The sequence below is a fragment of the Citrus sinensis genome, chromosome 2 (genome assembly GCF_022201045.2).
Source record: "Citrus sinensis cultivar Valencia sweet orange chromosome 2, DVS_A1.0, whole genome shotgun sequence".
Lineage (NCBI taxonomy): Eukaryota > Viridiplantae > Streptophyta > Magnoliopsida > Sapindales > Rutaceae > Citrus > Citrus sinensis.
Window position 1 is genome coordinate 12,536,329 of NC_068557.1, and position 144,179 is coordinate 12,680,507.

The 144,179-nt window shown below is 34.0% G+C and overlaps 1 protein-coding gene, 1 long non-coding RNA gene, 2 other non-coding genes and 1 pseudogene across 6 annotated transcripts; 4 read left to right on the forward strand and 1 right to left on the reverse strand.

Annotated features, from left to right (window-relative positions):
* The first annotated feature begins 19,254 nt into the window (after positions 1 to 19,254).
* Positions 19,255 to 91,196, forward strand: LOC102628692 (wax ester synthase/diacylglycerol acyltransferase 4-like). 3 transcript variants are annotated; one of them, XM_052435473.1, is made up of 5 exons: positions 19,255 to 19,507; positions 19,585 to 20,166; positions 20,919 to 21,272; positions 21,399 to 21,536; positions 90,848 to 91,196. In XM_052435473.1, exons 1-5 carry the CDS (start codon positions 19,322 to 19,324, stop codon positions 91,007 to 91,009), a joined length of 1,422 nt encoding a protein of 473 aa, XP_052291433.1. In that variant the 5' UTR covers positions 19,255 to 19,321; the 3' UTR covers positions 91,010 to 91,196. The 3 variants fall into 3 exon arrangements, 2 of the variants coding, with proteins under 2 accessions (XP_052291433.1, XP_006469879.1); XM_006469816.4 differs by lacking the exon at positions 90,848 to 91,196 and adding an exon at positions 21,623 to 21,963 and having other exon boundaries at positions 19,257 to 19,507; XR_008052540.1 differs by lacking the exons at positions 19,255 to 19,507; positions 19,585 to 20,166; positions 20,919 to 21,272; positions 21,399 to 21,536 and adding exons at positions 88,566 to 88,930; positions 89,021 to 89,599; positions 90,150 to 90,503; positions 90,606 to 90,732 and having other exon boundaries at positions 90,848 to 90,996.
* LOC112499144 (small nucleolar RNA R71) lies at positions 37,830 to 37,936 on the forward strand. The gene has a single exon (XR_003066667.2). It is a non-coding gene; the product is annotated as a small nucleolar RNA R71 (small nucleolar RNA).
* On the forward strand, positions 42,316 to 42,422 carry LOC112497391 (small nucleolar RNA R71). The gene has a single exon (XR_003064189.1). It is a non-coding gene; the product is annotated as a small nucleolar RNA R71 (small nucleolar RNA).
* Positions 91,197 to 100,926: 9,730 nt separating the features above from the next.
* On the forward strand, positions 100,927 to 102,016 carry LOC127900443 (uncharacterized). Its single transcript, XR_008052603.1, has 4 exons — positions 100,927 to 101,396; positions 101,501 to 101,671; positions 101,764 to 101,868; positions 101,953 to 102,016. It is a non-coding gene; the product is annotated as an uncharacterized LOC127900443 (long non-coding RNA).
* Positions 102,017 to 138,434: 36,418 nt separating this feature from the next.
* On the reverse strand, positions 138,435 to 141,370 carry LOC102627809 (ubiquitin-conjugating enzyme E2-17 kDa-like; annotated as a pseudogene).
* Between the last annotated feature and the right edge of the window lie 2,809 nt (positions 141,371 to 144,179).

Genomic DNA, 144,179 nt, shown 5'->3' on the forward strand with positions numbered 1-144,179 from the left:
TAATTTGAGTGTCAGAGTGCCTTTTTCAGGTATTCAACCTACTGGACTCAAGGCCATTTAGCTCACTATAAGTTCTCCACAAGCTACAAATACGTATGAAGGTAAAAATCTAGAACCTTCACAAGGAAAAAAACAAATTAATTAAATAGAGTTTTAAAACCTTTTAAATTCCATCAATATATGTCCTATATGTATATAACATACAAGAGCTCCAATGAGACCTTCAAACTTTTTAAATCGTCATCTACAATCAGAGTAGGCTTTATCCACTTATATAGTTCCAATCATTAGCAAAGATCGGTCAATCATCTACACGTTTCTAAATGTGCAACAGAAAAGCTTCAAATTCTTTTTAATTTAGCCTTACAACAATCAAATTTCGTACCCTATTTGTATGAATGAGATTCTTGACTTTTAATTTTGACAAACTAAACGAGTACGCAAAAAAGAATTGTAATTCATAACCCAATATTTTCGTCCCAACTATTATTGTGATCCTAATTTATTAGATGGTTACTTCTATAACTTGTAAAATTACCTATTATTCTATTCTACTATACGATTAATGAATGTCATCCTTTCTCCTTGCTCCCCCACTTCTCCAAACAAGTGGGCATCAAGGTCAAATCATAATAGATGAAAAGTGATGTTGACTCAATTGTGTTGCACAATAAGATCAATTCAATTTTACCTCCATAATAAGTTATAGGATTAATTTCAAATTATCTGCTCGTGAATCAATTATCTTTGAATAGCTCTCTTTATTTTCGAAAATATCAATTTATCCAATTTTTATTAAAAAGATAAACCTTCATTTTTTTTGTTATTTTTTTAAGGAAAATAGAGGAAACTTGAGATTTTCAAAAAATGAGAAAGACGTAAAAAATAATAAATTCAGCATGGGTAATATGAAATGATGTTTTTTTCTAAATAAATCATGTAATTTATTTTGTTCAACCAAATCCATAACTTATTGGTTGATGCGGAAATGAATCGTCACGAATCTGCAAGAACAAAGAATAAGCTCCCTCCAATCACCAAAAGTCAGGAACTAGCACGAGTAGATCGCAACGACCAGGAATTGATTGCTAGGAACTGGAACTATCACGACCAAATCTCCTTCACGAGCGGATCGTCACGAGTTTATGTCGCTCATGATCGAAGGACAATCGCGTATTTGGAAAATTCTCTCAATTCATGAAGAAAGAGCCCACTGCCTTTTTCCCTTTTTTCTCACTCTCTTTTAATGTTGCTCTGATTCTTATGATTATTATTTTATGTCTTATCACTCACCCATGTAGTGTTTATATAGTACAATAAGTGTAGTTTAATTCAAATCAACTTTCTAGAGTTATTTGATAAGGTACATCTTATGTGATTAAGATAAAGATAAAATACTAATTTTATCTTATAAGAATCCTAGACAAACTCTAAGTTTATCTTATCACTTACGTTAGATTAATCCATCCCATCATGGGCGTTAAATCTAACACTCCCACTCGAACGTGATGGGATGATTGAGTAACCAGAGCAACGAGAGTAGGGTTTTGGGCATAAAGCCAAAACCGTAGTATCATACGGGCAAATGCAACGTGTGACCCATGAACAACATAAATTGGAGCTTAGAGAGCAAAAGAACTCAATTGCACTTTTTGCAAGAGATTCAAATAACTTGTTCATTACATTTCCTAGATTTCATTATCCTTTACATCGGTACAAACATATTTAATCCCTCAGCAAAAATTATGTTTGACGCTGTGCACTCTATGTATTCACAATTGTATTAATCTCTATATAGATTTTACAACTGGTCGACCGGTGAATGCATAAGTCAGATGTAAAGAGAATAAATCTTCACATTCTACTCATACCTTTTAGTTCTAGGTTGGCTGCTTTCTTAGACATGTTTCATAGACCGAATAACATCATAGCATAGAAAAAACATGCTAAAATATCTATCACCAATCTTTCCCTTTAAGATATAGTCGATGTTAACTAAGGAAACTAGTAAGGTCTTTTTTATACCTCGAAGGAACTTACACAATGAGGGATCAGGGATTCATTCACTCATTTTCCTTTTGGTCACAAAAGCACGAATGGTATAAATCATGTGTTACAGTGAATTCTCTTTGTGCAAGAGCATATGTCTGGCTATTCACTGTACAGATCTTAAATCAATCGCTTATTCGAGCGCCCAATTTGAGTCTCAATAAGCTTGCCTTCATAAGGCACCAAATGAACTCATATCTGGCTTAATCAGGTTCTTCATCTTGACGCAGTCAAGGCGACATTTTCAAGATATAAGCTCCATGAGAACGTATCCAGTACTTTTTCTTAATCTTGTGACCGTTTGTATAAGAAAGCCGGTCATAACCTAAGGACATATCTTTTAATAATCATACATGTGTAATCATGCCAATCAATATCTTATGAGAATAAATTAAAATAATTTTATTGCATAAAGAGTTTATTAAGTATAACTTTTATAATACGCGCAATCCTAATGATCGCGTATGTGCAATAAAAACATCTCGTGTCATGGCTTTAGTGAATGGATCTACAACCATGAAGTCTGTAAATATGTGTTGCATCTCAATACTTCCTTTTTCGCCACAATATCTCTCACAAAATTGTACTTTGTCTCTATGTGTTTAGACTTGCTGTGGTATTTTGCATCCTTGGTAAAGGATATAGTTGCTTCGTTATCATAATATGTGGTTACTGGCCGACGAAGACCAGTAACGATCTCGAGATCATTTAAAAAGCGTCTAAGCCAACCAGCCTCTTGTACTGTGACTGAACATGCTACATATTTTGCTTCCATGGTCGACAGAGTCGTGCATGCTTCTTGCTACTCCATGAGATCGAACCGCGACTAAGGAGAAATACGTATCCTAAGGTTGATTTGCGATCCTCAAGATCGCCTCCCCAATCGGTGTCTGTGTATCCAATTAAGCGTAAATCACCTCCTTGATAACATAAAGAATAATCAACAATGCCTTTCAAATATACTAAAATCCTTTTGACAACATTCCAGTGTTTGCGCCCAGGATTTGATTGGTATCTGCTTACCAACCCTACATCATAACAAATATCTGGCCTTGTACACATCATAGCATGCATGAGCTTCCAACAGCATTGGAGTATGGAACTCGTGCCGTTTCATTTCATTTCTTTGAAGTCTTTGGACACATTTCAAGGCTAAGAGCCTATCCTTTAGAGATGGGAGTATCAATAGGTTTACATTTATCCATTTAGTTTTTTTCAAGAATTCTTCTAATATAAGACTTTTGTGATAAAGCTGGAAGTTTTCTAGAACGATCCTTATGGATTTTAACTCCCAAGAATAAGATGTTTCGCCCATATCTTTCATTTCAAAGTTTGAAAATAACCATTCCTTGATGGTTTAAACAAACTCTATATTATTTCCAGCCAACAATATATCGTCCACATATAATGATAAGATGAAAAAGTTACCCTCTAACCTTTTAATGTATACACAATAATCTTCTTCAGTCATTGAGAATCCATAAGTCATCACAGATTCATGAAACCTAAGATACCATTGTTTGAGGATTGTTTTAGCCCATATATAGACTTTTGAGCTTGCAAACTTTGCGCTCTTGGTGATTGGTTATATAGCCCTCTAGTTGTTCCATATAAATTTCCTCCTCTAGCTCTCCATTGAGAAAAGTTATTTTAACATCCATTTCATGTAATTCAAGGTCCATATGTGCAACGATGGCTAGAATTAATCTTATAGAGGCAAACCTTACCACTGGGGAAAAAATTTCCTCATAGCCTATACTCTTTAGTATCTTTCAATTGTGCCATCCACTTTTTGTTTAACACGTAAAACCCATTTGTTTCCAATGGCCTTATGGTTGGGCAGTAGATCAACCAAGTCCCAGACATGGTTTGATCTCATTGACTCCATTTCTTCATCCATTGCTTTAATCCACAATTCCTTAGCTGATGATGGGATAGCCTTACTATAAGTCCTTGGATCATCACCATCATGTGAAGAAATCATAAACGCCTCCCCCTCAATCTCAAAATGGCAACGTGGGATGGGTGTACGATTACTTCTTCAAATTGAGTTATCATGTAGAGTAAACTCATTTTGTGATTGACTCCCACTAGAATTAGAATTCCCAAACATATCTAGGTTTCTCTCAATTTTCAAATCAGAAGTGCCATTAATCTCTGAATCATTCAACTCACAGAGATGAACGTCATTGTTGACCTCTAAAATGCTAAGGAATTCATTTTCCAAAAATGTGTCATCTCGTGATTCTATCTCAGTTATAGTTCCATCATCATGATCACCTATGAACACATACCCTTTGGAGTGTTATGGGTATCTTATAAAGATACATTTCTTTCTTCTTGGACCCAATTTCCCATGTTTATGAGATAGGTTATGAACATACGCTGCAGACCCCCAGGGACGAAAATGAGTTAGATTAGGTTTTCTATGTGTCCATAGCTCATATGGAGTGGAACTTACTGACTTATTCGGAACTCGATTAAGTACATAAGTGGCAGTCAACAATGCATCCCCCCAGTAAGAAATTGGTAGTTTTTCTTGTGCCATCATAGACCTAATCATCTCGGGTAATGTTCTATTTCTTCTTTCTGCAACACCATTTTGTTGTGGAGTCCTTGGAATAGTTAAATGTCTCTCGATACATTTATCATTGCATAGTTTCTTGAACTGCTTTGAAAGGTATTCACGTCCCCGGTCTGTTCTTAGGACTTTGATCTTTTTGTCTAATTGATTCTCTACTAGATTCAAGTATGATATAAAGCAATCTAATGCTTCAAATTTATGAGAAATCAAATAAACATGACCAAAACGTGAATAGTCATCAATGAATGTGACGAAGTGCGTGGCTCCATGTCTAGCCCTCACACTAATTGGTCTACAGATGTCAGAATGGACTATCAGCTCTAGTAGCTTTACCAAATGGCTTTCTAGTTGCTGTTCCAATTAGACAACTTTCACAAATGGGCAAGTCAATATTAGCGAGTGAGCCTAATAGGCCTTCTCTAGCTAATCTATTCATTCTTTCTTGCCCTATATGTCATAATCTAGCATGCCAAGTATTCACATCCACATTGGAAGAAAATTTATTAAAAAACAACTATTATTAGAATGATTATAATTAGTATTCAAAACAATAAAACCATTTAATAAATGACCAATAGCAACTAGAGTTGAATTAAGAACGATCTTTAAACAGAGACTAAGTTTTGTTGGGTGTCTAGAGCATAAAGAACATCATGGAGATAAAGTATTCGGCCACCACGCAACTCTAACTTGCAAGTGCCAATTCTTTTAGCTTCAAATCTTGAGTTGTTACCCACCTCTATCCATTTTGTTCCTTAACTAATCCAACGATACTCCACAAACGCTCCATGCTCTCTGGCTATGTGGTTTGTTGCTCCTGGGTCTGCAGTTCATAAAGGACGAGATTTAGTTAGAAAAATAGAACTTGGCACATAGTTACAACATAAATTTGTGGAGATGAATTGTACCTTTTTCGGCTCAGTGCATTCACGAGCGAAGTAGCCCAGTTTTCCACAATTGAAACAATTCATTTTAGTCTTGTCTTTCTTTTGTCCAGTGCGCTTTCCTCTCATGCACTTTCCATTATTAGGCTTCCCTTGAGCTGGCACATTTCTCTTTTCCCTTTGGAAAATATTGCTTCCTCTTTTGCGCTTGAAGCTTGAAGCTTTTTGCGGATTAGAGTTAGCCATATAGAGTTGACTAGAAGTTTTAGCAACCTCTAGGCGATCATCTTCTAGTTCCAAATGACGCTTAATATCATTAAATGTCTTAATGCAATCGTTATGGGTCATATTAAATCTGATATGTTCCTAATTGTCAGGAAGCGATCGTATGACTGCCTGAACCTGTTGCTTATCAATCAGTACATGTCCAGCATTTTTCAACTCACGTATCATGTTTGACATCTCCCTTAAATTCTACCTCACGCTCTTTTCTAGGCGCTTTCTGAAAGAGTCAAACTTGATGGTGTTATGGAGAGTCTCAAGAGTCTCTTGCTCCTCAAGAACATGTTGAACCTTTCGGTGCCAAATGTTATAATTGTCACAATTCAAATTTTCTCCTTTGTTCAATTCGGCCACAATATTCTTTGAAGATGCCATTTCTTATAGCCACAAAACAAACAATAATTGGTGTGATTCTTACACATATTTAATTTTTCCATAAACACAAGACCCAAACATGATTATTTAACATAAGGATTAGAATCGAAAAGTCATCGAAGCTCCTAATCATCATCCTCTCCAAATGATTAAATTATCATCATTTAGTCCTTTTGCGCAAAATCTTAATTCTATTATTATTTAATCTTTTTTAGTATTTTAATAATAGAACACTTATTTTAGTTTTAAGGGATAAAAAAGCCTTCATGCGTCTCTTCACGTGAATAAACACCAGGAAAATTCCCAGGAAAGAGGTGGGGACAGGATTGTCCCACTTAAGTACTTTGTTTCCTTAGACTCTTATCGTCTTTTTGGCATAATTTTCCTAGACATGCATAAATTCACATTACTACGCCAGACTTAAATAATCCCCTTAATATTTTAAGTATTTTATATTTCCTTCCACTGGAATATAACATTCTTACATGTAAGATGCATATTATGTGAATTTAATAACAATAAAACTATTTTTATTCATAAATTCAAGCATGTCAAAAAATTAAAAATAAATTAAATTAAAACTGAGGCAAAAAATATTTAAAATGTAGAAAAATAGGAAATTAAATTCTTATTCGGCCGCCACAAACAGAGCCACAATCGGAAGTCGAAAAGACGGCGCGTGCGTTAGATGCACCACCGCCACGCGTGGGTCAATGCGGCCACGCTTGGTACGCTGACTTGCGCTAACGTGTGGTCCAACCGGGTTCAGTTCATGCAGCTTGGTTCACACAATCTAGTCCGGTTTAGAGTCAAGTCGTTTTTAGTCTCACTCTCCTCATACACGAGCCGGATTCCAACCATTTTCCGATCCTAAATTTCTGACCTTCCACCCTTTTTTCATGTCCTGAATTCAAATCTGGTCTTAGATTTTTGTTTTATTGAGGGGGTGAATGTCACACGCCATGCTCGAGATTGGGACAGCGAATGTAACACTGTTCATCTTCTTCAAATTGAACAAAAATTCCAGATTTCGAACTAGAACTTCAAGCGCTTCATTCTCTCAATTTACAAGTCCAAATCAAGCATATGATATACCATTGCGAAGATAATTAAAAGATCTTTCCAATGATATAACTTAGGGTTTGATTGATAGTAAAATGTGTACATTTAATAAGGATAAAATTATTAGTTTTTCACTTATTGTGTCGATTAATGAACTCATTATTTCTAAATTATTTTAATACTCCCCAAATATATTTTTATGTTAAATCAATTCGCAATATGTTAATTTTCATCTTGTAAATATTTTTCAGGAATAAAGATGGAATTAGAATTGGAAGTGGGAACAAAGAAGGACAACTCGAGCAATTTGGAATTTATCAATCGAGGAGATGTTATTAAAAATAAAATTATATATATATATATATATATATATATATATATATATAATAAAATAAAAAATAAAAAAGAGATTGGCAATAATGTTGGTGATGGTCAGGAGCCCATCACGCCTCTTGACCAGCACACTCTTCAATGTAAATATATATCTTTATAATAATAATAAAATAAATAAAGATAATGCATTCCTTACCTATAAAAAGCAAGGAAGTGTAGGGAGCAAGGCATTCGGAAGCTAGTAGAGCCGAGAGAGAGTAGCTATGCCGAGACGTGAGTTGAGAGAGTGAAGCTGAGGAATTATTTATTTTTCATCTTTTTCGTCTTTTGTTGTGTAATCAATTTTCTTGTAATATATTTCATAAGTTTTTCAAATAAAAAGAGTGTTTTGTTTTCTTTCAATATGAGTGACTAATTTTACTAAGCTAAGGTGAAGGGTGAAACTCAAGGTTTTAAACTATTAAATTTATTACTTTCTCAAGTGAGTTTTTAAGTTTATTTTATTCTTTTCTGGTTATTTTTATGTCATGTTAATTTATCGATTTTCTTTGGATCTGTATGGTATTTTGACATAATGTCGACACATTAAGTACTTGATTCCGTGCTTGTTCACACACATAGTTAGTCAATAATTAAATGATATAATAATTAACTGATAAAAGTGAGGCAAAATATAAAAATAAGGGAGTATTAAAATTATAGTTTGAATACTGAGAGTGGATCCTGTAACTTTAGCATATTTTTAAATTGTTTTCTAGTAATTTCTTTTCTCGCAATTAATTTTCTTTGTTTAACAAATTAACAATTAGATTTTTAAATTCCCTTTGGTTCGACCCCGGACTCACCGGGTTATATTATAACTAGACATTCTTATATTTGAGAGTAATAATATTTTTGAGTAGTGTCAAGTTTTTGGCGCCGTTACCGAAAAATTTCTTAAATTTAGTGTCATTTTATTTTTTCATTTTGTCAATTATTGTTTCCGTTTTGTATCCTCCCTTACGTCATTTCTTTGTTTGGTTCAAATAATTCATTTCATAAAATTTCAGTCAGCTCCCTTCTCTCTTTTATAATCATAGAATTATTATAAAATTTTTGAGAAACTTCATTTAAGCCCAGAAACTTTTGAAAATCAATCCTCAAACCGATTTTTTTTTAAATTTCTGCAATTTAATTTTTGCATTTATTTTAAATGGTCAGTTCAACCGCCTGAATTGTTATTTAAATTTTATTTATATGCTTGGTTCTATCGCCTATCATTTTAATTTCAGTTTGTTAATTAACTAATTAATTTTTTTTGTTTATATGGTCGGTTCTACCGCCCATCATTTTAATTTCAGTTTATTTATTCTTGTACATTAATTTGTTTAATTTTTATACTTTATTATATGGCTGGTTTTAAAATACTGCATCAACTGTTTCTTTTAATTTCTTTGTTTATGGCTGATTCTAAAATACCGCCTAATTTTTTGTTAATTGTTTCTTTTAATTACTTACTTTTATGGCTGGTTTAACTGCCTAATTTATTTATTTTATTTATTTTCAGTTTGTTTATTTTCTTTTCGCATTTTTGCTTATTCAATTTTCAGTTTATTTTCTGCAATTTTCATTTAGCATTTTATGTATCATTGGTTTACCACACATCATTAGCATTGCATGCGTCGTTGGTTTCGTACAAATAGTGGCAGATTAATTAGGAGATCACCTTCACCACCCTTAGATATGGCTAACATAGGAGATGAAAAATTTTTAGAGCACGAAAATGACCAAGCCTTGCAAATCTTCATGAACAGCCTAGAACCCTTAGAGACTTCATGCATCCTACTAGAACAAGGTCACCATCATGCATAATTTTTCCTCCTGATGCATCACGTTTTAATTTTAAACCTAGTATCATTCAACTTATTCCTACTTTTCATGATTTTAAGTCTTCCATATTTGCATTTAAGGGAATTTGATGAAGTTTGTAACACATGTACTGATCAAAATTGTAGCATGAATATAATCAGGCTTCACTTTTTTCCTTTCTCACTAATGGATAAAGCTAAAACTTGGCTAGAAAATCTTAGGTCAGGATCTATTAGAACTTGGGATGAAATGCAAGCAAAATTTTTGAAAAAATTCTTCCCACCCCACAGAACAAATTCTTTCAAAAGACAAATCACCAACTTCACTCAAAAATCAGGATAAACCCTCTACCAATATTGGGATAGGTTTGAAAAATTACTTAACATTTGCCCACACCATGGTTTTGAAACATGGAGATTAGTGTCTTATTTCTACGAGGGATTAACATCCCAGATAGACAAGTCATTGAAATGATATATAATGGTGAGTTTAGGGATAAAAGTCTTGAAGATGCATTAGATTATCTTGACTATATAGTAGAGAATGAACAACACTGGGATACAATTGGGTCTTACGAGTCATCAAGTAAACCCCAGTCATCTTCATCTGGTGGAGGCATGCACATCCTTAGGGAAGACCATGACTTTCAAGCCAAATTCGCATCCTTAGCTAGAAAAGTCGAAGCATTAGAGTAAAAAAAGAATGATCATGTAAAGTATGTTCATAATATTTCATGTTATGTTTGCGATTCTATTGACCATTCTACGCAGGACTGTCCAACTTTCCCAGCTCTGAGAGAAAGTTTGCATGAACAAGTAAATGTCGTTGATAATTTCTAAAGGCCAAATCTCAATCCATACTCCCAAACTCACAACTATGGTTGGAGAAATCACCCAAATTTCAGTTGGAGAAATGACAATCATGCATAACCTTCACAACCAGTTCCTTCACGTCAAAATTTCCAAAACCCCCAAAGTTACCCACCATATGTCCCACCACCAAGAAAAACTCTAGAAGACGCATTGCATTCGTTTATTGAAAAATAAGAGTCGATCAATAACAAAACGATGCAAACCTTAACCAATTTGACAGAAACTAATTCCAAACTTACATCTGCTCTCATCATACATGAAAGAGGAAAGCTTCCTACTCAACCTGAACCAAACCCCAAGAGTCAACAACATCCTCAAATGGGAAATTTAGGAAACTAAAATATAAGTCAAGTTAAGTCAATTTGGTTATAACCCTTTGTGGTGGTAAAGTTGTCGAAAAACACATTTTGGACCCTCGTGAAACTAGTGAAGATTCAATTTTAGAAAATATGGAAGAGTCTGTCAAACCTTTAACACATGACGAAATAACCAACTCTCCTCCTGTACCCCAATTTCCTCAAGCACTAATCAAGCCAAAGAAATCAAACCACAATCTAGAATTTTATGAAGTTTTTAAACAAGTGAAGGTCAATATTTCTCTGCTGGATGCCATTAAACAAATACTTTCTTATAATAAATTTCTAAAAGATCTGTGCACGATGAAAAGGAAATATAAAGTGCAAAAGAAAGCTTTTCTAGCAGTATAGGTAATTTTTATTCTCTTAACCAATAGTGCTTTGAAATAAAAGGATCCTAGTTGTCCAACTATTTCTTACATTATTGGGGATCATAAAATTGGACACGCTCTACTTGATCTTGGTGCCAGTGTTAATTTACTTCTGTACTCAGTGTACCAGCAACTCAATCTTGGTGAGGTAAAACCAATGTCTATCACTCTTTTACTTGCTGATAGATCAATTAAGGTTCCAAAAGGAATAATTGAAGATGTATTAGTCTGAGTCGATAAATTCATATACCCTATGGATTTTATTGTTTTGGAAACGGAACCAATTGTTAATGAATGCAAACAAATTCCTATTATATTGGGTCGACCATTTTTAGCTATTGATAATGCTTTGATTAATTGCAGAAATAGAGTAATGAATTTATCTTTCGGCAACATGACATTGGAACTCAATGTGTTCAACATGTGTAAACAACCTCACCACCGCGAAAATGATGATAATGAGAATGAAGAGATTGATCTCATCGAGCCAATCATTGAAGAACACATTCAGGATGAGAATTTTACTAACTTTGTGGAAATTTGTTTTGCTGGTTCTTTTGAATCAATTAAAGAATTAAATTGTGATACTGCTAACATATGCTCTACACTTGATTCTATGCAGGTACCTACAGATACCGATGACCAATCGAACTTTGAAGATACGGTACAACCTGAAGAACCAAACGAAGAGATCAATCTGAAGAATTGAAGTATGCCTATCTTCCTAACTTACCCATGATTAAGAAGGTAAGTTGCTGTCTATACTAAAAAGGCATAAAACTGCATTTGATTGGACCTTAAAAGACATAAAAGGCATTAATCATTTAATTTGCACACACATAATACATTTAGAGGAAAATGACAAACAACTTGCCAACCACAAAGAAAACTAAACCCTCATATGAAAGAAGTGATAAAGAATGAGGTCCTTAAACTACTAGATGTAGAAATTATCTATCTTATCTCTGATAGTAAATGGGTAAGTCCAACATAAGTAGTACCAAAGAAATCTGGAATAACCGTTGTAAGAAATGAAAAAGGTGAACCAATCCCAACACGAATTCCATCTAGTTGGCGCATGTGCATTGATTATAGAAAATTAAATGATGCTACTAGAAAAGACCATTTTCCCCTTTCATTCCTAGACTAAATTCTTGAGAGAGTAATTGGACATCCCTATTATTGCTTTCTTGACGGCTACTCTGGCTATTATCAAATCCCTATAGCCTGAGAAGACTAGGAAACAACCACATTCATAGGCCTATTTGGAACATTTGCATTTAGGAGAATGCCTTTTGGACTTTGTAATGCTCCTACAATATTTCAAAGGTGCATGCTAAGCATTTTTAGTGGCATGGTTGAAAATTATCTAGAGGTTTTTATGGATGATTTAACTGTATTTGGTAACTCTTTTGATACATGTCTTGATAATCTACAAAGAGTTTTGAAAAGGTGCAAAGAAAAAAGACTAGTTTTAAATTGGAAAAAATGTCATTTCATGACCACTACTAGAATTGTCTTGGGCCCTGTTGTGTCTTCAAAAGGAATTGAGGTTGACAAAGCCAAAGTTGAAGTCATTTCAAAATTACCCTCACCAAAGAAAATTAGAAAATTCCGTTCTTTTTTTGGACATGCAGGATTTTATAGGAGGTTTATAAAAGACTTTAGTGCCATATCTAGACCACTTTGTAACCTCATAATAAAAGACACACCTTTTGAATGACTAAAGATTGTCAACAAATTTTTGAAAAAATAACTACTCTTTTGACATCAGACCCAATAATGCAACCCCCTAATTGGTCTTTACCTTTTGAGTTAATGTGTGATGCTAGTGATTATGCCATTGGTGCTGCTCTAGGACTTTGAATAGTGCACAAATGAATTACACCACAACTGAAAAAGAACTAGTTGTTGTAATATTTGCACTGGATAAATTTCGTTCGTATTTAATTAGTTCACCTACTATTGTTTATTCGGATCATGCTGCTGTGAGATATTTAATGTCGAAACAAGATGCTAAGCCAAGGTTGATACGATGGATTTTGTTACTTCAAGAATTTAAGTTTACAATGAAGGACAAAAAGGGCGCTGAAAATTTTGTTGCATATCAACTTTCAAGACTTACAAATGAGTCTTCAATTGAAACAACACCCATCAATGATTCTTTCCCTAATGAATTTTCATTTTCTATAAACAAAATGCCTTGGTATGTTAATATTGTTAATTATCTTGCAACAGGTGAAATGCCATGTGACTAGAGTTCCCAAGACAAGAAGAAATTTTTAACAGAAGTGAAAAACTTTTACTGGGATGATCCATACTTGTTTAAGTACTGCTCTAATCAAATTTTTCGAAGATGCATACCAGACGATGAGGTAACTAGGGTCATTCAATTTTTTCATTCTGAAGCATGCGGTGGCCACTTTTCTTCAAAAACAACAGCTACAAAAATATTACAGTCTGGATTTTATTGGCCTACATTATTCAAAGATTCACATGCACTCTGCAAAGTGTGTAAGAATTGTCAAATTGTATGGTCTATTTTAAAGCGAAACATGATGCCTTGAAACCTCATCCTTGTCATTGAAATATTTGATTGTTGGGGAATTGATTTTATGGGCCATTTTCCATCATCATTTGGATTTGTATACATTTTGGTTGTTGGTGATTATGTTTCAAAATGGATCCAAGCGATTCCTTATCGGCATAATGATCACAAGATTGTGATCCGCTTTTTAAAAGAAAATCTTTTGAGCAGATTTGGAATACCTCGAGTCATTATCAGTGATGGAGGTAAGCATTTTTGTAATAAGCCATTTGAGTCCTTAATGAAGAAATATGGAATTACACATAAAGTTGCTACCCCTTATCACCCTAAAACAAGTGGTCAAGTTGAATTAGCAAATAGGGAGATAAAACAAATTTTAGAAAAGACAGTTAATCCAAATCGTAAAGATTGGTCTCTTCGACTAACTGATGCACTTAGGGCATATCGTACTGCTTTTAAAACATCTTTAGGAATGTCACCATATCGGCTTGTTTATGGAAAATCTTGCCACTTATCGGTTGAACTTTAACATAAATCATTTTGGGCCATTAAAGTTTTTAATTCAAATCTTGATGATGCTGGTAATGTGCGAAAATTACAATTGAATGAACTTGAGGAATTAAGGAATGAGGCATATGAGAATTCCAGAATTATTAAGGCAAGAACCAAATTTTTTCATGATAAAAGAATTTTTTGAAAAACATTTGAAATTGGTCAAAAAATGTTGCTGTATAATTCTCGTCTCCATTTGTTTCAAGGGAAGTTAAAGTCAAAGTGGAATGGTCCATTTGTTGTAAAAAATGTGTATCCATATGGAGCCTAGAAATTAAGAATCCAAAAGATGGTGTCACATTTAAAGTTAATGGTCAAAGATTGAAACCATATCTGGAATACCAACCACGTGAAGCAGACACCGAAATCAATTTGAGCGACCCACCAAATCTTGATTAAGCCTTTTTGTTTTAACTTTTTGTGAATTTGTTTTACTGTTACTTTATCGTTTGAATTGTTTGATTTTTTTTCTTTGCCCTATGTCTTGAATGAAGTGCATTACGTTATCTCTTGTTCAAGTGTGTTGTTTGACAATTGTGCTTTAGCTCACCAAATTTTTGTACTTGTCATGAGTACCTCCATGAGAAGTATCATTTTCAAACATTTACAAAACTTTCACATGTAAAATTTCACCTGAGGAAATTACTCTGATTTTGTAAAGCACATCCTATTTGGGATCTACAACCACCAGACTTAGTATCCCACGTTAAAGATCTAGAAAGACAATTAAATGAAATAGAAGATGGTATTTATGAACTGCAATTGGAACTGGAGGTAAATTAAATAAAAGGACGATGGTGAGTTATATTCCTTGTGCCTTTTTTTTTTATTTTGTTGTTCTTCTTCACTTTTGATTTGATTTTGCAAATTTGATTCATTTTGTGTTTATTCACTCTCTAGTATAAATGATGGATAACGGTACTCCGTGACTTTTTAAGTTGGTATTTTTTAGTTTCCCACAATAACTGAAACATCGAAGTCAAGCATGGAAGAAATACAACATAATTTGCATCAACGTTTTCCTTCTCTCCCTCAAAATGCTTTTAAGAAGATTTACAACGCTCGTTGTGAACGACTGCGTTTGTTAATGATCAATGGGATTCCTGCTGACATTCACTGGTTAATTGAAGCAAAGGTCTGACTGGTAGGTAAGTTTTCTAATTTATTTATTTCCTACATGCCTGGTTTTTGTAAAAGTACATTTGCTAAGAAAAGAAGAGCTAAGCAACCTGGCTCTAAATATCCGAACTATATAAGACTTGCTTGCAACAAACCACGTTATAAAACTTTAGGAATGGTTTCTGTAAATTGTGAAGATAAAATTAAATTCGTTAAGGATGGCATGAGTAAAGAATCATTGGATGATATCTTACGATCTCTTGAGACACATCCAAGCGGATATGTTCAACATGAATTTCATAATTTATGGAAGTTGTTCCAAAAGGAAAGTACATAGTTTAGTGTTGGGAATCTGACTCTAAAAAACCTTGTTTGCTAGTTTATAAGAAAACTGGATGAGAAACCTATTCTCGACCCATAGAGGGCGTTCAAGCCGTTACTGGACGTAAAAGTAGAGGAAGACGTGAGCCACAATCACAACTACCAGTAAATATGTTTTTATTTTATCTTTTGTATTATTATTACTATTTTTGTCTTTTGTGTGATTTTATATCTAATCATTGTTTGCTTTTTCTTTTCACAGTTTGCCTTTGAATTATTGAGTCAAAAGCTTCACGTGTCATTTGACAAACACACCACCTCATTTACAGATGTATATCATTGTGTTTGTTACCAAGATCCTTAAATAGAAGCCCCTTTTCAAGCACTCACAAATTGTTTCTTTTTAGAATTGTTCTAATGGCAGCAACTTCAAGCAGACAACTCAAGAACATTTGTGTGCTTTCTGGATTTCGCTATGGAAAGTATAAGGAGTTCGTTCAGGCAGCCATAGATCTTGGTCATGCTATAGCAGAGTGAAAACTACATCTTATATATGGAGAAGGTGACCGAGAGTTATCAAAGCTTGTCTCTAAAGCTGCTTTTGTTCGAGGAAGCCAAGTGCTAGGCATTATCCCAAAAGCCTGAAAACCTTTAGGATGTCTACCAGACCCACCAACTAGAGAAGAGTTAGTTGTTTCAAGTATGCAAGAAAGAATATCCGAAATGTTAAATCATGCTGACACTTTCATTTTCTGGCCAGGAGATCTTGCAACTTTAGAGGCGCTAATTACATTTGCTTCTTGGGCCCATTTGAATATTCATCAAAAACCCATCGGTTTGTTAAATGTTAATAATTTTTTTGATGGCTTAATAACATTTCTTAATGCAATTAAAAATTATTTCATTCCACCCTTAGAGGCAAAACTCTTTATTTGTGCTCCTACTGCTAACGAGTTACTTGATCTTTTGCAAGCTTACAAAGCAGAGTCAGATCCCATGACTTTGGCGTTAGATTGGGGAATTGATGATGATGGCAGTAACTCTCATAAAAAGTGTAAATTAGATTTAACTCTCCGTTTGTAAATATTTTGCAGTAGTGGCCAGGTGATGTCTTCTAAACTCTACTCCTTTCTTTAGGCATTGAGGAAAATGTCTCCTTCAGATTGGGGGGAGGGAATAGTTGACAATTGTGGAATATCTCAGTCCTGGTGATGTTTTACTAGTTTTTGTAATAAAGACTAACTTTGGATAAAAATTTAAGTCGAAAATTGCAGAATATAGAATGTAGTGTCTCTAGAAACTCATCTTTTTATTTTTACTATTTTGGGTATTATTCACACTTATTCACACACATAGTTAGTCAAGAATTAAATGATATAATAATTAACTAGTAAAAGTGAGGCAAAATATAAAAATGAGAGAATATTAAAATTTTAGTTCTAAGAGTGGATCCCCTAACCTTAACATATTTTTAAATTGTTTTCTAGTAATTTCTTTTCCCGCAATTAATTTTCTTTGTTTAACAAATTGACAACTAGATTTTTAAATTACTTGTGGTTCGACCCCAGACTCACCAGGTTATATTATAATTAGACAGTCTTATACTTGGGAGTAATAACACTTTTGAGTCACGTCAGGGTTTCAATTTTTTCATTCTTCAAGAGCATATTACATCAAACAAAGTTCCAAATATACTCCTTGTATGTTCACGTGATTATGTTCTGAATTTCATGCTTTAACATTATGTATATTATCATATACCATTAATGTGTGATTTTATCAAATTTTCATGGAAAAACATGGCATATTAGCATACATATTGCACCCAAGATCAAGACATAAACTACACAGGCTCTGATACTAATGACGATTTTCTAAATAAATCATGCAGTTTATTTTGTTCAACCAAATCCATACCTTATTGGTTGATGCGGAAACGAATCGTCACGAATCTGTAAGAACAAAGAATAAGCTCCTTCCAATCTCCGAAAGTCAGGAACTAGCACGAGCAGATCGCAACGACCAGAAATTGATTGCTAGGAACTAAAACCTTCATGAGCAAATCTCCTTCACGAATGGATCGTCACGAGTTTATGTCACTGATGATCGGAGGACAATCATGTACTTAGAAAATCCCCTCAATTCAGGAAGCAAGAACCCACAACCTTTTTTTCTTTTATCTCACTCTCTTTTGATGTTACTCTGATTCTTATGATTATTATTGTACGTGCTATCACTCACCCATGTAGTGTTTATATAGTACAATAAATGTAGTTTAATTCAAATCAACTTCCTAGAGTTATTTGATAAGCTACCTCTTATATGATTAGGATTAAAATAAAATACTAATTTTATCTTATAAGAATCATAAACAAACTCTAAGTTATCTTATTACTTACGTTAAATTAATCCATCTTAGGCGTTAAATCTAACATGAAATTTATCGGAAGTTATATCAGAGCCAAATAATAATCGGCGCCTAAATGAATGTGGACGTGGACTCAACTGTGTCCGCAAAAAATTCAGGTTTATGTGAACCAACAAAAAATAGAGATTTTTCAACGGGCCGGAATTGTTGTTTTCAGAATTTTTTTTTTTTTCAAATTGTCCTACTTCGGCTCAAAATAATTGATTCATGGGCTTACTTTTATTTATTGCATCTTTAGTCTTGCGCCCAACAAATTAATACCATATGATCTATCGACATAGCAGGTTCAGATATGAGTTATGCAGATATCTGCCTTTCTACAAAAAGAAAGAAAATGATAAAACTAAATTGAAAGGATGAAACCATTTTAGAAAAAAGAAAAAATATGAAAGGAAGAATGAAAATTTGCAAAAAAGGGGAGCTTCTAGCTTAGCTTCCTCTCCTTCGATTGACATAGTTTGATTGTGCAACCAAACTTTTACATTTTATTTATTTGTTTATTTTAATAAGAGATCTGTGTGAACATGAACATAAACAAAACCAACATTAATCGAGGTCATTAATGCGATTCACAGAAAAAATTGCCACATATAGATGATTTTCAAATATATAATTATTAGCTAGGCATGGTTCTTCTAGCCCATCACGAATCCGTAACTACTTAGTGGATAATATTTTTTTGGTTCAATTTTTTTTTCTCTGTCTCCCCATACATAAAATCATAAATATACATTTCGTCCAAGTTGTCGCTTAATTAATTATTGATTTTCACTTGGTTTAATTTAGCTTTAAACGTTTGTAAAATTTGAGAAATTCTAAATACATCAGAGATACTACGATCACCTAATGCATGTATGATATGTTTAATTGAATTTAATATAACCACTATTTTCATGGTAGTTTTTTGAATTAAATGCAAATATGTCATAACATTATTTACTTATTGTATAATTGACACGGTGCCCCTAATGTATTATATAATTTCTTGCAAAACTGAAACAACTATTAAGGTGAAAATTATATTAGTATGCGAGTCCATTTTTATATTGGAATATATATATAGATCCCTCATTTTCATGTGAAATTAAAAGACGAAAAGGAAAACTACAAAAATTAAAAGACAAATTATACTATATTGGCTATGTTAATTTATATAATTTGGTCCTTGTTTTATTAAAATGGCGGTAAAAGTTATTCAATACACACACAACCACTATTTTCTCTCGTCATAATTAATTTTATTATGTCAATAACATTTAGCTGGCGGTTTATTTATATAAATATATGATAATGTATTGGTTGCTCGATTATTGGAAATTCCAAGAAACACAACCGAAATGGAGCTCAAGGAAGCAGAGGAAATGGAGCCTGTGAGCCCTAGTGGTCAGTACTTGAACAGCTCAGCACTTTCGCTTTCTGTTCTTGGCGTCCTGGAATCCGAAATTCCAATTGACGATTCTCAATGTTTTTCATTACTAAAAGATATTTTTCTCCCCATCAACCCACGATTCTCCTCTATCATGGTAATATTAAACTTTAATTAGATTTTAATTACTATTGTTGAATTATCACATATGAAACAGAAATTATATTACAACAGGTTGTGGACGAAAATGGAGAAAAGCAATGGAAGAGAGTTGAGGTGAAGCTCAGAAATCACGTGAAAGTTCCCATTTTCCCCTCAGGATTGTCACCAGAAGCGTATGATAAGTACTTCGATGACTATATTTCAGAAATTGGAATGGAACTGTTTCCGCAAAGCCAGCCTTTATGGGAAGTTCATATAATCAAATACCCTACAAGCCATGCAGCTGGTTTCTTGATATTCAAGCTTCATCATTCGCTCGGTGATGGATTTTCTCTAATGGGAGCTCTTCTTTCATGTCTACAAAGAGCTGATGATCCTTCTGTTCCATTGACGTTTCCTTCAGTCAATCGTTTCCCCTCGAATAAGAAAGATGGGAATAATAGTAACATTTTCAGTAATATGTATAAAACTTTCTGTGTGGTTTCTGAAACTGTATCAGATTTCTGTTGGAGCTTTGTGAAGAGTGCATGGCTTCAAGATGATCGAACCCCAATATATTCCGGGGATGATGGAATCGAGTTCCGGCCGGTCAGCGTAGCAACAACTGCCTTTTCTCTTGATCAAATCAAACAAATTAAGACCAAAGTTGATGCGGTATAGTTAATTATTTACTTTGATCACTTCTAATCTTTACGGACTATATTTATTAATGGTACTTTTTTATAGATAGAGGGACGCTACCTTCTAAAAATAAAGTTGTTTTAGAATTCTCAGAAACATTTTTTACAGGCTATATAATGATAAATTATTACAATAATAATCTTAAAATTTGAATTTTATTTTTGTAGCCACATCTTTAATCGGTGAATTTTACCTAGGAAAAAAACCTGTGACCGAAAGCAAATTATGTGCTATTTTTTTTTTAATTATAGAACTAAATCAATATTTCCTCTCACTTCATAATCATGTGGGGCTTGTTTAATAACGCATCTAGACTTATTTATGCGTCGCTAGTCAGCTGCTAGACAATATCTTCATAACAGCTAAATGATTTTGATTTCGATCGTGTTCCCATTCTTGCCACGTTTTCTTGATAATTAATTGAGCTGTCACATAAAATACTTGTCCATTATGAAAATATACCAAAGTTAACATCAAATCCTGAATTTAGATAACTCAAAAGACATAGTGGGTGGTCTATGACATAAGAGGGAATGCGTCTAAATCAATTAATTTTCATCCATTTAATTCATCTGAATCTGCTAAAACATTTATAGGGTCGGCTGTCCTTTGAATTTATCACTCCACATGATATGAACACACGTACTTTTGAATTTTACAAATCAATTTATTTTCTAGCTATTTTATTATCATTAACGAGTTCAATTAATTTTTCTTGATTACAGACTGTTAATGATGTAATTGCCGGAATAATCTTCTTGGGGACTCGGTTATACATGCAAGAAATGAGGCAGGGCTCAGGCGAAGCAAATTCTACAACATTGGTGTTGCTCAACACAAGGGCTTTTCGAAGCTACGAATCAGTGAAGGATATGGTTAAACCTGATGCTAAATCACCATGGGGCAATTACTTTGCTTTCCTACATGTATCAATACCTAAGTTGGCTGATGATTGGTCTTCAAATCCACTCGATTTCGTCGTGAAAGCACGACAAATCATGAATGTCAAGAAAAACTCTTTAGGCGCTTACCTAACTGGCAGACTTCTGGAGATTGTGAGAAAATTTAGAGGACCTGAAGTACGTAATATAAAAAAATATCAATTGTTGTAGCCTGTGGCCTGTGAGAGACATATTATTTAATGCCATAATAACAATAATATATCAATTAGAGGAATTCTTTATAATTAATAATTTGCATTTCAGGCAGCAGCAAGATATATCCATAGCACGCTGAAGAATTCGAGTATGACGATTACAAACGTGATAGGGCCGGTCGAGAAAATGGCTTTGAATAATCATCCTTGTAAAGGCTTATATTTCGTGGTGACCGGTGCACCTCAGGTATGCATAAAGGTAAAATTTGTTAATTTCTCTGCAAAACGTAGTTCAAATGTGAGAACTTATGCTTAATTCTGATCATTTTACAGAGTCTTTCAGTGACCATTGTGAGCTACATGGGAAAGCTAAGGATTGCCGTTGTAGGAGAAGATGGCTTCATAGATTCCCACAAGCTGAAGTCAAGCATTGAAAATGCCTTTGAGATGATGCTCAATGGTACATCATGAACAAATTTTCTGAATGGTCACACACCATTTGCCTCATAATTAATCAAGTTTACATTTGCCAAAAATTCTATAATTATGTATTTAATAGAAAGGGATTATATCGGGTCAAATATGGGCACATATTGTTTAGACTCGAACTAGATACACATCTAAAAAATTAAGAATAGTAAATGCAAAATAACCGCTTTAAATTTCTTTCTCTAGCTGTTGCCTTTATTTTCTTTAGTTTCGCACATTAGGCTAAGGGGTTACAATTTTTCTTTTTTTCTTTTCTTTAGTGTGATAAATCAAGAGATAATGTTGGTAAAGTCAACCAACTGATGATCATCATCCTATAGCGTGAAAGTAAAATTTCTCAACTCTTAGAAGTAAACCTCTTCATTAAGAGCATACATTTGAATTAGGCTTTAATTATTATTATGTTCTATATATATATATGTAGTTATAAATGATATTATATTCTTATCTGATAACAATTAATTAACACATTACATTTAATTGTGAATAGACAACTAATATCAAGAGAGAATCTGATACCTATACTAAGCTAGCAACAACAAAATATGCACCCATCTCTATTCATTGACAATTGCATGTTAAAATTAATTAGTATACGAGCTAACTGCATATCCCTTTATTATGATTTTCCCTTTCCCTAAGTGTCCATACGATTGAGACATTGAGCTTGAGCTGGCATATATCATTGTTATTCACCATTAACGTACACAAATGTTTCTCTCTTCCCAATTTAGAAATTAATGATACATCAATCTCCAACAAACTCCAACTTTTTTAATTTACTTTTCTTCGGACTCGTCTCGAAAACTCCTCTCTTTCAGACAGCAGCTACTGCAACTTCAATCCTACTTCACCCTTCAAGTTCCACGTTTTAGATTTTTTTTCTCCACTCAAATCTACATAAAGAGGCGGTGAGTTATGATATTCTTGTTGCTTTTGTTTTTATTTTTATTTTGCGTGATAATATCGATATTTGTCCTAGATCTGAAGTCTCTATGCTTCAGATCGATAGAGAAACTATGTATAGGTAGCATATCAAGCCGCTGCGAAAATTCTATTACTCTATTAGTTAATTGGTAGTGAAAGTTGATATGAGTGAGTTGAGAAATATCCTTAGTAAATTCGAGTTCAAACCATATTACGTGCACAAAGAGTGAGTTTTCAACCGATACTAAAACTTTAGCACTTCATTGTGAAAATAATAATAATAATAAGATACCGGTGAGAGAGTGGTGGTATTCCTTACCTTCTTCCCACCCCCCTCGTTTAATTATACCCCAATCATTTAGTAAATGAACGTTATTTATCATCAAATTAATCATTAATGTAACTTATCTTTATAATCTCTTTACCATGTTTATGAATCCAATTTTAAAGCAAATATTGATAATTTGCGGCTGTTTTGGTCTCCATGATTTGAACTATTTACTTAATTTATTTATCTTTAAAAATTTATTAAATGTAACTTTTTCATAGGTAAAATAGTAATTAAAACAAATTGATCCGTAATGGACAGTCACTTCATTTTCTGTGTGAATTTAATTTGCTTCAGAAGGGAATTCGAGCACGAGAGCTTATGGTCAAACCCAATAAAACAATTAGCAAAGACCTAAGTAAATATAGAAAATTATATAATATAGTGTACAATTGGGCTTACACTTGGACCTTATACTCGGGCTTCCTCTCTCTTTCTTGTGGGACAAGCTGCCTTGACTAATGCAACTCGAATTAAATTCGACCATGCCATTGTCGTCGAGGTGAGCCAACTTGATGGCAATGTCTTCCTAATTGCCAACTCTTAAAATAATGATTTCTCTTAATTGATGGAGCGCAAATGACAATGAGAAATAAGAATGATCTGTTTATTTGCGTATTATTATGACTTATTTTCTTCGTTGTGAATATAAGTAAAGTTTTTTTTTTTTTTGAGAACGAATACAAGTAAAGTTGCTTCTATATAGTTATTGTTTTTCGTAGAAGTATTGATAGAAATACTACTTTATCTTACCTCAACTTTACGTAAGAGTTACTAAAATTTAACAGAATAATAAAGTTGTCCTAAATTTTAAATTAATAATAAATTTTCTCCAAAAATTTGTCTTGGTGGAGTTGAAACGGAGTTCATTGGTGGCTAAATATACTTGTTTTTTTTAAAGGGATATTATTATTTGTCCACCTAAGTTTTTTTGACATATTAAGTCAATACCAAAATTTGGTGAAAACACTAAATGTTGATGTTCTTATCATTTTACCACTATATTTAACGAAATATGAGTTAAAAGTCAATTTTGCCCCTAGAGCATAAAAGACGATGTTTTTATTTAAAAAAGAAAGAAATTACTAAAGAGAAATTTATCATTTGTCCACCAGATTTACTAATTGTGTTAATGTTTTGGTGGTAAAGTGATAACCACTTAAATATTAGACAATAAAATGTAGGTTTCAAGAAATCTTAGCATTACATTGAAATGTCAGAAAACTTCTGGTGGACATATGATAATATGTCTTACACAATTGAATGGTACATTTTGACTTTAACATGAAACTCCTATATTAATGTTTTGGTGGTAAAATGATAACAGTGTAAAATTTGGTGATAAGATACAGTTTTCACCAAATTTTGATACTGACTTGATATGTTAAAAAAACTTTGGTAGACAAATGATAATATCCCCTTTTGTCCTTTTGTTTTTGAAAGCAATGCTACTTGTAAGTGAAATACTAACTAGGCAACGCAAGAGAGGGGTGGATTGGGTTTTTAAAACTTAAGCTAAACAAAACACACAACAATTCAATCTATTCCTTTAGTAAAATAAAAAATAATAAATTTAATAAAGCACAATAATAAAATAGTAAGGGAAGAGAGAGCAAACACAATAATTTTTACGTGGTTCAACAATCTCTGCCTACGTCCACACCTTCAAGCTCACCTGGCTTGAGGATTTCACTATCCAAGCCTCCCAAGGCTTCAAGTTCTTTACAATTGACTTGCAAGATGTCGATAGACCTTTACAATAAGAGATTATCCTCAATCTCTTAACCCAAGTGTATTCCAATACTTGCAATCTCTCAACTTGATTTTATAAAAATGGTTACAAATAAATTTCTCTTACACAATGTGTTTGATTACAAACGAAAGCCCAATGTGTGTGAATGAATGAATACACAAAGTTTATACTCAGATTGCAAAGGAATGCTCAATGATAACAATGGTTGTATCTATCAAAATGAATTTGATTTGAGCCATTTTATAGTTGAAGACGAAAACTAGCCGTCATTAACTTTTTGGTGATAACCGGGTTGCCGCTTTATGAATTCGACTTGCCGCTTTATGTTACCGTTATATTCAAAGATTTGAATTTTTGCACATCCAGTTTGCCGCTTTCTGAATCCAGTTAGCCGCTTTTATTCCAGAGAGTTTATGTCTATAACTAGTTTGCCGCTTTTTGAATCTGGCTAGTCGCTTGCTACAGTGAAACAATTATTTTCTAAAAATATAGTTTTGCCCCAATACTTTCTAAAATTTTGTTATGGCCCAAATATTTATAAAAATTTGCAAATATGTCCATTTTCAGAATTTTAAATAAGTACTTGTTGATTTTAAAGTTCTCAAAATTTTTCAATTTAAACCATAAACTTGAAAACAACTAATTTCATAAAATTATTTTCTTATTATAAAAACATAATGTGTAATTCTTTGTTTATCCAAAACATGTGGTTTGTTATTATCAAAATCAACATTTTATAACCATATAAGCTAACAGTAAGGATGATAAAGAAGTTGGGGCGAAGTTAAGATTGGGCTAACTCGGGTTGCAGCATAGGTAAGTTTTTTTTAAAAAATTAGTTAATTATAGATTTGCCTGTATTAAAACTTATAGAAAAAAAAATAAACCTAATAATTACAATCAATTTCTATTTCCCTAAATCACAAAACTTACCCATGTACCCAGGTAGATTCAAAATCTAAGTTCCCCAAAACGCCACTATTCGAGTCATCAAGCGACTGCCTCATGAGTGATGCGCAACTGCAACTGGACGGCTCGCATTCACATGCTCAGTTTGTCATTGCACTTAAAGTCTTGAATGCCCAATCTTTGTCTCTTGATGTACCACCTGGTATGAGTCATTTTGTACCTTAAATTTTATTGTATAGAATAGAATATGATAAATGATAATGATGGCATACAAAGTGGAAGACCGGAAGCTGCTAATTCATATTTTTGAAATTGTAAAATAATAGATTAGCAAATTAATAGAATATTGACACCTAAAAATGTTATTACTCCCAAGTATAAGAGTGTCTAGTTATAATATAACCCGGTGAGGCCGGGGTCGAACCACAAGAAATTTAAAATGTAGTAGTCAATTTATTAAACTAAGAAAATTTAGTACGGGAAAAGAAATTAATCTGAATCAATCTAAAAATATACTAAGGTTACGAGATCCACTCTCAATTTTCAAATTATGGTTATAACACTCTCTCAAATTTTATATTTTACATTTCTTTTACCAGTTAATTATTATGTTATTTAATTTTAACTAACCATTAGTGTGATAAATATGGGACTAAGTACCTAATGTGCCACAACTATATTAAAGTGTCGACATTATGTCAAAATACCATATAAATTTGAAGATATTTATATTTATAAATTAAAATGACATAAAAGAAACCAGTAAGGAAGAAAAATATAAATAAATAAAATAAACTTTAAGACTCACTTCAGAGAGCAATTAACTCAATAATTTGAATTTTTAAGCTTCACATTTCACCTCAGCTTAGAAAATTTAGCCACTCATATTGGAAAACAAAACATTCTTTTTATTTAACAAATTTTTTAAACCTATTACATGATGATTGATTACACGAGAAAATAAGAAAAAAGAAAGAAGGAATTCTTCAGCTTTCTCCCCCATCTCTCCGCTTCAGCTCCCCTGTTCCACTCCCTTTCTTCGGCTTTTATAGGCAACAAATGCCTCCACCTTCATTTCTTTTATTCTTATTTAATTTATTATTATATTATTATTATTTTTAATTAAAGGGATGAGCAAGTGGATGGTAGCAGCCACTTGCTTATCTTGATAAGTGGGTCACACACACTTTTCAATTATGTATTTATTTATTTATTTTTACGTTTTAAATATTTATTAATTACATCTACTCAATGATGCATTTCAAATTCTAATTCTATTTTTATTCCTGAAAAATATTTATAGAATAAAAATTAACATATTGTGAATTAATTTAACATAAAATTTTGTTTGGGGAGCATTCATATAATTTTTTAGCGTATTAATCAACACTTTAAGTGAAAAAATAATAATTTTATTCTTATTACATGTACATTTTTAAGTGTTAATCACACCCCCCAACCAGCTTATTGCTAGACCTTAGTAATTTAAGCGATAAAAATTTAGCGAAATTTCAAAACCAAATTGAAATATTTTTTTAAAACAATTGTGTTTACTTCTTTCATTGGATCAATGACAATAATCAAATAAAAGTATAAGCATTATCTTCAACGTAAATAAAATCACACCCACACAAATTAGTTAAGTAAAATCATGTAAAATAAGAATGATACATCAAACCCCAAAACCCTCACGGTTAAGAGTGACTTTCTTAAAAGAAAATAAACCCCAGAAAAACTGTCACTTTAAGAAGTGATAGATTGATAGAATAGTAAACCAATGTCACGCGTTCTCACCAAAATGAAAGAATAATGCCCACAACTTATAAATAAAATGACCTCAACTCAAGGGAATTATTAGCCAAACTAATTTATTTCAATTTTTATGCATCACCATATCTTTTAGTCCATATTACTAACTTTTACTTCAGACTATAATTCTCTAAAATCAAGAAGGACTTTCATTAAGACGTAACGTAGGCCAGGGTCATGGCTAACAAAGAAAGAGTAATAGAGAAAAAAACAAAATATATATATTTGAAAAATATGAGACTTTTTGGAAATACAAGGCTTTTCGCTTGGAAAATTTTTTCTTTTTCTGTTTTTTTTTCTTTTATTTATTTATTTATATATATATGTTGGTTATTTTTAATAAGCAATTACTACCAATGCCAATGTGCAAGTATACACAATAAGTAATAAAGTGATAAGTATTCAAGATCGTCTCCACATGGATTGATGCTACTCAAAGTGTTAAAGCAATCACAATGGTGCAAATCAACTTAGGACCGAAGCAAATAATTGTAAAGTGATTTCTAAAGTAATTGAGGGTTGTGAAAGAATTAAATAAAATAATACCGTAACAAAATAAACTAAGTTAAATGTATCTATGATTCAATTGAGATTATAGCAGTTGAATGATCAAACTCTCCTTATGGGATGACTGTTGTTTATCAAATTAGCATCAGTTGTTATAGCAACTGCTGCAGCACTCGGCAGAATAAATATGCATCCTCAGCTATTGCATATTGGAAGTCTCATACCTCTAAATCTATTAACAATGACCAATTACTGATATATTTATGGTACGACATTATAACTTTTAATCTCTCCACCCTACAAGGTGATCACCTATGTCTAGTGTGTCACAAATCTTAACTTCAAGTATTGCCCTTATGGGATTTAAGATAACCTAATCCAGGAAACTCAATGTAAGATCAAGTAGTACTCTAATAATATCCGCTAAGACATGCCCTTTTGCTGCTCTATCTTAACTGAAACTATTAAATGGGTGGTCAACCGAAATAACAGTTATATTTATGAAAAACTACTAGAGTAAAATGCCATAGCAGTACCATAACAACATATAGGAACAGTCAAGAACCCATTGAATTATTTGTCACTCAACTACAAGTAAGTTTAGTTCATAATATGAACGAGAAAAATAAACATAAATATAGTTTTCTCGGAATGCATCAAAACAATTTAAGGAAGAAGATAAATATAAGTTGAGCACGATGAAAGACAAATCTAAATAATTCTGCACGATTCTCCAATGTTGCCGAAACAACACCCTTTAATTCGGATCTTCTTCTTCTTTCCTTCGTAATTATTCTAATGATAATTCCCTTACCGCCTTTCTATGTGGTGCATGCCTCCCTTTTATATTACAAATTAGGGTAAACAAAAGCCCACGAGCGTGCATGCGTTAAATTAGGAAACATGCGCTGACCCGTACTTAAGTTTTCTCCCGCACTGCTTCTAGATTGCTACAGCACGAGTTGCTCTAACATCCGCAACAACACTGAATTATTCTCGATTGTGCTTTTCTTCTTTTGAGGCCATCTTCTTTCCTCCTCTTACTCATCTAATGTCTCAGCATCCCCTCATGAATTAAGACTTTTCTGAGAACCTACAATTATGCACCTGTTTTTAGCACAAATTACTTTGATTCAAGCAAAACTTATTAAGACTCAACTAAAATGAATGTTTATGCAAAATGTAACAAAAATGTAGTAAAAACACCTTATTTGTTCTCTACGTGGTCTCGATTAAAGTCTAGAATTGATCTAATAACTCTCATTTCCTAGAGTTATCACACCCCCAAACTTAAACCATTACTTGCCCTCAAGTAATGACACATACTAACACTTCTCGCAAACAATCATACACACAACTTTAGCTTTTTTATCAAATTTGCAAGGATTCTTCTACCTTTAGATCACAATCACAATCATACAAAATGACCATAGTAAATCAGTTCTAGACTTAAGCTTCTTTCTGTCCAGAGTGTGTGTGTGCTTCTTTTGATTGAATTCCAGATATGTTGTAACATCACCAAAGGACTGCATGAATTTCAGTAGTGATAACACTTCATTCATAAATGGGGTAGCATAAATTTCACATACTCAAAATGTGATGTTTTTTTTAACATTGATAAACTGGGGAGTAATCAACCTATTCACTGTAATATTTATCTTTCATGTGAATGTTAATCACTTGTAATGATGACACCCAATTACTCAAACCATGCCCAGATCAGAGTTGCTGCAGCAATATTCGCAGCATAATCTTATCTAGAGGTATCTTTTGCTCAAGGCTTAACATGGGGCTCATGAACAGACCTGGCTACTCAATGCCTTAGTCAGAGGATTTTTTTTTTGTTTGCTGCAGCATTTCTCATAACTCTCGCTACTTTTAACACAATTTTGCATATGGGGTACATACTCAGATCTGGTTACTCAGCAACTTGAGCCATTAGAGCAGAGTTTATTTCATAAATATCATAGTCAATCAACTTGCTTCTTTTTCCAAACTTAAGATATTTTCTATTCTTTTGGCTTTGCTCTAGCAGTTTCATACAATTCAACCAAAGTCTAAGTGTTGGGACAGAATTTCACTTCTATCTATAACTATCTCTACTCGACATTCTCATAAATACTAAATAACACTCAATTTATCTTCATTAGGTTTTCAAATCCATACACAAATATTAGATAACAAAGCTTCACACAACACAAACACAATACAAACATAAACACATGCATTCAGAAACACAACCCCCCCCAAACTTGAGAGTTGCTGTGTCCTCACAAGCATAAATAACAAAGACATACGAACAGACAATGATATGGAAGACCTTAGAAAATACCACACAAATTGACAAACATAATTTTTTTTTGTTTTTTTTATAAGAAATGAACTAGTAAGGAAAGAGTACTCCCCTGTGGTGGGGACTGCAGCACATGATGGGATGTTATCAACACTTCTTGGATGCACTGCGCAATTTATCCTTTGGTGAAACTTGTGGGGCAGTAGTTGGCAATGTCTTTGTCTTTTTCGTCGCGGGGCTGGTGAAAGGAGTTGTGGCTGGGGTTGCTGTAGCAATACCTTTAGACGTACTACCTTTGCGTTTGCTGGATTGTCTCAGACTGGTGTGAATAGGCTGGCTAGGAGTTTGCTGTAGAGGAATTTGAACTGATACATCAGCTGCCTGGCCCTCAGCTGTGATGGCCACAATGACCACAAGTAGTTGCTTGGCTTGCTCATGTGTAGGCATAGCTCTATTGGAGCCTATCACAAGTAGTTGCTGCTGCAACAACCAGCTCAGCATCGACTTGCTCCATTTCATCTTTAGAGGCTGGAGGTGTTGCCAATTTTGCTTTACCCTTGTCTTTTGTCTTGCCCGCAATAACTGGAATAGACGGCTCCTCTTCAAGGTCTTTCTCATCCTCTTCTTAAATAATGTGCTTTTTCCTAGTTTTGGGCTGGGTTAGGATGGTTGGTTCCTCACGTTCTTTCTTTGAATTGTCCTCTGCCTCTGTGGGTGAGCTATCAGTCTCAGACTTGTCACCTTCTTCCTCAGGTGGGTCAGATGGTTTAGCATCTTCTGATTTTACCTCTGCTTGTGGTTCGGCTGCAGCTTCATCTGCTGGTTTATCTGTGGCAGTGGCTTTTTCACTGGCTTTTGCTGGAGCATTTGTGGTGTTGGTGTCAAAATTGTACTGTTGGAGCAGTGAATCAGGGAAGTTCCAGTGAGTGCGTTTCATGTACAAAGCAAATTGGTGTAGTTGGTTGTCTAAGTGTTGTAGATAACTCCAAAACCGATCGTTTTCCCTCTATTGAGCTTCCACACATTGAGTTATACTCGCGCTGAGTGCCTGGATGGTCTGTTATAAGCCAATAGCTCGTCTTACTCCTGTTACAGCAGCTGGTTCAGTGGTTGTTCCAGCACTCTCACCAGCAACTCTCTCAATGGTACGTGCCATAAAGGCACCATCATTCTTGACGTGGTCATCTCTGGCATCAAGACGAACACCGAAAACTACACAAATACTGGTGATGAGTGAAGGAAATAGCAAGGCAGCAGTTCGGTGAGTCTTGACTGCACAATCCCAAATTTCCTTTGCGATGATGCTACCCACATCTATGGGAAGCTCTCGAACAATTACATATAACAAGACCAACCTCTCTTGTGAAACCGTAGTAGTGTGAGTAGTGGGCATAAGCCTAGATTTCAGAAAATTTTCCCACACATTAGCAATAGGTTTCAAATCTATTCTATTAACTACACGCCCTTCCTCGTTAGCCCATGATGCCCCTTCTATTGTAAGAGTTGTGAGAATGGTATTCCACTTTTTCGGGGTCAATTTCTCACGCAATTTAGCATACTCACAATTAATTTCAGCAGGTAAATTATAAAAAGCATTTATAACGCGGGAGTCTAAGGGAACAAGTGTGTTTCTTACCCAGATGTTGTGCTGATCAAGGCTTACCAAATTGACGTAAAATTCTTTGACTACGGGTAGCACAGGATCTCGAGAGTGGTTGCAAAACTCTAACCATCCTCACTTTGCTACAACATTATGAATTGTTTGCACAATTCCAGTAAGTTGTTCTGGAAATTGAAACCCTTTTTCTTCCAGAATCTTACGCGGCTCTATGAATTCCTTATATTTTTCTTCGGCGTGATAACTCTAGAAGCGTGATGGATCTTTGAGATGGCTGGCTGGTTTCTTATATCTCGGCATTACTGTAGCAGTCACGAATTTAGGCTTAATGATCCTGAGAGTAGAAAGAGAAGAAGAGTTTAAGAAGTATGAGAGTTGTACTTGCGAATGAGATGAGGAATAATGTCGTACAGCACTAAGCACAGTGACTCCTTTTTATAGTCAACTTTAATTTAAGATAATTACGGTAACCAAGGATAAATGAGGGAATAAAATATTGTGAAATTAATGTGCGTATCCCAAAAATATCGGTTAGTAAAAGTAAGGCATTAATTTCGGAGATTTATTCGCAATTTCCATCCACATCCATGTCTCCATCTGTCATGATTTATCTCCAATGGTAAGTGATAGGCTCCATCTTTTAATTTACTGTAACGATAAAATTTTCTACTGCAGCAGCCATTCGCTTACTCTAGCAATGGTACATACTTCACACTAAAGCTTCTGACATGTGGCTCACCTCTGCACTCTGCACCATACAACCTCACTTGTCAATATGGAATTCAATTTTCACATATACTTCGCATAAACTAAACTTAATTCTAAAATTAAAATTAAATAGATCAAATGATAGCAAAAGTAAAGAATGCAATAATTTGAAAAGATAAAATTGAATGGCTAGAATGAAAGAACAAAATTAAATGAAATAATAAGGAGAGAGAGCTTGTCAACGAAACCAGAGAAGATCAAAATTGGTTTGAAGTGGCTGTCTCCATAATGGGTTGCCTCCCATGGAGCGCTTGATTTAAGGTCCTTCAGCATGACCTTCTTTCATTGTTCAATAGTTGGGTTCTTTAAGGAGTAACACCTCTTTTCCACAATCTGCTGTTGGATGTATGTAGTGCTTAACCCTGTGTCCATTAGATTTGAATTCTTTACCTGTCTGTTCATCTAGAAGATCCACCACTCCATAAGGATAAAATTTTAACAGCTTAAACGGGCCAGACCATCGTGACTTGAGCTTTCCCGGAAATAACCTTAGTCTTGTATTGTGGAGCAACACCAATTGATCAGGGTTGAATTGCCTGTGTTGAATATGCTTGTCGTGCCAGTGTTTTGTCCTCTCTTTATAGATTCTTGCATTCTCATATGAAAATAACCGTAATTCATCAAGCTCACAAAGTTGGAGCTTCCTATGCTCTGCTGCAGCATGCATATCCCAATTTAATTTCTTCAGTGCCTAGTGTGCTTTATGCTCTAGCTCTAGTGGCAAATGACAAGCCTTTCCATAAATAATTCGGTAAGGGGACATGCCGAGTGGAGTTTTGTATGTTGTTCTGTATGCCCAGAGAGAGTCATGTAAGTGTAAAGATCAATCCTTCCTTGTTGGGTTCACCATCTTTTCTAAGATCTTTTTAATTTCTCTGTTGGACACTTCAGCCTGACCATTGGATTGTGGGTGATATGATGTGGCTACCTTGTGTATGACTCCATATTTTACCATTGCTGCAGCAAACACTTTGTTGCAAAAATGTGTACCCTCGTCACTAATAATTACTCTATGAGTGCTAAATCTGGAAAAAATACTTTTCTGAAGAAAAGCCACCACTGTTTTAGCATCATTGGTAGGTAATTCTGCAGCTTCTACCCACTTGGAGACATAATCCACGGCAACAATGATATATAAGTTCCCAAATGATGGTAGGAAGGGTCCCATAAAATCTATTCCCCAGACATAAAAAACTTCCACTTCTAGAATGTTGGTCAATGGCATTTCATGTCTTTTAGTTATGTTCCCTGTCCTTTGACACCTGTCACAACATTTAACAAATTCATAAGCATCTTTAAAAATAGTAGGCCAGTAATAACCTGATTGCAGAACTTTAGTAGTTGTTCTATGACCACCAAAATGTCCCCCATATGCTGCAGCATGGCATGACTCTAGTATGTGGTGTATTTCTCCTTCGGAAGCACATCTTCGTATAACTTGTATAAATGTGGATTATCCCATTGATAACTCCTAACATCGTGAATAAATTTCTTTTTCTCCTGAAATTTCAGCTCAGGTGGTAGCATTCTACTTACTAAGTAGTTAGCAAAGTCTGCATACCATGGGGGTCCTGACTACTGTAGCATCTGTACTTGCTATATTGCCAACGGCTGTTCATCAGGAAATGTTTTAGTGATGCCCTTCCTTGTCAATGTACTTGTGTCTGCTTCCAGCCGTGACAAGTGGTCTGCCACTTGATTCTCAGTCCCTTTTCTATCTTTAATTTCCAGATCAAATTCTTGAAGCAATAAGATCCATATTATTAATCTTGGTTTGTCATCCTTCTTTGAAATTAAATATTTGATGGTTGCATGGTCTGTGTAAACTGTGACCTTAGTACCCACCAAGTAAGCTCTGAATTTGTCAAAAGTAAATACTACTGCTAGCAACTCTTTCTCTGTAGTGGTGTAATTGATATGAGTTGGAGTGAAAGTTTTGCTTGCCTAGTATATGGAATGAAAAACCTTATCCTTTCTTTGCCCTAATACTGCTCACACAGAATGATTACTAACATCACACATCAGTTCGAATGGTAAAGTCCAGTCTGGAGATATAACTACTAGAGCAGTGATCAGAGCTTTCTTTAATTCTCCAAATGCTTGAAGACAATCTTTGCCAAAGTGAAAATGGTTGTCATGCTCTAGCAATGAGCATAGTAGTTTAGCTACTTTGGAAAAATCCTTAATGAATCTTCTGTAGAATCCAGTATGACCCAAAAAACTCCTAATACCTTTTACTGAAGTTGGAGGTAGCAGTTTATCTATGAACTCTATCTTGGCTTTGTCCACCTCAATGCCATTCTTAGATACCATGTGTCCCAACACTATTCCTTCTTGCACCATGAAATGACACTTTTCCCAATTGAGTACTAAGTTGGTCATCTCACATCTTTTAAGAACTTCCTCCAAGTTGTGTAAACAATCATTGTATGTTTCTCCAAAAACTGAGGAGTCATCCATGAAAACTTCTAAAGTCTGCTCTACCATATCAGAAAATATAGACATCATGCATCTCTAAAAGGTTGCTGGAGCATTGCATAACCCAAAGGGCATTCTTCTGAAGGCAAATGTTCTATAAGGACAGGTAAATGTAGTCTTCTCTTGATCTTCTAGAGCTATAGCTATCTGGTTGTAGCCTGAATACCCATCTAAAAAATAATAGTACTGTTTTCCAGCAAGTCTGTCCAACATCTAATCTATGAATGGAAGTGGAAAGTGATCTTTCCTTGTGGCTTTGTTGAGCTTCCTGTAATCCATAGATACTCTCCATCCAGTCACTGTCCTTGTAGGAATAAGTTCATTATTCTCATTAGCTATGACTGTTATCCCTCCTTTCTTGGGAACACATTGAACTGGGCTCATCCATGAACTGTCTGATATTGGGTATATGATTCCAGCATCCAACCATTTGATGATTTCCTTCTTCACCACTTCTTTCATAATAGGGTTCAACCTTCTCTGGTGCTCCACTGAATTGCTGGAGCAATCTTCTAACAGGATTTTATGCATGTATATTGATGGGCTTATCCCCTTTATATCTGCCATGGTCCATCTAATTGCTCTTCTGTATTTTCCAAGCAAATCTACTAGGCTCTGTTCTTGACCTGCATTCAAAGTAGAAGAAATGATTACAGGTAGTGTGTTATTTTGACCAAGATAAGCATACTTCAAATGTGAAGGCAACAATTTTAATTCAAGACTATAAGGTGATTTAATAGATGGCAAAATTGTTTTTACTTCCCTGTCTGAAAAATTCAGGTGTTCAATAAACCTGTTGTGCCAATTAGATTGCTGTTTGTCCATCCAATCTGTCTGAATTGCTGCAATATCTTCCTCTTCAACATCCTCAAAGGTGGTGACTTTGTCAATTGCATTACTGCAACATCTGTCTATTCTGTCTGCTACAACAAAATAAACTGCACTTAGGAAATTGCAGTCTTCTACTTCATCAGGGTTCCTCATAGCCTCTAGTACATTAAATGTAACTTGCTGATCATTCACTCTCATGGTGAGCTCTCTTTTCTGCACATCTATCAAAGTCTTTCCAGTTGCTAGAAAAAAGGTCTTCCAAGTATAATTGGTACCTCTTTATCAGCTTCAAAGTCCAGTACAATGAAATCCACTAGAAAGATGAATTTATCAACCTTCACCAGTACATCATCTATTTTTCCTTCAGGGTATGCATGAGATCTGGTAGCTAATTACAGAATGACTGTTGTTGGTCTGCATTCCCCTACTCCAAGCTACTTAAATACAGATAATGGCATCAAATTAATACTAGCTCCCAAGTCACAAATTGCTCTGCCAACATACCTAGTTCCTATAGAGCAGGGTATTGCAAAACTTCCTGGATCTTTCACTTTTGTAGGAATCTTGCTTTGGAGCATATGACTACTTTGCTGTGTTAAAGCAACAGTTTCAAACTCTCCCAGTCTTCTTTTTCGTGCCAAGATATCTTTTAAAAATTTCACATAATTTGGCATTTGTTCCAAAGCTTCCACAAAAGGTATATTTCTGTGTAATTTCTTCAGCACTTCCAGGAATTTGCTGAACTGCTTGTCTTATTTTTGCTTCTGGAACCTTTGTGGGAAAGGTGGTGGATGTCTAAATTGCTGAGTAACTTCAGGAGGTATCAAACTTTGTTTGTTTGGTTTAGTGCAGGTTGTGGCTACTGGTGTTGTAACTTCTTTTTCAGCATGCTCTGGTTGCATTTCCTCTGCAGTTGCTGTAGCTTGGCTCATGTAGCCAGTGTCTTGATGGAGGGCTTGTTGTAACATGCTTCCATTTTAAGGTGGTTTTTGTGCAGAGTTGAATTTCATCTCATTTTTGGTCACATCAACTAGGGTATCAATATTCTTTCCAGATCTCAAATTAATTACCTTGCAGTGTTCTTTGTTCTCTCTTCTAGGGTCTTCTGTGTTGCCAGGTAGCCTTCCTTGAGTTCTGCTGCTCATTGCTGTGGCTAATTGTCCTATTTGGTTTTCCAGGTTTCTCAAGGATACTGCTTGACTCTGCACAATTGCTTCATTCTTTGCAATGTATTCCTTAATCAGTGCTTCCAGCGAAATGATTGGATCTTGACTGATTTGCTTTTTCCCTTGACTTTGCTAATGAAAACCAGGTGGTTGTATGTTTCTATTTTGTCCATTTAATGCTGGAGCATTTCGATTCTGACTGTTCCATAAGAAATTTGGGTGTTGTTTCCAGCTAGGGTTGTAAGTATTAGAATATGGGTTGTTCTGAGGTTGTCGATTGAAATTACCCACATAGTTGACTGAATCTGGATTTTCAGGACAATTATCAAAGTCATGTTCTTCACCACAGTATACACAAGAAAGTTCAGCAACTTACTTTACTGTTGCTGGAGCAGATGTCATGGCTTTTACCATGTTAGTCAATGAGGTTACTTGTGCTGATAAGGCTGTAATTGCATCTATGTTATGTACCCCTGCTGATCCTCTTGCGGCTGGTTGCTTGGCTGAAGGCCACTGATAATTATTATTGGCAATTCTCTCCAGAATTTCATAAGCTTCAGTGTAAGATTTGGATAACAGGGCCCCATTTGCTGAAGCATCCAACATTAACCTTGTACTCGAATTCAACCCATTGTAAAAAGTTTCCAATTGAATGCAACAAAGAATACCATGATGAGGACACCTTCTAAGCAATTCTTTGAATCTTTCTTAAGTCTCGTACAAACTTTCATCTTCAAGTTGATGGAAGGAAGTAATCTCATTCCACAACTTTGCATTTTTTGTAGGTGGGAAATATTTCATTAGAAATTTATCAGCTAATTCATTCCATGTGGTAACAAAATCATATGGTAACGAATTTAACCATGCTCTTGCTTGATCTCTTAAGGAGTAAGGAAAGAGCCTCAGCCTTAAGGCATCTCGTGTTGCTCTAGCAATCTTGAAAGTATCACTTACTTCCAAGAATAATTTAAAATGGAGATGAGGATCTTCATTTGGTAATCCATTGAATTGACCAACTGTTTGCAACATTTGAAACATCACTGGCTTCAACTCAAAATTTGCAGCTTCTACTTCAGGTCTGATAATGCTAGGGTGCACAACTTGAGGAGTTAACACAACATAATCTCTTATAGCTCTGTCTCTATCGTCAGCCATGTAAATAATATTGTTATTGCCTGGTTGTCTCCCGTTAGCATGTTCATTCTGCTCTTCTTGAATGTTGACTGGTTGTAAGGGCCTGTGAGGATTCAAATTTCCCGCATCATTCAAATTATTCATGCTTGAAGCAATTTTTGAATTCCTTTGTTCTCTTCGCAATCTCCTGACAGTCCTTTCAATTTCAGGATCGAATTGGAATACCTCATATTTGTCTTTGCGCATGCATGTACCAATCTGCCAATAAATAGAATAAATAAAATCGAATTTGGCGTTATTAAGATTTACTTTACACTTCAAAAATAAACATTCAATCCCCAGCAACGGCGCCACAAACTTGTTGGTTATTTTTAATAAGCAATTACTACCAATGCCAATGTGCAAGTATGCACAACAAGTAATAAAGTAATAAGTATTCAAGATCGTCTCCACAAGGATTGATGCTACTCAAAGTGTTAAAGCAATCACAATAGTGCAAATCAACTTAGAACCGAAGCAAATAATTGTAAAGTGATTTCTAAAGTAATTTAGGGTTGTGAAAGAATTAAATAAAATAATACCGTAATGAAATAAACTAAGTTAAATGTATCTAAGATTCAATTGAGATTATAGTAGTTGAATGATCAAACTCTCCTTATAGGGTGACTGTTGTTTATCAAATTAGCATCAGGCGTTATAGCAGCTGCTGCAACACTCGACAGAATAAATCCGCATCCTCAGCTATCGCATATTGGAAGTCTCATACCTCCAAATCTATTAACAATGACCAGTTGCTGATATATTTATGGTACGACATTATAACTTTTAATCTCTCCACCCTACAAGGTGATCACCTATGTCTAATGTGTCACAAATCTTAACTTCACGTATTGCCCTTATGGGATTCAAGATAACCTAATCTAGGAAACTCAATATAAGATCAAGTAGTACTCTAATAATATCCGCTGAGACATGCCCTTTTACTACTCTATCTTAACTGAAACTATTAAATGGGTGGTCAATCGAAATAACAGTTATATTCATGCAAAACTACTAGAGTAAAATGCCACAGCAGTACCATAACAACATATAGGAACAATCAAGAACCCATTCGATTATTTGTCACTCAACTATAAGTAAGTTTAGTTCATAATATGAACGAGAAAAATAAACATAAATATAGTGATCTCGAAATACATCAAAACAATTAAAGGAAGAAGATAAATATAAGTTGAGCACGATGAAAGACAAATCCAAATAATTATGCACGATTCTCCAATGTTTCCGAAACAACACCCTTTAATTCGGATCTTCTTCTTCTTTCCTTCGTAATTATTCTAATGATAATTCCCTTGCCATCTTTCTATGTGGTGCATGCCTCCCTTTTATATTGCAAATTAGGGTAAACAAAAGCCCGTGAGTGTGCATGCGTTAAATTAGGAAACATGCGCTGACCCGCACCTAAGTTTTCTCCCGCACTACTTGCAGATTACTACAGCACGAGTTGCTCTAACATCCGCAATAGCACTGCATTATTCTCGATTGTGCTTTTCTTCTTTTGAGGCCATCATCTTTCTTCCTCTTACTCATCTAATGTCTCAGCATCCCCTCATGAATTAAGACTTTTCTGAGAACCTGCAATTATGCACCTGTTTTTAGCACAAATTACTTTGATTCAAGCAAAACTTATTAAGACTCAACTAAAATGAATGTTTATGCAAAATGTAACCAAAATGTAGTAAAAACACCTTATTTGTTCTCTAAGTGGTCTCGATTCAAGTCTAGAATTGATGTAATAACTCTCATTTCCTAGAGTTATCAATATACATATCTTTTTTTTTCATAACACTATTATGAAGAATACATAACCGTCCCTATTTTCAAACATAATTGGGGTGGTGGAAAACATAAAACATAAGGTGGTACTCCATATTGAAGTGGGACAAGATGATAGGTTACCAAAGAAAAAATTATATATATATATATCGAAAAGATTTTGAATTTTTGGCTCTGTGTGCCTTAGTGTAATATCGAAAAGATTACACTAAGAAATAGGATAGTGTGGATGTGATTAAGCAGAATTCAAAATTTAATGTGGATGTGATTAAGCAGAATTCACTAAGGCACTATCCCCTGGCTTTGATACAAATTGAATTGGCTTTCTATCCTAGTTAGCTGTTTTCCTATCGTATATTGTGATTTAAGCAGAATTCAAGATGATAGGTTACCAAAGATAAAGTCTATATATATATATATATATATATATATATATATATATATATATATATCAAAGGGGTTAACTATGAATACTTTATAATAGGGTTGGCCAGAAAGGCTTAAACCGATCAAAGATGGCCTTCTGTCATCTTTAGGGCTACAAATAATCTTTCATATCCACTAGTTCAATGGACTTTCATATGTGGCTGCAAATCTTTTTTTTTTTTTTACTTTGAGGAAAATATAGAGATCTTGTATAATAAATTGTGAAGCTATATAGGAAAACAAGGTTACTCTCCAAGGATAATAAGCTCAAAAACTCACTTGAACTTATTATAAAATGTACATTCCTCCAAATGGCTTAATCAGTTTCGCTCATCAAATTTCTCAATTTACATTTCAACATGCAAAGGGAAAAATATTGTTTAACATAACTCAAGGCCAAAGATGATACAAATACCAAAATTTAGAAATTATCATGTTATCCAATGTTAAAAGATCATAAAAAAATAAGGAAATTTTTTTTTTTGTAGTTTTGTAATTTTTTTTAAGTTAAAGAAAACACTAAAAAAAATTGGGATTGATTACATAAACTTAAAAGAGATGATTAAGAGAAAAAGAGAAAAAGAAAAAGAAAGTTAGAAAACAATTTTTTTTAGAAACAAAACTCTAAAATTAAGAAGATGCGTTTCTAGAGACACTACATCTATATTCTGCCATCTTCGACTCAAATTTTTATCCAAAGTTATTATTTACAATAAAAATTAGTAAAATCATCACCAGGACTGAAACATTCCACAATTATCAACTATTCCCTCGTCCCAACCTAAAGTAGAGATTGTCCTCAATGTCTTAGAAGAAAAGAGTAGGCTTTTGGAATAATGCATAGCACTTGGCTTCCTCGAACAAAAATAGCTTTTGAGATAAGCTTTGATAACCCTCGGTCACCTCCTCCATATACAAGATGTAGTTTTCTCTCTGCTATAGTATGATCAATATCTATGCCTACTTGAACGAACTCCTTATACTTTCCATAACAAAATCTAGAAAACATACAAATATTCTTCAGTTGTCTATTTGAAGTTACTGCCATTGGACAATTCTAAAAAAAATAATTTGTGAGTGCTTGAAAAAAAGCACCTATTTAAAGATCTTGGTAACAGACACAATGATACACAACTGCTTCATTCTTCACAATATATTCCTTAAGCAAAGCTTCAAGAGAACTTAGTTGATCGTTGTAGGTGGTTCTTTGTCCTTAATTTTGCTGATGAAATCCTGGTGGCTGTGCGGTCTGTTCTGTCCGCTGTATGTTACAACAGGTTAATTCTGGTTGCTCTATGAGAAGTTTGGGTACTACTTCCATCCGAGATTATAGGCGTTTGAGTATGGATTACTCTGATTTTGTTTATTATAATTGCCCACATAATTGACTGAAGTTGGATTCCCAAGACAATTATCAAATAAGTGTCCCTCTCCACAATAAACACAAGAAATCTCAACAACTTGTTGCACAGTTGTTGAAGCATTGGTCATGGCTTTTACCATGTTTGTTAGTGAAGTAACTTGGGCTGATAATGCTGTAAATACATCCACATTATGGACTCCTACTGCTCACCTTATTACATCTTGTCTAGTTGATGGCCATTGATAATTGTTGTTCGCAATTCTCTCCAAAATTTCATAAGCTTCATTGTAAGATTTAGACAACAAAGCCCCATTTGTTGAAACATCAACTATCAATCTAGTACTTGGGTTCAACCCATTGTAGAAAGTTTCCATCTGTATGCAACAAAAGAATACCATGATGAGGACATCTTCTGAGTAACTCTTTAAATCTTTTCCATGCATCATATAAACTTTCATCTTCAAGTTGATGGAATGATGTGATTTCATTCCTCAACTTTGCATTCTTGGTAGGTGAGAAATATTTCATCAAAAATTTATCAGTCAAATCATTCCATGTGGTGATGGATTCTGGTGGTAGGGAGTTCAACCATGCTCACGCTCGATCTCTTAATGAATATGGAAAAATTTTGAGTCTCAATGCATCTTGTGATTCTCCAGCAATTTTAAAGGCATCACTTACCTCCAAGATTTGTTTAAGGTGAAGATAAGGGTCTTCCGAAGACAACCCATTAAATTGCCCCACTGTTTGCAAATTTGAAACATCACTGGTTTGAGTTCGAAATTAGCAGCTTGCACTTTAGGTTTGACAATTCTAGGATGCATAACTTGAGGAGTCAACACGGTATAGTCTCTTATGGCTTTATCTCTATCGTCTGCCATGTATATGATGTTGTTGTTTCCTGGTTGTCCCTGATCATTTTGTCCATTCTAACCTTCTCGACAATTGATTGGTTGTATTTCTCCAAGAGGGTTCAAGTTTTCCACATCATCTATGTCATCCATTGCTACAACAGCTTTTGAATGTTTGTGCTCTCTTCTTAATCTCCTTGTGGTTCTTTCAATTTCTAAATCAAATTGAAACTCAACAGGTTTGTACTTGCGCATGCAAGAAGCTTCTGTCAACAGAATAAATTAAAATAAAATCAAGGTTAACACCGTTAAGTCTAATTATCACAATAAATAATCAATCCCCACCAACGCTGTTAAAAACGTATTGGTATAAATTCAAATGATATTGGTGTCAATGTGCAAGTGTACACAACAAGTAATATAATGATAAGCATTCAAGATCGTCTCCACAGGGATTGATGTTTCTGAAATTACTACAACAATTTTAACAGTGTAGATTGCCTTAAATGAAAATAGATTAACAATTAAACTAATAACCTACTTAACAAAATGCAATAAATAAATATGCAGAAGAGCAAACTTTAACGTCACACACACAAGGATAAAATCAATAGGAATGAAGTAATTGAGTGATTAAACTCTCTTAATGGTTTTGACTATTACTTCTAATTCTAAGTTCAGTTACTATAGCATTTGCTATAGCATTGGGTAGAATCCTTATGTATCTTCAGCTATCGCATGTTGTATGTCGTTCTACAGTATAAAAGGGGTTCATTTTCTCATCATAATAAGAATATGCAAAGTTGGGGCTGCCCGAGGAACCCAATTCAACACATTGGTAAACTAATGAATGCCCAATCTTCACAATAAGTCTTAGAAAATAGGCTACCGATTGAAGACCTTAATTACTAATGTTAGATGGTTAGCAAAGCAAGCTTATACTTTTAGAGGTCATGATGAATCAGTTAATTAAAAAAAATTAGGGAAATTTCATACAGCTAATAAAGCATTCAGTGGAGTATAGTTCTAGAAAATGCTCCATCATATGCTAAGCATATATCGTTCGATATTCAAAAGAAGCTTATAAATATTCTTGCAAACAAAGTGCAAAACAAGATACATAAGGAACTGAGAGAGAGTAAGTTTTGTATTCTAGTAGATGAAACACTTGATAAATATGATAAACAACAAATGGTTATCATTTTAAGGTGTGTTGATTATGTTGGGTATATTCAAGAACCTTTTTTTAAAGTTGTCAATGTCATGGAAACTATAGCAGTAACATTGAAAAAAAAGAAATATGTAATATCCTTGCGCGGAGTGATCATTTGGTTGAAGATATCCCTATGCATATTATATGCATTGTTTTTACATATCAACTACAACTTGCTTTAGTTGCAGTATCTGTTGTTGTGCCAAATGTAGAGCTTTTATTTCGCGCATTGGGTTCAATTGTAAATGTTCTGACTTCATCTGTTAAGCATCTTTCTAAGCAGAAATCTATTTAGGAAGATGAAATCATAAATTTGAGAGCTTTATGAGAAGTTCAAAGCCGTATTGGAAGATGAAATCATAGATTTGAGCTGAAATCTATTAAACTTCATCTGTTAAACATCTTTCTGAGTTGAAATCTATTTAGGAAGATGAAATCATAGATTTGATAGCTTCAGGAGAAGTTCAAAGTGGTACATGAGCCAATCAAATTCATACTTTACAATAACCTAGAGCTGCTAAGTGGAGCTCCCATTTTTGTTCTCTCAATAGGTTGGTTAATTTGTTCAGTGTTGTTTATAAAGTTCTTGGGAAGTTGGTAGAGTGTAGACCTAACAATGACATATGTGGAGAGGCTAAAAGTGCCTGTGAATTTTGTGTTCATTTTGCATTTATTAAATAAAGCTTTGGAAGTGAGTAATTTACTTTGTCAAACATTACAAGTGAAATCAAAAGACATTTAAAATACTATGCACTTACTCTCAACTACAAAAAAATAAAAAAATTATTCAAATGCTGCGAGACAATGGTTGGGAAAATTTTATTGAGAATGTAATTTTATTTTGTGAAAAGAATGAGATAGATGTGCCTAATATGAGAGCTCACCATATGAAAGGCACATGATGTTCTTGTCAATAGAATGATTATATTACAATTGAGCATTATTATCATTATGATGTATTTAATGCTATAACAGATTTTCAGTTGATGGAGTTGAATAATAGATTCAGTGAATAGACATTGGAACACCTCACTCTTAGTTCAGCTTTAGATCTTATTGATGTATTTAAGTCATTTAAAATTGAAGATATTTGCAGTCTTGCTGAAAGATTTTATCCTTAAGATTTCACTAAGATTGAGCTACAGGCTTTAAAAAGACAATTAGAATGCTTTGAGATTGATGTACATTCTCTTTGAGAGCTTCAAAATATTACCCATGAAACTGATTAAGACAACACATCGAAACAATATGTAGAATGTGATTCTTGTAGATTGAATGATTATTTTGAATGTAGAATGGCTTTAAAAAGAAATTACATACAATATCGACTCAGATGTGATAATAGATGAGTTTTCTTTTTTGAAGAATCATTGGACACAACTTCGTTTATAGTGTTTTTCTTATTTACATTGTATTTTTATAGTTTTATTGTTAGTTTTTTGGCTTATGTAACCTACTTAATAATTTCGTTTGTATAAAACAAATTTTTTGAGAAGTAAATTTAATTTTAAAAAAATGTAGCCCACTCCAAAAAATATAGTGCTAGCTTCGACACCGTAAACAAACCAGGCTCAGATTTTGGCATGTGAGGCCAATGTTTAATTTTTAAAAAAGAAATTACTTAATTTATACACTTTTTATGTGTAATTATAATAAGCCAATTATCTTACCATAATTAATGTAATATATGAGTAGATATGGTAATTCTAAAATTTTACATGTTTCCACTATTTGTATCAATAAATAAATATGTATGTATATTGGAATCACACCAATTTCTTTCAAAATTTGTTAATATGGTTTCACTTATAATATTATTTGTTTTCATCAATAATTTAACATAAATTCCATAAAGAAAAGGTTTCACACAATCAAAATATTTTTTTTTCATTAATAACTATATTGAATACATCAGAACCTCAATAAATTAAAAACTCTAAGACCATGAAAATTTTATTAAATTAACAAATATTAATATATCGATAAATTCATAATTATTAAGTCATTGATAAATTAATTATTTATTAATTTATAAAAATAATATCATGCTTGTAATAGGCATTTTGTAAAGTATATATATGTAGTATAATTAGATAATGTGGTGATTATGTCAAGCTATATAATACAATTTTAATTTGATCTTGATTGAGAGAATCAATCACTTGAATACTTTGGCCGGATCATGATTACATGATAACCCATCAGAGAAGACTTTTTGAAGATAGTATATTAGGCCGATCTCTCTCTTTTACATCTTTGAACATAGCACATAGAACACAACCATGATCTCATTGAAAAGATGTGAAGAAACTAAGAATGATCAATGAATGCATAAAGCATTATGATAGTATAAGTGCACGACAAAGAAAATCATAGATATATTATACGTATTTAGTTTCAAATTAATTAGTTAATTTTTAAATTATGTATTGATTGGGTCTTATAAAAATATAAGATTTTTTTTGAAAATTTATTATCTATTAAATTTGATAAATTATTATTTTACCATATTGTCCCCAAGTCAAGATTGACAGAAAGTATTATTTAATTGAGATTATAAATTTATCGAAGGTGAATTTAACAAGGCTTTAAACTACAAATAATGTTGTGGAACAATAATGCAAAATTATGCCGTGAAGTCCACGACTTGAGAGAAGCTGTGGCAGAATTAAAATCTAGTCAGAGTAAGCTGAAATTGCACATTATTTTGTGTGTAAAGGCAACCATAGCAATAAATGCCTATATCTAGTGAGGTTGCGAGAGATGTATGAAGTGTACAAGGGACATTTTGGAGTGCAAATGTTGGTGAAGAACAAGGACCGAGTACTGACACTGTAAAATGCTTCATATGCCAATGATATCACACTACACAAGAATGTCCTGTGAGAGAAACCTTTCAAGGGTTGCTTGCAACTGAGTTGATGGGATGTCTTAAACAAGAAAATGTCACAAAATATGTATGTAAAGCACAAGATTAAAGAGTGTGATTTTATTTTTGTCAAAATCGTTAGAACTAAATGCTTATTTAAGGTCAAGTTATTAAATGTTAAATTTAATATCAATAATTTTATCTTTGTTAATTTCTAACATTGTGATTAACTCTTGAAGCCATATTCAGCTAATTATTTTTAATTATTTTTATTGAAATAGGAAATACGCCATGAGAATGATAGATAATTTTTCTATAGATTGTCATACATGTGGGGGTATTTTGTTAATACAAAGCTGTTAATTACAATAGTGATGTTTATCGGTTTTTTGTGTTTGAGAACACATAAAAAGATAATAAATTAAGAAATGCATTTTTGAATAAATCCAAAATGGATTTAACCGCTTTTTTCTTCTTTTCTATTTGAGCTTCTAATTATCTTTAATGATACTTTCATGAGCTCATCTACGTAAGGTTAAACCTAGATGGCATAAAAACACTAGAATTAAAGTGTTTTAGACTCTATTGACAGTAGATCTCTTCAAAACTTTAGAAGAAGCTATTGGTTCATGAAATGCACTTTGTTGAAGATTTCCTTAATGGTGAATTAAATCCATACATGGGGCAGCGGATTTTCAAGGAAAAGATAAATCTCAAGCGTCGTGTCGGCACGCCTAGCTACTGTGTGACATGGATGTTCCATTTACCCTTTTGCCATGAAGATTTCATTGCAATTATGTTGGATACATTCCATAAATAGACCAAATTACAAGCAAATTGCACTAGTTAGGTCCCCAAGAAAGAGTGATTTGGTTTGAAATGGTCCAACTTAAAACGTTGAGTCCTTAGCTAATATGTACCTTTGTTAGAGCAAAATTCTTAAAAACTCTTGTGTAACTCAGTAGATGTTCACAGCTAGAATGAACGTACCCATGAGAACTCAAATGTTTTAAGGAAAGATTCCATTGTGGAATACATCATCGTTTACATGAATGCAAGAATAGTTCAAAGGCATAGCATTTATTGGTTAGCCAATAAAGTAAATATATTTCCATAAGAGAAGGTTGAAAGGTTAAGATTACCTGTCTATGTAGGTTTTGATCCACTGAACTCTGTTGAAGTTAACATGTTTTGATAAAAAAAAAATTTTGGTTTCTATTTTCTGCCAATTTTCATTCATATGGGGGATTATTGGAAACATAGCGCACAAACGATTATTTTGAGGCATGATTTTAAGCAGGACCCACTTGGTGTGAATATAAGGTCAATGTTGTTTGGATACTCCTCTATGACTACTTAAAAATAGTATATTTATATACTTAAAATAATACTTGGTTGAATAGCTCAAAGTGCACCCATGGAGTTGGAAAATTTATAGAAAAATTCATTTATCCCACATGACAAAGAGAGCTAAGGTATGGAAGGTTTATATATAATACTTATGTGTATATAGATTAGAATATATGCATAGATACTCTATTTTGCGCGCACTTGTGCAATGGGTACAAATCCTAATCCGATTAGCTTGACTCATGTGACCCACATCCTGTGTATGCAAATGTCAGCCTAAATCATGCTAGATCCGCCTTAGCCACTTTTTTTAATTTTCTGATAATATTTTTACAAATGTATTAATGTATATATGTATGTATGTATGTGCATAATCAGATAAATTTATTTCTAATTATGTGGTACATTATTATATTTATTGCACTTAGATATTATTATCTTTACGTTTTTAACTTTGAAAACCTTTAAATTTATTTAAATACAATTTTAATGTGTTATATCTTATTCACAAAAAATCTTTTAAAATATTATTTAGTGAAAATTGGGCTAACTAGCCACGCCCACCCTAAAGATGGAGTCGGGCCAAACCCATTGCCATCTCTAGCTATTTGTTTATATAATTCTTTGAATTATATGGGTGATGCCATGAAGCTGTGTCAAAGAATAGAGTTGAATAAAATAAGAAAACTTACATAACCAGCCCAAAAACTTTTGATTATTCAAAATTAGCTTTTTTATCTTTTTTTATCATAACTAGCCAAATTCAAGTTTTTGGACCAATATACCCTCAGCACTATCAACAAATCACCAAATTAGTCAAACAATTTAGTTATCTATGATTGAAGAGAGGAACATCAATTGAAAAGCAAGAAGTTAGGATTAGCATTTGTTTTTATGCAATTTGGGTTTTTGTACAGGGCCAAAGTTTAGAGGTGGGCTAAACTAGACTACGGTTTTTGAAAAATATTTAGTTAATTATAAATTTTCCTTTATGAAAACTTATAGGAAAAAATAAAAATAAACCTAATAATTATAGTTAATTTCTATTCCTCAAATCACAAAACTCACCCAAGTACCCAATTGTTCAAATCATCAAGAGGCTATCTCATGAGTGATTCCCAACAGTTGCCGCATAGCCCGCACTCACATACTCAGTCTCTCGTCGTAGTCGAAGTCCCGAATGCCCAATCTCTATCTCTTGACGCATTGCATGGTGTGAGTCATTTTGTACTTTAAATTTTATTATATAGAATAAAATATCATAAATGATAATGATGGCATACAAAGTGGAAATATGGAAGTTGCTAATTCATCTTCTTGAAATTATAAAATAATAGATTAGTAAATTACTAGAATATGATAATAGATTAATAGAATATTATAGATGATAACGATGGCATACAAAAAATGAGTGAATAGACTAGTGAAAAAGTTGATTATTAAATACTGACGTTTTTTAAATTAGTTTTAGCTTAAATTTTTGTCAAAATTTTTAATAAAATAATTAATAATTTTTTAATGTATTATTATTATAGATTCAATGTTAAACAAGCCAAGAGAAACTATACTTTCTTTCTTTAAAAGAGTAGGTGACAACCAATCATCCACCAAGTCTTTATCTCCATCTCAAGTTAATGCGCCAAATTCCAATGAGCAACATACTTTTAAGTCTCAAAGGGTCGAAGTTGAAGAAACTAAAAATACTTATCTAAAACGTAATCCTGGATTACGTCATCAAATAAGGACATATGCAGTGAATCGACGTGATGATATTCGAAGAAAGTACATCAAAATAGGACTGTGTCAGCCTAAACGACAAGATTATCCACTAACTAATGAAGGCATACACGAATGTAGATTCTGCCATCATTGGCTTAAAAAATTCCCATGGCTAAAGTATTCTGAGGTAAAAGATAGCGCATTTCGTTTTCCATGCTTTCTTTTTGATGAAATTCCATTAAACAATCCAAAATTTGTTACTGAAGGGTTTTGCAGCAATGGGAAAACAAAGTCCCTTTTGCAGCATGAAGTGGTCTAATTTCTCATCATAATAAGAATAGGCAGAGTTTGGTTGCCTAAGGAACCCAATTCAACACATTGATAGACTAATAAATGCCCAATCTTCACAATAAGTTTCAAAGAATAGTTACTCGGTGGAGCTTTCATTTCCATTCTATCAACTAGTTGCTTGATTTTTTCAATATTATTCCTAAAGTTCTTAGGAAGTTGGTAGAGTGTAGGCTTAACAATGGCATACATGGGGAGGCTAAAGGTGCATATGAATCAATGACATCTTTTAAATTTGTGTTCATTTTGCATTTATTAAATAAGGTTCTGGGGTTGATTTACTTTGCCAAGCATTACAAGTGAATCTCATGACATTTTAAATGTTATGCACTTAGCCTCAAATACAAAAAAGGAAAATTATCATTCATATACCCATAGTTTACTTTATTATCAAAAATACTACAGCACTTTGAGGGTGTATCAATCGTCCACCCTAAGTTGACAAAATGTATTTGTCATCCATTAAATCTTACTTGCCGTTTAATGTGATGACGTCAGAGGGATAATTTGGTCTTTTCATATGATACAAGTGATAATTAAAGGATATATAATTGATAATAAGAGAATTTAAGGGTATACAAGTGACAATTTTTCTTTACTTTAATTTAAGTTTCAAGGGTAAAATTATCAATTCGCTATAATTTTGTTAACTTTTAAACGACAGCTAACGATTTAGTGGTTGGTAGATCGGTAGATAGCTTTTGTCAGTTTAGGGTGGGCGATTGATACACCTTTAAAGTGTTACAATATTTTTTATAACAAAGCAAATATAGGGTATGTAAAAAAAAAACAAAAACCCTTCTTCAAAGATATTTGCAGTTTTACTGAAAGATTTATCCTCAAGACTTCACTAAGATTGAGCTACAGGTTTTGAGAAGACAATTAGCAAGCTTTGAGACTGATATACAATCTCTTCAAGAGTTTTTAAAAATTACTTTTCTTTCTAAATTGTTTTAAAGATTAGTTGAGATCTGAAAGTCATAGATTTACTTCTTGTTTGATAGATTAACTCATTTATTGTTAACACTTCCTATTTTAACAGCAATAACAGAGAGAGCATTTTCTACCATGAAACTGATTAAAATAGCACATAAAAAAAATGGAGAATGAGTTTCTTTGATATTGTATGGCTATTTACATTGAAAGAGAAATCGCAGAAAATATTGACTTAGATGCGATAATAGATGAGTTTTCTTTTTTGAAGAATCGCAGGATACAACTTCGTCGGTAGTGTTTTTCTTACTTACATTGTATTTTCATGGTTTTATTGTTAGCTTTTTGTTTATGTGGTGTACTTAATAGTTTCATTTGTATAAAAGAAATTTTTTTAGAAGTAAATTAATTTGAGAAAAATGTAGCGTATCCCAAAAAATGGTGTTACCTTCGCCATTGTTTTTGATGTATTAAGTTGATTTTATGTTCAAAATTCATGTAGGTGTTGTTGAATTTTTTTTTTCCAATTATAAAATGATATAGGCCCATATATTTCTTACCTTAAGTTGGTAGGTAAAAAAAATTTAAAAAAAAATCAAACTTTCAATTAAAACGATGTTAAAGATGAAACCGATAAAACGTACGATAGACAGTTGTTGCAAATTTTTTACTAAGGTCTTTACTTTAGTTTGTGCCTTTAAGTTTGTACAATAGGTACTCGTCCCTAAAGGTCATTGTGTGAGAGGTACCTATCACACACAATGATAGCATTTGTATAATTGCTTCTAAAATCACATGTCCTGCAATTATTATTTTTTTGACGAAAAATAACTACAATAAAATTGTCTTTTTTCAATATTACGTTAAATGCGGCTTAAAATTAATTACTAATCTATAAATGTTATAACTAGTTTCAGTACCTGAACCATATGGAAAAATTCAACACTAAAGTGACAGATGCCAACAAATTCATATATCAATATTCAAATAATTACAATGGTCTTGATGGTTTATGTTGTGCAAATTTTATTGAACTCGCAAGTGCACGAATCTATTATAGAATAGATCAATGGTGACGAGTGTCGATCCCACGAGGAGGTGGATTTTAATTGTGTGTAGAATTAATTTTCTATGAGAGTGGTTGGATTTATGGTAAAGATGATTTGGAATATCCTAAAATTTAAATTGAAATGGCAGAATTAAATTAAAATGGAAACTATAACAATTGAAGCGCTTGAGTATCTAGATCCGCATCAACATGCACCATGGGCTAAATATTCCTTATTAGTGCCAATTAAATCATGAGGGGGGAATCCACGCCTCATGAACCACACTCTAATCAATATGATGCTAAAGGCTTATCGTGCCAAATAATAATAACCTTGTACTAGGGAGCCGGTGAAACCAGGGTGGTATCTAGACAAGATTATTACTATTTGTCAACGAAAAGTCAAAACATCCACAAAAATTAAAGGGAAAGAGAAATTAAATTTACCAAATAAAGCCCATGGCACATGTTGAGACTTCACCTTCAACCCAAGCTTGAAAGAAAATTAGCTACTTATAATTGAATTAAGGGTAAAATAGAAATTTATTCAAATACGTAGAAAATACAAGATGGAGAAAGAATTACAAAAAATGGAGCCCAAAAATGGATTCAGTGATGCCAAATTAGGGGGGAGAGGCCCCTTTTTTATAGATACCTTGAGTAAATCATGGCCATCGGATTAAAAACAGTTTGGACGCTCAGGATTGCACCACGTCATCAGTCAACAGTACATGGTTTGACCACGCGGTTTGAACAGTGACACGGTTTGACCATGCGGTTTGAACAGTTAACCGGCTTGAACAGTGTATATGCATGTACCGTACGCACAATTATTTAGTCCACTAACATGCTACCACGCCACCAATCAACAGTGCATAAGAATTTTCTCTAATGGAATCGTGACACCTCATCAGTCAATGCCACATCATTGGTCTGTATATGTGAACATTGTCGTGAACAGTAACATAGACAATACCGTACATGTGAACAGTGACATTTTTCCTTTTATGCTCCTCCTAAGGTTTTCGACTGTCTTGAGTTCAAAAGTGATCTTCGTTTTGCCGTATGATCTCTCGTTCATTGTGAAATGACTATGATGCCCCTAAAATACTTAATTATAATACAACACACATAATTAAATGACAAGAGACTTAAATACATAAAAATAGAAATGCTATTGGAACTTGAAGTGTAAAATGACAATTTTCTTCTTTATAAATATATATTTTCTAACACTCAACACACCCCCCAATCAGCTTATTGCTAGTCCCTAACAAATAAAGCGAAAACAAAATTCAAATCTAAAATGTTTTTTTTTAAAAACACTCGTGTTTATTCAATCAGACTAATGATAGCAATCAAATAAAAGTATAAGCATTATCTCCAGTCTAAAGAAATATCACACCCACATCAACCATCCACATGAATCACCCCAGTAGACTTTGTCACAGCTACTTTCAAGAATGATATGTTAAACCCTAAAATCTCATTGGAAATAGTGACACTCTCACAAAGAAATTAAACCCAAAAAAATAGTCACTCTAATGAATGGTAATTGAGAGAAAATAATAAAAAAGTGATATCATACGCTCTCACCAAGATGAAAGAAATATACCCTCAGCTTAGAAATAATACGATCTCAAGTCAAATAAAAATGCTAGTCAACCCAATTTATTTATTTTTTTTTTATGCACCACTACATTTTTTTAGCCCATATAACTAGCTTCTACTTCAGACTATAGTTCCTTAAAATCAAGAAGGACTTTTACTAGGATGTAAAGTAGGCTAGGGACATGGCTAACAAAGGAGGAGAAATAAGGAAAACAAAGTGTATGTTTAAGAAAAATGCAGAGATTTATTTTTTTTCAAAATTTGCAAGGTGGATTTCACCTATTATTGTTATTTATTTTTTTTAACAATTTTTTTTTTGCTTTTGTTTGGCACAACTTCACTGAACAAAATAATTATTTACATTTTTCTCAAACATAAATAGGTGATGGAACTTGTAAGATATCGGGTAATACTCCAAATCGGAGTGGGTCAAGATGATAAGTTTGACAAAGAAATTTTTTTTTTTATTATTTAAGGCTCAAAAGGGTTAACTATGGATATTTCACAAAAGAGATGGCTAGAAAGGCTCAAACGGATCAAAGATAGCATTTCAATCGTCTTTTAGGGCTCTAAATAATCTTTCATATCTACTAGTTAGATGGGCCTCCAAATGTAGCAACACACATTTTTTCTTCTTTTTTTTTAATTTTACAATTTTTTTTAAGGGTTAACTCAAAAGAAATCTAAAGATTGTGTATAAAATAATAAATTGCTAAGCTGTATGAAGAATGGGCAAAAGGGTTACTCTCCAAGAAAAATGATATGCTCAAAAACTCACTTGGTACTTATTATGACATGTTCATTCCTTCAAACAACTCATATTGGTCTCCGACATCAACATGTAGAGTAGCAAACATGGCATAACATCACTTAAGACTAAAGATAATACAAATACTAAAATTTGAAATTAATCATGTCATCCAATGTTAAAACAAATCACACAATTTTTTTTTTAAAACAACATTCTACCCCCTAACCTATTCTAAACATGAAAGAAAAATATGCACACAGAAATGTGAAAATGATGCAGAAAAACTAATTAGAAAAGTTACACTTAAAATGATAGAAAAAGAATGGTTTTTTTTTTAACTAAGAAGATGCGTTTCTAGAGGTACTACACTTCATATTCAGCCATTTTCGACTCAAAAATTTAAAAATGTATATTTATAAAGGAGAAATTAAAAAAAAGAAGTAAAAAAAATGAATATCAAAGCTTAATAAAGAAAAAGAAAATGTCTGGAATTTTTTTTTTTAACGAAGAAAATGCATTTCTAGAGTAACTACACTCCATATTCAACCATCTTCAACCCAAAAAGTTAGTAACAGTTAGTTTCTACAACAAAAAAATCAGTAAAAACTTAACTAAGATTCCACAATTGTCAACTATTCCTTCCCCCCAACCAGTACGAAACATTGTCTTTAATGTTTTAAAGGAAAGAAATAGAGTTTAGAAGACATGACCTGGGTGGTGCAACACAGAATAAAATATTTACAGGCGGAGAGTTAAATCTAATTTGCACTTCTTACTGCGGCTATTGTTACCATCATTATTTGGAGACTTCAACACAAAGGTCTTGGGGTCTGGCTCTGGTTTATAAGCTTGTAACAAATTAAGTAGCTCATTAGCAGTGTGAGCACAAATAAAAAGCATTCTCATTGTGGAAGGAATGAAATAATTTTTTATTACATGGTTAAGAAATGCGATAAAGACATCATAAAAGTTATTGACATTTAACAAACCGATGGGTTTCTAGTGAATGTGCAGATGGGCCCAATATGCTAATGTGATAAGTGCCTCTAGAGTTGCAAGATCTCCTGGTAGGAAAATAAAAGCATTAGCATGATTAAGTATTTTAATTATTCTTTCTTGCATACCTGAAACGACTAACTCTTCTCCAATTGGTGAGTCAGAAAAACTGCCCAAAGGTTTTAGGGCTCTTGGGATGATGCCTAACACTTGGCTTCCTCTGAAAAAAGCAGCTTCTGAGACCAATTTTGATAACCCTCGGTTACCTCCTCCATACATCAAGTGTAATTTTCTCTCTGCTATACTTCGACCAAGATCTATGGTTGCCTCAATGAACTCTTTGTGTTTGCCATAGTTAAATCCAGAAAGCACACAAATGTTCTTGAATTGTTTATTGAGAGTAGCTGCCATTGGGATACTTCTCAAAAATAATTTGTGAGTGCTTAACAAAAAGTCATATTTAAGAATCTTGGTGACAGTGGGTCACAGCTGTGTATGAGGTAGCATGTCAGTGTCAAATCACGCGTAAAGCACATGACTCGTGAGTCAAAAAGGAAATAGTAAAAAGGAAAAAGTAAACAGTGATAGAATAAAATTATTATAGACAATAATGCAAATGATAAAACAATAGTGAAATAAAACAACAGTGAAGTAAAAGGATATTTACAGATAGTTGCGACTGTGACTCACATCTTCCTCTAGTTTTACGTTTAGAAACGGCTCGAATGCCTTCTATGGGTTGAAGATGGGCTTCCCATCCAGTTTTCTTATAAACTGACAAATAAGGTCGTTTATAGTCAGATTCCTGAGACTATATCATGCATGCTCTTTCTGGAATAATGGCCATAATTGGAGAATCGCTCATTGCACATATCCACTGGGATGCGTTTCAAGAGACAAAAGGATATCATCCAATGACTCATTATTCAAGCCATCCCTAATGAATTGAATCTTATCTTTCCTGTTATCAGACACCATTCCTAAACAATATGGTTTTTTATCGCAACTCATTTTGGCACACTTATGACAAGCAACAGAAATTCTTCGACCTCTTCGTTTTCTTGCATAATTTCCTTTACCACAACCAGGCATGTATGCAATAAATTTTAGAGGTAACTCACCTGCCAATCGTACTTTAGCCACGATTAACCAACGGATGTCAGCAGGTATGTTATTCCTCATGAGCAATCGCATGCGTTCGGACCGAGCTTTATAGATTGTAAGGAGGGCGTTCTAAGGAAGTGAAGGGAATCGATTGTGAAGCTTTGCTAGAATCTCATTTTTATCTATACCTTCGCCTCAGAATATCAGTTATTATGGGAAACTGAAGTAACCGACTTGATTGTCGAAGTACCGTTATTTGCCACTTCACCGTGATAACAAACTAAAGCACACAAACAAAGAAAAACAAACTAAAACACATAAATAAAATTACAATCGTCCTCTTATTGAATTTACCTCAAGCTCCAACTGGATATTGTAGACACTTCTCTCAATCTCTCTGAGTTGGCTTTCTAAATCCTCAACATAGAATACTAACTCTGGTGGTTGGAGAGCCCAAATACGACGTGTTTTACAAATCGAATTTGCCTTTTAAGATGAGGTTTTACACGTTGAAGTGGTCTAAAAATGTCCAGGAGGAACTGTTTAGCTATGGCACTCATTATTAACAATTATAAGAGAAAACTTAATGGTTAAACAAACACACTTATGCAAAAATAATTTCAATTAGCAAAAGAATAATAAAAAAAAGAAAGAAAAACAATCAAATCACCGAAAAGAAAGAAAAAACTCAATTCAAATTCGGTGGGTCACTCAAATTTATTTCGGTGTCCTCTCCATGTGGTTGGTACTCTAGATATGGCTTTAATCTTTGACCATTAACTTTAAACGTGACACCGTTCTTTAGGTCATTAATTTCAATTGCCCCATGTGGAAAAACAGTGTGAACAATAAATGGGCCAGACCATCGAGAGCATAACTTACCTAGGAATAGGTGTAATCGAGAATTGAATAAAAGCACTTTCTGACCTGGAGTGAAAGGTTTTCTCATAATTTGCTTGTCATGAAAGACTTTCATTGGCTCCTTGTAAATTTTGGCATTTTCGTATGCATCATTGCGAATTTCTTCAAGTTCTGCCAGTTGTAATCTTCTTTCTGAGCTAGCTTACTGCATGTCAAAGTTTAATTTCTCGATGGCCCAATATGCACAATGCTCGAGTTCCACAGGTAGGTGGCAAGCTTTTCCATACATTAGCCTATAGGGTGACATCCCAATTGGGGTCTTGAAAGCCTTCTATATACCCATAATGCATCATCAAGTCTTAATGACCAATCTTTTCTATCTAGCCTCACCGTCTTTTCTAATATGTGATTTATTTCTCGATTAGAGATCTCAACTTGGCCACTGGTTTGCGGATGATATGGGGTCGTCACTTTGTGAGTGATGGAATACTTTATCAAAAGAGCTTTGAATGCTTTGTTAGAAAAGTGGGCACCACCATCACTGATTATTACTCGAGGGAATCTAAAGCATGAAACAATATTGCTTTTCAAAAATCCTATCACCACCTTGTGATCATTGGTTATGCATGGAATTACTTCTACCCATTTTGATACGTAGTCAACAGCAACCAATATGTATTGATGGCCAAAAGAAGAGGAAAAGAGTGTCATGAAGTCAATACCTCATACGTCAAAAATCACAACCACTAAAATTGGATTTAGTGGCATCATGTTCCTTCGTGTAATGCTCCTCATTTGTTGACACCTATCACATGAAGAACAGAAAGTGTAAGCATCTCGAAATATAGTTGGTCAATAGAAACCACATTGTAAAACTTTAGTTGTTGTTTTCTTAACACTGAAATGGCCTCCATAAGCTTGTTCATGGCAGAATGAAAGAATATTCTGAATTTCATTTTCTGGGACACATTGTATAACAATTTGATCAGCACAATACTTGAACAAATAAGGGTCATCCCAAAAGAAATTCTTTATTTCTGTAAAAAATTTGGCTTTGTCTTGCTTGATCCAATGCTCTGGAAATTGACTTATAACAAGATAATTAACGATATCAGCATACCACGGTAATACTTCCACACTCATCAATTGTTCATCTAGAAATGACTCATTCAATAATAATGATTCCATAATTGTGTCAAAATGGAGAGAAGAGAGATGGTCAGCCATAACATTCTCTATGCCTTTCTTATCTTTAAATTCCAAGTCGAACTCCTGCAAAAGTAACACCCAATGAATTAGTCTAACTTTTGCATCTTTCTTTGTGAGAAGATATTTAAGAGCAGTATGATCTGTGAATACAATTATTTTACAATCAATGAGATAAGATTGAAATTTCTCTAATGCAAACACTACTGCTAGCATTTCTTTTTCAGTAGTTGAATTGTTCAACTGTGCATCATTCAACGTCATACTAGCATAGTAAATAACATGGGGAATTCGATCAACTCTTTGTCCTAATACTGCTCCTACTGCATAATTAGATGCATCACATATAAGCTCAAATGGTAAGCTCCAGTTTGGGGGCTGAATGATGGGTGATAATGTCAACAACTGCTTTAATTTTTCAAATGCCACAAGACATGAATCATCAAAGATAAAAGGTACATCCTTAGCAAGTAAATTGCATAAGAGTTTAGAAACTTTGCTAAAATCATTAATGAAACGTCTATAAAAATCAGCATGCCCAAGGAAAGATCTTACTTCTCTGACTGTTTTAGGTAGAGGAAGATTGGAAATGAGATCCACCTTAGCTTTGTCAACCTCAACACCTTTTCTTGAAATGATGTGACCGAGAACAATACCTTATTTTACCATAAAATAACACTTCTCCCAATTTAAGATTAAGTTCTTCTCAATACATCTCTGCATAACTAGTGTTAGATGATGTAAACATTGATCAAATGAGTCACCAAAGACAGAAAAGTCATCCATAAAGACTTCAAGGAATCGTTCAACCATATCAAAAAAAAATGTTCAACATGCATCGTTGAAATGTAGCAGGTGCATTATATAGTCCAAATGACATTCTCCTATATGCAAAAGTGCCAAAAGGGCAAGTGAAAGTGGTTTTCTCTTGATCTTTTGGTGCTATGGGGATTTGATTATATCCTGAGTAGCCATCTAAAAAGCAATAAAATTCATGGCCTACCAATGTATCAAGCATTTAATCGATAAATGATAAAGGAAAATGGTCTTTACGTGTGACAGAATTCAACTTTCTATAATCAATTCATACATGCCATCTTGTAGTTACTCTAGTTGGTATCAATTCATTATCAGCATTTGTAATTACTGTAACTCCTGACTTTTTAGGGACAACTTGTACAGGACTGACCCATGAACTATCAGAAATTGGGTAAATGATACTTGCGTCTAATAGCTTAAGGACTTCAGTTCTAACAACTTCTTTCATATTATGATTTAACCGACGTTGCATTTACCTAGTAGGTTTAGCATTTTCATCAAGTTGAATGTACTGCATGCAGTCTACTGGGTTTATACCTTTTATGTCAACTATGGTCCATCCTAATGCTCATTTTTGCTCTTTTAAAATATCCAACCACTTACTTTTTTGTTCGTCATTTAGGGATGATGAGATGATTACCGGCAGAGTGCTTTCTTCTCCCAAAAATGCATATTCCAAAGTGTTGGGTAATGGTTTGAGCTTGAGTTTCGGTGGTTATTCTGATGATGGGATGAGTTTCTTCTCTGATAGTGCTAGTTGTTCAACTCTTGACTTCTATTTATTAGTGTCCATGGATGGTGTTGAGTAAATTATGGCGTTGACCTCATCAACTGACCTGTCAATATCAAAATCCAAACCAAAGTGAGTTAAACATGTTTGTAAAGGGTCATCACTAAGGTTTGAAAGAAAAGTATTATCAATTATTTCTTCTATTAAATCCACATCAACAATTCCATCATCTGCATTGTGACATTGTTTGGCAATGTTGAAAATGTTTAGCTCAATAGTCATGTTGCCAAAGGACAACTACATATTTCTAGACATGCATTGAATGTGAGCATCCGCAATTGCCAAGAAAGGTCGGCTTAGGATTATGGAGATGTAATTCCTTAAATCCTGGATTGGTTGAGTGTCAATTACAATGAAATCAATAGGAAGATAAAACTTGTCTACCTGGATAAGTACGTCCTCCACAATACCATGAGGTATTTTTGTGGACCGATCTGCAAGCTGTAATACCACTGGAGTTGGGTGTAATTCTCCCAGTCCAAGTTTCACGAAAACTGAGTAAGGTAACAGATTTACACTAGCTCCTAAATCCAACAAAGCATTCTCAATTGTGCGGTTCCCTATACTACATGAGATAGTGGGAGAGCCTAGGTCTTTGCATTTTAAAGGAATTTTGTGTTGGAGTATAGAACTAAAGTTTTCTGTTAAAAAATGACTTCTTTTGAACGTGAATGTTTCTCTTTTTAGTACAAAGGTCTTTAAGAAACTTGGCATAAGATGGAACTTATTTTATAGCATCAATTAAAGGGATGTTAACACTTACCTGTTTGAAGATTTCAAGAATCTCATTTGTGGATTTTTCCTTCTTTCCTTTAGCTAACCTCTGAGGAAATGGAGCTTTAGGATCATATTCTCGTGAGTTGGTTTCTTCTTTTTCCTCTGGTGACGAATCCTAAACATTTACATGTACAATTTGATTTATTTTTGTCACCAGCATCTCGAGGTTGTTGTCGACTTCTTTCCCTTTTCGCAAGGTCATGACAACTTTGACCTCTCTATGCTGTTGTGGTGAACTGGTACTTACTTCATGCACTCCTTTAGGATTAGGCACTGGTTGACTTGGAAACTTGCCTTTCTCAACAGTCATGAACAAGGTCTGAACTGAAGAAGAAAGTTGTCCCACTATCTTCTCGAGGCTTGAAACTAATTGGGCTTGTGAGTTGAAGCCTGCTCTCATCTCATTTCGTAGTTCATTGATGGTGCGGTTTTATTGCTCAATCGTGGAGTGAGTAAGATTCTTGAGATTTTGGAATGAATCCTCCCATGGTCTGGGTTGAGACTAGTTCTTGTTCTGATTATATGGTCTAAATGGGGGCTAAAAGGCTTGAGGAACTTGAGGATCCTTGAGACCATGAAAAATTGGGGTGGTCTCTCCATCCAGGGTTATATGTGTTGGAGTATGGGTTGTAACTTGATGGTTTTCTCATTACACCTATGGCATTGACTTGATCTGAGTATGAGTCATGGTCATGTGGCTCTGTTAATTTAGCAGTCGATAACGATGCTATTTGTCGAGAGAGGCCTTCAATTATAGCTTTGACTTCTTTAATTTCTGAACTTGACTTGCCAATGTGAACCTCATTCATTCACTCCTTTAATTCTTTTAATATTCCTTAGTGATCGACTCTGTTGTTGGGAATTATCCGCTTGTCGCTGGAAGAATTCTCAAATCTTTGATGCACTTTTTGACATTAGTTCTCCTCCACTTGTTGCCATTAGTCATTCTTTTACGTGTGGCAATAATCCCTCCAAAAAGTATTGGCATTGGTGCCATTTCTCGTACCCATGATGTGGAGACTTCAAGAGTAGCCCATTGAATCGCTCCCATATTTCGAAAAACTGCTCGTCTTCTCTCTGGGTAAACTCTGAAATTTCCCTGCGAATAGTATTGGTTTTATGCACTGAGAAATATTTATTCAAAAATTTCATTACCATTTGTTCTCATGATGTAATGCTATTAGCATGCAATGTATTGAGCCATGAACGAACTCTATCCTTTAAAGAAAATGAGAAAAAGTCTAAGTTTAACATTATCGTCTGAAAAATTCTCATATTTAAAAGTTTGACAAACTGCATGAAAATCATTCAGATGATTATATGAGTCCTCATTTTCTAGGCCATAAAATGTTGGGAGACAATTTAGCACACTAGGTTTTAATTCAAAACTCCTAGCAGCTACATTTGGGTATCTTATGCATAATGTGCTTAAATTAGCTAAAGGACTAAATTAGTCCTTAAATGGCCTCTCCTATGGTGCTTGTTGTTGTTGCAAATACATTTCACTTTTATCTTTAATGACAACGTATTTGTGTGTGCGAAGTGTTTTTTTAAGTTCAAGGTCTATAGGTTCAAGATTAGGTAATAATGACCTTTGACCATGCATGCAAAGAACATAAACAATGGAAACAAAATAAATAAAAATAAAGAAGAAAGAGAAATCGCAGTACTAACCTTATCACACTGTTACAATCTTTCTTTAAAAACACACTAAAACAAATACGTGAAATAAATTAACTAAAAATAAATTAATAAGATAAACAAAAAAAATTACAAAGAAAAATAACTTGAAAATTAAATTATAGAACTTTAAAGAAGAGAAAAAGAAAAGAAATTTGTTCCTCAAAATGTAGATTCACTTTTTTTTTCTTTTATTCTCTTTTTTTTAAATAAGAAAAAAAGTTACAAGAAAACAATTAAAAGAAATTATTTACTAAAATCAATTCTACAAATTAAAATAACTTACCTCCCCGGCAACGGTGCCAAAAACTTGTTGTGCAAATTTTATTGAACTCGCAAGTGCACGAATCTATTGTAGAATAGATCAATGATGACGAGTGTCGAACCCACGAGAAGGTGGATTTTAATTGTGTGTAGAATTAATTTTCTATGAGAGTGGTTGGATTTATGGTAAAGATGATTTGGAATATCTTAAAATTTAAATTGAAATGGCATAATTAAATTAAAGTGGAAACTATAATAATTGAAGCGCTTGGGTATCTAGATCCGCATCAACACGCACCATGGGCTAAATATTCATTATTAGTGCCAATTAAATCATGAGGGGGGAATCCACACCTCATGAACCACACTCTAATCAATATGATGCTAAGGGCTTATCGCGCCAAATAATAATAACCTTGTACTAGGGAGCCGGTGAAACTAGAGCGGTATCTAGACAAGATTATTACTATTTGTCAACGAAAAGTCAAAACATCCACAAAGATTAAAGGGGAAGAGAAATTAAATTTACCAAATAAAGCCCATGGCACATGTTGAGACTTCATCTTCAACCTAAGCTTGAAAGAAAATTAGCTACTCATAATTGAACTAGGGGCAAAATGGAAATTTATTAAAATATGTAGAAAATACAAGATGAAGAAAGAATTACAGAAAATGGAGCCCAAAAATGGATTCAGAGATGCCAAATTAGGGGGGAGAGTCCCTCTTTTTATAGATACATTGAGTAAATCATGGCCATCGAATTAAAAACAGTTTGGACGCTCAGGATTGTGCCACGTCATCAGTCAACAGTACACGGTTTGACCACGCGGTTTGAATAGTGACACAGTTTGACCACGCGGTTTAAACAGTCAACCAGCTTGAATAGTAACGCGGTTTGGTTGAAAATAATCCTGTGTATATGCATGTACTGTACGCGTAATTTTTTGGTCCACTAACATGCTGCCACGTCACCGATCAACAGTGCATAAGAATTTTCTCTAATGGAATTGTGACACCTCATCAGTCAATGCCACATTATTGGTCAATGCCACGTCATCAGTCCGTATATGTGATCAGTGTCATGAACAGTAATATGGACAATACCATACATGTGAACAGTGACATTTTTCCTTTTATGCTCCTCTTAAGGTTTTCGACTGTCTTGAGTTCAAAAGTGATGTCCGTTTTGCAGTCTGATCTCTCGTTCATTGTGAAATGACTATGATGCTCCTAAAATACATAAAATACTTAATTATAATACAACACACATAATTAAATGACAAGAGACTTAAATACATAAAAGTAGGAATGTTAGTGGAACTTAAAGTGTAAAATGACGATTTTCTCCTTTATAAATATACATTTTCTAACACTCAACAGTTTACACTTTGTCAAGTACCTATTGCACATAAAAATGACATCAATGTTTGGTGTGATGGGCACTTATTGCACGTAAAGTGTCAGCAACATATTAAACATTTATATGCAACAGGTGTGCCTACGCAAATACCACAAATCATCATCATCACTATTCTCATACATACAACACAACAATAAGGCAACAAACATTCACTATTCATTTTGAACCTGAAATAACCCAAAAATGTTAGCCTATATGGCTATAAAAGCTGATTCTAATGATAACAAATCATATATTTTGGATAAACAAAGATTTACATATTGTGCTTTTATAACAAGAGAATGATTTTATGAAATTAGTTGTTTTTCAAGATGTGGACTAAAATGAAAGAGTTTTGCCATCTTTGTTTTTAATAAATATTGTTTTGAATTTCAGATTTGGACCTATTTAAAAATATTTAAATATTTTGGGCCATACTATAATTTTACATATTTTGGGCCATATCATAAATTTAAAAATTTTTGGGAATAACAAGATTATTTAGAAACTCTGAAATTGGACCTATTTGAAAAGATTCATAATATTTTTAGGCCATAACGCAATTATATAAAGTTTTAGGATAAAACTATAATTGTAGAAAATAGCTCACTGTAGCAGTCACTGTGGCAAGCGGCTAACCGGATTTAACAAGCGGTAGACCAAATTTTGGGCAATAGCTTACTAGAATGAATGCGGCTAACCGGATTCCGAAAGCGGCATGTTGGATGTTCTAAAATTCAAATATTTCCTGTGACGGTAACATAAAAACGGCTAACCGAATTCCGAAAGCGGCAAGTCGGTTATTATCAGAAAACTCATAACGGCTAATTTTTTAGCTCAAACTATATAAACTCAAATCTAATTCATTTTCAAGAATTCTAGCAAGCAAAAACAAAAAGTACACAATATATATTGAGCTTCCATTTTCGTTAATCATCATTTCTTGAATTATTATTGTGCTATAATTTGTATATCCACTCTTAAAGAGAGTTTTTGTTGTAATCCTCATTTCCTCATTAAAATTGTGAGTGTGTAAGTGTGAGAAACACTTGGGTTAAGAGATTGAGGATAATCTCTTATTGTAAAGGTTCATTGACACCTTGGAAGTCAATTATAAGCATTTGAAGCCTTAGAAGGCTTGGATAGTGGAATCTTCAAGTCCAGTGTGCTTGGAGGCATGGACATAGGCGAGGATTGCCGAATCACGTAAAATTCATTGCATTTGTTTTCTCTTCCCTTACTCTTTTATTATTGTAATTTATTGAATTTATTGTTTTCGATTCCATTAAGGCATTAGATTGAATTGTTGTACGGTTTGCTTAGTTTAAGTTTCAAAATCCCAATTCACCCCCCTCTTGGGTTGCATAACTTGGATTTCAAAAAATATTCTCTCACACATGTTCTCAAACACCTTAACTCTAAACTATATTTACGACAATTGTTTATTTTTTCACAAATACAAATCAACTACACTACTTTCTCACTAATACAAAACTAATACCCTATTTTACATGAATAATTCAATTTCACGTCAACAAGAAATCAATCGTTTGGGGGCTCCAACAATGTCAAGAGTTTAGGGTGATAAGAAATGGGATTTTAATCACCAAAACAAGTTGCCATTGGCGGTTTTGCATATGGGAAGTAGAAAAGAGAAGTCCCATCAACGATGTCAAGACTTTATGGTTTCAATCATTAGGGATTGAAAGAAATGAGAGTGAGTTCTTGAAAGGAAAATCTAGCCCAAAAACTTATACTTCACTAGATAAGATAAAAAAAGTTAAAACCATGAGAGTTAAAAAAGCTAGCTTGCCTAATCAGGCCCAATAAATTAACAATAGCGCATTATGAAATATCAAGGTTGAAGCTTGCCTAATCAAGCCCTCAATGGAGAGTTTTTGAGAAAAGACTAAATGTTAAATTTACGATTTAGACAAACATGAACTTTTTCTTATTTTATTTCTTCTAGAACATAGACATATTCAAATTTAACAAGTTCAAACTTCACTTCTGTAATCTTTTTTTTTTTTACAACAAAGTGCCACCTAGAAAATGTAGTGTTAAAGAACATTTTTAAGTATTTTATTGATTGATTAAATTCAATTTAAGTACCAATCTTATTTGAGCTTCTATTATAAGCACTAGTTACAGCTAGACATAAGATATCTATAGAATACTAAGGAATTTATAGTAAAGCGATTACAAAATAAATGATAGGTTTGCTACAACATCACCAAAGAGTCATCTAAGTTTACTCTCCCAACAGTTATTTACGTATTTATATGCAAATAGAAGTGAAAAATAAGTTCTCTCTCAAAAGATTCTTAAAATCATTTTATAATGTTGTGATTAAAATTAGGGCATTGATGCCATAATAGACATGGACAATTTGATTTGAATGAAAAATCTCTACCATTAATTCTAAATAAATAGATAACCAATAACCTAAGTAACATGTAATTATCCTTTTTAATTTAAGTTACAGGTTACATTACTAGTATTACGTGTGATTTATAAAATTAAAGTGTTACTTGACACTAAATGTTGATTTACAAGTAGTACGTAACATTTACAAATTTTTTGTTTGTTTATAGATTTGAAGACCAATTTACAACTGCAACATTGATTTTCTATGCAACAACTACATGGACCCCTTCCTTTTTGTTGTTGCTAGCGCTTTCCCAAGCTGAGCCAAAATTCTATATTCTAACGCAACTTCATTTTACCTTAAATTTACTAGTTTTATGTGTGATTTATTAATTTTTTCTTATTTCACACTTAATGTGAATTTACAAATTTTATGTCAATTTTCTAAGTTTTTAATTTTTCTAGGATTTTGAAGACTAATTTATCACTCCAACATCAATTTACTCCTTTTATATCTAACTTGCTAGTACTATGTGTGATTTACAAATTTTTATTTTTATTCAAATTTAATGTCAATTTATAAGTTTTATATCATTTTTTTTAGTTTGTTTTTTTCGCAATTCTGCAGATCAATTTATTATTCCAACTTAATCTACTCCGTTTTCCTTCAATTTAATAGTCCTATGTGTGATTTACAAATTTTTGTTTTATTTTACACCTAATGTCAATTTACAAGTTCTATGCCATTTTTCTAAGCTTTTGATTCTTTTTACAATTTTGAAGACCAATTTACCACTCATATATCAATTTACCTTTTTTTCCTTCAATTTACTAGTCCTATATGGGGTTTAAAAATTTTTTATTTCATTCCACACTTAATGTCAATTTACAAATTGTATGTCATTTTTCTAAGTGATTGTTTTTTTATGATTCTGAAGACCAATTTACCACTCAAATATTAATTCACCATTTTCTCTTTCAATTTACTAGTAGTATGTGTGGTTTATAAAATTTTTGTTTTATTTCACACTTAATGTCAATTTACAAATTTTATATAGTTTTTCTAAGTTTTTTTTTCTCTTTTATTATTTTTTACAATTCTGACGACCAATTTACTACTCCAATATTAATTTACTCTTTTCCCTTCAATTTACTAATCCTATGTGTGGTTCAAAAAAATTTTGTTTCATTTCGTACTTAATGTTAATTTACAAATTCTATGTCATTTTTCTTAGTATTTTTTTTCTTTTTCTTTTTTACAATTCTAAAGATCAATTTATCACTCTAATATTAATTTATCTCATTTTCCTTCAATTTACTAGTCCTATGTGTGATTTACAATTTTTTTTTGTTTCATTTCATAGTTAATAAATTTATGAGTCTTATATCGTTTTTAAAATTTTTTTTATATCGTTTTTAAAATTTTTTTTATACAATTCTTAAAACTAATTTACCACTCCAACATTAATTTACCCTTTTTTCCTTTAATTTACTAATCCTATATATGGTTTACAAATTGTTTGTTTCATTTCACACTTAATGTCAATTTACAAGTTTTAATCATTTTTCTAACTTTTTTTTTACAATTTTGAAGACTAGTTTACCACTCTAACATTAATTTATCATTTTTTACTTCAGTTTACTAGTCCTATATGTAGTTTACAAACTTTTTGTTTCAATTCACAGTTAATGTCAATTTTCAAAATTTAAGTCAATTTTTGAAATTTTTGTCTTTTTTAATTTTAAAGACTAATTTACAACATTAATTTACCTATTTTCCCTTCAATTTACTATTCGAATGTGTGGTTTACAATTTTTTTTTTCATTTCACACTTAATGTCAATTTATAAGTTTTATTTGTTTTTCTAAGTGTTTGTTTTTTTTAACAATTTTTAAGACCAATTTACCACTCTAACATTAACTTACCCCTTTTTACTTCAAATTTCTAGTCTATATGACTTTTACAAACTTTTTATTTTGTTTCACACTTAATGTCAATTTGTAAATTTTACATAATCTTTCTAATTTTTTTTATAATTCTAAACACTAATTTGCCATCACAACATTAATTTACCTATTTTTCCTTCAATTTACTATTCCAATATATGGTTTACAAAGTTTTTTGTTTCATTTCACACTTAGTGTCAATTTATAAGTTTTATGTTGTTTTTCTAAATTTTTTTTTATAATTCTGAGGACGAATTTACTACTATAATATTAATTTACCCATTTTTCCTTCAATTTACTAGTTCAATGTGTAGTTTACCAAATTTTTGTTTCATTTCACAATTAATGTCAATTTACAAGTTTTACATTATTTTTCTAAGTTTTTATTTTTTTATAATTCTGAAAACTAGTTTATCACTCCAACAATATTAATTTACCCTTTTTTTCCTTCAATTTACTAGTCTTATATTTGGTTTACAAATTTTTTTTCTTTCGTTTTATACTTAATGTCAATTGACAAGTTTTGTTTTATTTTTCTAAGTTGTTTTTTTCACAATTCCAAAGACTCATTTACCACTCCAATATAATTTACCCTTTTTTTTACTAGTCATGTGTGTGGTTTACAAATTTTTTTATTTCATTTTACAATTAATATCAGTTTATAAGTTTTATATCGTTTTTCTAAGTTTTTGATTTTTTTACAATTCAGAAAACTAAAAAATCAAGGGCAAATGAGAATGCAAAATCAAGGGAACATTAACAGTTAACGAAATTCACATTCAATTTCGTCCAAACTTCTACACCGCGCCAAATTAGGTTCCAATTTCAATTTTTTCATTAACCCAAGTGACACAAAACAATTCTATTAAACTGTATGTTGAAATTATTTTTAGCAAAAAAAAAAAAAACTAAAATAGCCTTACTTGGTGGTGGGCATTTCATTGTGTCGTGACTTATGTTGTTTCTGTTACGTGAATGGACCTGATTGATGGGTCAAAGAATTTGGAGGTGCAACTCCTAAATACAATTTGTCAATATGATTAATCCAAAAATATGAGAAATTAATCCTAATAAATTTTAGAATAAAAAAACAATGCAAAGAAAAATTCAGAAACTGAAGAATTAGAGCAATTGCAAAATTGTGCAAAGGAATACTAGCATTAGTTAACAAAAAAGTGAATGAGTGATATGGAACTAAATTGCTTAGCAAATTCAAGCAAAGAAAACTAAATTGCTTTGCATAACATTAAATCTTTGACTCTCCAAAGTTGGAAGTTGATTGACATTAAAAATTGTACATTTAATAAGGATGAAATTATTAGTTTTTCACTTATTGTATCGATTAATACGCTCATTATTCTTAAATTATCTTAATACTCCACAAATATATTTTTATGTTAAATTAATTTGCAATATGCTAATTTTTATCTTGTAAATATTTTTCAAGAATATAATAGAATTGGAATTGAAAGCGGGAATAAAGAAGGACTACTGAAGCAATTTGGAATACATAATTGAGGAGATGTAATAAATAAATATTTAAAAAATAAAAAAATGAAGAGCAACAATGCTCGTGATGGTCAAGTGGCCATCTTTGCCACCTGACCATTACACTCTTCAATTTACATATATATATAAAATAAAATAAATAATAATAAAATAAATAAAGAATACATAATTCCTTGCCTATAAAAGACAAAGAGATGCAGAGAGCTGGGAGAGCCAAGAGGGAGAAAAGCCAGTAGAGTAGCAAGTCGAGAGAGAGAGTTGTAGCTAAGAGGGAACTGAGTGAGGAGCTGAAGAATTTCTTTCTTTCTTTCTTTTCTTTTCTTGTTTTCTTCTGTATCAATTTTCCTTATAATATATTTCAAAAGTTTATCAAATAAAAAGAGTGTTGTATTTTCTTTCAATATGAGTGGCTAATTTTACTAAGCTGAGGTGAAGAGTGAAGCTCAAGGTTTCAAACTATTAAATTTATTACTTTCTCAAGTGAGTTTTTAAGTTTATTTTATTCTTTTTTGGTCATTTGTCTGTCATGTTAGTTTGTAGATTCTCTTGGATTTGTATGGTATTTTGACATAATGTCGATGCATTAATACAGTAGTGGCACATTAGGTACTTTTTTCCATATTTATCCACACATATAGTTAGTTAAGAATTAAATAATATAATAAATAACTGATAAAAGTGAGGCAAAATGTAAAAATGGAAGAGTATTAAAATTATATTTTGAATAACTAAGAGTAGATCATGTAACCTTAGCATATTTTTAAATTGATTTCTGGTGTTTTTTTTTCTCGCAATTAATTTTTTTATTTAACAAATTGACAACTAGATTTTAAATTCTCTGTGGTTCGACCCCGAACTGACCGGGTTATATTATAACTATTCACTTTTATATTTGGGAGTAATACACTTTTGAGTTGTGTCAAGTTTTTGGCGCCGTTGCCGAAGAGTTTTATAAATTTGGTGTCAGTTTGTCTTTATTTTATTTATTTTTTTTGTCATTACTTTCTTTCTGTTATTCTATTTTATTCTTTTTTGCAAAACTTCAGTTCGCACCCCTCTTCTCTTGAAATTTTAACATTATCTATAAAATTTGTGAGAAACTTTATTTTAGCCTAGAAAAGTTTGCAAATCAATCCTCAAATCGAATTTGTTGGACTTTTGGACTTAATGAGCAAGGAATTTGACTTTTAAAATAACCATTAAGGCCCAATAATTGAAATTTAATTGGCTGGTAAATTTTAAAATAAAAAAAACTGTAATTTTTTTCTCTTTCTTTTAATTTCTGCAATTTATTTTTTGCATTTATTTTAAATTGTCAGTTGAACTGCTTGATTGTTATTTAAATTTTGTTAATTTATTTATTTTTGTTTATATGGTCGGTTTTATCGCCTAACATTTTAATTTTAGTTTGTTTATTCTTGTACATTAATTTATTTAATTTTATGTTTTATTATATGGCTGATTTTAAAATACCGTCTAAATTATTTCATTTATTTTGTTTGTTTTATGGCTGGTTCTAAAATACCACCTAATATTTTGTTAATTGTTTCCTTTAATTACCTTATTTTTATGGCTGATTTCACTGCCTAATGTTTTTTTTAATTTTAGTTTGTTTATTTTTATTTATTTTTTTTGCTTTTTTAATTTTCAGTTTTTTTTTATTTCTGCAATTTTCATTTAGTGTTTGATGCATCATTAATTTGTTTAGCACACATCATTAGCATTGCATGCCTTGTTGGTCTCATACAAATAGTGGTAGATTAATTAGGAGATCACCTTCACCACCCTTAGATATGGCCGACATAGGAGCTGAAAAATTTTCAGAGCACGAAGATAACCAAGAGACTTCATGCATCCTACTAGAACATGGTCACCATTTTACCAAAGTTGGGATAGGTATAGAGAACTACTTAACATTTGCTCACACCATGGTTTTGAAACATGAGGGTTAATGTCTTACTTCTACAAGAGATTAACATCCCAAAGCAGACAAGTCGTTGAAATGATGTGTAATGGTAAGTTTAGGGATAAAAGTCTTGAAGATGCATTAGATTATCTTGACTATATAGTAGAAAACTCTAGCAGACACATTGCATTCCTTTATTGAAAAACAAGAGTTGATCAATAACCAAACGATGCAAAACTTAACCAATTTGACAGAAAATATCTCCAAACTTACATCTACTCTGACCATGCATAAAAAAGGAAAGTTTCCTTATCAACCTGAATCAAACCCCAAGGGTCAACGACTTCCTTAAATAGGAAATTCAGGAAACCAAAATATAAGCTAAGTCAAATCGGTTACGACCCTTCGTGGTGGTAAAGTTGTCGAAAAACATATCCTGGGCTCTCGTGAAACTAGTAAAGATTCAATTTAAGAGAATAGGGAAGAGTCTATTGAACTTTTAAACCGTAAAGAAATAACCAACTCTCCTCATGTACCCCCATTTCCCCAGGCACTAATCAAGCCAAAAAAATCAAACCACAGTCTAGAAATTTATAAAGTTTTAAAAAAATTAAAGGTCAACATCCCTCTGTTGGATGTCATTAAATAAGTGCTTTCGTATGTTAAATTTCTGAAAGATCTGTGCATGGTGAAAAGGAAACATAAGGTGCAAAAGAAAGCTTTTCTAGAAGAATAGGTGAGTTCTATTCTCTCAACCAATAATGTTTTGAAATATAAGGATCCTGGTTGTCCAACTATTTCTTGCATTATTGGGGATCATAAAATTAGACATGCTCTACTTGATCTTGATGCCAGTGTTAATTTGCTTCCGTACTTAGTGTACCAACAACTCAATCTTGGTGAGTTAAAACCAACATCTACCACTCTTTTACTTGCTGATAGGTCGATTAAGATTCCAAAAGGAATAATTGAAGATGTATTAGTCCGAGTCGATAATTTCATATACCTTGTGGATTTTATTGTTTTGGAAACGGAACCAATTGTAGGAATGGAGTAATGAATTTATCTTTCAGTAACATGACATTGGAACTTAATGTGTTGAACATGTGTAAACGACCTCACCACTAAAAAGAAGATGATAATGAGAATGAGGAGATTGATATCATCGAGCCAATCATTGAGGATCACATTCAGGATGAGAATTTTACAAACTTTATGGAAATTTGTTTTGCTGAGTCAAGTAAGGAATTAAATTGTGATACTGCTAACATATGCTCTATATTTGATTTTATACAGGTACTTGGTTACGATGATCAATCAAACTTTGAAGATACGACACAACCTGAAGAACCAAACAAAAAGGAAGCACCAGAGCTCGAATTAAAGCCTTTACCGGAAGAATTAAAATATGCCTATCTTGGAGAGCAACAGACATATCTGATGGTAATTTATTCCCAACTCATGCATGATCAAGAAGGTAAGTTGCTATCTTTACTTAAAAGGCATAAAACTGCATTTGGTTAGCTCATAAAAGACATAAAAGGCATTAATCCTTTAATCTGCACACACCGAATACACTTATAGGAAAGTGCCAAAACAACCGGTCAACTACAAAGAAAACTTAAGCCTCATATGAAAGAAGTGGTAAAGAATGAGGTCCTTGAACTACTAAATATAGGAATTATCTATTCTATGTCGATAGTAAATGGGTAAGTCCAACACAAGTAGTATCAAAGAAATCTGAAATAACCGTTGTAAAAAATGAAAAAAGTGAACCAATCCCAACACAAATTCCATCTAGTTGGTGCATGTGTATTGATTACAGAAAATTAAATGTTGCCACTAGAAAAGATCATTTTCCCCTTCGATTTTTAGACCAAATTCTCGAAAGAGTAGTTGGACACCCTTACTACTGTTTTATTGATGGCTACTCTGACTATTATCAAATTCCTATAGCCTTAGAAGACCAAAAAGAGATCACATGTACATGCCCATTTGGAACATTTGCATTTATGAGAATGCCTTTTGGACTTTGTAATGCTCTTGCAACATTTCAAAGATGCATGTTAAGCATATTTAGTGACATGGTTGAAAATTGTCTAGAGGATTTTATGGATGATTTAACTGTATTTGGTAAATTTTTTTATACATGTCTTGATAATCTAGAACGAGTTTTAGAAAGGTGCAAAGAAAAATGACTAATTTTAAATTGGGGAAAATGTCATTTCATGACCACTTTTGAAATTGTCTTGGGCCATGTCGTGTAAAGGAATCGAAGTTGACAAAGTTAAAGATGAAGTCATCTCAAAATTACCCTCACTAATGACAATTAGAGAAGTCATTTTTTTTGGACATGCAGGATTTTATAGGAGGTTTATAAAAGACTTTAGTGTCATATTTTGATCACTTTGTAACCTCGTAAGAAAAGACACACTTTTTGAATGGACTAATGATTGTCAATAAGCTTTTGAAAAAATAACTAGTCATTTGACATCAGCCTCAATAATGCAACCCCCTGATTGGTCCTTACCTTTTGAACTAATGTATGATGCTAGTGATTATGCCGTTGGCGTTGTTCTTGGTCAAAAAAAGGAATGTAAGCCCTTTGTCATCTATTATGCAAGTAGAACTTTGAATGGTTCTCAAATGAATTACACAACTAAAAAAGAACTACTTGTTGTAATATTTGCATTGGATAAATATCGTTCATATTTAATTAGTTCATTTACTATTGTTTATTCTGATCATGCTGATGTAAGATATTTAATGTCAAAATAGGATGCCAAACCAAGGTTAATACGATGGATTTTACTACTTCAAGAATTTAACTTGACAATTAAGAACAAAAAGGGCGCCGAAAATGTTATTGCAGATCATCTTTCAAGACTTACAAATGAGTCTTCAATTAAAACAACACCCATCAATGATTATTTCCTTGATGAATTTTTATTTTCTATAAATAAAATGCTTGGTATGCTAATATTGTTAATTATCTTGTAACAGATGAAATGCCATGTGACTAGAGTTCCCAAGACAAGAAGAAATTCTTAACAGAAGTGAAAAGTTTTTACTGGGATGGTCCATACCTATTAAAGTACTGTTCTGATCAAATTTCAAAGATGTATACCAGAAAACGAGGTAAGTATGGTCATTCAATTCTGTCATTTTGAAGCATGCAGTGTCCATTTTTCTTCAAAACTGACAGCTGCAAAAATAATACAGTGTGAATTTTATTGGCCTACATTATTAAATATTCACATGCATTCTGCAAAGTGTGTAAGAATTGTCAAATGGTAAGGTCCATTTCAAAGCGAAACACGATGCCTTTAAATCTCATTCTTGTCATTGAAATATTTGATTGTTTGGGAATTGATTTTATGGGCCCTTTTTCCATCAGCATTTGGATTTGTATACATTTTGGTTGCTATTGATTATGTTTCAAAATGGATCGAGACGATTTCTTGTCGGCACAATGATCACAAGATTATAATCTGCTTTTTAAAAGAAAATCTTTTGAGCAGATTTGGAATACCTCGAGCCATTATCAGTGATGGAGGTAAGCATTTTTGTAATAAGTCATTTGAGTCCTTAATGAAGAAATATGAAATTACATATAAAATTGTTACCCCTTATCACCTTCAAACAAGTGGTCAAGTTGAATTAGCAAATAGAGAGATAAAACAAATTTTTGTAAAGATAGTTAATCCAAACCATAAAGATTGGTCTCTTCGAATAAATGATGCACTTTGAGCATATCGTACTAGCTTTAAAACATCTTTGGGAATGTCACCCTATCGGCTTGTTTATGGTAAACCTTGCCACTTATCGATTGAACGTGAACATAAATCATTTTGGTCCATTAAAGCTTTTAATTCAAATCTTGATGATGCTGGTAATGTTCGTAAATTGTAATTCAATTAACTTGAGGAATTAAAGAATTATGCATATCAAAATTCCAGAATTATTAAGGTAAGAACTAAAGTTTTTCATGATAAAAGAGGTGAAAAAGTTTTGCTTTATAATTCTCGTCTCCATTTGTTTCCAGGGAAGTTAAAGTTAAAGTGGAATGGTCCATTTTGTTGTAAAAAAATGGTAGAAATTGAGAATCCAAAGGATGATATCACATTTAAAGTTCATGGTAAAAAATTGAAACCATATTTGGAATACCAATCATGTGAAGCAGACACCGAAATTAATTTGAGTAAACCACCAAATCTTAATTGAACCTTTTGTTTTAATTTTTTTTTATTTACTGTTATTTTACCGTTTGTTGATTTTTTTCTTTTTTATTTCTTAAATGGAGTGCATTACATTATTTTTAATTATGTGTTGTTTGACAATTTTGTTTTACCTCACCAATTTTTATATTTGTCATGAGTACCTTCATAAAAATGATCATTTTTAAACATCTTAAAGAACTTTTACATGTAAAATTTCACCTAAGAAACTTGCTCCAATTTTGTAAATCACATTCTATTTGAGATCTACAACCACCAGAGTTAGTATCTCACGTTAAAGATTTAGAAAGACAACTCAAAGAAATAGAGGATGATATTTATGAACTACAATCGGAACTGGAGGTAAATTCAATAAAAGGACGAAGGTGAGTTATATTCCTTGTGTGTTTTTTTTTATTTTGTTGTTGTTCTTCACTTTTGATTTGATTTTGCTGATTTGATTCGTTTTGTTTTAATCCACTCTCCCATATAAATGGCGGATAATGGTACTCCGTGACCTTTTAAGTCGGTATTTTCAGTTTCCCACAATAACTGAACCCCAAAATCAAGCATGGAAGAAATACAATATAAACTGTATAAGTGTTTTCCTTATCTCCCTCAAAATGCTCTTAAGAAGATTTACAAAGATTATTGTGAACAACTGCGTTTGTTAATGATCAATAGGATTCTTGCTAACATTCATTGGTTAATTGAAGCAAAGGTCCGACTGGCAGGTGAGTTTTTTGATCCATTTGTTTCCCATATGCCTGGTTTTGGTAAAAGCACATTCGCTAAAAAAGGAAGAGCTAAGCGACTTGGCTCTAAATGTCCTAACTGTGTAAGACTTGCTTGCAAAAAACCACATTGTAAAACTTTAGGAATGGTTTCTGTAAATCATGAAGATAAAATAAAATTTGTTAAGGATGGCATGAGTAAAGAATCGTTGGATGATATCTTACGATCTCTTGAGACGTATCCGTGCGGATATGTTCAACGTGAAATTCATAATTTATGGAATTTGTTCCAAAAGGAAAGTGCACAGTTTAGTCTTGGGAATGTGACTCTAAAAGACCCTATTTGTCAGTTTATAAGAAAACTGGATGGGAAGCCTATCCTTGACCCATATAGGGCGTTTAAGCCATTACTAGACGTAAAACTAAAGGAAGATGTGAGCCATAATCACAAGTACCAGTAAATATCCTTTTTTATTTTATTGTTCTTTTATCTTTTGCATTATTATTATTATTATTATTATTATTATTATTATTATTATTATTATTATTGTGTTTATTATGTTTAATTATTGTTTGCTTTTTTCTGTTTACTCTTGAATTATTGAGCCAAAAGCTTCATGTGTCATTTGACAAACACACCACCCTATTTATAGATGTGTATCATTGTGTCCGTCACCAAGATCTTTAAATAAGAGCTTCTTTTCAAGCACTCACAAATTGTTTCTATTTAGAATTGTTCTAATGACGACAATTTCAAGCAGACAACTTAAGAACATTTGTGTGCTTTCTAGATTTCGCTATGGAAAGTATAAGTAGTTCGTTCAGGCAGCTATAAATCTTAGTCATGCTATAACAGAGAGACAACTACATCTTGTTTATGGAGGAGGTGACCGAGGATTATCAAAGATTGTCTCTGAAGTTGTTTTTGTTCGAGGAAGCCAAGTGTTAGGCATTATTCCAAAAGCCTTAAAACCTTTAGGATGTCTGCCAAACCCACCAACTGGAGAAGAGTTAGTTGTCTTAGGAGATCTTACAACTTTAGAGACGTTAATTACATTTGCTTCTTGAGCCCATTTGAATATCCATAAAAAACTCATCGGTTTATTAAATGTTAATAACTTTTATGATGGCTTAATAACATTTCTTAATTATGCAATTAAAAATTATTTCATTCCACCCTCAGCGAAAAAACTCTTTATTTGTGCTCCTACTGCTAATGAGTTACTTGATTTTTTGCAAGCTTACAAACCAAAACCAGATCCCATGACTTTGGTGTTGGATCGGGCAACTGATGATGATGGCAATAACTCTCATAAAAAATATAAATTAGATTTAACTCTCCATTTGTAAATATTTTCCAGCAGTGGCTAAGTGAAGTCTTCTAAACTCTACTCATTTCTTCTAAGATATTGAGGACAATGTCTCATTTAGGTTGGGTGGAGAGAATAGTTGACAATTGTGGAATGTCTCAGTCCTGGTGATGTTTTTACTAATTTTTGTTGTAAAGACTAACTTTGGATAAAAATTTGAGTCGAAGATGGCAGAATATAGAATATAGTGTCTCTAGAAACAATCTTCTTAATTTTAGTATTTTGTTTTTTAAAAAAATTATTTCCTAACTTCTTTTTTTTCTCTCTTTTGCTCTTTTTCTCTTTTTCACTTAATCATCTCCCTTAAGTTTCTGCAATCAGTCCCAATTTTTTTTAGTGTTTTCTTTAACTAAAAAAAAAAGTTTTCTTTTTCGGTGTGATCTTTTAACATTGGATAACATGATGATTTTTAAATTTTGGTATTTGTATTATCTTTGGCCTTGAGTTATGCTACACTATGTTTTCCCCTTTGTATGTTGAAACATAAATTGAGAAATTTGATGAGTGAAATTGATTAAGCCATTTGGAGGAATGTACATGTTATGAAAAGTCCAAACAAGTTTTTAAGCCTATTATCCTTGGAGAGTAATCATGTTTGCCTATACAGCTTCATGATTTATTATACAGGATCTCTATATTTTCTTTAAAGTGAAAAAAAGAGAGTTTGTGCAGCCACATCTAAAAGTCTATTGAACTAGTGGATATGAAAGATTATTTAGAGCTCTAAAAGATAACAAAAGGCCATTTTTGATCCGTTTGAGCCTTTCTAATCAACCCTATTATAAAATATCTATAGTTAACCCCTTTGAGCCTTTAAAAGTAATAATAATAATAATAACTTTTTCTTTGATAACCTATCATCCTGTCACACTCCGATGTGGAGTATCACTTTATGGTTTATGTTTTCCACCACCCAATTATGTTTGAAAATAGGGATGATTATGTATTCTTAATAATATTTCTATGAAAAAAAGAGAGGATATGTATATATAAATAAATAAATAAAATGAAAAAAATGAAAGAAACAAAAAAACGAAAAAAAAATTCCAAACACCTTGTAATCTCCAAAAAGTCTCATATTTTTCCTCAGATGAAGAAGTTATTGTTTGCCAAATTTGTCATAAACGTAAACATAGTGCTGCTGAGTGTTGGAACAGATATGACACTGACAATTAAGAGGATTTACAAGCCCTAGCTGCCATGAATCATCAAGACAATAGTGATCAACAGTTCTATGTGGATTCTGAAGCAACATCACACATGACAAATAACACAGGTAATCTTGATCATGTAAAGCCTTATAGAGGTAATGACAAAATAATTGTTGGCAATGGTCAAGATTTAAATATTTTACATATTGGTTCTGCTTATTTAAATACAAATCATGGTACTTTACACTTCAATAATATTCTAGTTGTTCAAAAACTGAAAAGAGTCTCCTATCAATTGGACAACTCATTGACGATATTAAATGTGTTTTTGAATTTAACACTAATGGTTTTATTGTGAAGAGCAAGGAAAATAAGGTTCTCGCAAAATGGAGTAAGCAAGGGAAGCTATACACCTTGGAAGGAGACTTTCTACTGCCTTTAACGCAACTAAAAGAAAATCTAGCGTTTCTAGTTTATGGCACAAGATGCTTGGCCATGCCAATCTTAAAATCTTAGAGGCTTTAAAACGCAATAATTTTATTAACCTTCCTAGTTGGCCTAATGCACCCTATATTTGTGTTTCCTACTAATTAGACAAAAGTTTTAAGAAATCTTTAATTTATCTAATAATAAAGCAAATTTTCCTTTACAAAAAGTACATTGTGATTTATGGGGTCCAGCTCCCATTACTTCTACTCAACATTTTCGTTACTATGCATTATTTATAGATGAGTACTCATGTTTTAGTTGGTTATATTCCTTAAAATAAAAATCTGATTTCTCTTAGTGCTTCTTGAAATTTCAAAAACAAGTTGAAAATCAATTGGACAAAAAGATCACAATATTTCAAAGCGATGAAGGAAGGGAATTTAATTCTATTGCCTTCATCAAATTATATGTCCATACACTCTAGAGGAAAATGGTATTGTTGAGAGAAAACATAGACACATCAATAAGATAGCTTTAACTACGATGTTTCATGCTTCATTGCCACTCGAATTATAGGTAGATTTTTTTCTTGCAGCCACATATATCATTAACAGGCTACCTTTTTCAACTTTAAAAAATAAAAGCCCTTACGAATTTCCTTTCAAAAACTTGCCAAACTATAAAGGGTTAAAGTCCTAGCTTGTAGATGCTTTCCTTATCTTCGGGATTCTAATAAAACAGAATTTGATAAAAAATCATATCCAAGTGTTTTCATAGGCTATAGTCCCCTCTATAAAGGATATTGTTGTCTACAACTGGAGATTAATAGTGTATATACATATATCAAGGCATGTTGTTTTTTATGAAAATAATTTACCATTAAAAAAATTAACATCATCTTTTTTAATGTGCAGGAACAAAGTACATTGACCACTTTCCCTCAACAAGACTAGTGGCTCTCAAAGAATTCTCCCAATTATGAAAATTTTAATGATTCACGTGCTGTCAAAGCAAACAATTCTAAAGGCACAACAATATCAACACTATATGTGCAATTCGTGGCCCATGTGGATGCGAATTTGGACAACAACTCAAACGTTACTTTTCCAATTATTTCAAATTTACAGCAAGACAATTTTGAAGACAATTTGAATACTTCTTTTCCTAGTTCAACAACTCCACACGACAACTCAAAAGCAATTCCAAATATTTTGGAGTCTCCACATGCAATGCAACCCTTGAGTACTAATGATCCAAATTCTCGTAGTTCATATGCAACTAAACCAACCAATTTGTCCATAAATACAGACAACAGCTCTGCTACAAATTCACAAATAGAATATCTTGACATATCCAATCGCTTATTTTTGGAACTTAAAATACCAAACACTATCGTAGAACCACAAAGCCTAAATGCTCATCCCATGATGGCACGTAATAAACTCAAACAAAATAAGTTAGCCCTTTAGACCAGCCACAGTAGTCAAATTGAACCCAAAACACTCAAAACTGCCTTAAAGAATCCAATTTGGATTCAAGCTATGAAAGAAGAGCTTCAAGCATTGCATTAAAATCAAACATGGTCTTTGTGCTGCGACTTAACAATGTTAATGTCATCGAATTGAAGTGGGTATATCATATCAAATATAGAGAAGATGGAACCATTGATCAGTATAAAACTCGATTAGTTGCCAAGTGATTCACACAAATTCCCAAAGTCGACTTCGATGAAACCTTCAATCTCGTTATAAAGACCACAACTATTCGCCTTATCCTTGCAATTGTTGAAAGCTCAAAATGGCTTTCAAGCATCTAAATGTTCACAACGTTTTTCTTCATAGACTATTAAAGGACATTGTCCACATGGAGCAGCCACCCGAGTTTCGCAATTCACGTCATCCATCATATGTTTGCAAACTTCAAAAATTGCTCTATGGCCTAAAACATGCATCTAGAGAGTGGTTCAAGTGTCTTTCTTAAGCCTTAATTTCTCTTGGATTTTCTAGTAACAATGTTGACAACTCTTTGTTTATATTAACAACAAATCCATTCTTATACTTATATTAATTTATGTTGATGATGTGATAATTACAAGAAATAATGAGAAGGAAATTCAATTAATTATCAACAATCTCACCTCAAAGTTTGCTTTAAAAGATCTTGGTAATCTAAATTATTTCCTCGGCATTGAAGTTCAACAATTCACGCATTGCATCTTTCTATCTCAAGCAAAGTACACTATAGACATTCTTTCAAAGGCACGGATGCAGGATTGTTCTCCTATCAACACGCTAATTGTTGTATGATCAATACCGTGTTCGAATGATAATGAACCTGTGGATGCGACTGAATATAGAGGTCTTGTTAAAAGCCTTCAGTATCCCACCTACATAAGGCCACATATCACATTTGTTGTCAATCAGGTCTCTGAACATTTCTAAGCGCCAACAAAAGGCAATCTCAAAAAAGTGAAAAGATTCCTTCATTACCTTAAAGGTACCTTTGACTTTGGCCTTAGATTTTTGTCTCAATGCTCTCTCAAGCTCTATGCCTTTTCGCATTCTGATTGGGTTGGATGTCCGATTACAAGATGAAGTACAACAAGATTATGCATTTATCTTAGAAGAAATTGTATCTCTTTGAGCTAAAAAAAAATAACACACAGTCTCTCGCTCAAGAGCCAAAGCCAAATATAGGTCCATGGCCTCTGCCGCTACCGAATTGACATGGCTCACATATCTAGTTAAAGATATTGAGTTTATGTATTCCGAAAGCACCTACACTTCTTTGTGATATTATGAGTGCAATTCATATGACTAAGGGATCATTATTTACACGACACGTGCCTTCCCATCTTCAGATTGCAAAAACACTCTTACAAAACCTTTGAGGAAGCATCAATTTCTCATGATACGAACCAAGCTAGGTGTTCATTGCACGTCAATGCCTAGATTGAGGGGGGCTAATAAGGACAAGTCACAGCTAGCAACAAAGATGGTAGTTTGTATTGCCATAGTAAAAGGATTTCCAACATCTCGTCTAAGCTAGAATTTTGATGCAAAATAGAGTAACAACATATGTCACAGTGGATTCATCACAATGGCTAGTTGATTAAGAATAATTATTGTAAGTGCAATTATCCATTGACCACCTATTTTTTCGTGTTTTTTTTTTAAATACACATCTTTTTTTTCTGCTGATTTCCGCCTGAAATTACATTTTCTTGCATGCATCCACTTCCATATACATGTTGTTATAACTTTACTAACATCATGGGGGTAAATTTGTCATTTGACCTAAACAAACAAAAATGACGTTGTTTACGCACTAGTAATCCAAGACCTAGCTTCGGATCGGATTCGGATCCAATATGAAAATCCAATCAAATTGTACAATTAAAAAATTAAAATTAAAATATAAGTATAAATAAGATTTACCATTTAAGTTACATATATTTAATTTAATTTTATTTTATTTATGAAAATAATTCAGTTTGTTTTGCAATCTTTCTTTTTTTTGTCATTTAGCTAGGGTAAAATAGTCGTTTTATGTTTAGGGATAAAATAGTTATTTTTTAAAATTCTATTAATTTCTTTAACAGAGTTAATACAATAGTGGACAACTGAAACACTTTGTAACTTTAGTTAAAAATTAGCCCAAAAAAAGATTTTTTTTTTTAAAAAAAAGCCTGAAAATTTAGGTGGTCGGTGGATAATTGCTCAAAATATTGTCTTTCCTATTACACCATCTTAAACATCTTCATATATTGTAAAATTCAAGCAATTTAATTAAGAGAAAAACAACTACTGTTTTCACCATATTCAAGCATCTCAAATATTTTTAGTGGGGAGTGTAGTTTTTAGTATGATTGTTAGGTGGCCTCTTGTCCTTTAGTCATTTATAATCCTACAGCGGCTTCTATGGTGTCATTTCCTTTTATTGGCGAGGTACAATTTGGGATAAAGGTAAGCTATAGGATGTGTTGCCCTCTTCCATTTTTAAGCAAATTTTATTGGTTCATATTTCTACTGGGGAGCCAAATTTGATTCAATAGGATCTTTCCCTTGATGGCATTTTTCACTTGCGATCGACTTGGGAGCTTGTGCATTGTTCTAGGCCGAGGGATGAGGTTTTTCGGTTATCTAGCAAGCATATTCTGCCTTGGGTGTCTTTTTTCCTATGGCATTTGTTGCATAGGTTTTTGCCTATTGATGATTTCTTATGTCCGAAGGGTTTTTGTATGGTCTCTCGGTGTATTTGTGGTCGGGCTGCTGAGACTTTTCGGCATTTATTTATTGATTGGCCACAGGTTCGCTTGGTTTGGGATCATTTTCAGAGGATTTTGAGTAAAAGAGATGTTGCTTTTTTGACCCTCATGCTTTGCTTCTTCATTGGCGGCAGTGTGCCCTTTCTCGTAGTCATCTTCAAGTCCTCCTGCCTTACTTCATTTTGTGGCAAGTTTGGAAGCCTATAATGCTTCTAGGTTTGATTCCCAGTCATTCTTTGTTGATGCAGTTATCTATCAGGTGGTACTAGATCTTAGGATTGCTAGTTTCATTTTTCACTTTAAGCTTTCTCAACTAAGGAGAGTTTTTGAGTTCTCGGATTGTGGAGGGTTTGAATGTTACAGCTCCACTTAGTAGGTCGATTCATTTAGTTTTTTGAATGAGGCCGCTTCCTGAAGTTGCAAAGCTAATTGTGGATGGTTGCTCTAAGGGCAATCCTGGGATGGTTGCTTCAGGTGGTATTCTCCAAGATCATCGAGGTGTGGTTTTGGCTGCTTTTGGATCTTTTCTTGGTTGCCAGACAATACTTTATACTGAGTTTATGTTGTTTGTGAGGTGTTGGAGCTTGGTGCTTAGTATGGTTGCTCTTTGTTTGAGATAGAGTCGTATTCGACCACGGTTGTTTCTTAGATTCATTCGTGGGGTCTTATTCGCTAGGATTGTGCTTATTTGTTGCGTCATGTGTGCGCCTTGCCATCTTCCTCTCCTATTTGGTTAGACATGTGCTTTAGGAGGCTACTTCTATTGTTGATTTTCTGACCAATTGGGTTTGCACTCATCAGGTTAGTCGACTTTTCTTGAATTCTCAAGATCTTCCTACAAGTTTATCTAGTATTCTCTATTTAGATAGGCAGGCTATTTCTCATGTGAGACTATAGGAATGATGGCTTTCTTTTTCCTTTGATGATTTTATATTTCTCTTCTTATTCTTGTGTATTTGCTCTTACTTTAGAAGGTTTTGATTTATAATCTCCTCCTTATGTATTTTCTTTATTGTTGATTTGACAGATACAAGTCTTGTCTAGCCCCCAATCTCTAAGTGGTTTTATTAAAAAAAAAATCTAAAACTTTTAATGGCTGTTTAAATAAGAGGTGACTCATTTTAAGGATCTTCTAAAAATACTCTAATCATGCAATTGGAGGTCGACACCTCTCGATATAATGGGTTCATTTCAGGAAGGCATGCAACAGCAACATTAATTGATATTTGCTGGCAAATTATAGCCAAATTTGAGTAAATGGTGCAAAATACAGTCAGAGTCACAAAGGTCTAAGTCATGCGCATTCAAAACGCCTTTTTTCAAAGCTCAAAAGATAAACAAAACTTTGTCAGCCTAGATAGCATTAACGGTAGAGAATTTTCATTAATAACATGGTTAATATATTGCCACGAATTCCAGCTGGCAGATTATTAATGAGATAAATTCTTTCGCAGGAAGAGACAGACGAGAGTCAGCATCATGTATCCTGTGTCTTTCTCCAATTAAGCAGCCAACTAACCAGATTAAAGTGTCCTGGATCGAATTGAGAAGCCAGTGCTTTTCAAAAACAAATGATCCATAAAGACTTACGTGTATATAACGTGCATAAGTTATGACCTAGTCTTGTTTCAACCAAATTAGGTGTTATATTATCGACTTTTTTTTTAGTACTACATGTATTAATGCGTGCAATTTTTATCTTTTTGGTTGCTAGCTAGTTAAAGAAGAGAATCAGTGACGTCTATGGCTAACGAGGTGGTTAATACTTTAGATATTATTCTCTTTTCAACAGATTTGTTATGATAGTCACCCAAGAGATAGAAAGGCAAATGCACAGTATGAAAAATGTAACGGGGGTTAATTTATTATTTTTGTCTAGATTTAAGTATGCGGTGGTTATTATTTTTTTAGTAGTGTTATATATTTTAAATTTTTTATCTTAAAAATGATTTTGAATAATGTGGCATTCATTAATTAATTGATAAAATAATATAATTAACTTACTTCAATCTTGTAAAGAATTTTAATCATCTAATGAATGACACATTATCTGAGATGAAATTAAAAAAATAATAATTAGATGTCTATCATTATCTATTTTCATTTTGTTGTTGTAGTTCTATGTTACATATAATACTTTGGTTGCTTTTGACTAAATTATTTTAAAGTTCACTTGAAAAATTACAGGTAGTGTATACTGATTTATATTTATTCTACTTTTTAAATTATTCACTTTCCTATTTTTCTTATTCCCTTCACCGAATCCTTCCACCAGTAGTTAGTATTAATTCTCAAGTTGATTAAGCATACTATCATGGTGGAAGGTAAATTAAAAGAGTAGCATCCTAACTAAAGCTTTAAATTGTTATGTGCACTATTGTGGAGGTCCAAGCAGAGCTAAGACTGAAAATCAGGGGGGTGCTGGGAGCAGTTTGGAGCGGAGCTAGAAAATTGGTTGTGGAGGGGCATTTTGAATTGTAATAAATAAAAATTTTGGGGAAAAAAATTAGGATGAACTGGATAAACAAGCTCTTAAAGTAAAATTTTAATCAAGTGGTATTAAGCATGTTACTTAAGGGGGGAAAATATGGTATCAATACGTAAACTTATAGAAAAGAGTTTCTTTTCAGTTCTTGTCTTTTTGGAAAGAAAAGAAAAGAAAATTATTGGAGGCAAATGTTTTTTTCGTTAGGGGAACTTGTGAACTAATTGCTGGGGGAAATTGCACAAACACAATCGCACAAACCCCAATTTACTCCGTCACTAATGTAAACTTTTAAGTTTCTTAATTGAAAAAATGTAAATATAGGGGTAAAATATTAAGCTAATAAAGTTACAGAGGTCAATTCATATATAATACTCAAAACTATTTTTATGAGCAAAAACATAAATTCCATGAAATAATTTTATTTGGGCTAGAGGGGCCAAGGCTCTTATAAGTTATAAGCCCATAGCTAGCTCAGCAATTAGTGTAGGTGTGGATGCTCTTAAGAAAGTATTCATGTCAATATTATAGAATTTTTAATTTTTAATGGCTTTATCTAATTGTATAGCATGTAATATATCATCTGTATCCGTTTACCTTTTCAAAAAATATAATAAAAATGTATAATATTATGTGTATAAAGATCTTAAAGTCAACAATAGCCAATTGTTTTTAATAAAATAACAGTGGACAATTCCTCTACTGTCAATGTACTGATATTTGGTATAAAGAAGTGTCTATATATTTCTTAATTACTGAAAGAAGAGAAAAAAAAGAAAAAAAAGCCAGCTTGGAATGTAACCTACCCATATCAGATTTTCAATGTCATAAATATCAATTCATATTGGTAAATTCTTTCATACAATTAATAAGATTTATGAATGGATGCATCCCAGTTTGTGCATCCTCTTGTTTATTATTTTTGCTATCAGGCATCAATAAAAAGAATACAAAACTGCCCATCATTATTCAGTTATGATTGCAAGTCGGTACAACGAAACCAAGCCACATGCACACGGGGACATATTAGCATTGCATTGGTCATTAGTCAGAAAGCTGTATAGCTAGTTGCATCTCTTTATTACTTGAACTGTTCATAGAATTGAGCTTGAGCATGATTGTTAAAGAAAATTGAGGATCCTAATCCAATTATTAATTTGCCTCTGATTGCCTGGGATTTGCTTTTACATTGGTTGAAGGTAGTAACCTAAACAACAAAACATATCTAAGCATTTATGCTCCCTCGGGTGCGTGCAAAAGGAGGATTACTTGGCGCTCTTAATTAATTTCGTTTTCTTTTTCCTTTTATTATCTCACAATATGACTTTAAAAACTTGTAGTTCAGGTAATTAATTATAAGATTAATACCGTACTACGCAAGTCCTTCTTTATTAAGAGGACACTAATAAATGTGAAACACATGGATTCATATACAAGCAATTCCCTTTGCATAGGAATGTGGCTACTGGTCGTTTGAACCGAGAATTTTTTTCTCGTAATTATACAATTTTTAACAAAATAGTTATCGACAACCGAATAACTTTTTTTTTTTCGGGTTTTAAAGCTTTACTTGTATGAACTCCACCGATTACTACAAGATGTAATAGTCATGAAAAAGCTATACCAAAATCGGCCTTGAGAATTTCTTTACGAAAATATTTCAACAAAAGCGGCTAATTGATATTCCCAAAATTGACGGTGCATTATACTTTTTATAGTTCAACTGCAATTGGCGTTTAGTGAAATTAAAGCAATATTTATTTATTATTAAAAAAATCATACTAAAAATCACGTAATCATGTGGTAACATATGAAAATGGAAAGAGAAATTGAAGCAAACAAAATTAGAATGGAGCTCAAGGAAGAAGAAGAATCCGAACCTGTGAGCCCCACTGCTCAGTACTTGAGCAGCTCAACTCTTTCGCTTTGCATTCTGGCTATTCTGGAGTTTGAACAAGTACTTGATGATTCTCTACTTATGCAATTGGTTAAGGACGTTTTCCTCTCCATCAGCCCCCGTTTTTCCTCAGTAATGGTAACGTGTCTCTATCTATCTTTTTAATGTTTCTATGTATATTATTCTGTGTTTCACTAAATAATTAATTAAAGCCTTGGAACTTGTCAGGTTAGAGATGAAAACGGAGCAAAACAATGGAAGAGAGTTGAAGTGAAGCTAATAAACCATGTCAAATTTCCTTTTTGCCCTTCAGGATTGTCACCAGAGTCTTATGACAAGTACCTTGGTGACTACATTTCGGAAATTGGAATGCAGCAGCTTCCGCAAAGCCAGCCTTTATGGGAAATTCATCTAATCAGATCCCCTACAAGCCATGCAGCTTGTACTCTGATATTCAAACTTCATCATTCACTTGGCGATGGATTTTCTTTGATGGGCGCTCTTCTTTCATGTTTACAAAGGGCTGATGATCCTTCTCTTCCATTGACATTACCTTCTGTTTTTTTGCCCTCGAAGGCAAAGGATGAAAGCAATGGCAGCATTTTCACGAGGGTCCTTAAGATTTTTTCTACGGTTTCAGACACTGTATTAGATTTCTGTTGGAACTTCGTGAAGATTACAACGGCTGAAGATGATCAAACTCCGATACGATCGGGGGATGATGGAGTGGAGTTCCGGCCAGTCAGGGTAGCAACAATGACCTTCTCTCTAGATCACGTCAAACAAATTAAGACCAAAGTCGATGCGGTATGGTTATTAATTACTTTTCACTGCCTTTTTAGATACCAATTACCAATAATAATAATTGACGATCTAATTTTAATTAAGTTCATTGTTATCGTATAAATATATGATTTAGTTTTGTGGACACGCTATGCCCTACATATCTCATCCTTTGAAGAGAAATAATCGAACCCAGGTTTTATAGAAAATTTGTCTTTAAAAGCAAATACGTAAGTTGTATATACAAGGCTCCTATTTTACTGGTCATTTGAATTTGAGTTCTGAAAGAAGCAGGGTTTAAAAATTGATTTGAATTTTGTCCACCTCTTTAACTTTTAAAAAATAAACTAAAAAGAAATTGTACAAAGAAAGAAAAAATTGTTACCAATATCCATTGATTAATTGTTATCACTAGCAGAAAATGTAACTTGTGTTACTCAGAGATGATGCAACATAGTCATGTCAAGGAGAAATTCTTATATATATGGTGGTAACAGTACATGTCTTCTTGCCACTATTCAGTAGCATTCACTGCACATGCACGATGTATTTACATTAATTTTTTTGATTGCAGACTATTAATGATGTTGTTACTGGAATAATCTTCTTGGGGACTCGGTTGTACATGCAAGAATTGAGGCATGATTCAAGCAATGCAATATCTACAGCACTGATATTGCTCAACACAAGGGTTTTTCGAAGCTACGAGTCCGTGAAGGATATGCTCAAACACGACGCTAATGCACCATGGGGCAATTATTTTGCTTTCCTACATGTGTCCATACCTGAGCTAACTGATGATTGGTCTTCAAACCCACTCGAATTCGTCGTGAAAGCACGACAAATCATGAATTTCAAGAAAAATTCTTTAGCTGTTTATCTCACTGGTAGGGTTTTGGAGATTTTGAAAAAATTTAGAGGCCCTGAGGTATGGAATTACTTTATTTCGATCCCTAGTCAATAGTTTAATTAGGTATTGAGAGTATCCAATCTTTATTTGAATTTAATTTTTAATAATTGCGGGCTGCAGCTAGATATATCCACAGCACACTGAAGAATACGAGTATGGGGATGACAAATCAGATTGGACCGGTGGAAAAAATGGCTTTAGCTATCATCCAGTTAAAGGCCTATACTTTGCGGTGGTCGGTGCACAGGTATTTATATAAATTGATCATTTTGGTCAGAATGCATGCATATTCAAGACCCAAACAAATACTAAATGTTCAAACTTGAATAACTGATGCTTGATTTAATTTGATTTGTTGACAGAGTCTTTCAGTGACAATTATAAGCTACATGGAGAAGCTAAGGGTTTCTGTAGTAGCAGAAGATGGCTTCATAGATTCTCAGAAGCTGAAATCATGCGTTGAACATGCCTTTGAGGTGATGCTAAATGCTACAGTCGAAACAAAATTTCTAAATAGTCATTAACCGCTTGCCTAGTAATAATTTGGCGAAAAGTTCGTGTATTATACCCGAGTGAGATCTGAGACAGAAATGAATCTATATTTGTTAGCCTCGATCGCCCAATTCTACTCACTTCCTTTATTATATTTCCATATTCTTAAATTAATGCAAAAATAATGTCATTTTGCTAAAATTTCTCTCTTCTTTTGCCTTCCATCTTACTTAATTTCTCATTAAAAAAAATACAAGTTGAGTAACAGATAAACACACACACACACACACATACATATATATTAAATTTTTGTGTGTAATAATAGCTTGGGTGACAAATTGAAGTCCAAATAGTCCCCGTAGGGGAACTTAAAAAATTAATTCGTTGTGAAGTTATAAATATTTACGAGTATTTGATAAATCTCGTCCTAATTAGACATTATGTTAGAGCTGTATGTACGTTATGCTATCTATACTGTATGATATGAATTTTAGCCCTTTTATTGTACTGCTATATACTATAATCAGGGTAAATGTCTGTTTAAACTCTATATTTTGAATTTAGTACTCATTTAATCCATATATTTAATAAAAGCACCTTAAGATATCGTAGTATTTTTTTGGTCTGGAATTTTAAAATGCGAGAAAGTTTGGGAAAGCTTTAAAACCGCACAGTTTTAAAGCATTATGAAATTAACATTTTAAAACCGCAGGATTTTAAAGTTTTTCCAGACTTTCCCACACTTAAAAATTCTGGATTGAAAAATTTCTATAAGATATCCTTATTGTTAAATATGTTTCACTCCTATCCTTGTGTTTTCTTTCCTTTTACAATAATACTCTTACAATAATATTTTTGGGGATATTAATAAGAAAATGATAATTTATTAAATTAATCTTAAAGTAACATAAAAATTTACAAAAACTTTTGTATTATTATTTTACTTTTAGGATTAATTCGGTAAATTATTTTTTTATAAAATAATTAGTAGTAACATTGCTTTAAGTTGACTTATATTAATTTATTTATAAGCCGTTATTAGTAAGATTCTTGTATGGGTACAAAAATATTAGTTCTTTCTCACTAATATTTATTAGTTAATTTACTAATAAATAATTGTTGGGTAATTTTGCTAATTATTTTTTATAGATAAATTATTTAATGTTAAGAATATTGTTGGAAGAGTATTATTATAAAAAAAAGAAAAAAATATGGGTAAGAATATAATATATTTAACTGTTGGAGTTCTTTGAGGAATTTTTTAAAATAAAAATACCTATAATCACTTAAATCAAAATATGGAGATTAAATAAATATTTACTCACCATAATTATATATGGAGTTCGGTTTGATGAATATTTACTCACCATAATTATATATGGAGTTAGCTTAGCATAGTATGTGGTTATATTGTAATATATTTTAAGAAAAATGCCTATTCAATGGATATGAACAAATCTTTATTGAAGGTCACTGGTTCTCCATTCCATATTGAAAGTTCTCGATACCATATTAAAATTTGATGATATGGTCTGAGAATTTTGAAGGGATTCAAATATCTAGGGCCATGCAGATGCATACTCACCCATGCCTACACCCATGTGATTTCTTAGCGGTGCCTTTCCACGTCATCTAGATCGTTTACTCTTTTGCCACCAAGTTAACAAACAAAAACAAAATTCCCACCATTCTTCGTTTAATCATTTACTCCATTTATAATAGCGATTAGAAAGTCAATGCATTGAAGGTAAAGCCACATTGGGCTTTTACAGTTGTAGGAGCTAGTTGCGTCTCTTTATTTCTTTTTTCAAGCGTGTCCATGTGAATGAGCTTGAGAGTTGAGACAAATGTTATTCACCGTTCAGGCAGTTGCGTCTCTCTTCTCGAATCATTGCTCATTGGTAGAAATGTTGATGACACTCAATTTCCAACAAACTCTATCCATATTGATTTTATAATTAATTCTTTCAAACTTCCATGATCATTAAAAATTTATCATATTGCCTCTAATGTATAAAACTAAACTTAGGATTTAGATACTACTAGATATTAATTAATTAGTTGAGAAGAAGCAAGTCTTAAATTTGATTAATTGTTACAGAGAATATTCAATTGAGTAATTATATTACTACAAGAAAATTGATAAGAAACAACGGGAAAAAAGTTGTCATAAATGGAGGTAGATGACAAAGAATTTATCTGCTATCTATATACTTGTCACTCTTTTATAACAGAGAAAAAATTGTCATAAAATTTATTATAGATTTTACAAATCATATGTCTATCATCCGTTAATTCAATAAAAATTAATATTTTAATTAGTTTTTGGAGGGAAAATTATTTTTTTAATTTGAATTTTTTGGGAAGAAAATTGATTTTGACATGAAAATTAGTATTAGGTTAATTTTTTTCTGGTAAGTTGTTTTGTTTGTGATAGATTTCTAATTGTTTCTTTTGTCACAAGATTCAAATTTTGATAGAAATATGTTAATTAAATTTATGCATTCTTGTTTTTGAAATTAATTAACAAATTCAACATAAACTAAAAATTAAATTGTACATTAAATTAAGTTTAAGAACACTTGGTATTAATAACATCCAAATAACAATCACTACTAGAAAAATGGTCTTTACTGACACTTAGTTTGTGACATTTTATTAAAAAGTATCAGTATTTTTATACATATGGGTCATTTTCCGTGTTTAACAGATAAGTATCACAAATTAATGATACTATGGTGTCTGAAATTTTGAAATTTAGATATCAGAAATCTCTGACACTAAAGTATTAATAATAAAAATAAAATAATTCTAATCATGTAACTGATGGAATTCGAACCGGGGACCTCGAACATCGAAGCATTTAAGTTTAAGAAAAAGACCATAGTGAAACTAAGGTATCAATAAAAGAAAATAAAAATCACATTTCAAACTGACATTCGAACCCAAGACCTTTCAAAGCCAAAGATTTTAAATTTAAAATTAAAATTGTTTGACTTCTTGTTAGTTATGCTACTGAATCACTAGAGTATTATCTTTGTAATATGAAGAACTTGAAATGTATTGAGCGCACCTGAGTGAAATTTTTAGTAGGTTTTGGCAGAAAAAATAAAGATAAGTAAAACGCATCGTTTTATCCTAACCCTAAGACCAAAATCGAACCTAATTTTTTTCTAAGTCATTCACTCATCATTCTTCACCTCTCGGTTCTCCTTCTCTGTTAAAGCTAAGTAAACAAAACCCTAAAATCCTATCCCCCACTGTTGATACTGCACATTCTAATCAAACTTCACGTCAATCCCAACCAAGCCCGAAGCAGAGGAATTCCTTTCTATCACGATTTGGTTATCTCTCTCTCTCTCCACTACGATAAATTCATTCTGAAGGTGCCATTTATTCATTTTTATTTATTTTTAATTATTATGTTTCCAATTTACAGTGCCTATTTTCCTCATGCATGTTGTTTTGTTGCGGTTTAACTATAGAATGGGTTTTAAAATTCTTAGATTTTTTTCTGTAATCTTGATTGTTTATAATTTGGGACCTGGGAAAACCTAATAGAGAGGTAAAGGCAATTGAAGTTGAGTTATTGTACTAGAGTTTTTAACTAAGAGTGGTTTTATAAGTGCCTGATTCAAATCAGTTTTCTTTCCTCTCTTTCTTTAGTTGCCATGTCACTCAACTTTGAATTTCATGTACACTTTAACTGGAATTGATGGATACAATGTCAATGCAGATTTGTGTTTTTCTCATTTCCCCATTCTCGAAATTGCATTTAAAATTTTGCATGATGCTTTCAATTTTGGGCCTGATAAAGATACATATTCAATTCGGGTCAATTCATCAATCATTTCCCTATAATGCACTTGCTAGACTTAGTATAAATGCAATATCTCACATGTAAACCCTTCAACAACAAGTATTGTCCTTAATTTTTTTTTTATATGATTTCCCTTGTACAACTCTCTGACATAGTAATTAACAATATAATTAAATCTTCACTCATATGTTGATGGTTACAATAGCCTTGGCCATTTTAGTGTCATAACCACATGCAGCTTGTTTGTTTTTTATTTGTTTATTTTTTTTACATGATCTTTAAATTAATACACTTTTGAAAGAGACCTTTTTGTTTGTTTGTATAGGAAAATTTTGTTTGCATTTTAATATTGAATTATTGACTTTTGGCTAGAATGTTTAGTTTGTTATTACTTTTTCTTATATCTTGCATGTTTATTTCAATTGAGTGGCTCTAATCAGTTGAATTAATATGTTCAGTTCAATCTCTCGCTTTTGAAGAATCACAAAAGTTTACTGTGTAACAACTGTCTTCATTTGGTAATTCTTTAAAATCACTCACTTTCTTTCAGTTTCTATTATCGTTGTGTTCTGAGTTTTACTTGTACTGGCATGTTTTAAATATTGACATGCATGATCTTACTTTCGTTTTTGTTGCATAGACTCTTCTAAAATTAAATTGTTTGTTCTAATATATAATTTTGTTTGTTCTAATATGAAAATGAAATTTTGAAAAATGTGGATGTGGCATGTTTTGTTGGCTTGCTGAATGTGTACATGTAAGTTAGATTTCATGGCTTGGTAAATGTGTACATGTATGCTCTGTTGGCTTGTTGAATGTGTACATGTATGCTCTGTTGGGTTGTTGTATGCTTACATATATGCTCTGTTGAGTTGCTGAATGCGTACACATATTTAAGTGACTCTAAACAAATAGAACTTAGATTTATTTTGCAATTTGTATTTTTTAATTTAAACCTAAAAGTTTGGAGTTATTTGCGTAATTTAAGTAAACTTATTAAATTAACAACATCTAACAAATGAACAGGTAATAATACATATTATGGACAAAACTTGGATATTCTGTGATAGATTATCTGATGAGTATAGTGATGGGGTTGATGATTTCTTAGAGTTTACGATTCTTAATTCTGAAAATAGAATGTCAATTAGATGTCCTTGTACATCTTGTTGTAATATGGAGTTTTTGACTCCTGAACAAGTGAGGCTACATCTATTTAAAAAAGGTTTTATAGAAAAATATTTAGTTTGGAATTGGCACGGTGAGGTGGACCGAAAACCTACCTCTGTAAAATGCCAAGACCAGCGACAAAATCTACGTTTTAGATGTCCGGATTATAGTTATGTAGATGACATGGTTCATGATGCTTTTGAGCATTGTGATAAAGATCCTAGTTCTTTTAAGGATGTGCTTGAAGATGCTGAAAAGCCCATATATTCAGGTTCAAAGCATTCAGAGTTATCGGTCTAATCAAACTGTACAATATAAAAGGACTTTATGGCTGGTCTGATAATGGGTTTTCAGTTTTATTGGAAGTGTTGAATGAGATATTGCCAAATGATAATAGTTTGCCTAAGTCCATGTATAAGGCCAAAAAAATAATGAAGCTATTAGGCTTAGATTATGAGAAAATACATGCCTGTCGAAATGATTGCATTCTTTATATGAATGAGTTCAAGAATCTTAGTGAATGCCCAAGGTGTGGAGCATCTAGGTGGCAAATAAGAAAATATGGATAAAACAAATTAGAAAGGGGGTCCCTAAAAGGGTGTTATGGTATTTTTCTATAATTCCTAGGTTGAAAAGAATGTTTCAATCACCACAAACTGTTGAGAACTTAAAATGACATGAAAATAAAAGAATTAGAGACGGCAAGCTTTGCCACCCAGCAGATTCACCAGCTTGGCAGTTAATTGACAAGAAATGGAATGATTTTGCCCAAGAGCCGAGAAATCTTTGGTTGGCTTTATCATCTAATGGGATTAACTCACATAGCACACTTAGCACTACTTATAGTTATTGGCCTGTTACATTGATAACATATAACCTTCCTCCATGGCTTTGTATGAACAGGAAGTTTATGATGTTGTCTTTACTGATATCTGGCCCTAAATAACTTAGAAATGACATAGATGTTTACCTAGTACCATTGATTGAGGACTTGAAAACCCTATGGGATGTAGGCGTCGATGTGTTTGATGCTTATAGGAAACAAACTTTTAATTTACGAGCTGTGTTGATGTGGACGATTAGTGACTTTCTAGCTTATGGAAACATGTCTGGGTGTACTGTTAAGGAGTACTATGGTTGTCTAGTTTGTGGGATAAACACACGTGCATGTTGGCTACCACATAGTCAGAAAATGTCATATATGAGTCATAGGCTGTTTATTGAAAATCCTCTTAGGCCTTTGTCTGGTATAGAGATCTTAAACTTGGTGGCTGACATTGACACCAAGTTTGGGAGAAAGGTCCAAAAAAAGTGAAAACAGAGTGAGGGTGAGGGTCACAGTAAGAGTAAAGGTGAGGGTAACAGTAAGGGTAAAGGTGAGGTTGAGGGTAATGGGGATGCAGCTCAATTGCTATACAAAAAGAGATCAATCTTCTTTGATTTAGAATATTGGGAACAATTTTCAGTTCGCCATCAACTAGATGTGATGCATATTGAGAAAAATGTATGTGAGAGCATCTATGGCACATTGCTCCATCAACCGGGGAAAACAAAAGATGGAATTAATGCTAGAAAAGATCTTACACATCCAGAACTTAGAGAGAAAATTAACAAAGCATTTATTGCATTAGCTCCTGATGAGCAAAACAAAGTCTTGCCCCCTGCCCCGTACACTTTAAGTAAGAACGAAAAAAAAATGTTCTGTGAAACCTTGCAAGGTGTCAAAGTTCCTGATGACTATTGTTCTAATTTTAGAAATCTTGTTTCAATGGATGATTGTCGTCTTCACGGGCTTAAGTATCATGATTGTCATACTTTGATTCAACAACTACTACCATTAGCAATTCATAATTGTTTATCTCAAAATGTCAGATCTGTCATAATCAGGTTGTGCCTTTTCTTTAATTATTTGTGTTCTAAGGTAATAGAGCCTGATTCTCTAGACCAATTACAAAAGGAACTTACAATCACCTTATACAGTTTAGAACAATCTTTCGTACCTGCCTTCTTTGATATAATTGTCCATTTAACAGTCCATCTAGTTGAAGAAGTTAAATTATGTGGCCTGGTTTACCTTTGATGGATGTATCCATTTGAGAGAAAAATGAAATCTATAAAGGGTTATGTATGCAACTGATATCGTCCTGAAGGTTACATTACAGAGTGCTATATTGTTGAGGATGCACTTTGAATTTTGTGCTGAATACCTTTCAAATTATAAATCAATCGGACTACCTACTGGTTGTGTAATTGATTTTATAGTCAAAAGGCCACTCGGAGGTGCAAATATTAAGGCAGTTGATGCCTCTACATTGGCGCAAGCGCACCGATGTGTTTTAGTAAACACCCCCGAGATTCAACCATACATAGAGTATATGACTGAAAATTTACACCTCTTTTTTGTTAAGTTTTTTTTTATTAATTCTGTTGGTATAATTTTAGGGAGCATTTGGCTCGTCAATTAAAAAAGTCTTTATGGTTGCCAACTGAGCACTCTCATACGTTTGCTGATTGGCTGAAACAAAAGGTTAGATTAGCTTCATTAGGTCTAATAAAAGTATCCAAGTAAAGGCACACAAACTTTTCTCTTTCAACTAATTATTGTGGTTTTATTAATTGAACAATAGGTAACAACTGATAAAGCAAATAATGTAGCGGTTGACAAAAAAATATGGTGGCTGGTAAACAAACCCTGTTTAAGCGTGGTTACATATGAAGGCTACTATATTAATGGTTTTAATTTTGCTACGAGAGATCGGAATAGGAACCGCATAACATAAAACAGTGGCGTTTATATGGTTGTTAACACTTTACAGATTTCAAGTTCGAAAGACAAAAATCCCCATTCTGGGGATATGCCTTTTTATGGGGTTGTCAATGAAATTTGGCAGCTTGATTATTTGGGGGTTAAGAAGGTACTTTTCAAGTGCGATTGGGTAGATGATAGAGGGGTTAACGTTGATGAGTTAGGGTTCATTGTAGTCAATTTAGATCGGATAGGCTACAAATCTGATTGTTTCATTCTATCTGGTCATGCAAAGCAAGTGTTTTATGTGAAAGATCAGTTAGATAATAATAAATCATTTGTTTGTTCAGTGAGTGAAAAATGTAATTATTCAAATGAGGCCTTGTGAGATGGCATCGATGAGTATGCACCATTATCCAACAATTTTTCAGAATATAAGTTAGATTTGGGTGATGAGGAATTTGTGTAAGATTAGTTGTTGATGTTTTTATGTAAATATTAGCGCGGAAAATGAATAATCCAACTACCATGCCTTATTAGTATTACTTCCCGTAAGTCAACAACTAATTTGTTTTTTATTATTTTATTATTATATTGGTATCTGGTGCACTCATCCACTTTTATGTATTTGCATGTTTGTTGCAGACATGGCAGAAAAAAAGGAGCCAATATATAATCCAGATCTTGAAGGAAGACCAAGACGAAACCTTACAAAGAAGAAAGACTTGCAGAGAGGAGCTAGCGACCAGACTAAGGTTATGTACAATTCGTATAAAGTTCCAGTTGGAAAAAAGAGAGACAATCTGAGGAACTACATTAGGGTGATTGTACGGGAAAGAGTTCCAATTATATATGATGATTGGAGGAAAGTGCCACTAGACATCAAGGAGACGTTATGGACTCATTTTCAGGAAAAGTTCAAGTTGAGTCTTAAGGCGAAAACCGAAGTGTTCAAGTGGATGAGAATTGCATTAAGGGGCTTTAGATGTAAGTTGGCCAATGAATATATTCTGCCCAATGCAAACAACTTGAGTTCACTGAAAAAGCCTCCTCTTGAGTATGAAGGCATATTAGAAAAGAGGATTGGAAGAGCTTTGTTGATAAGATTTTATCTGAAGACTTTCAGGTATATTTAAAATTCTATTAGTTAGATAATATTATTAAGTTCCTGTAACTATTTTAATCAATATCCGCTTTGTGCAGGAAAAAAGTAAGGCAGCAAAGGAAAAAAGAGCAAAGAATGTGTACAATCATCATTTGGGCAGCACAGGATATGCTGGGCTGTTGCATAAAAGAGTAAGTACAATAACCACTCTATATAAACTTATGACATTTTTAATACAAATAATAGGATGATTCATAGCAGTTTTGAATTCAATTTTTGTTGAATTATTGCAGTAGTTAAACCTCGGAGTTACTGAGCGCGAGATTGACCGTAGTAAAGCTTGGTTATTGGCTCATAGGAAAAAAGATGGAACTTATACACCTGAAGTGCAGCAAGTGGCTGAGAGAATTATAAGTTTCCACCACCACTGAAAATTACCAATGCAAATAGTATGAAACTGAAAGCTGCCTGAATTAGTTTATAATCCAAGATCATGTAAATTAATAGATTAGGTTGCTTTGTTTATTTCAAAAAATGCTAGTAATGCGATGTATGTGTACACTGTCATTATTTAACTTATTTGTTTTTTTTATTCCTAATTTTGATAAAATATTTTTGTATTTATTTTGTAGAGTGAGCTAAAAATCCAAGTTGAGCAGGGAACGTTCCAATTCCAAGGACCGAACGATATCCTAGGTGAAGCCCTTCAAAAGAAGCCTAATGGAAGTTGGGTGCAAGGATTGGGTTAATTTCAATGTTCCTGACCCCACAGAGTTGGTGTGAGAACAAAGAATGTATCAGGAGAGTTTTCAGTTTATGCAAGCTCAATTAGATCAAATGAATGCAAGGATAAACACCTGCAATAACACTAAAGTTGGCAGTTCTAACTTTCCCAACTCCAAAGGTGGTTGCAGTGTTAAGATGGAGATATATCGTCGATCACCCAGCAAAGTTACTCCAAAGTCAGTGACTAACAACCCTAAAGCAACTCCAAAGTCAGTGACCAACAACCCCAAAGCTACTCCAAAGTCAGTGTCTAACGACCCCAAAGCTACTCCAAAGTCAGTGACCAAAAGTTACTCTAAAGTAAATGACTAATGACCCCGCTATTTGTCCAAAACCTGACAAAAACATCAACACACCTCCCCTGCCATCCCCTGCACAGAATCCATCTCCAGTAGATTGTGAAGCCACTTCAAAAATCACCCCAAGAAGATCTCCAAGATTAACTCCTTCAAAGAGAAAAGTGGATGCCGAAAGTCTCCTACAAATGTCGTGGTATATCTGTATGAACATAAATGAAGAATAAAGAACTCGATGTTGTAAAACCAGTGACAACAAGGAAACTTGTTCTGAGAAAGAATACCCGTGGAACTATGAAAGCAAGAAAAGAGAACAAAAGTTCACAGATGAACATCTTTTCTTTGATGATTAAGAGCTCCCTGACACGATCGATTATGATTGCCCATGATCTGAAGACTTTTGGTGTCCACTGGGAGAGTAGATTGGACAGCAGATTTGCAAGGAAGTCATTGAGTTTACAGAGCTCTCAAATTCTGTTTTGGAGATATGGATCAAGTAAGAAATAAAAAATTTGATTTATGTTTTTATTATGTTTTCTGATTTTGCAAACAATCATTAATTTATTTCTTATATTCATGTCATAATTTTTTTTTTAATAGACACTTGTATGAGGAGATGGATAACGACAGTGGTGTTATTCCAATTCAATTTGGATGTATAGCTAAGTTACAGTCAAGTCAAGCAAGCTACCCAAATAGGTGTTCCTATATTTCAGACCTTTTGGACAAGATTCAAATAGGTCAGATAATTGTGTTCCCATATAACCCAGGGTATAGTTTATTTATTTTTTGTCTATTTTCTTTTTTTAACATAAATGATTTAAAATTTTCTTGTAATCTATTTTTTTTAATTGTTTGTTTAGTGGCCACTGCGTGCTAGTAGCAATTGATATGGTGAGGCAAAAAATATATTATCTTGATGCATTCGGTGATAATCCTGATGATGAGTTAAAGCAGATGGTGAAAGAGTAAGTTTAATTAGTTTACTTAATTCTTTTTTATTTTTTTATGTTGTGGATTAATTTGTTGTATTTGTTATTTATTACTTATAGTGGGATAACAATGCATCAAGTGAAGAGTAATAAAAAGAAAGTTGTGCAGTGGGTCTCGGTGAAGGTACTAATGAAACAAAGTTATGATTTCTATTGTTACTTCATTAGTATATTTGAAACTAATTTTTTTCTTTTTTAGTGTCCGAAACAACCTAGAACCTATGTGGTTATTATGTGATGAAGTACATCCAGGATATTGTTCGCGATTTGTGCATTCTTGAAAACAATGTGAGTTTCTTTATAACTTTTTTAATATTTTGTTGAAGAATGCATTGTGGAATGAATTTTCTTAAGAACAGTGATTAATTGATCAATTGCTAGTATTTATGGAATACTACTTGTCAATTATGTGAATTGTGAAGATGTTTAATGGGTGAACAGTTTGCTGCGTTATGCTTGAAACTAGCAATATAACAAAAACTGTCAAAGAAAAGGGCTTTACGGACGCCATCAGTATGACAAAAACTGTCAAAGAAAAGGGCTTTACGGACGCCATCAGTATGACAAAAACTGTCAAAGAAAAGGGCTTTCCTAGAGGTGTATATATCATGCCCCTTACTAGAGATACCAAGAAAGTCAGCTAGGTCCGTATCATCAAACTCTATTGGCACACCGCCGACTTGAGTAACTATCCTATTTGGGCGAGTATCGGAGATTTCCATGTTCGAATAAAAGACTCGCACTAAATTTGGATAAACTCGGTCATCAAAGTCAATGGCTGACTCCTAAGGCTGAAGCATATCCCGAATGCTTCTACCACATACAACTAAGTGACAGAAATCATCAATATCAACAAAGAAGGAGTCAAGTACCTTTCGACCATCGAAGCGATCTTTGAACCGCTTGGCCAAGGAAGGCGTGGGGAAGTGAAAGCTTGCAAATTCAGAGACTTCCCGTGGTGGTAAAGGATTCCTTGGAGGCACAGATTTACGCCTGAGATTTCTCCGAGGGGGTGCAGCCATGGAGATGTGATGAATCGATGATTTGCTTATGAATGAAGAGAGGATGTGAATTGGATGCTCAATTTAGTTGAAGAAATGGAAGAATCAGATTAAAATTGAAGAAACCCGACCCGCGGTAGTTAGGGTTTAGATTTGGTATTTTTCAATTTTGGGCTTGATTGGAAGTTTTGAATCGGTGAAAGTGTTCTAAAGGTGATAAGAAATGATGTTGAAGGTTTGATTTGGCAAGAAAAGCAAGAAAAATGAGGGTTTGAGGGCAGAGAAACCTTCGGCTGCGTAACAATGGCTGAAACGGTGAAAGGGCAACTGGAGAAAGAGAAGAAAAGACCTTTGAACAATTTTATAATCACGAAAACGGTTAACCGTTTATTGAAACGGTTAAGGGGTAACTTCCAGAGGCTAAAGAATAGGCAACGGTGAAAGCTTAAGCGCTTAACGGCTAAGGAGTAACTGTTAGAGGACTCTCTATTTTCAAACGGTTCACCGATTGTAGTAAACGGTGAAAGAGTAAACGAACAGACACATAATCTCGTTTCTTGAATAAAACGGTTCACCGTTTATTGGAAACGGTTATCCGTTTATTTTATTTATAATTTCGCACATTTGATTTAATTTTTTACCAGCAAATAATATATTCCAAGATCATTTAATTTATTTGAAAATAGTTTATGAGCCATTTTAATGCATGATTCATGAACATGTTTTCAACCAATTAATTTATATAATCAATAATTAACAAGGCAAATTCATCATTTGACTATCAAGCTCAAGCATTTCATAAATATTGATCACAACTAAGTCAATCAATTCAATACACTCAATAGCATGAATAGAGACGTTAATGCGAAAATTTCATCATCCCAAGTTCATGCTGAATTTTTGAAAATTGTTCTTCGCAAAGTGGTTTTGTGAAAATATCGGCAAGTTGTTTTTCCGTAGAAATAAACTCTAATGCAATATCTCCCTTTTGAACATGATCTCTCAAGAAATGATGTCTAATTTCTATATGCTTCGTTCTAGAGTGTTGAATGGGATTCTTTGAAAGATTTATAGCACTAGTATTATCACACTTAATAGGAATTTGTTCAAGATTAATGCCATAATTTCTAAGTGTTTGTTTCATCCAAAGTGCTTGTCCACAACAACTGCCGGCAGCTATATATTCAGCCTCGGTAGTTGAAAGTGCAACAGAATTTTGTTTCTTACTAAACCATGAAACAAGTGAGTGTCCTAGAATATAGCAAGTTCCACTAGTGCTTTTCCTATCCACTTTATAACCGGAAAAGTCCGCATCCGAATAACATGTTAAATCTATATGAGTTCCCCTAGGATACCAAAGGCCAATATCTATGGTTCCACTCAAATAACGGAAAATTCTTTTAACAGCAAGCAAATGGGATTCCTTGGGACATGATTGAAATCTTGCACACAAACATACACTAAACATGATATCGGGTCTACTTGCAGTCAAATAAAGTAAAGATCCGATCATACCTCAATACATTTTGATATCCACTTCTTTGCCCTTTTCATCTTTGTCAAGCTTGATGGTAGTACTCATAGGAGTGCTTTTTGTCGTTCCATTATCATAGCCAAATCTTTTGAGTAGATCTTTCACGTACTTGGCTTGGTTTATGAAAATTCCTTCCTCGTTTTGTTTGATTTGAAGTCCAAGGAAGTACTTCAACTCTCCCATCATACTCATCTCAAATTCTTGGCTCATACATGATGAAAAATCTTTACACAACAACTCATTAGTAGAACCAAAAATAATATCATCAACATAAATTTGAACAATAAGTATATCTTGGTTGTTATACTTAACAAAAAGAGTTGTGTCCGCTTTTCCCATTGAAAAATCGTTATCTAACAAGAAGTTTTTAAGCCTATCATACCAAACTCTAGGTGCTTGTTTTAAACCATACAAAGCCTTGGATAACTTATACACATGATCTGGAAATTTTTCATTTTCAAAACCAGGAGGTTGTTTTACATAAACTTCCTCCATAATATATCCATTTAAGAAAGCACTCTTTACATCCATTTGATATAAAATAAAATCCTTATGACATGCTTATGCTAACAACATCCTAATGGATTCTAACCTTGCTACAGGTGCAAAAGTTTCACCAAAATCAATTCATTTTTCTTGGTTGTAACCTTGAGCCACTAATCTAGCCTTATTTCTTACAACCACACCGGATTCATCCATCTTATTTCTAAACACCCATTTAGTACCTATGACAGATTGATGTTCCGGTTTAGGAACTAATTCCCACACATTGTTTCTTTCAAATTGATTTAACTCCTCTTGCATTGTCATAATCCAAGATTCATCATTTTCCGCATCCGCAAAGGATTTGGGTTCAATTTGAGAGATAAATGCATTATGCTCACAAGTATTCTTAAGAGATGATCTAGTTGTAACACCTCGTGAGGGATCTCCTAAAATTACATCTTTAGGATGAGAAGAGACATATCTCCACTCCTTGGGGAGTGTTTGAGAAATACCTTCTTCTTGCTCCAGCTCCGTATTTGTTTGTTCTTCTTGTCTATCCTCTTGATTTTCTTGTGGTGCATTCTCTTGATTCTCTTTTGATGGTTCTTCTTGTAGCTCTCCATCTGCATCATCATTAGCAACTCCTTTCTCCGCAGAAGAGGGGTTAGATTCATCAAACGTAACATGCATGGATTCTTCCACAACTAAAGTTCTTTTATTATAAACTCTATAAGCTTTGCTTGAGTTTGAATATCCGAGAAAGATGCCAACATCAGATTTTTGGATCAAATTTACCAAGATTATCTTTTGTGTTTAAAATAAAACATTTGCATCCAAAAACTTTGAAATACCCAATGTTGGGTTTTCTATCTTTCCAAAGCTCATAGGGAGTTTTATTGAGATGAGGTCTAATCAACACTCGATTTAAAACATAGCAAGCGGTATTGACGGCTTCGGCCCAAAAATATTTAGGTAATGCATTTTCATTTAACATGGTCCTAGCCATTTCTTGAATAGACCTATTCTTTCTCTCAACAACTCCATTTTGTTGTGGAGTCCTAGGTGATGAAAATTGATGCTCAATTCCAAGATTATTGCAAAAAATCTCAAATGCATGATTTTCAAATTCTCCTCCATGATCACTCCTAATGCATATAATATCATGCCCTTTTTCATTTTGTAATTTCTTATAAAGCACTTTAAAAGCATCAAGAGCATCATCCTTATTGGCTAAGAATAGTACCCATGTATATCTAGAATAATCATCCACTATCACAAATGCATAATCTTTGCCATTTAGACTAGCATATCTAGATGGCCCAAATAGATCTATGTGAAGGAGTTCGAGTGGTTTTGAAGTAGAAATATGGTTTTTATTTTTGAAAGAGGTTTTGATTTGTTTTCCAAATTGACAAGCTTCACAAATCTTATCCTTTTGAAAACCAATTTTCGGAAGACCTTTAACTAAATCATTTTTCGAAATTTTCGAAATCAAATCCATACTTGCATGTCCTAATCTTCTATGCCATAGCCAACTATCATCAAGTAATGCGGAAAAACATTTATCAAGAGTATATGCACATTCTATGTCAATGATATAAACATTACCACATCTATTACCAACAAACAAGATTTTTCCATCACATGAGTTCTCGATAACAGAATTAAATTTATCAAAAATAACTTTATAACCTTTGTCACATAATTGACTAATGCTAATTAAGTTGTATTTCAGGTTCTCAACCAAACATATATTCTCAATTAGAGTTGAGGAAACTTTACCAACATCTCTAATTCCAAGAATTTTTCCTTTTGAGTTGTCTCCAAAAGATACGTCTCCACCATTTTCAATTTTTGTGAAGCTTGAGAACCATGCATAATTTCCGGTCATGTGCCTTGAACAACCGCTGTCCAAGTACCATTTATTTTTCTTCTTCTTTAAGCCCTACAAAGAAAATCTCAAGTTTTAGGTACCCAAAGCTTTTTGGGTCCTTGAGAGTTAGCAATGGTTCTTTTTGGAACCCAAATACATTTGACACCAATGTATGCATTCCTTTTCACGGGACATCTATATTTCATGTGACCGTTTTGATTACAATAATGAAAGACAATCTTATGATCACTAGTGGAGGTATCTTTAGCAAAATAATTCTTATAATATTTTTGCTTCAAGTTAGGCTTATACCCAAGTCCTCCTTTATCAAAAATACATTTTTGTGAGTTAAGCATATTATCCAACATCTTTTGCCCATTTGTAAATTTCAAAACAATCTCATTCAACTCATTCCTCTTTTTCTTGAGCATTTCGTTCTCATTTTTCAACTCATCTATGTGTGATTCTAAATGCTCATGTAAGGTGCTAGGTTTCTCATTTGATAATGTAATTTCATCATGCAATGTTTTGTTTCATACTTCTAGGCATACAATTCTTGCATTTAGAGATTCATTTTCATTTTTAAGCTTTGCCATTTCCTTTTTAAGACATACATTCTTTTTACCAATCTTCATCAACTCATTATGCAAATCTTTAAAAGCATCATACAATTCATCATAGGTGGGATCACTTACCTCATTGAGATCATCATCTCCTCCTATTGCCATGAGTGCTAGGTTTGATACTTCTTGCGATCCTTCTCCATCACTTGATTCTTCCTCACTATCATCCCAAGTTGCAACCATTGCTTTCTTCTTGAGTTTGTTGATAAGTGGGCACTCCGATCTTATATGGCCAGGCTTCTTGCATTCATAGCATGTGATTGCCACCTTTTTCTCCTTATGGTTCTTAAAGTTTTTGAAATTTCTTCGCTCTCCGGTTTTCTTGAAGAATTTTTTGAACCTCCTTGCTAGCATGGCTAGTTCTTCATCATCCAGTTCACTCTCCCTATCACTCTCATATTTTAAAGCTTTGAGAGCAATATTTTTCTTTTTCTCCAGCTAAATCTTCTTCATATGAAATGAGAGAACCAATTAAATCATCAAGAGGTAAAGTATTTAAATCTTTGGCCTCTTCAATAGCGGTTCTTTTCGGTCTCCATTCTTTTGGAAGTGACCTAATGATTTTCTTAACTTTTTCGTTATTTGAGAAGGTCTTTCCTAGGACTCCTAGAGTGTTTACTAAGTCCGTAAATCTCGTATACATAGAGTACACACTCTCATTTTGTTCCATTTGGAACAACTCATATTGTCGAGTGTATCTACTAATTTTTTACTCTTTCACTTGATTTGTGCCTTCATAAACTACTTCAAGTTTGTGCCAAATTTCATTAGCACTTTCACAACTAGATACTCGATGAAATTCTTTCTTATCAAGGGCACAAAATAAAGCATTCATAGCTTTGGAATTTAGAGAAGCTTTTCTCTTTTCCAATTCATTCCATTCTCTTGAGGGTTTTGGAATATCTTCCCCGAATTCATTTTTAGTTAGGGGCAAAAACGGACCATCACATACAACTTCCCAAATTTCATAATCTAAAGCTTGCAAATAGATTCTCATTCTAGTTTTTCAATAAGCATAATCATTACCGTCAAAGAACGGTGGTCTAGTTGTGGATTGCCCTTCTCTAAAGGTTGAGTCATTTAGGGTTGCCATGGATCTTTTACTCTAGGCGATTAAGTCCTAATAAGAGAACAAGGCTCTGATACCAATTGAAATACACGTATGCAACCCAAGAGGGGGGTGAATTGGGATTCTAAAAAATTATTCAATTTAAAAAGAAAAACTTAAAGCAAATATAATCCAAGTTCAAAGCAATAACAATTAAGTTGATCACAATATAAAAAGATAAGGGAAGAGAATTTCAAACACAGAGGTTTTTACGTGGTTCGGCCAACCTCGCCTACGTTCACACCTCCAAGCTTTCCGGGATTGAGGATTCCACTAAGCAAGCCTCCAAGGCTTCAAATGCTTACACTTGACTTCCAAGGTGTCAATAACCTTTACAACAAGAGATTATCCCAATCTCTTTAACCCAAGTGTATCCCAACACTTACAATCACTCAAAACAAAAGATTTCAGATTTGTTTTGCCTCTCATAATATATAAGATTACACAATGATGCTCAATATGTGAATAGATGAAGCAAGAATGTGTTCTAAGCTCTATAAAGATTGTATTCTCAAATATAAGCTCAATAGTCGTGTTGTGATCAAACTTCTTTGAATTTGAATGGGCTTATTTATATCTGGAGCTGAAAAACTAGCCGTTACAAACAGTCGGTCCGAAAATGGTTCGCCGTTAACCATAAACGGTTAACCGTTTAGGTTGGTTAAAAGTTACCGTTGGGCCAAACTTCAAATAAACGGTGTGCCGTTAAGGATTATCCTTTCGCCGTTAAATTTCAGACACCTGCAAGATAAATATCAGTTATCCGTTTAAAGTAAACGGTTAAGGATTTGCATGAAGTGACTTCTCTGGATATTATCGGTTGGCCGTTTGTAATAAGCGGTTCGCCGTTTGTTTCCAGTAACCTGCAAAATAATTTAGCCTTATCCGGTTTTGTTACTCAATGCCAGAGGAGGATAACCTTCAATTCTGGATGTTATCGGTTAACCGTTTAAATAAACAGTTCACCGTTAAGTTCCAGTAGCCTTCCCATCTTTTGTGTTTTTCGTTTTTTCATAAACGGTTAGAGCTTAGGCAATATGTTGCTCTCTGGTATTAATCGGTTAACCATTTAAAGGAAAATGGTTTACCGTATATTTCCAGAATCATATTTTAAATCAGATTTTGCAGAGAATCATTTTTAATTTGAAAGTCCATTTTTTTTAAGAGAATGATTGGAATGATTATAAGGCTTTCATTTATTAAGGGATAGTTCCAACATTTTAATCAAAAACCGTTTAAAGTTTATTATTATCAAAATCAGTATTATTAACATATTCATGTTAACACCCAGTGTAAAACAAACTATTGACGTGTAATAATTGTTAGTAAACACTATCACTATAGTGTCATAATATTTGAGATACTATGGTGAAAGTAATTTTTAACAAGCGATCATTATTAGTAGCTACTAATACCATAGTGTCATAAATATAATAATACTATAGTAATAGTAATCATTGACACCACTTACAAGTGTCACTATTTTTATGACTACTAGATTACTGACACAATTAGCAAGTGTCAGTAAAAGTAATTTCTGACACTATTTTAAAGTCAGTAAACACCATATTTCTAGTAGTGAATATACATAACAAGTTATATACTATCAATGTATATTGTAAATTACCAACAACATATTCTGTAATTTCCAATTCCAATCCAAAAGCAATAGCAAATGATAGACAATCAAATCAAATTCTAATCCATTCTAGAAGTTATGCCCAACCAAAGCACATTTGAAGTTTGCAAGTCAAATTCCAGCAACTATGAGCAAATATTCAAGATCTCACTGGCTAAGTCAGCAGAACTTCTCTCATATTTTTAGCAAAACACCCAGCGGAACTTCCATTCTCAGCAAAACACCCAGCAAAACTCCCAAGTTCAGTTGTAAAATAGTCTGTGCAACATGAATGAATAATATCCAACATTATCATTAAAAAAATAATTTCCATTGAAGTAAAATTCTAAGTTTCATATGCAACAAAACTGTTAAATTTCACATTGCATCTTAAATTTCACCATATTATAATAAATAAGTTACAATAAGGTCGATGCATAGTTTCACATGTATACTAACCATTTTGTTCATGCACTAATGATTTTGAGAACAATGGTTAGTCCACTCTAAATGAACCTTATCTATTTCAACTTCGACAATATAAATCTCTCCATTTAAGTGATAGCCTAAATTAGCAAATTAAAAACTAGAAGGATAGGGAGATATAATTAAAGAAAACTACAACAGAATAACTTGGTGGCTTTTTTATTGCTTTATGCCACCAATTAATGTAGATTCCAAACAATCACAGATAGAAATATGAGTTGTACATCAGAAGAAAAAAATTAGAGGAGATAAGAGGACTTACCTTGTTTCAGTACGGAAAAAGATGCCACAAAAATGGAATTGTAAGAAGCTATAAAAAGAAACTCCATCGCATCAATACACATTAATTGGCCTTTGAAAAATATGAGGAATTATAAAGGTCAGCATATGCTTCATTGATGAAATTATCCTGGATGAACTATGAATCTCCATATATACCTTCTTGCATAACGTCAATAGCTAAACAAAGATATCAGAATGTTAGAGTGCACACATATGAAAGCAAAGGACACACAAACTACTAAAAAAATTCCTATAATAATTTAGTTCCATAGAGCAAGACCACACAAAACTCTGTTTATAATAACTTCTTCGTAAGAAAACCATGCCAAATTTTGCCTCATATATGTGAATTTTTCCACATGGGAAGAAAAAGCAAAAAAAAAATATTTATATAATTGACATCCAATACCAAGAAAGAGAAAACCATACTTTTCAAGTTATATATGAGTTTAGAATTCTACAATAGTTTCTATAATATTAAAAAGGACAAGTGTCACAACTGTGAGTCATGAGGGGCAACTGCATGGCTTGGCTTGGGGCCTTGTACCGAGTCTTGGTAGTACATGGGCGTGCTTGTGGTGAGCGTGAAAACAAAGCAAGGATGGCGCGTTAGCTGGGGCATGGCAGCAAGGTGCACGCTACGGTATGGGCACAAGCAATACTAGGCAGCGGGCGTAAGAGCGCACGTGGGTGGCGTACACAGTAACTTGTAAGACTGACGCGCAATGGGCGCGCGGGCGTGAGGCTAAAGGGCGAGCGGACGCGAGGCACAACAGCGTGCAAGTGAGTTGCTGGATTGCGTGGGCAGTTGTAAGATTGTGGCTTAGTGGCGGGCCGAAGTGCACGCTAATGTGCAGCGATATGAGGCATGCACATGGGGGCCGAGTCATGCGAAAATGAGAGGCGTCGTGTGCGGATTGTGGGCGGACAGTGGCTGTAGGACATAGAGCATGATTGGCCGTGATTCTCCAAGAAGTGGGCCTAAAATCAAGCATGAGTAGGAAACATGGCCTTGGAACACTAGAAATGTGGAGACATAGAGAGTGGGTAGCGGCGGTTACACACCAAGATGAAAGAATTCTTAAGATCGAAGAGAGTTGAGAGAAGCTGAATATTACTATTTTTATTAAGCTTAAAATGTGAAATACAGAGAGATGGTTTATATAGCTACTTAGCTGCATCCAGCTTATACATCACATTTTGTAAACACACGAAATGCATGTCAAGAATTTAATCATAACCGTACATTTCTAACTAACTCGTCCAATTATGTAAAGTCAGAGGAATCTCTGTATAGCTATTTTGCCAGCTGGAATCTTCTAGCTTGTCACGTGTGATCTTCAATCTATCTCTCGTGTGTGTAACATCCTTGCTCAGCAAGTATGCTTCAGTCAATACTCCCACATGACTAGAATCAGGTTCAACTTCATTCAATATTTCAACATCCTTTCTCAAACTTAAATCTCTGGAAGAGACTTTAAGTTTGTTTCTGAAGAAGCTGAACTTGGGATAAGTAAGTGGTTTGGTTAACACATCAGCAATTTGATCATTGCTTGAGACAAATGCAACTTCTACTTCTTTCTTTTCAACCATGTCTCTTACAAAGTGAATGTCGATTTCTATGTGTTTGGTTTTTGAATGAAGAACTGGATTTGTAGCAATTGCTGCTGCACTAGTACTGTCACTCAACAATAATGGAGTGCAGCTGAGCTTTACATTTATTTCTTTGAGAACAGAGCAAATCCAAGTTATTTCTGCACATGCTAATGCGATGGCTCTATATTCAGATTCTGCTGATGATTTTGACACAACACTCTGTTTCTTAGAACTCCAGCTGACCAAGTTATCACCCAAGTAAATGCAATAACCACTGGTAGATCTTCTGTCATCAGGATCACTTCCCCAATCAGCATCGGAATAGGCTATCAAATCAAATGAGTCTGACTTCCTGAAACTTAAACCATAGTCAACAGTTTCTTTCAAATATCTTAAGACCCGTTTGCAAGCTAACCAATGAGGCTGCAAAGGACTTGCCATAAATTGACTTAGCTTATTTACTGCATAAGCAATTTCTGGCCTGGTGAGTACAGCATATTGAAGTCCTCCAATAGCTCTTCTATACTGAGTAGGGTCAGAGTATTTGGTTCCCAGAAACTTACTCAACTTATCAGTTGTTGCAAGTGGAGTATCAGCTCCATTACAGTTCTGTAGATCAAACTTTGCAAGTAACTCCTTTAGATATTTGGTTTGAGATAGCACTAGTGTGTTTTCATTTCTTGTTACCTCAATACCAAGAAAGAAATTTAACTGTCCCAAATCCTTGAGAGCAAAGGTACTACTTAAGTCCTGAACTAATTGTTCAATCTCAATGTTATTACTTCCAGTGACTATAATATCATCAACATAGATCAGTAAAATAACTACATCATTTCCATTTTGTTTGAAGAACAAAGATGTGTCTGATTTTGCTCTGCAAAAATTCCATGACTCCAGCACTGATTTCAGTTTGTTAAACCAAGCTCTAGGAGCTTGTTTAAGCCCATAGAGAGCTTTCTGTAACTTGCAGATATGCCTTGGATAATCTGGATTTACAAACCCTTCTGGTTGAGGCATGTACACAGTTTCAGTTAGCTCCCCATTTAGAAAGGCATTATTGATGTCAACTTGTCTTAGTTTCCAGTCATTTACAACAGCAAGGTTTAGTACAATCCTTATGGTTGCAGCCTTAACTACTGGACTAAAAGTTTCCTGGTAATCCACTCCTTCAGTTTGTAGAAAACCCTTTGCCACTAACCTGGCTTTGTATCTGCTTATTGACCCATCAGAATTTTGCTTAACTCTAAAAATCCACTTATTTCCCACCAACTTCATATTTTGTTCTGGAGGAACTAAGCACCAAGTTTGATTGTTTACTAAAGCATTGAACTCCTCTTGCATAGCTAGTTTCCAGTTTTGATCATTCAAAGCTGCAGTAACACTTGAGGGTGTGTCTAGGGATAAGGCTTTTTCTGTATTAAAAACTTTAGGTTTGAAGATTCCAGCTTTAGCTCTGGTTATCATGGGATGTGAGGATTTTAGTTGAGGTATGAGTTGAGGCATTTCAGGAGTTTGATTTTGAAGAGGGTTGGTTTCAGAGGTGTCAGAACAGTTTGAAGGATTTTGAGTATTTGATTGTGCATTTGAAGCATTGTTGAGCACAGAACAAGTAGTCTCATTATTGTTATCAGAACTCAGATCATTAGAAGGAGTAATTTCCAGATTTTGACTATCAGATGGATTTACACCAGTTGCTGTTGCCTCATGACTGTGACTCTCAGAAGGAAAAGACACAGTGAGGAATTTACTAAAGGTGTTTGTAAGTTCAACTGACTGTTTTGGTTTGGTACACATGAACTCTGGATCTGTTTGGAAAGGGAAAGAATTTTCATTGAAATTTACATGTGCAGCAATGTATATTCTTCCACTTGAGCTAAGACACATGTAACCTTTATGTAAGTGACTAAACCCCAAGTTTACACACTTTGAAGTGTGGAAACTGAACTTATGACTATTGTAGGGTCTCAGAAATGGATAACACTCACAGCCAAAAATCTTTATAATGGAATAATTTGGTTTCTTTGAATAGAGAGATTCAAAAGGTGTTTTGTCATTGAGGACAGGTGTACTGGTTCTGTTTATAAGATAGGCTACATTTGAGAAGGCTTCCCACCAGAACTTTGAAGGTAAGTTGGCTTGAGAAAGAAGAGTCAAACCAGATTCTACAAGATGCCTATGTTTCCTTTCAGCCTTTCCATTTTGGTGATGGGTGTATGGACAAGAATATCTTAAGGATATTCCTTCATGTTTCAGATAGGTTTCAAAAGCTTTGTATTCACCCCCCATATCACATTGTAAGGCTTTTATTTTTAGCTCAAGGCTTTTTTCAATCTGGTTCTTAAAGGTGATGAATGCTGTAAGTGCTTGAGACTTTTGTGCTAAACCATAAATCCAGGTGTAGCTTGTTTTATCATCAATGAAAGCTATGTAATATCTAAACCCTTGATTTGAAATAGTAGGAGCAGGGCCCCAGAGGTCACTGTGAATAATTTCCAGAGCATGTTTTGTTTTGGTTTCACTGCTTTTGAATGACAGTCTATGCTGTTTTCCATATTGACATGCTTTGCAGAAAGACAAATCAACATTTTTATTCCCGAAAGAAATGTTACAAGCTGACAAAGTTTTCCTAAGTGCAACCACATTAGGATGACCTAATCTCAAGTGCCACAGGTCTAGCACTTTGTTACTTGTACATTTTTCACTACAATTTACAGAAAGCATAGACTCTGGTTTATGACTTTTATTTACTAAGAATAGGCTTGAATTGATAGTAGATGATGATAGAACAGACTTGGCTTGACTGGAATTAAGAGGCAAACACAGCAGCTTGTATAATCCATCTTTAGCCATTCCTCTCATAAGAACACTCCCCCTTCTCTTGTCCTTAACAGCACAAAATGATTCATTGAATTCAATATAAACATCATTGTCATGCAAAAGTTTTGAGACACTAATCAAATTCTTAGTTATTTCAGGGACATGGAGTATGTGATTGAGTTTAATATGAGGTAATGTGTGTGGTTCAAGTGTACTGAGCAATAAATGACCAATAGAAACTATTTTAAGTTTAGCTCCATTACCTACTGCAAGCTGATCACTCCCTTTATACTCTGAGCTGATGTTGAGATTATTGAAATCATTTGAGATGTGGTTTGTTGCTCCACTGTCAAGATACCATGCACCATCTCTGTTTCCTCCATTTTCAGCTACATAAGCACTTCTTCGATTTGGCATTTGATTTGGTACATAATTCTTTTTGAACCTGTACCAGCAGTGAGCAGCAGTGTGATTCTTCCTGAAGCAGATCTGACAAGGTCCCTTAGGTTCATCTTCATCAATCTGACTTTTTCCTTTGGCCTTATCAGATGCATTTGATCCTTGATTAAAATTTCCTCCACCAAACTGCCTTGCATTTGAGTTTCCAGGCAGTCTTCCACCATAGCTGTTGTTATTTCCATTGAAGTTGAAGTTTCCTTGCCAGTTTCTTCTCTGATTTCCTCTTTGATAAGCTAGGTTAGCTTGATAGTCCATGTTATTAACAGAATGTTGATGCTCTATCCTATTTTCATGATTCAGCAACATTCCATACACTTCAGAAGGCATAGTGCTCTCAGGCCTAACATTGATTGTAGTAACAATCGAGTCATACTCATGACCTAAGCCAGCAAGCAAGCAGAGTACAAAATCTTCATCACTCATGTTGTTGCCAGCTGCTCTTAATGCATCTAATGTAGTCTTCATTCTTGTATAGTACTCATGCACTGTCATTGATCCCTTCCTTGTGGTCTGAATCTGAGTTCTTAAATGCAGGACTCTGGATCTGGATCTTGCTCCAAACTGAGTAGCAAGGATCTGCCATACATCCAGTGAAGATCTTGCTCCAACAACAGCACTCAAAACTTCTTCACTCAAGGTTGAAAGTAACCAGCTCATGAGCTGTTGATCATTCCTCCTCCAGATCTGGAACTGTGGATTTGGTGAAGTAATCACAGTCTGATCACTGTCAATGTTGATCATCATGCGATTTGGTGGAGTCTTTGAGCTGTCAATCAGATCTTCTAGATCATTTGCGTTGATAGTTGCTACAACTTGAGAACGCCAGAGCAGGTAGTTGTTATTAGTGAGCTTGATAGGAGTATTGAACACAAGCGAGCTGAGAACAGAGGTACTGATGTTCGAAACTTGATTTGAGTTTGTAGTTGAGCTTGAAGCTCCATTACTAGTTTGATTCTCATTGTTCGCCATTATTGCTTCTCGTAAAGCTCTGATACCATGAAAGAATTCTTAAGATCGAAAAGAGTTGAGAGAAGCTGAATATTACTATTTTTATTAAGCTTAAAATGTGAAATACAGAGAGATGGTTTATATAGCTACTTAGCTGCATCCAGCTTATACATCACATTTTGTAAACACACGAAATGCATGTCAAGAATTTAATCATAACCGTACATTTCTAACTAACTCATCCAATTATGTAAAGTCAGAGGAATCTCTGTATAGCTATTTTGCCAGCTGGAATCTTCTAGCTTGTCACGTGTGATCTTCAATCTATCTCTCGTGTGTGTAACATCCTTGCTCAGCAAGTATGCTTCAGTCAATACTCCCACATGACTAGAATCAGGTTCAGCTTCATTCAATATTTCAACACAAGAGAGTGGGCAGCGGCGATTACGCCCCACAACTTCCTTATTTCTAGAGTTACAGGTAGCGGTTGCTTTATTCCTTGAGGGAGTGGAGATGTGCTCCCTTGTACATGCTTAGTGGGTGCCTAAAAACTTGGGGAGGGATTTGATGTAGCGTGTGGGTGGCGCGCCACCTAGCCTTAGCAAGTAGGGGTGTCACTTGCAAACCATGTATATAGATAGTGATAGGGTGTATGTGGGGGGCGTGAGTTTTGTTTGAGCATTGTATCCTTGTGCAGACATTACTTGAACTATTTGTAAATCTTTTCTTGTTATGGAATGAAAAAGCTGGGGATTGGTGCCTCCGTAAAAACATATACTTGTGTTCAGTGTTTGTGTGTGTGGTTGTTCTTTGTGTTGGCGATAAATCACTCTTGCATAACCTCCTTTGTGCAAGTACTGACGCGCTTCCTACAAATCGCTTCCGTTGTGTTTTTGGGTTGGCTGGCTAAGTAGAGTCTTAACGCCATCATACGGGTTGCCACAAACATTCTGAGAATAGCCGGGTGGCATTTTGGTATCAACGCCGAGATTATTTCAGAATCGGAAATAATTTGGTATCAGAGTTGAGATTGTTTCGAAATCGAAAATAATTTGGTATCAGAGCCGAGATTGTTTTAGAATCGGAAGCAATTTGGTATCAGAGCATGGTTTGCTATGTTTTCGAAGGAAGCTTTGGGGTCAGAATAGGCTCGACAAATCAGTTTGCAGAGGACTTATTATGTAGTTTTCAGGGTGAAACTATTCTGCAAGAGTGTAGTGCTGTAACTTCGGAGAAAGTCACAACGACGGAGACGAACATGACGAGAGAGTTAACAAAGGACAAATTGGTACGCTTGGAGTCCATCGTGGGCACTATTCAACCGGAACTGGAAAGCTTGGCGAAAAACACGAAACTTAACTCCATTGAGATGGCGTGCGTAAAATAGACTTGTGCGGAGTTTGTGGGCGAGTTTTCAAACAAGTTGAATAAGGTCATGGAGGATGTTACTGCACTAGTGGAGGTATTGAAAGGTGACATCGAAGATCTTGAAAAAGAGGTGGGTTTGCTGAAACAAGTAGTAAGCAACACTCCTTGTGGGGAAGAGGGACCTTCGAAAGTAAAGGTGCTCGAACGCAAGGCTTACGGCGGAACTTAGAACGCCAAGGAGTTAGAGAATTTTTGTGGGACATGGAGCAGTACTTTCGAGCTACTTGTGTGCCCAAAGGCGAGCGGGTCACCATTACCAGCATGGACCTCGAGGGGGATGCAAAATTGTGGTAGCGGAGCAGGCTTCAAGAAGATACAGAAGCACAACGACCAGTAATCGAGACATTGGGCATGCTCAAAAAAGAGCTGAGGGATCTGTTCTTGCCGGGGAATGCTAGTTGGCTCGTGAGGGAGAGCTTGAAAAAACTTAAGCATACCGGTTTAATGAAGGATTACATCAAGGAATTTAGTTCTTTGATGCTCGACATCAAGAACATGGGAGATGAAAACAAACTCTTTAACTTCATTTCGGGTTTGCATCTGTGGGCGCAAACGGAGTTGCGGAGACAAGCTGTGAGAGATCTACCAGCGACAATAGCAGCTGCCGATGGCTTTGTTAACTTCAGATTCATGAATACTTCTTCTTCCGAATCGAAGAAGTCCAAGGAGGGTAAAAAAAGCCATTCTTCGCATGATGGTGGGAAGAATAACAATAGCTAGAGCAAAACCAACCAAAAGAATCTGCAGGGGAAAAAGAGTTCAGGGTGCTACATTTGTGACAGACCACATCGGGCCAGGGAGTGTCCGAAGCATGAGAAACTGAACGCTTTGGTGAAAGAGACTGAAGGGGAGTCTTCAAAACTTTCAGAGTCCGAAGCGGTAGTGGTGTGCATGAACCTGTTATAGTTGCGGAACAACACAGAAGTTGAAGTGGAAAAGGAGCCTATGAGCAATGAAGAGCTACCAAGGGGGACTAATGTGTGCAAAGGTAAAGCTGAATGGAGTGGTGGTGAGGACGATGATTGATACTAGTGCGACGATAAATCTTGAGGTGAATTTGGTACCACGCTTTGGACTGCAAGTTACTAGAGCCAATCTCGTTGTGGGTCTCACTTCAGACCACAAAGTGGTTCCGAACGGCGTAGCAGTGGCCAACCTGAGTGTGGGAACTTGGGTGCGGGACACATCATTTGTGGTAATGGCTATGTCAAGGTATGACGTGATGTTAGGAATGAAATTCCTATACAATGCCGAAGTGCATGTACATCCTCACTTATCTTGCATCTGGATCAGAGGCATGAAAGAGCCTTGTATGGTCGAATGCGAATACTTGAATTCGAGTAAGCTAGAACCATCACTCCATGCTTCGAATAATGGTTTAATTGGAGGGAATTCAGCAATGATGTCGTTAATTGAGGAGCGCGTTCACGTTACGGAGGGGCTTGACGAGTATACCATGACGTCTAGGGGATTCATGGCTGAAGAGTCACAAGGACTTCAACTAAACAAGTTGCTGGATGAAGACGCGAACCAAGATGAAGGGGAATCAGAAGCTAAGTCCCTAGCGGAGGGTTCCAGTTGCTGGAAGACTCATTACAGTGAGAATGTGGGGAACATTCAGAGTGGTACCGACTGTAGTGAGTTCTTGCTGAACAAGGTGAGTTGTGGGTGCTTTAACAAGGAAGGGTGGGGCTTCAGGCACTGCAAGTCAGCAAGCGGAGTTCCGGTGATAACTTCACAATGGGCGGTTTGGTTAGTAGTCGTGCTGTTGAGGGTAGCAACATTGTTCCCTATTTATGGATGCGCATGTGGGAGTTATGAGCATCGTGAGTTGGCCGAGGAATTACGGGACAGTAGACTGGAATGGAGGGGGACGTGTATGGCTGTCAACTCCATGGGTGTTTCAGCCTTCCTCGACCACAAGGAAGCAAGGATGTGGCGTTGTTGCAGAGTCTGCGATGTATACAAGCAAGGGCTTGGGCAGGCACAAAGACTTGGGAGAAGTCAAGAGGGAATAATCGGCAGCGAAGGAAACATTCTCGGAGAGAATCACCGGGGATGTGTCACTGGCATGGAGTCATTGCATGCAGGAAGGATGATTCCACATGGGCAGAATATCTGAGGGACCAAGGAATGGCACAGCGGATGCGTGGTGGGCCTAACATTGGCACACGGGTGTGTGTCAAGGAGAATGAAGCATTGGCTTTGATATGGATTTGTGTGGGGAAGGTTATGGCAGACGAGGTTACCCCATCGACAAGGACGTCACGCTTTTTAGGTGGGGGAGGTTTGTCACCACCGTGAGTCATGAGGGCCAACTGCCGTGGCTTGGCAGTATATAAGCGTACTTGTGGTGAGCACGAAAACAAGGCAGGGCTGGGGCGCGGCAGCAAGGCACACCTGCGGCATAGGCGCAAGCAATGTTGGGCAGCACGTGCAAGAGCGTGCATGAGTGGCGTATGCAGCAACTCGTAAGACTGAGGCGTAGTGGACGCGTTGGCATGTGGCGCAGTGGGCGCGTGGGCATGAGGCCAAGGGGCACGTGGGCGCGAGGCCAAGGGGTACGCGGGCGCGAGGGCACGCTAATGTGTAACGATGTGAGGCATGCACGTGGGGGCTAAGTCATGCGAAAATGAGAGGCGTCGTGCGCGGACTGTGGGTGGATAGTGGCTGCGAGACGTAGAGCATGATTGGTCGCGATTCTCCAAGTGGTGGGCCTAAAATCAAGCATGAGTGGGAAACATGGCCTTGGAATGCTAGAAATGTGGAGACATGGAGAGTGGGTAGCAGCAGTTACACACTAAGAGAGTGGGCAACGGCGGTTACGCCCCACAACTTCCTTATTTCCAGAGTTGTTGGCAGTGGTTGCCATGTTCCTTAGGGGAGTGGAGATGTGCTCCATTGTACATGCTTAGTGGGTCCCTAAAAACTTGGGGAGGGATTTGAGGTGGCGTGTGGGTGGCCCGCCACCTAGCCTTAAAAAGTGGGGGTGTCACTTGCAAATCATGTATATAGATAGTGATGGGATATATATGGGGGCATGAGTTTTGTTTGAGCATTGTGTCCTTGTCCATACATCACTTGAACTATTTTTAAATATTTTCTTGTTGCGGAGTAGAAAAGTTGGCGGTTGGTGCCTCAGTAAAAAACCTATACTTGTTTTCGGTGTTTGTGTTCGTGGTTGTTCTTTATGTTGGCGAGAAATCGCTCCTGCATAACCTCCTTTGTGCGAGTGCTGACACGCTTCCTACAAATAGCTTTCGTTGGGTTTTTGGGTTGGCTGGCTAAGTAGAGTCTTAGCGCCATCACGTGGGTTGCCACACGCATTTTGAGAAAAGCCCGATGACAACAAGCCACAAAGGACCATATAATTATTTAACTTACGTTTTTTAATGGGACAAAACAACTTTGCAACCGTTGTACCAAACACCCAAATTTAGTATTTTCTTTAGCAGTCCCTATTGTTTTCTGTAAATAATAAAAACTAAAAGTTTCAAAAATTTTACGCAATAAGCCCCAATATAATAATTTCAAAATTTTTAAAACTTTATTTGGCATTTTCTTTAGCAATCCCTATTTTTTCTGTAAATAATAAAAACCATACCATATGTTTTAATAATTCTATGTAATAAACCCAATTAAAATATAATAATTTTGAAATTCTAAAAAATTTATTCTCTCTATCTCCTTCTCAAATCAGTTTGTCCTACTTTAAATCTTAATTTATTCATTATCAAACATATAATTGTTATAAAACATTAAAAAAATGAGTCTTCTAACTACATAAATTAGACTAATTTCTTAAACACAAAACCTCAGAAAAATAATACTTGCATTTTCTCAAAAGAAATATATTGCGTTTATGTTTTCTTCTTTACCACTGTAATAAGAAAAGAGTTATATATTACTTTTTATAATAAGATCTAATCAATTAGGGCTTGCTGAATGCGATTAAAGATGGTGGGATGAGTTTACTTTACTAAAATTTAATCTCAATAAGGTGTTTGGCATGAATAAGTAAAGTAAAAATAATATAGCTTAGGCTACCAAATTATCATGTGATAATATTTTTTTAACCCTAAGGAGACCCTAGAATAAGTTTTTTTAATTTTTTGTCTTATGTTAACAACAGAAAATAAAAATGTTACGTTAGAAGCCTAAAAAGTTAGATAATTTCTTTTTTTTGAAAGGTATTCTCCCATAATCTAATAATTTAAGTTATTATTCATTCTTTACAATTTTAAATTTAAGTTTCATTCTTTATAATTTTAAATTTAAGTTTCATTCTTTATAATTTTAAATTTAAGTAATAGAATAAATATTATACAATGCACTTGTTTTCACATTAAATAAATAATTGATTAGCTTTATACGTCTAATAAGCTATAAGTAATTTTACATAATTTCAAATTTACATATAGAAATTTATTATTTTAAAAATAATATTTAGAAACTCTATAATGAAATTTAAACGACTATCAAAGTATTTATTTATTTTTCATTTTAATATTGTCAATTTTTTTATAAAACCTTCTCCAATCTAGTATTACACCAAAAATAAGATAATATTATTATAATCCAATTGGTATTTTAAGTAAATGGGAGTGAAGAGTATTTTAGCAAATTAAAATAATCCATCCATATTTTTAATATATAAATATGTTCATTTACTAAATTACCTTTGACCCATATAATAAAATATTTTAATGGACTAATGTGTTAAAATTTTGAAACTTAATCTTTCCTTATTTTTTCAGTAAATAGAAGGGACTAAATCGTTAATTACCAAGTAAGTGCATCAATGCCGGTGGAATAGCTTTTACAACTCTTGAGTGTTGGATCACAAAAAGAAAAAAGATAGTGTATGAAATTACAGTTGCATTGTAGCTAGACCCTTTTTAATGAATAGAAAGCAAAAGCTACAAAGGACAAGTAACATGAACCATTGCACACCCTCGATATGAATTTCACTTCCATGTATTTTAAGTCTAAAGATGCTATTTGCAAACAACTAACACGAAATTGTAAACAAAAATAACTATATGGATTAAAGGAAAAAAAAATATCTAGAATTAGAAACATTATATTCCCTATAACAATAAGTTCCCTGAACAGAGTGAATACATTACTTCCGAAGAGATAACTTACTACTTAACTAGTCCATGGAAGCTTAGAATCTATCAACAAGATTACTACTTCTAGCAAGAGAGTTGGTGGGGCGTTCAATTCTTCTAGAGTCAATAAAAGTTGATTTTTGAAATCCAACAAATAATCGTATAAACAAACATTGCATTGCAACTCAACTTTCAGATAAAAAGTAGCTTATTTTGAAAATAGTTTAACCGACTACAGTAATTCTATAAACTTATTTTGATGGCATAAACAACAACAAAAAAGTAAATAAAATAAATGTGGACAATGGTAGAAAACAGCAATAAAAAACTAGTAAAATAGAACCAAAACAGTGGGTAAAATTAGAGTAAATAATAGCAAAAACTAGCTGTAGAAAATAAAAAAAGAGCAGCAGGAACCAACAAAAAAATATATATATAGCGCAGCGTAAAATGGTAAAATAAGTAGCAAAACATAGTTAGCTATAAGCAGCATAAACTAGTGAATCCATAATACCTGCTCCATTTGACTGAGATGTTTCTTCCTAAGATGGACTGGAAGATTTCCTTAACGTTGTAGAGATCAGACCGAGTTGATCCTTGATGAAGCAATAAATCCATAGTAATGCCGTTCTGTTTTCTTTTTCCTTTTTTTTTGTGGTGCCATAACTATCTGCAATTAAAAGATTTACTTGACCATATATTAGAATCAACATATATAAATACATTGATTTACGCAAAAATTAAATCTTACTAGAACACTTTAAGTCCATCATAAGTTTTTATATAAAATAAAACTAAATTAGTATTCTCTCGCAATTGGATCCACACAGAAAATATGACAAAAAAAAATTAAACATCATTCATGAGTAAAAAACTTTTTTGAGAAAAGTGAACTCTAAAATAGAGAGAAAATAATCTGAATTGATTGATACTCACAAAACTTATATCAATCTTAATACATTCAAAACATACCTGAAATGGCTAGTGAGGTATATATAACTAGGACAAATTTGGGTGCAAATCTTAAATTATATCTGAAATGGCTCTCAAGAATCATTAGAACTATAACTAACAGCAGAATACACTAAATTAGAATCGACAAAAACAATGGAACCACAACCATTATTGGGCATGCAATAACTATAAGTTATAGAAAAAAATAAATTTACCAAGCATCATGCTTGATCAAGAAGTATAATACTTTGCTGTGTCAGTATCTTCAACTACGACTTGCAGAACACGCTAGATGGTTAGCCAGTTGCTTTATGTCTCCTGCTAGTTTCAGATAATATAAGATCAATTAAATAATTTGATAGAAGTGATAAGCTTGATTTTTTGTCCATGCACAAATACTAAAGGAAACCCTAAAACACAGACCAATGCACAGTAAATTATGGGAAACCTTTAAGTGTTAATCTTTTAAAAGTATTGCATTAAGTTTGAAATACAGGTAACAAGAAGCTAACCTCCTTCCCATCATAATTGAAAACAAATGTGCTACTCAACCCCATACGATGCAATTTTCTAGCTAGAGACTTGAGCTTTGGTGTTTTTATCTCATTTTCAGAGATTGATTTGTTGGATCATAAACTTGATCCATACAACTTTAAAACCCAAATGATCTTTGATTTAGCATATGAAAGTCTTTTTAGGTAGGTGGTGTTAAATGTGGTAATGTGGTAAGTAGAATTTGTGGTGTTGGTTGTGATTGTTAGGTTTGATGTGTGGTTATGATTTATGTGGTAGTTAGGTTAATGTATGGTTGTGATTAAGTTGTAAGAAGTATAACTACCTCCTCTCTTAGTTGGTTTAAGCAACAAAAAGTAGCAAAGCTTCTCAATTCTAAAAGAGTTATAATTGAGGAGTTGTATTGAATTCATAAGAAAAAAGGAGTATTTTGAGTGTTTGATCATCCATATTTTCCAACAAAGTGGTATCAGAGCTTGTAATATGTGCTTCAAATAGTAGTGTAGCATATCAAATTGAAGATCTCGACGAGAGGAATATAACGCCTCAAAAATCAACTTGATCGAAGTAGTTGGCACTTGCTGCTAAAAGTTTCTACCTCAAAACTGAGTCCACTCACCAAAGTTGAACCAAACTGAACCAAGGTGAACCACATGGAATCCAGCTAAACTAAGATAAACCGAGTCAGAACTGACTCAAGTGAACTACGCCGAATCGATCCGTTGACCATTGGTCGTCAGCTATTCACCGTTGACTGTTGACCGAAACTTGAAATTTTGGTTGGAGTCCCTCCTTTGGTTTTTTGATGTTTCAGATCCATCCGTGCAATCAAAATTTTCAAATATTGACTCTGTAAAAAGGTTATGGCAAGTAGTTGCATTAAGTCATTTAAAGTTCCATCACTAAAGGAAAGCAACTTCAACAATTAGAGTATTATAATGAAATCCCTCCTTGGAGCTCATGATGTTTGGAAATTCATTGAAAAATGTTACAATGAGCCATATAATGAGGCTTCTTTGACTTAACAACAGAAGGATAATTTAAATGATTCAAGAAAGAGAGACAAGAAAGCTTTTTTTTCTCATCTATCAAGTATTGGATGATGATGGATTTGAGAAGATTTCAAGTATAACTTCAGCCAATCAAACATGGGAGAAGCTTCAAACCTCTTATAAAAGAGAAGAGAAAGTGAAAAAAATGTGCATCCAAACTCTAAGAGGTGAGTTTGAATTGTCGCATACGAAAGAAGTTGAGTCAATTTCTGATTATTTTTCAAGAGTTTTGGCTGTTTTAGATCAAGTAAAAAGAAATGGTGTAGAAGATCTAAAAATTATAGAGAACATATTTTGCTCATTAAGCCCAACTCAAGCATATAGTTGTGACAATTGAAGAGACAAAAGATTTGGAGGCCGTGACAATCAAACAACTTTAAAGTTCGCTACAAGCCTACAAAGAGAAGTATAAGAAGAAATAAGGGGTCAATGAGCAACTCCACAAGATGCAAATCAAGAAGAAGACAAAAAGCTAAGGTATTGAGACAGGACAATGGTCTCAAGGTAGAGATTAAGGTCAAAGAGAAGGTGGAGCATGCGGTCATGGACGAGGCTAGAAAATAAGCAACTATTAAATAAGGGGTCAATGAGCAACTATAAAATAAGAGAAAGCTCAACCAGAGGATGAAGAAAAGGAAAACCAAAATCAAGGTACAACAAATCGCAAGTACAATGCTCTAATTGTCAAAGGTTTGGGCATTATGCTCCAGAATATAGAGCCTACTAGAGTTGATGAGAAAGTGAACTATGTTGAATAAAAGAATGAAAAGGATGGTGCACTTTTACTAGCAAATAATGACACCAATGGTCAAGAAAATACATGGTATCCTGATCACATGAGTGAAAACAGGAACATGTTCAAGAAATTGAATGAATCAATGAAAAATGATGTCACTTTTCGAGATGATTCAAAAGTACCAATGATGGGCAAAGGTAACATTTTTTTCATGCTAAAGATGGTAGCCATCGATTGATTTCAAATGTTTATTATATGTGCAATAAGAAGAAGAACCTTCTCAATTTAAGTCAACTTTTAGAAAAAAGGTATGATATTCACTTAAAAAATTATATTGTTTTTTTAAAAGATGACAAAGGAAACCTCATTACAATGGTGAAAATGCCGAAAAATAAAATGTTTCTTTTAAATATTCAGAATGATGTTGTAAAGTGTCTCAAGGCTTGTCATAAAAATCTAACCTAGATTTAGTATCTTCGATATGGGCATCTCAATTTTTTAGAACTAGAGCTATTATTAAAGAAGAACATGGTGAAACGCCTACCTTCAATTAATTATCCCAATCGACTTTGTGAAGGATAATTACCTGGCAAGTAGTTTAAGAAGAGCTTTTAAAAGGAGTCAAACTCAAGAGCTCTTAATCCACTTGAGTTTATTTATACTGGTGTGTGTGGTCCAATCAAGCCAAGCTCCCTTGGTAAAAGTAACTACTTACTTCTTTATAAACGAATTTTAAAGAAAAAATTGGGTGTGCTTTTTGAAGTAGAAGTTAGAAGTTTTTGAAGCTTTCAGAAAGTTCAAAACTATAGTAAAGAAAGAAAATGGACACTAGATTAAAGCCATGAGATATGATCGAGGAGAAGAATTTACTTCCAAAGAATTCCAAGAGTTTTGTAGAGCAAATGGAATTCGAAGTCTTTTGACTATTCCATGATCTTTCCAACAAAATGGCATAGTATAAAAGAAGAATAGAACTCTTTTTCGAAACAACAAAAAACATACTGAAAAGTAAAAGATTGCCTGAAAAATTCTAGGCTGAAACTATTACATGTTCGGTCTACTTATTTAACAGATCTCTAAGAAGAAGTGTATAGAGCAAGATACTACAAGAAGTATGAAGTGGCAGAAAGCCAGGCATTTCCACCTAGGAGTTTTTGGAATAGCTCATGTACATATATTAGATAAGCAAAAAACCAAGTTGAAAAGTTTATCTTCATCCGCTGTGACAACAATTCCAAAAGACACAAATTGTACAATCCAAACAATAGGAAGTTCTTAATTTGTTGTGATGTAATGTTTTATGAAGAAGGAGAATAGGATTTTAGCTCTCATGTAGATAACTTCAATATTTTTCCTCTCCAAGAAAATGAACAGATAATGAATGAGCAAGTAAGAGAAGAATAGCAAGAGCTCGCTACTCCACCTATTTCTCTAACATCAACCACTCATGAAGATTCATCACCATCATTTTTTTGAAGAAAAAAAAAGAGATGTGGCACACATGGGAAGTTTACAACATCTTTATGAAGTAACTGAGAAACTTGACAACCTCACTCTTTTTTGCCTCTTTGTTAATTATGAGCCAGTGAACTTCCAAAAAGTTGTACAAGATGAGAAGTTGAGAAAAGTAATGGATGAAGAAATCAAATCTATTGTGAAGAATGACACTTGGGAACTTACCACTCTTCCTAAATGTCACAAAGCCATTGGTGTCAAATGGGTGTATAAGATGAAGAAAAATACCAAAGGTGAGATTGAAAACTACAAGGCAAGGCTAGTTGCAAAAAACTATCGTTTAAACGTTGGCATTGACTATGATGAGGTATTTGCTTCTGTTGCCCGAATTGAAAACTATAAGACTAATCATTTTATTAGTAGCCTAAAAGAAGTGGAAGATTTTCAAAATAGATGTGAAGTCTGCTTTCTTGAATGGATTCCTAGAAGAAGAAGTCTACAAGGAACAACCATTAGGCTATATGTTGAAAGAACATGAAGACAAAGTTCTAAGATTGAAAAAACCTGTTTGTAGGTTAAAGCAAGCATCGAGGGCACGAAATAGCAGAATTGACAAGTATTTTCAAGAAAACGGCTTCACCAAATGCCTATACGAAAATGCTCTTTACGTCAAAGGCAAAGATAAAGACATTTTGATTATTTGCCTGTACGTGGATGATTTCACTAGAAGCAATCCAACCTTATTTCAAGAGTTCAAGAGAGTGGTGATCAAAGAATTCGAGATTATTGATATCAGGCTTAAGGCGTATTATCTCAATGTTGATGTTAAGCAAAAAAAAGAAGGCACATTTATTTCCCAAGAAAGCTACGAAGAGGAAATACTCAAGAAGTTCAAGATGCATGATTGCAACGCCGTAAGCACGCAAATGAAATGCGGAGTCAAGCTATCCAATTATGATAAAATCAAAGGTGTAGGTCCAATGTTCTTTAAGATTTTGGTCTAAAGCATATGCTATTTGATGTGAACGAGACTAAACATCCTTTATGTTGTTGGACTTGTGAGTCAATACATGAAAAATCTTAAGGCCACCTATTTTAAAGTTATAAAAAGAATCTAAAAAATCATTTCCTCCATCAAAGATACAACTGATTTCGGCTTATTATACTCAATTTCTAATGACTATAAGCTCATTGGATATAGTAATGGGGACTAGAGTGGATACAGAGATGATCAAAAGAGTATTATTGTTTTTGTGTTCTTTATAGGAGATACTGTTTTTACATGGATGTTGAAGAAACAACTAATCGTTACACATTATACCTGAGTATGTAGCTGCTATATCAAGTATTTGCAATGCAATCTGGGTAATGAACTTACTAAGGAGTTGCTTTTGTTAGAAGAAGAACCTACAGAGATTTTAATCGATAATAAGTTAGTAATTACCTTAGGTAAGAATCTTGTCTTCCATGATTGAAGTAAGAATATTGATACTCACTATCATCTTATATAAGAGTGCATTAAAAGAAAAGTTGTACAAGCAGAGTATGTCAAATCACAAGATCAAGCAGCTGTCATCTTTACTAAGCCATTGAAATAAGAAGACTTTATCATATTGAGAAATCTACTTGGTGTTATAGAATCAAATTTAAAGGGATGTTGGATCATAAACGTAATCCATACAATTTTGAAGCCTAAATGATCATTGGTCTAGTCTGTGGAAGCTTCTTTAAGCAATTAAGATTTGTAATGTTAAATGTGGAATGTGGTAAGTAGAATTTATGATGTTGAGTATGATTGTTAGGTTTGATATGTGGTGGTTCGGTTAATGTATGGTTGGAATTAAATTATAACAAGTATAAATACCTTTTCTCTTAGTTGATTTAAGCAACAAGAAGTCATAAAGCTGCTTAGTTCTAAAAGAGTTGTAATTGAGGAGTTGTATTTGATTCATAAGAAAAAAAAAAGTGTTTTTGAGTGCTTGATCATTCAAATTCTTCAACATGATCATGGTGAAAAAGAAATTATCATATATTAATATTTTTTATAAGAAAAACTTGCTTTACCACCACGTAAAGCACTTCACAACAGGTATAAATTGTCATTAAAAGCAAGAATATAGTGATACCTGAACATGTGAAGATATTTTGGACATTTTTAATTTTAATGATAATTAAACTTCATCTTTATTTTATGAACAAGTAGCACACTAAAAGCACACATTAGTCTTGAGTAAAATCTTTAAACAACATGCAATATAGTATCCAAAGGAACTCAATCAAGAATAGGTATATCTAAGGATGAACAATCACAATCAAATATTGATACCAATACTTAAAATCCTTAGCCCCTGTTAGTCTACAAGAGAGTGAGCAATATAGCTAAAGAGTATTTTTATTACTTGAAAGAGAAAATACAAGAGCTTTTTACAAGAGTGCTTGAGTTACTTGTGCTAGGTGTGTTGTATGTGGTATGGTGTTGAGAAAAATGATAAGGGTCATGCCCTATTTATAGAGTCGGTTACCTAGGTCTAGAGTGTTCCTAGCTAGCGATGCAAGTTGCCCAAAAATCTAGTTATTAACAGGTTGTAGAGAATTCTAGAATTATGCCAAGCTTTGTTATATTTTGGTTATTTGCTTGCTAAGCTTACCACGACTCACTACTTGTATGAGGCGGCCCATTGTAGAGTGCACCCTGCTGCTAAGCATATCTTACTGTTGGGCGGACGTTTACTGAGTGAACCCATGCCGCCTATTTAGCCTCTGTTTGTAGGAAATTTAAGCGGCCCGTGACATTTCTCCTCGACCAATGCTCACGGCATCCTCATCGCATTCTCGTGTTTGTACCTTTGGATGCACTCCGTGAATTGTCATTAGTCTTTTTTGCATTCCAAAGTGGTTTCGGTTTTGAAAAGGTTTCTCCATTTTACCAAGTACTCGTTGTAAGTTGATATGCCCTTTCTACGAATTACTCGATGGGTGAGGAGGTACTTTATATCCTTGTCGTACACGATGACAACGTTGTTGGTGCACGTCTTGACTCTCCTGAAAGGCTGGATGAATCTTAAGTCCTGGTGGAAGTTAAAGTTGGTATGAGACATTACTGACACTTCATACAACTTGGAAAGGCCCCTTGTATCCCCTCACTAGCCCCTTGTGGACTTTCCACAAAATCTTGAACTATTGGGGTAGGAGCTTGACCATGACTTGATCGCCTTCCTTGTACTCGATGAGGCGTCTCCTTGAGTCAGCCCATTTTTTTATTCTCCATGTGGCTTTGTCGAGGTATGCTCATGTGATGTTCGCTTCCTCATGCCATTTGCGGGTTGGAATCCCATGATAATCTCAAAAGGACTCTTCCCCGTAGCCTCGCTCCGTTGAAGGTTGCACGAGAATTGGGCAACATCCAACAACTTAGCCCAATCTCGTTGATGAGTGCCTCAAATGTATCTCAACGATGTTGTTGATGCACTCGGTCTGCTCATCGGATACGGGTGGAAGCTTATCGAGAACTTGAGGTCAATTTTTAACAACTTGAAGAGCTCCGTCCAAAATCGGCCAGTGAATCGTAGGTGTCGTTCATTTACGATGCTCTTTAAAGCTCCTCATAGCTTCATAATACGCTTGATGAAGAGGCGGGTAGCTTCATTCGCTTTACAATCGGCATGTGCTGCGATGAGTATCACGTACTTGCTGTAGCGATTGACCACAACCATGATGCTTCTACACACTTCAGACTTTGGTAAGGCCATCATGTAGTCTATAGAGACACTCTCCCACGGCCTTGATGCTAGTGGCAACGACTCCAACAATCCCGCTGGAAGTTAGTGATTGATCTTGTCTTGTTGGCACCCGAGATAAGTCTGCAAGTTTGCTTCGATATCAACTCATATGTGTGGCCAAAAGAATGAGACTTGGACTAGTGCAGTCACGCGTTTTACTCCATGGTGGTTAGCCCACTTCGAGTAGTGTCACTCTTTAATGACTTCTTTCTGTAAATTTCCCCATCTATACATGAACAATCGATCTCCTTTGGAGAGGAGGATGCCTTCATCTTGTCAAAATCACTTTATCTTACCTTCGAGCACTTTCCCCAACATGTATTTCACTAGAGGGTCTTGTTGGAGTCCTTCATTGATACGTGAGATAAAGTCGGACTTTGGTTGGCTCCAGCTAAGAGTCGTTAATTCCACTTTGCGATTTAGTGCTTCCATAATGACGTTGGCTTTTCCAGGCTTTTACTCAAGCCTATAGTAGAATTCAGTAAGGAAATCTTGCCACCTTACTTGCTTAGGGCTCACTTTCGTTTGAGTTTGGAAATAACTTCTAGATACGTTATCCGTTAAGATCACGAAGTGTGAGCCAAACAAATAATGCCGCCACACTCATAGGCAATGGATGATTGTAGTCATTTTATTCTCTTGCACGATGTAGCAGCATTCCGTGTCATTTAGCTTCCGACTCTCAAACGATATAAGGTGGCCTTCACCAATGACGAAGTAGGGACATCTGTTTGAACTTCGAATGGTTTCGTGTGGTTTAGAAGGACGAGGACGAGTTACCCAAATATAGACATGTTTAAATCTTTGAATGCACGTTGGCACTGTTTGGACCAATGCCACATTCAGTTCTTCTTGAACAAGTCAGCCAAGGGTGTTGCCTTGGCTGAATAGCCCTTGATAAAGCAACGGTAGTAGTTTACCAATTAAAGAAATGATCGCAACTCAGACGTTTTGGTGGGAGGTTCCCACTTGAAGATGACCTTCACCTTGGAGTTCTCTATCATCAACTTCCAATCTGTAATTTTGTGCCCAAGGAACTCTACCTCTCATTTAGCAAATGAGCACTTCTTCATCTTAAGGTAGCGTTCATTCTCTAGTAGTACTTGGAGAACTTACCACAAGTGTTGAGCATGTTCCCTGAGGGTAGTGCTCTACACTACAATGTTATCTAAGTACACGACAATGAAGTGGTTGAGGAAAGGTTAGAGAATTTTATTTATAAGAGTACAAAACGTGGCTGGTGTATTGGTGAGACTAGATGGCATGATAAGGAATTCGAAAGCTCCCTACCTAGTTATGCACGTCGTTTTTTGCTCTTCTCCTTTAGCGATGTATACTTGATAGTACCAGGACCGTAAGTCGAGTTTAGTAAAGTACCGTGCTTGCCAAGTTGATTTAAAAGATCTGTTATTAAGAGAATCAGATACTTATTTTTTATTGTGATCTTGTTGAGTGCCGATAGTCGATGCACATTCGTAAAGAGACATCTTTCTTCTTTTAAAAGACGATCGGTGCACCAAATAGACCGGTATACCGAATGGAGCTTTAGATGGGCAGATGTAGCACTTGTCTAGCAAGTCCTTGAGTTGCTTCTACAACTCCTCAACCCCGAATGGCGCTATGCGGTAAAACGCCATGGCTGGTGGTCTAGCACCTTGTTCCAACTCAATCTCGCGATCCACCCATCAAGTAGGAGCTTCTTTAGAAGTTTCGGAAGCATGACGTTCTTGAATTTGTAAGGGACATCTTGTCTGAGTGGAGAGACTAGGCTTAACGAGTCTCCACGATCTTCTCCCTCGTTCAACTCTGGATGGAGACCAAGAAGCTTAGGTCTTTGTATCCCCAGTCTTAGTGCGCTCGGCGAGTACCATGCATGCCATATCTCTGTCAATGATGCTTAGAGAGTTTGACGCTAGTAGTGGGAAAGCATGGACTTGGTCAAAGAACTCCATGCCAAGGACCGTGTTGAAGTCGTCCAAAGGCACAATGGAGAAATCGAGCTTTATATTCCATGTCCCAAGCGTTCGTGCACAACTTGTACGATGTCCCCAATGGGCTTGGCAGGTGAGTTCACCGCCTTCATGGTGCCTCTTTCCTTAGTCATCTTGAGGCCTAGGCACTTGGCCTCATCTTTCGAAATGAAGTTGTGGGTCACTCCGGAGTCAAACAGCGCACAAGCAGCTTGTGAGCTGCTCGGAAGCTTTTTTGCCCCTAATCCTTACGGCTGTGGCCTTTGTCCTTTTGGCCTTCTCCCTTACTTTTACCTTGGTTAGGCCTCTTGTCTTTGGGTTAAGCGGAATAATCGGCAAGTGATTCTGCATGGCAATGGCGTCATTAAGAGTTTAAACGCCATGCCTATCGAGTTCTTATCGGACATGTCCGATTTCTTAGGACAAAGGCACACTCTCTCTTCTTTCTTCGTATTGCTTAGGACAAAGTGATTTCGAAGTTCTTGTTAGAACTCAGCCCACGTATTAATGGCGCATATGCCTTTGACCACCTCGCTATACTTCCACCGCCAACATAGTTGTGTGTTGCCTTAAAGAAACGTAGGCATTATGCCTACCTTTGATGCCTCATCTCGGACACCTATGTCATCGAAGTATTGTTTTAGTCTGAAGAGAAAATTGTCTATGATGGTGGCATTGTGTGCACCATCGTAGGTGTCCGGCTTTTACACATTGATGTGGCGTACATCACTCAAGTTTACAAAAGCTGGGCTAGCGGAGAGTACGCTTGTGCCAAGCCCAATCCTACCGAATTTGATCAACCTCTACATGGATCGCTCATAGCTCGCTTTACATGAAACTACATAGTTTAAGCAACTCATCATGAAATGCTGAAAACTCCCCTCGAAGGGAGTAGACTTGGTCTTGAATGAGGGCCTTGGTAGCTACCGTAAATTCGCCATACTCGCTATCAAGACCATCGACCCTTACCTTCAAACTATGTACATCAAAGTTTCGAGCATGGCAATGTGAGACTCCAAGGCATCAACGGAAGTGGCCTTGGACTTACTGTGGGATTTAGCCTGGGTGCATCCCTCCTCGCGGCCACAGGCTTGTTCTAGTGACTCTATACTGACAACGCCCTCTTATGATGTGCTAGGAGGATTGGCCATTGCTAATAAGCTAGATTGCATGGATGCGAACCTTAACTCTAATACCACTTGTCACAGAATGAGTATTTTACGCAGCAACCCGTGCAACACTTAGACAACTTCTAGCACAAACGTTACTAAGTAAGTCTAGAAAACTTTTCAAGCTAGCTAAGTAACGATGCTTGTGAAAAAGCTAAAGAAAAGAGATCGAGCAATATAGGTAAAGAGCATTTTTACAATTCAAAAGGAAAAATACAAGAGACCCTTTTACAAGAGTGCTTAAGTTACTTGTGCTAGGTGTGTTGTGTGTATGGTGTGGTGTTGAGCAAAATGGTAAAGGTCATGTCCTAGTTATATTTATAAAGTTGGTTGCCTAGGTCTAGAGTGTTCCTAACAAGTGGTGCAAGTTGCCTAAAAATCTAGCTATTTATAAGTTATAGAGAATTTTAGAATCGGGCCAGCCACTATTGTATTTGGGCTGTTGTTGTGCAAATTTTATTGAACTCGCAAGTACATGAATCTATTGTAGAATAGATCAATGGTGATGAATGTCGATCCCACGAGAAGGTGGATTTTAATTATATGTAGAATTAATTTTCTATGAGGGTGGTTGGATTTATAGTGAAAGTGATTTAGACTATCTTAGAATTTAAATTGGAATGACGGAATTAAATTAAAGTGGAAACTATTATAATTGAAGTACTTGGGTATCTGGATCTGCTTCAACGTGCACTATGGGCTAAATATTCCTTATTAGTGCCAATTAAATCATGAGGGGGGAATCCACACCTCATGAACCACACTCTAATCAATATGGTGCTAAACGCTTATCGTGCCAAATAATAATAACTTTATATTAGGGAGCCGGTGAAACCAGGGCAGTATCTAGACAAGATTATTATTATTTGTCGACGAAAAGTCAAAACATCCACAAAAATTAGAGGGGAAGAGAAAATAAATTTACCAAATAAAGCCCATGGCACATGTTGAGACTTCACTTTCAACCCAAGCTTGAAAGAAAATTAGCTATTCATAATTGAACTAGGGGTAAAATGGAAATTTATTAAAATACATAGAAAATACAAGATGGAGAAGGAATTATAGAAAATTGAACTCAAAAATGAATTCAGGGATCCAAATTAGGGGGGGAGAACTCCCTTTTTATAGATAGATTGAGTAAATCATGGCCATCGGATTAAAAATATTTCAGACGCTTAACATTGCGCCACGTCATCGGTCAACAATACGCGGTTTGACCACGCGGTTTGAACAGTGACGCGGTTTGGTTGAAAATAATCCTGTGTATACGTATGTACCGTACGCACGATTTTTGATCCACTAACATGCTGCCACGTCACCGATCAACAGTGCATAAGAATTTTGTCCAATAGAATCGTGACACCTCATCAGTCAATGCCACATCATCGGTCAATGCCACATCATCGTTCCGCATATGTGAACAGTGTCGTGAACAGTACCGTATATGTGAATAGTACCGTACATGTAAACAGTGACATTTTCCTTTTATGCTGCTCTTAAGGTTTTCGACTTTCCTGAGTTCAAAAGTGATGTTTCGTTTTGCTGTCTGATCTCTCGTTCAATTTGAAATGACCATGAAGCCCTTCAAATACATAAAATACTTAATTAAAATAAAACACACATAATTAAATCACAAGATGTTTACATACATAAAAATAAGGGTGTTAGTAAGACTTGAAATATAAAATGACGATCTTCTCCTTTATAAATATACACTTTCTAACACTCAACACACCCCCCAACCAGTTTATTGCTAGTCCCTAGTAAATAAAGCGAAAACAAAATTCAAACCCAAAATATTTTTTTTTCTTTTTTTTTAAACACACTCTTGTTTATTCAAACAGACTAATGATAGCAATCAAATAAAAGTATAAGCATTATCTCCGGTCTAAAGAAACATCACACCCACATCAACCATCCACATGAATTAGCCTAGTAGACTTTGTCAAAGTTTCTTTCAAGAATGACATGTCAAATCCCAAAATCTCACTGGAAGTAGTGACACTCTCACAAGAAAATTAAACCCAATAAAAATAATCACTCCAATGAATGCTAAATTTGAGAGAAAATAATATAGAAGTAATATCACACGCTCTCACTAAGATGAAAGAAATTTTGCCCACAGCTTAAAAATAATACGATCTGAAGTAAAAATGCTAGTCAGCCCAATGTATTCATTTTTTTTACTTTTTATTTATTTTTTATTTTTTATTTTTTTATGCATCACTACATCTTTTTAGCCCATAAAACTAGCTTCTACTTTAAATTATAGATCCCTAAAATCAAGAAGGACTTTTATTAGGACGTAGCGTAGGCTAAGGACATGGCTAACAAAGGAAGAAAAATAGGAAAAAAATAAAATATATGTTTGAGAAAAAATAGAGATCTTTTCAAAATTACAAGGTGGATTTCACCTATTATTGTTTTTTTTCTTTTTTCTTTTTTTTCTCTTTTTTTTTGAAACAACAATTTTTTTTGTTTTTTTTTCTTTTGTTCGGCACAACTTCACTGAACAAAATAATTATTTACATTTTTCTCAAACATAAATAGGTGATGGAACTTCTAAGATATCGGGTAATATTCCAAATCAGAGTGGGTCAAGATGATAAGTTTGACAAATAAAATTTTTATTTTTAAAGGCTTAAAAGGGTTAACTATGGATTTTTCACAAAATGGATAGATAGAAAGGCTCAAACGGGTCAAAAATGGTCTTTCCATCGTCTTTTAGGACTCTAAATAATCTTTCATATCTACTAGTTAGATGGACCTCAAGATGTAGCAACCACTACAAGAAAAATAGGCAATAGATGACGGAAAATAACCGTCATAAAAGGTGGTGGATGACAGACAGTTCATTCATCATCTATGTCACTGTCATTAATTTATGACGAAATATTTTCCGTTATGAATTCTTGATGGTATTTTACAATCATATATCCGTCACACAATATTTTAATGAGAAAAAATAATAAAATAAAATTTAAATTTATTAAAATTTTCACTCTATTTTTTTAATTTTTTGGCGGGAAATTAAATTGTCATTTGTAAATTTATTATTCAATTTTGGTGGAAAATTTTTTATGACAGACTTTACGATGTGTATTTCCCGTCATAAAGTTAATTTTTTTTAAAATTATATTGTGATTATAATTTATTTGTGAATTCTTATTTACAAATTTAATTAATTAATAAAAATGAATATTGTCAAAAAATAATAAATAATAGTAATTAACATCCATTCAATCCAACAAATTAATTTAAAAATAAATACATCTAGTATTCAATGTCATTACCACTAATACATAATAAAACATCCCAAATAAAAAAAAAAAGAATGCCAAAATATAAAATAATAGTTAAATTCCCATTAAACTCCAATAAAAGTAATTCAAATTCCGGCCACCAAGCCAAACTCCCCAACAAAACTTCCAAAGATTAATGGAAATATTCCAACAACAAGACTTCCAGAAGCAATACCCTCTTCCAGCGGCAATACATTGAATAATCTGAGAACTTATTACATTGTTTAGAACTACAACACTAAAACATAAAAGCCAAATAACTATATTAAACTCATAAAAAGCTTACAATTTATAGGAGAAACTGAAAGTATCAATCAATTTTGAGGTAATATATAAAACAATTTAATTTTGGCTGTAAGAAAATAGTAGAAAATTTAAAGTACCTTTAGTCAAAAGGCTCAAGCATTTACAGAGTGAGTTAGGTTCTGAGAATGGCCAATATCACCTACACAGATAATAAATTTTTAGCCAGAGAATGATGATGCATTTGCTAGATCTCAATGCACTAGTGTTCTAAAAAAAACCTGAAATGTATTCAACAACCAATCATCGTACGCACTATATCGCGCATTTGTTTACAACTTCACCATCTGAAACAACGGAAAGAGTTGATTTAGTATTCATGGATTGATTAAAGCTCTACTGCAACCCAACAACCCGAATTTTTGTCTTTTGAAATTTTACAAATAAAAGCGTATTTGTAGGACACTGATAGGTGTGATGAAAATGATAGTGATGTTGATCGTTTAAATAGTTTCTATATAGCTGTAATCTCATTGTGGAGGCTTAATTGGACCTTGAGTAAAAAGGAAGAAAACTAGCAAAATGATTAAGAAATAAAGGACAAATCAATTTCTTAACGAACTGGGAAATTTCAGTTCCTTTCCCCCAAATATCTCTGAGGTAAGATAAAAAGAGCACATATCAGCTATCCAACTTATTTTGCAAGATCCAAAAAATGCACTTGGGACTACAACTTTTTGATCCCAGGGTCAGTTTTACCTGGCTGTGCATGATCAAAGAGTTGCATGCCACTTCTAAACCAGAATAAAAAGATTTTAAACACATAAAATGCTACTAATTAAATCTAAAAGGAGGGAATTCAAACCTTTGAAACGGTAAGCGCAGGACTCCACTGTTCTTTAAGGATATCAAGACAGATGCTTCCATTGCTGTTGATGTTCGGGTGGAAGACCTTGGTCCTAAAAGCAACCTAAACAACAAAATACCATGATACATTTTAAGTCAAAAGACTCGAAACAACCCCATACATGACCATTATCAAGAAAAAAAAGATCAGACGCTTGATTTGCATTCAAAAGATTAGTCACCTTTGGGGGCTTGAAAGGATAATCAGGAGGAAAATTAATGGCAACTAAAAATACACCTTCTGCATATCAGCATATGGGCTATCAGATGGGCCCATAATTGTGGCTTGCCAGTGGAACATGTCTTCAGCCGCAGGGCCTGTTAAATAATTAAACAAGCATTGAAAGACTATCAAAATCACAAATTTAGTTTAGATTACATGAATTGATTAAAAAAAAAAATTAAAGTTACACATTCAGTGGCGATACAGGCACAACATTTTTTACCCAATTGATGTCATAGTACACAACAATTATTGATAGGTGATACTTAGTTATGCATTAACAATGAAATAGTAAAATCGACAACAGCCTCCTATAAGCTACACATTAAAGATGGCATACGACGTTGTTCCCAATTGACATGGTCCTCATTGATAGAGGCCACTTAATTTCACATCAGTATTGAAAATAATAAAGTCAACAACAGCCTCCCATATGACAGCTATTGTTCAAGAACATGTAAATCTCTTGTTATCCAATTATAGGCTCGGGAATTAAATATAAATGCAGATTTAATTCATTCAGTTTTTTAATACGTACAAAGAAAAAGTGACCATGAACTAACAGAGGTTACTACGTTACAGATTCTGTAACATACAGCACCAATGTTTGCACCACAGGTGTCCTGCTTACGGAGGAAAAAGGGAGCAAATGCTTTTGTCTGGTAGCTGGTTAAGCACAATCTGTATGTTACAGAATCTATAAGTTAGCCTGCTCCTGAACTTCATGCTCTCTTTGGAAAGGTTGAAAACAACCAACATCCAATGAAACTACTCCAGCATGATATACATCGGCTGCCAATCAGAATTCAGAATCAATCGTAATAAATTTCAACAACGTGTTGACACAAACAACAAATATAGATCAAGTAAATCTTATCACCAAATGATACGAAATATAAGTAATCTAAAATGTGCTTCAAATTGAAAAGTAACAAAAAATTATACCAGCGCTGCAAGATGTGGGAGGATCCTTTTGCGGATCCTTGAGTTCCTTCAAAATACGCTTTGAAGCCATGACTCTTCAAGGGATTATTAAAATTAAAGCTACAACGAACCTTAAGACCTGCAAAATTGTAAACAGATCCATATACAGCTTCTTAATTAGACTATCCAAGCTTGTAAAACAACAAATTATTTGATCTATTGCATTTAAATCAAAAAGTTTAAATCAAAATTTCGAAAATACTAAAAACATAATGACGCAAATTGACCATGCGCGGCAGAGAACAGGATCGTAGTGTAATAGCGTCGAGAAAGCGAAACGGTGAAGCAGATCTACGTCGTCAAGCCGCCCCCGCCTTGCTCCTCTAACAACCCCTTGTTTTGTTCTTCAACACAAATATCGTCGAGAAAGAACGTTCGGAGTTGTAATGGTTTCACATAAGCCAAAACAAACAAGCTAACCCTAAATAGTGTGAACAAATCAAATCTTGAAATTATGAAAACACAATCAAAATCACGGCATAATGGATTCACATAAGCGATGAGAAACAACATGCAAATGAGAAATTGGACCTGGGGAGTGGCTAAGAGGCCGGGATGGTAGAGAGACTTTTGTTGAAGAAGCGCTTGTTGAACCAGTGTTTGCTGCTGCTGCTGATGCTGCTTTAAACTCTGGTACTGCATTTTCCTTCGTAATCGAAGGATTTGTAAACTGTTTGTCGAAGGATTTGTAAACTATTTGGTTCCTGAGAAAATTTCGTTAAGGTTTCTCGAGAAAATGAAGAAAAGAAAAAAACAAAGAAAATGAGAGAGTGACGAGAGAAGTAGCAGTGTATGACTGTATTCGTTCAACACTTAAGGAAAAAAAAGGAAGAAAGAAAGTTTAAAGTACCCAAAACGGTACAGTTTTGCTAGCATTTTCTTTTTTTAAATTATTAAAACCCATTTTTTGTTTTTTAAATAAATAATATATAAAATTTGGGTCAAATATTGTCAAAGTAATTTTTCTATCACGATTTCTTGATAAATTAAATTTCTATCATGATTCTATCATAAGTGTTGTGCAAATTTTATTGAGCTCACAAGTGCACGAATCTATTGTAGAATAGATCAATGGTGACGAGTGTCGATCCCACGAGGAGGTGGATTTTAATTGTGTAGAATTAACTTTTCTAAATGAATGGTTGGATTTGTGGTGAAAGTAATTTAGATTATCCTAAAATTTAAATTAAAATGGGGGAAATGAATTGAAGTGAAATCTATTGAAATGACGCACTTAGGTATCTAGATCCGTATCAACATGCACCATGGGCTAAATATTCCTTATTAGTGCCAACTAAATCATGAGGGGGGAATCCACACCTCATGAACCACACTCTAATCAATATGGTGTTAAGGGCTTATCGTGCCAAATAATAATAACCTTGTACTAGGAAGCTGGTGAAATCAGGGCGGTATCTAGACAAGATTATTATTATTTGTCGACGAAAAGTCAAAACATCCACAATAATTAGAGGGGAAGAGAAAGTAAATTTACCAAATAAAGCCCATGACACATGTTGAGACTTCACCTTCAACCCAAGCTTGAAAGAAAATTAGCTACTCATAATTGAACTAGGAGCAAAATGAGAATTTATTAAAATACGTAGAAAATATAAGATAGAGAATGAATTAAAGAAAATGAAGCTAAAAAATGGATTCAGAGATGCCAAATTACGGGGGGAGGCCCCCTTTTTATAGATACATTGAGTAAATCACGGCCATCGGATTAAAAACAGTTTGGATGCTCAGGATTGCGCCACGTCATCAGTCAACAGTACGTGGTTTGACCACGCGGTTTGAACAGTGACACAGTTTGGTTCAAAATAATTCTATGTATATGCATGTACCGTACGCGTAATTTTTAGTCCACTAACATGCTGCCACATCACCGATCAACAGTGCATAAGAATTTTCTCCAATGGAATCGTGACACCTCATCAGTCAATGCCACATCATCGATCAATGCCACGTCATCGGTCAATGCCACATCATCATTTCGTATATGTGAACAGTGTCGTGAATAGTAACATAGACAATACCGTACATGTGAGTAGTGCCGTACATGTGAACGGTGACATTTTTCGTTTTATACTCCTCCTAAGGTTTTCAACTGTCCTAAGTTCAAAAGTGATGTCCGTTTTACCGTCTGATTTCTCGGTCATTGTGAAATGACCCTGATGCCTCTAAAATACATAAAATACTTAATTAAAATAAAACACACGTAATTAAATCACAAGAATCTTAAATACATCAAAGTAAGGGTGTTAGTAAGACTTGAAATGTAAAATGATGATTTTCTCTTTTATAAATATACATTTTCTAACACTTAACAATAAGTTCGTGATAAATGATAATCATATCATAAAGTCATCATAAATTCATGATAGAAAATATTTCTATCACAAGACCATCATTAATTTATGACAGATTGAAAATTATGTCACAAGTCTATCATAATTTTATGATATACCTAGAATCTGTCATAAGTTGTATGTCATCTATTAGCAGTTTTCTTGTAGTGAACACACATTTTTTTCTTTTTTTTTTTATCTTACAATTTGTTTTTCTTTTTATAGGGTTGACTCAAACGAAATCTAGAGATCATATATAAAATAATAAACTGCTAAGATGTATGAAGAATGGACAAAAAGGGTTACTCTCCAAGAAAAATGACATACTCAAAAACTCACTTAGTATTTATTATGACATGACATAGCATAACATCACTTAAGACCAAAGATAATACAAATACTAAAATTTGAAAGTCATCATGTCATCCAATATTAAAAAAAATCACACAATTTTTTTTTTTAAAACGATAGTCTACCCCCTAACCTATTCTAAACATGAAAAGAAAATATGCATGCAGAAAGGTGAAAAATAATGTGGAAAAGCTAATTAGAAAATTTACACTTAAAAATGATAGAAAAAGAAAATATTTTTTTTTTAACTAAGAAGATGCGTTTCTAGAGACACTACACTCCATATTCAGCCATCTTCAACTCAAAATTTTAAAAGTGTATATTTATAAAAGAGAAATTAAAAAGAAGAAGTTAAAAAAAATAATAATTGTCAAAGCTTAATAAAGAAAAAGAAAATGTCTGAAATATTTTTTTTAATTTTTTCAAACGAAGAAGGTGCGTTTCTAGAGTCACTATACTCCATATTCAGCCATCTTCAACACAAAACGTTAGCCACGATTAGTCTCTACAACAAAAAATTAGTAAAAACTTAACCAAGATTCCACAATTGTCAACTATTCCCTCCTCCCAACCAGAACGAAACATTGTCCTCAATGTTTTAAAGGAAAGAAGTAGAGTTTAGAAGACATCACCTGAGTGGTACAACACAGAAGAAAATATTTACAAGCGGAGAGTTAAATCTAATTTGTACTTCTTACTGCGGCTACTGTTACCATCATTATTTGGACACTCCAACACAAAGGTCCAGGGGTCTGGCTCCGGTCTATAAGCTTGTAACAGATCAAGTAGCTCATTAGTAGTGTGAAAGCAAATAAAAAGTTTTTTCGCTGTGAAAGGAAGGAAATAATTTTTTATTACATGGTTAATAAATGCGATGAAGCCATCATAAAAGTTATTGACATTTAACAAACCGATGAATTTCTGAT

Coding starts and splice junctions, on each gene's coding strand:
- LOC102628692 (XM_052435473.1), top strand. CDS start 19,322: ATGGAGCTCAAGGAAGCAGAGGAAATGGAGCCTGTGAGCCCTAGTGGT. Junction 19,508..19,584: donor CACGATTCTCCTCTATCATG/GTAATATTAAAC, acceptor ATATTACAACAG/GTTGTGGACGAAAATGGAGA. Junction 20,167..20,918: donor TTAAGACCAAAGTTGATGCG/GTATAGTTAATT, acceptor TCTTGATTACAG/ACTGTTAATGATGTAATTGC.